The sequence below is a fragment of the Gadus macrocephalus genome, chromosome 4, assembly GCF_031168955.1.
Source record: "Gadus macrocephalus chromosome 4, ASM3116895v1".
Taxonomy (NCBI): Eukaryota; Metazoa; Chordata; class Actinopteri; order Gadiformes; family Gadidae; genus Gadus; species Gadus macrocephalus.
Window position 1 is genome coordinate 14,160,256 of NC_082385.1, and position 144,179 is coordinate 14,304,434.

A 144,179-nucleotide genomic window follows, 5' to 3' on the forward strand; every position below is an offset into this window, starting at 1 on the left:
CACACACACACACACACACACACACACACACACACACACACTTTCCTCACACTGTTGGGACGCGTCTTGGCGTGAAGGTCTGACTTACTGGTGCATGTAACAGCACACGACATGTCTGCACCGCAGTCTGTCCGGCTGCACTGATACACAGGGGATGGCCCTGTGGTATTGAATCATGACCTGCAGCGGGCGGTCTCATCTTATCGACACGGCAAAAGCCCCATCAGGAGGGGATATCATGGTTAGCATTATTGAAACCATTATTCATTCAGCATTGTTCTGGTCATTTTAAGCTATGAGCTACTTGATGTTGATTAATTAATTATTAACTGTAATTTTCATTGAAACAATTTTTTTTTTGTATTCACAGTGTGTCTGTGGATACCTATTGTAAAGTAATTCCATCTTTTAAACAAATAAATGCTCCTTTTATGAAAAGTGGGCAAGTGGTGCAGTTTTGCTTGGCATTGCTATCTAATTATCTGTTGAAATAGCAACAAAGGAATGGAATAGGAAAGGCTTGATTTCCATTCAGAAATAATGGAATACCAATGTGCTTCCGGTGGGTTAGCCTGCCAGATGTTGGGGCGGAGGGGAGAGAGGTGGTTAGAAAGGGAAAGCATTTCGACAGACTTGACTACACACCTCCACTGAGTGTTGCACCAGGTGCGGTGGAGAAATCAAAAGTTAACCCTGAGCATAATCCTATGTTTTTTTTATTGTTATTACCGATATCCCCTATATGGAATGACCTAAAGAGATAGTTTTTGTTTTTCTGCTAATTTATTTATTGGACTGTCTGGTGAACAGGATATATATGTTTGCCAAACAGCGCCAGAGATCTCTGTTATTGTTGTTGGGAAGTGCATTAAAACGAAGTCAAAGAGCTTTCTAGTCACCAAGTGATCCTGTTGCTTTGGTCTGCAGAACATAGAGAATATGAGAATAGGACTTGATATTTCCTTATTCAGTAGTATATATTTCTTCATACCTTAATACTATAAACAACAGTGGGCAGATACAATGTTTTGTAAATAGCGAAAGAGACCTAATGGTGCTGTAGTTTAGCTTTTTTTTGTTTAATTTGTTAGAAATGTCGTTGCCCTCCTTTAGCTGTTTGTGAAACGTGTTGTGCTAATATCTGTTTTGACAGGGTGCGCCTCTTTATGAAACAATTAAAAATTGGTGAGGGATATATAAGAGAAGCGGAGACGTGGTCTAGGGGGAAGGGTATGGGACCCATGCAGGAGCTGGGAGCGCCCCGCCGGTGTAGCCGGGGGGGTGGGCTGTGAGGAGGCAGGGCGGCAGCGAGGAGTCGCTGGACCCCCCCGGGCCAGTGGGGCGGCACCCCCTCGGTACGGAGCCAGTCTGTCTCTGTGCAGTGCCACCCTTCTTCCTTTAGGTGGTAAGTGTAACCGGTACACCACCTCACCCAGCCTCCCCAGAACTCGACAGGGACCCACCCAAGGACTGTCCAGTTGAGGGCATCTCCCCTTCTTCCTTTGGGGATTGAACACCCAAACTAGCTCTCCCGCCTGGAAATGCCGGCCTTTGCTGTTTACAGTTTCTTTTCTGACTCACCCCTGCCTTCTGCTGCTGCTCTTGGGCAAATATGTGGGCCGACTCCAGGCGACCCTGGAGTCTCCTGGCATACTCACTGTCCTTTCGCAGCAGCCCATAAAGAGGAGCAGCCAAGCATGAAAAACCCTGTACAAACTTCCTGTAATAGGAAACCAGGCCCAGGAAGCTCTTTAGCTGCTTCTGATTAGCCGGGGTGGGCCAGTGTGCCACCGCCTGCACTTTCGCCTCCATTGTGCTGATGCCCTCCCCCCCATCGTGTGTCCCAAGAACTGTACCTCTCTGCGCATAAAGTGACACTTCTCTGGGTGCAACTTCAGGCCCGCTGCACGGATCTGTTCCAGCACCTGGCGCAGGGACTAGAGGGCGGAGTCAAAGGAGCTGCCATGCGCCAGGATATCGTCCAGGTATACAAGGCACTGTTGGCAGGGGATGCCTGACAAAACCCGGTCCATCAGGCGGGCGAAGGTGGCCGGAGCGTTACACAGTCCAAAACTAAGGACTTTGAACTGCCACAAACCCCGTGCAGAAAGCGATCTTGGGTCTTGCTTCTGGGGAGAGGGGCACCTGGTAGGACCCACTGCAGAGGTCCAAGCCAGAGAACCAGAACGACCCTGAGACCAAGTCCAGGTACTCGTCACCCTGTTCACCGGCCTGTGGTCTGGGCAGAGCCGCCAGGTGCTGTTCTTTTTGGGGACCATGACGACAGCGGACGCCCAAGGACTGTCACAAGGCTCAATTACGCCTGCCTGCAGCATGTCCTCCACCGCTTGGTCACACGCCTCCTGACATGCCAAAGGGAGATGCCGGGGCCGACACTTGATAGGCCTGGCATCCCCAGTGTCGATCTCGTGCAGCACTAAGGGAGTCTGGCCCACATCTTCCTCTCTCATAGCAAAACTGTCCTGGAACTCGAGCAGCAACTGCCACAACCGCTCCTGCTGCTGGTCGTCCAGCCCCTCCTGGTTCTTTATCCATATCTCCCTCACGGTCGGCGGCGACACCCCCCCCTCCAGCCGTCGTGACTTGGCCGGGGCTGCTTGGGGCACATATGTCATGGGACTGGCCCTATGGCGTTTCCCGGACCCGCACGTGGAGTGGGGCAATCTCTGACCAAATGTCCAGGTTGGCCACAACCCCAACAGACTCTTTGGTCGGGGCGCTGTCGTATGCGTGACGGCTGCAGGCTGCAGGCCCTTATCAGTTCCGTCATTTCTGTCACCCACGCCGGCTTTTCCTCCTCCGCTGGGTCCCGGGCTGCGACGGCTGCTCTCCCTGCTGGATAACTCCCTCTTGGGCCCCCCTCAGCGACCGCGCCCCACACGATTTCCCTCTCCACGGCCATCTCCAAAGCCGTCTGTAGAGTACTTAGATGCTGTAATTGCACCTGGACACGCAGCTCCGAAGGAAGGAGGGCTCTGATGAACTGGTCCCGTGCCAACTCACTCGGCACGCTGGGGGGCATGTGTGCATATGCCCTACGTGTCAGGCTCTCAATGTCGTTAGCCAACACCCTCAGCAGCTCCCCCGGCTTCCTGCCACGGTTACCAAGTTCATTACGCTGGAGCTCCGGCTTCCCACATTGTCCAAACTGCCTAAATCATAAAACAAAACCTCTTTCATTTTAAAATAATAGTATGTAAATATGTTAAATAGGCCTCAATCTTTGTTTTACTTTTACAATGTTCCTATATAGGCTATTTTATAGCTTACATACTGATATTTTAAAACAGAAATGCACAATACATCCTGGGATATTTAACGGTCCCAAGTCCACACAAGTCACCATCGATGCATCCTCGCTGAAACGGCCAATTCAAGAATGCATCAAGAACACTTCCGGGTTTTACGACAGTACTTCCATTGATGCGTACTTTGAATTGCAACAGTACTTGGGCTACGACAGATGACGTTTCACAAGAACGCAAGTACATAAGTACAGAAAAGAACGCAAATTGAGAAACGGCCCCTGCTCCCTGGCTTCTGTCTAAACGCCCTGACTTCCTCATTTGCTCACAATCGTCTCCTTTGGCCAATAGAAGCGCATCAACAGATGCAATTAAGGAGCAGATAAGCCTCTGTGTCGCTCTCACCGCCTGTGAGAAGGTGAAATCCTCCCCCTTCTCACTGTCTCGCATTGGAGCTATTGTTATTATTATATTGTGTGTTTGTGTATATATATATTAGATTGGGCTGGTGGAAGTTAGTCTTCCGTCCCGGTAGGGGGCAGTATAGTAATGTAGCTTTAGGTGAAGAATGTTCCCCCCCCCCCCTACTAATGGTCTGGCCCATACGGCCTTGATTGGGCCAAGTGGCATTTCCCTATTTAAGGGCTGCTCATTTGGTGTTTGGGGGCTGAAGGTGGTGCTGGCTTGACGTGAGGCCAGTACGAGAGACGTATGGTTAGGTTAGGCTATGCTATGTTATGTTATGTTACCTGAGTTTATGTTTGCTGACGGATGGAGTCATTTCCTTTTCATTTGAAACGTTTCATTTGAAACGTAGCCCTCATTTTTGCCCACACTCGAAATTCCCAGTTGGCCGTATCCCAGATATGTGGGGCGACCACGCCGGTCCCTCACATTTGGTGGCAGTGGTGGGATCTTTTTTTCGACGCTTCTGAGAAACTGGAGAGACGAGGGGGAAGACGAGGACTCGGTGGACAACGAGGACGAGGCCGAATCTGGCGACGAATGGAGCAGAGGCTGTCCAGAGGGGTTCTACTGGAGATGGAGGAGGAAGACGGCCATGGTGAGGACCAGGCATCCGGCGGAGACCCGCCTGAGGAGTTGGACCTTACCGCAGTGCGTAGGCTCTTGGAGCGGGAGGCGTCCAAGCAGGAGCAGCGCTGGAGGAGTGTCCAGATGCAGCTGAACCAGCTCAGGGAGGACGTCGAGGCTGACCGGAGGCCTTCATCTGCACCAGCACCTGCACCAGCACCTGCACCAGCAGCGCCCGTGACCTGGCCCAGGGCGGCCATTCCCAGGCTGGAAGAGGATAAGGACATTTGAGCAGTACCTCATGACATTTGTGAGGTTAGCAATGGCTTTGGCTGGCCAAGAGAGGATTGGGCCGTCTTTATAGTACCCTACCTCGCCGGCAAAGCACGCAGCGCCTATGTGGCGATGAACATGGGTTAGGCCACTGATCCCCTTGGTAAAGCGGCCTTTTCTGTGATTGTGTAACAGAGGCTGCTAAGGGGGAGACAGGGGTCGTGACCCCTTCGTTGTGGATCACTGCGCCTCACAGTGGCTGGATAGCATGAAGGACTCGAATGCTCGCATCACCCGCTGGTTCTTGGCACTGCAGCCATTTCATTTCACGGTGCAGTACCGGGCGGGAAGGCAGAATACTGTGGCAGACTTTTTGTCTCGCCATCCTGTTGGCGAAACTCCAGAGGTGGTGGGAAATGTGAGAAGGTGAAATCCTCCCCCTTCTCACTGTCTCGCATTGGAGCTATTGTTGTTATTATATTGTGTGTTTGTGTATATATATATATTAGATTGGGCTGGTGGAAGTTAGTCTTCCGTCCCGGTAGGGGGCAGTATAGTAATGTAGCTTTAGGTGAAGAATGTTCCCCCCCCCCTACTAATGGTCTGGCCCATACGGCCTTGATTGGGCCAAGTGGCATTTCCCTATTTAAGGGCTGCTCATTTGGTGTTTGGGGGCTGAAGGTGGTGCTGGCTTGACGTGAGGCCAGTACGAGAGACGTATGGTTAGGTTAGGCTATGCTATGTTATGTTACCTGAGTTTATGTTTGCTGACGGATGGAGTCATTTCCTTTTCATTTGAAACGTTGCTCTATTTTTTTGTGAATGTTTTGGAGACATTAAAACTTCACCTTTTCTTAGTCCTCAGTCCATTGCCCTCATTTTTGCCCACACTCGAAATTCCCAGTTGGCCGTATCCCAGATACGTGGGGCGACCACGCCGGTCCCTCACACCACCCTTCCCCTTTTCCCACCCCTCTATTTAAGCTTTAATTACAACACGGCCGGGGTAACCATGCAGACAGGCCCGGGCCCCGATCCCCCTCCCCCAGGATTAATACGTGGACGGGCTCCAACACGCCCATCTCTGAGGTGTGATAATGGCCAGGGGAAGGTACCCGAGAGACGGAGATGGCAAGAACGCCAAAATGGGGTCCAATGATTTTCAGCATGTATTATGAGTTTTTTTGTCCTGGAAGTAATCTCTGATCCGTTCAGACTCTCGAGAAGCAATCACTTTAATCTGGATCGGTGTAACATACCGATGGACAACTTGCCATTGCATCGTTTCCTCGTAGAGACATAAAAACAACGACAAAGGAGTACGGGTGAACTCATCTAAGGAGAGAGAAAAAGGAACACCACGTTCACACGGGTTTCTGGTCCGATGTTTGCCCAGAGAACTTGCTTTCATTGATACCCGGGACCACTGTTCCTCCAGCGGAACACAGCAGACCGACGTGATGAACCAAACTACATTTCCCAGAGAGAATTGCGCCATCTGCAGAATTTGTATTCCATTTCAAACAAAGAGACTCTGGGGAGGGCACTTAGAGGAGCATGAGGGCCACAAAGCACCATTAGTTTGTGCTCAATTGGATCGAGAGTGAGCGTGCCCAGATGGAAAGGGTGAAAAAAAGAGAGAGGGTGGTAAGAATTGAAAAAGACGAGGGGGGAGATTGAAAGATAAAGTGGCAGAAGAAAAAATAAAAGATGGAAGAGGGTTTCAGGAGACGGTACAGACTAGTCATTATTTGGTTGAAGAGGAGAGTAAAGAAGAATAAAAAAAGGATTGGTAAGGAACGCGGACAAACCTGGGAGTCGGCTGAGTAAGATGGATGAGAGGAGGGAGGTGAGAGAGAGAGGGCGAGAGAATTGACACAAAGAGAGAGGGAGAGAGCGGTTTGATTTAGAGACCACAGAGAGGGAAATAGAGTTGGGGAAGCCTTAACGGGAGCAGGCTAAACAGCCGCGGACAGGTATAGCAGTGAAGAGTTGTCACCTTCAAGGCCCTGATACCGTAAAACACTCTGCTCACGCTCGCTACTGTCACCGTCGTCACAACGCCTCTCCTGCCCCAAACACACGCTAGTGGGGCACGGACATGCCCTGCTGCTGCTGCTAGAGGCCCACCTCCTCTCTGCAATATTTGACCCGCAGGCTCGCAGGGGTTTGGGTTATTTTAGTATGGGGCATTGTTTGAGGGAACGAGGATGAGGAGCGCGGATGTGGGTGTGATGGATGGGAGGAGGGAGGGAGGGATGGAGGGAGTGAGGGAGGGAAGGAGGGAAGGAAGGGGTCGAGCTGAGCTATAGTTAATTGGTTGGATAGATGGATGGATGAATGAATTGATGGATGGATAGTGATCATTTATTCCAACACGTAAACACACACACAGTTCACCAGACGACACAGGATCTTAGCATTTATAGATGCCTGAATCTCATATGCATTATATTACAGTATTTATAAGCATATTCTGAGCTTCTCAGTTTTATTGGAACCAGATACAGTCCACTTCCTGTGTTGTGACCAGGATAGGCATTGACGGGATTTGACAGCCTTTTCCGTTGTTCATTCGCACTTTTTAACTTTAAGAATTTCTGAAAACATAATGGCTCTGCGACACTTATCGAGATTTCAAAAATACATTTCTACTCTGTCATTTACGGATTTTGGTTTGGGTCGGCGATTTTCCCCACTCAGGCTTCTGCGTCGCTATAGCAACAAGTCAGCTTCCAGCCACATGGAATGCTGTTGTCAGTGGTTCGAGAAGGTTGATCATTGAATCCCTTTAATAAGTTAAATGGTAATCCAGATCTCAACAGTATTCTATATTGACTCGGTTGTGGTAATATATACATTTGGAGACCATAAAATCAATCCTTTGAGGAAACTGCGTGTTCATTTCGAAGCATTTTAAACCATGAAATCTGCGATGTGCCACAATAGGTACCGGTATTATATGTCAATGTTGAAAATGAATACCTCAACTGCAGCTCGCAGGACAGGACAGCTTCTAATCATTTGTGGGACGGTTCTATAGATTGTCCTTGAGGGAAACATGAGAAAAGGGGTGACTAAGGACGCCTTCCATGCAGCAGAATGGATGTAACACACCACATACATGCACGCACACACATGTACACACACACGCGTGTTCACACCAAACGGGCACGCACACGCATGTATGCCAAGTATCCCAGGTCTAAATAACAGGCAACACATTTATTTTCGAAAGACTTGAATAAAACAGACCACTTACAGTCTTTTAGATATTTTCAAATCAAAACCTTTCTCAGAATTCACAAGCACAAATGAACGAAGCCCACTTAAATCAAAGCCCTTCCTAGTCACGATCGAGTATCGGACTGCTCAGATCTGTCTGTGTGTGTGCACGTGCCTGTGTGAGTGTGACGTGTCCCTAGCAGTAGTTCTGAAGCTGAATTAGCCGTGTTTCATGTCTGCGGGCGAACAAGCCTTCTGTGAACAAACAGCTCACTTCAGGGGCCCGTGTCGACATGAGGGTCCAACATGGCCGCGTGTCGGTGGGGGACGGAGCCCGGCACTGTACACTGAAGCAGAAGCCGCCGTCTTCTGAGACAACGCGCTCACGGCCGCTGTCGGCTCTAATTAAGTTATGAGAGAGAGAGAGAGAGAGAGAGAGAGAGAGAGAGAGAGAGAGAGAGAGAGAGAGAGAGAGAGAGAGAGAGAGAGAGAGAGAGAGAGAGAGAGAGAGAGAGAGAGAGAGAGAGAGAGAGAGAGAGAGAGAGAGAGAGAGAGAGAGAACTTTCTGAACAGGATCTTTCACAGAGGCGGTCACTTCCACATGCTCCGGTTTCGTCAGCTTTGTTTGGCGTTAAGATATATATACTATTTCACCGGAGGCGACAGTATGAACGTAGAGGAATTCATTCCTCCATCTCCGCGAAGAGGGTCTATTATGTAACTCACTGTCAGCCTCTCTTAAGACCATTGAGATGTCAGAAAGGCTGGACAGCGAGCACATGCTGAAATGTGAGAGTGGATTGCAGCCGACCCCTAATGTCCATTAGGTCTGATTGATTTCTGGACTCCAAGCCGGCTGGGTCTCGGTTGGCCACTGGCACAACACTGTTAATTAGCTCTCTCTCTCGCCCTTGCTTGCTCTCTCTATCTCTTGCTTGCTCTGTATCTCTCTCTCTCTCTCTCTCGCCCTCTATCCATCTCGCCCGCTCTCTCTCTCGCCCGCTCTCTCGCCCGCTCTCTCTCCTTTTCTCTCCCTTGCTCTCACTCTAGCAAATAATTTAGGCCACCCCATAGCCCCTATCGTTCTCTTTCTACAATCACTTCCACAACCAAAAGCATTTAGTATGCAAATCATCCGGAGATGCGTGCGTGTGTGTGTTTGTGCGTGCGTGTGTGTAAGTGTGTGTGGAGAACAATAAGTGATTGAGTCAATCTCATGTGCATTCTGTGGCGGCTGTCTCTCGGTTGAGACGGGAGCGTCTGAGGGGGCAGATGAGTTGACACATAGTGTCATACGTCCTCAGTAAGCTTAAGATGAAGCAGAGATTGAGTCTGAAGGACTCAGCGTGAGCGACGCTATTGTGGGGAACATTGCAGGGACATAAGGTATTACAGCTGCTTCAAGGCGGCTAACAAGTAGCTAAATCCCCCAGAATAAGGGGGTCGACGAATCGATTTATAATGGGCTGCAATCCCAGCATGCCTTGCTGTGTCAATGCAGGAGGATATAAATCTGATATCCATGCAGAGATCCTTTGATCACCAAGGCCATTGATTGCATTGGGTGAGATTGCATAAGGTGTCAAATGAAACAGGAATGGTTAACTAGCCTAGGAGTGGCGGTATTTGATTAGGGCTTGATAGATTGCATTAAAGCCTGAGGGTTAAGCCGCTGTCCGCAGGTCGTGTAGAGATGTAGGGGATGCTATTGATCCCGTCGTTATCTGGTTTAATGTCAATCTGTGTTTCCTATTTTTTTTTATTATTGACTACCACACAAATAACAAATAACACAATGTTAGTGAATTAGCGATAAACACTGGTACTTGGTGAGTGTATTAATTTATGGAGAGCAATGAAAACTACACCATTGCTGACAAACCTGTTTTAATACATGCAGACCCACACACTCACACGCACGCACACGGAGACACATTCACACATGCATAAACAGAGGCACACGCACACACCAACACACTATTCAGAGTTCAGCGCGGACCTCTCCTGCTCTCATGTTTTTAAAATGAGGTGATGACCTCACCTTGACCTCCCTAACTTTGTCTTCTATTTCCTGCGCCGCTGCGACTCTCTGGAGTTTCATTAGAGTGATTGTGGTTGATAATGGAAACTATATTCATTTACAGACTCTTGTGAATATAACACACTTAGCATTTCTCATAAAAAAACAGAGCCGCCGCCGTCACATTTAATCAGTCATTTACAGCCCCGGCCTGAGACTTTTGCAGACCGTTTCTCATCCGCAAGCTAACGGCAAAAGGGAGGTTGTGATCGGGGAATTCTCGCTGCAGTCAATCAAGAATAGTAATTTAAGCTTTTATTGAACTTATGTTCGAATCTAGAGGCGGGTGCTAGAGTGTTCCTGACACCTTGATTAACCTTCGATTGGTTCTCTAACGAGGTGGTCGGGGGTTTGGAGAACGGGAGTCTTCTGCCGGAACTCCGGTGAGACACATCGGTTAGTCTGATAAAGGGTTATGACGCAACCCCAGTGTAAGTCTCCCGTCTGCCGCTCACTAAACCGACCGTTTCCTCCGTTCCACCAGACCCAAGAGCACCGCCCCGTCTGAACGACAAGTGCTTCTATTGTGATCCACACACACACACCCAAATCCACACACACAGCCGTTGGAGCGATGACGCCGTGTCCTTCTGTACTCTGGGTGTTTGTCATCGTTGTGAATATTCCACCGTAGCGACCTCCAATAAATTAGTCCCCAAAACAACAACAGCAACGTGTGTGTACCACAAAGGCACCACGTCGTGCCGCACACTCGGCCATGCGCTTGCTCGCTCACGGCCGCTGATGGGCACAGACCACAATGTGTGCGACCAGGGGAAAAGAGAATTTTCTGGCACTTGTGTTTGTGCTGCGTGCTGTGTGTGTGTTGGCAAATGCGCTACGCTTGACAAATGCGCGCATCCATTGTGGAAAGATCACAATGTCTTTTTGTTATGTTGTGTTTTTCTAATTTCAAACATTAGGTTGGATGGGGAAGTAGTGGTGTGGAGGTTCCATTGGGATGATAAAGAACTCTGTTGCATTTTTTCATAAAGCCATTAGGGGCCCCTTTCTTCTTAGTGTGCTGGAAGACATAGAACCGCGCAGTGGATGGGGGATTGAGGACATACAGGTCATGTGACTCATAGGCCAAGCACTGTTTGTTGCCACCAATGGTTATGAAATGTAGCACAGCATTGATGATCAAGTTGTATCTCGGCTGTAGGTATGATTCAAGAGTTTTTATTTGGGTGTAAGTTGTTAGAAAAGGCAAAGCCATCCGTCAGCTGTTAGTGAGTGAAATGTGCTGTGGGAATATCTGGTTTGAGTTGGCTGTTTGAGACCATTTAGATTCAAGAACGCTTCCGGTGGAGTTCTGACCAATCAGGGTGTCTCTTCCTTGATTGGCTCGGGCAATCAATTTGCCTGTCAATCACAGATGCGTGAAATGCCAACCCTTGAGAAAGAAGGGGAAGGAGAAGACGTTTTTGGGAATTCTCCTGCTCTTTTTTACCACTCTCGAGCCTTACCTACAGCAGCATTAATGGTTGAATCAAATTGATCTGTTAAAGAATTTAACGGAAAGCTGAACTCGAAACCTCACATCCTTTTATTCTCTAGTGGAGTTCCTTTATGAATAAATATGCTTTCAAAAAAACATTGGCGGATAATGACACAAGATATAGCGATGATATCAGCCCCATTATACGCCATTTGCCTAATAAGACTAAAATGCATACATTACGGTAATATAGAAAATGCTAAAATGCATGCTATTAAGAAAGAGCCAAAATGGATTAACCTGAATGGATTGTAAACCTTCTAAAGAGCCAGGATTGTCACAATTTATTCATAAATGTGTTTAATAATGGAGTTCCATTACATGTGTTCTGTGTTAATCATAACACATGTGTTCACAACGTTATCCCAGGGAACGTCATACTGAATGGAATACGAACGGCAGTAGTATGTTGATGGTGTGTTAGCACCGTGTGCGCTGTGTCAGGTTGTGGGCCTCTGGTTGTACTCACAGAATGTGTAGCATAGACAATTGTTTTAATCAGGCTGTCGTTGTTTTGAGCCTGTCTTTGTGTTTTGCCCTCAGAATGGATCAAAAGGCTGGATAATTGAACAAAGCCAGAGACACCCACACACTGACACACTTCACAGACACACACTCACAAAAAAACACTGACATGTCTGTCCGTGATGGCCATGCTCTCAGCTCTTCTATCAGCTTTGTGTGTTCTTTGACAAGAGACGGCCGTGTGGGCGGGCGGCCTGGATGAGCTCTCGTGTTTTGAGGGAGAATGAACTAAGAAGTATGTTCTGCCATTTCTACAGTTCCTTTGATGTCCCTCTCAGATGCGCCCCGGGGGGGGGGGGGGAACTGGAAAATGGCGGGAGATGGGCTGGGGGGTGTTTGTAAGCAATTGGTATTTTAGAACTGGAGTAGTAAGCAACTGGTATTTCATAACGCACACTGCTATGGAGCTGGAAGAACTCGCTGAACATAACGCCTTGGCGAGCGGATAGCATTCGATATGCTGTTGTATCCTGTTTTCATTTATTGAGTCCAGTGTTAAATCGCAGCACAGTAGTATTGGGCCAAAGTGCCGTGTAAGTGTGTATAAGTGTGTGCGTATGTTAATCAAGATGGTCTTTAGATAGGGGAGCATTCCTTCTCAAACTGGTAATAAGCCGGTCGTCTCATGCTTGGTGGAATATAAATAAATACCTCTCCTCTCCTCGAGGTGTAAGATATTTTAAGTATTTTCTTGAAATCGCTCTGGGATAAGTCTTCATGGGTCACATTTGGTTGATCTAAACCATTGGTTCTCAAAGTGCGGCCCGCGGGCCAATGGCGGCCCGCGGAATCATTCCTGGCGGCCCGCAATGACATACATAATTATGTAAGTTATCAATATTAATTTAAACAAATATAAATAAATATAAAGAGAAAATTCGACTCTCTCTAGCTTTCAATTAAATCCTTTTAAATTTTTTAGTTTTAATCCGGCTGTACATTACTTTGAAAGGGTGAACCTCAGTTTCATGATTTAGACCTCACTTGACCTCACTCCCAGAGGTCCACGGTGCGGGTGCAATGTTTTTTTTCACCACTGGGATGCTGACGGCGTTTCCCGCCAACATTTTCTTTCCTTTGGCGGCCCTCAGTCAAATTTTGGGTTCCTAAATTGGCCCTCAGTTGTCAAAACTTTGAGAACCCCTGATCTAAACAGATGCTCCCTCGGTGCCTTCCTCTCTATCACCCACCCTTCATCTGCTCTCCCTCCACCCCCGGATCCTCTGCTCTGCTCACCTCTGCACCGGAAGGCAGACCACTCCATCTGCTGCCGCGTGCGCCGCACGCCTCCACCCATACCTACAGACACTAAACCATACCATGACATCAGCCGCTTTAATTAATGGACTGTTGACTATTGCCAGACTCTATTTATGTTGTGTATTCATACAAATAGTCTGTTGCCTGCATACTGATAAACTTGGGTCTTCAATGCACACACACATGCATGCCATCACATGCGTCGTCACACACGCACACACGCGCGATCACACACAGACACACACACACACACACACACACACACACACACATACACACACACACACACACACACACACACACACACACACACACACACACACACACACACACACACACAGAATCACACTCCTCCTTCACAAGCAGAGGGGAGGGTTGTAGTGTTTTTTTCCCCTGTTTACGAAATGAAAACCTTGACAAAAATGATAAATGCGATTATCTTCCATTATATTATGATTTTGTTTAATCATACCGATTAACAGATTATCGATACAGTTTGCCAACCTGGCAACCATGTTGCGTTGCCTGGTGTCATGTAAGGAAACTATTGGCAACGTCTGTGATTGGTAATGGTGCTTATGCTGAGTTGTGACCGTTGATGATTAGATTTGAATGAAATGGCCGTGCAATATAATTTATTTAGTTATTTATACAATTATGTCATAAAAGGAAATCGGAATGCATTGATTGTAACTTTACTGATTAGCTAATTGCCGAAGGGATTAAAAAAATAAAATTAAATGTGTAATGCCATGCCACTGCTACAACTGGAGGGGGTAGTGGGGTTGGAGGTGGTGGAGGGGGTGGTGGTGTTGTTCAGTAGTGGTATTAGTGGCTCTTAATGCGATCGGGAATGGGATATGTCGGCCGAGCAAAAGTAGATGCGATTAGAGGTTCTGAATGTCATGGGAGATTCCGGCCCTTCTGATGATTATAAGATAATAGATCAGTCCCTCGAAATGAAGCAATGATCTTGGAAATGAGTCGTATTCTCAAAATGCTGTTGTGATTATGCTTCTCATCGCTGCTTGTTGAAGGATTTAATAGTGCAAGAGCCCGTTTTAGGATTGGCCGGTCTCTTATGTTGAACCTCTCTCTCGCTCTCTCTCACACCCCCCCCTGTCTTTGTACTAGTATTCATGCATGCTTGGTACTGACTTTTTCTATGAGATGCATAGAAGCTGACTGAACAATCTTCCAGTGTGTGGTGCGTCAGACATCAGTGATCTGCTAGATTGCTGTTACGTATCTATGCTGAATTATTGAAATCGCAGTCGCTGCTTTCTCGGCGTTGTCAAGTTAAACTACTACTTGCTGTGAAATTAATTTTGAAAGGATTTTATTATTATTATATTTTTATTATTTTATTGTTTTTATTTATTAAGAACCTGCGGATATTTTTCACATGTAAATAATATTTACTGCACCTGCTTCCCAAGCTATAACACCATTGTTTGTACCAACACACTTCTCTACTGTGCACTTGTTACACTAAATGCGTGCGATAGGATCTATGTTTGTGTCTGGGTGTCTGGGTGTGTGTGTGTTTCTGATAGTGTCTGTGTGTGTGTTTGTGTGTGTGCGTGTGTGTGTGTGTGTGTGTGTGTGTGTGTGTGTGTGTGTGTGTGTGTGTGTGTGTGTGTGTCTGATAGAGAGTGTGTGTGTGTTTGTGTCTGGGTGTGTCTGTATGTGCGTGTGTTTCTGATACTATGTGTGTGTTTGTGTGTGTCTGGGTGTGTGTGTGTTTCTGATAGTGTCTGTGTGTGTGTGTGTGTGTTTGTGTGTGTGTGTCTCGGTGTGTGTTTGTTTCTGATAGAGCTATCACTCAGCCCTATGGCAGTGACATCTTGTTGTTCCACCAGACCGGCAGGACGTATCTGGGGCTCCCTTGTGTTATTGCTAGGCTGACCCAGTGTTCATAGATCACCGTGGGAACTGCAGAGTGAACGGAACACTCCTGGTCGCGGAGACGACCGGGAAAGAACCAGAGGGTGTGGGAGGGGGGGGGCGGGGTCAGGTGTATTGATGTTAAAATATGTAAATGAGCTTGATCACTCAGAGTTTAATTTTACAATTAAATAGAATGGCCCATCTAATGATTAGAAATGGGTCAGCAATAATATGACATCATCAATCATAAAACATGATGTACCAGAGAAGCCAGAGATGTCTCTGTGTTAATAGAGCTCAGTGAGGAAATACAATACCATTGAACAATCGGCCCTATCCCCCCCCCATCGCCCCGCTCACTCTGTCTCACCACAAGTAAGACACCACAAACTGTACACAAATGAACAATTCCTCTGGTTGTAGGTCCTGTGCTGGTGTGGGGCCCGGGTTCAGCGGTGTCTTCCTCTGATGATTAGGGCCCTCGCATGGGGGCCCACGTCTGTGCTTTGTGTTTAACCAAACATAAACATGCCATCTCACTGCACCCGGCGCTGAACAAATGGAGGCACTCTGTAGCAGGCCAAGGCTTCGCCTGCAGCTAGGCGCTTTCAAATTAAAAGCGTGTCTCGTTATTCGGGCTCCGGAGCAAAAAGGGAGGGAATGGGAGTGTGCCGCAGTGTGGGACGAGGCAAGACAGGGTGCCAAACTGTGTGATTTACAGCAGAAGCACACACGTATGCACACAGACACACATCAATGCAGACCCAGCATGCACAACCACAGACACATACACACCCATACATGCACACACCCACACATGCAGACACACACACACACATAAGTAAGCAATCCCCAGGGATAGACACTGACAGAAACACATGCATATGAATGCATGCACATACACAAATCTCCTCCCCTCAATCTAGAATATCCTTCAGGAGCGGGAGAAGGATTAGATCGATCCAGAGACAGAGAGAGAGGGAAGGACAGGGTAGGAAGCTGAGGAGATGGGTTAAGAGGGGGGGGGGGGGGGAAGAGATGGAGAGAGAGAGAAAGGGGGGGTGGGGGGTGGAAGGGAGTGAGCTCTGTAATCCTGGTGGGGTTGGATAGAGATACAGCTACCTGGCCTTCTGAAGGCTTCACACTAACCGTGGACAGGTTTCCCCTGTTATCCTGAGGGATTTAAATACAGTGTAATCACCTCCCCACCTCCACGGGATCCAATCACGCGTCAGGAATACCAATCAGAAGACACAAGCACACGCTGGGAGACGGCAAAGTGGCTCTTTGGTTGGGTTTACATTACAATATGAGAATGTTGACCTCTTTCACTGAGAAATTATCATTAACTTACCTCCTCTGAGTGGGAAAATACTGCTGCTTATGTTCTGTGCCACGCATGCAGTTTTTGATGATGGTTCAATACAACACAGTAAGTAAATACTAAATCTTTGAAAATGAAATGCCCCAAACCATCTATTATTAGTATTAATTAATTAATTAATTAATTAATTAATTAATTAATTAATTAATTAATTAATGTATCTATTTATTCAATATATTATTTATAAAAAAATTATTTGAAGGTGAATAATGAGCCGGGGAAATCAAACAAACCCAAAATCACACAATCCGGAATACCACAACTGTAATGTTCAGATAAAGGCACTGTGACCTTGAGTATAGATAGTGACCGTGTGCCTTTGTGTGTGTCCCAGGGTCCAGGGGTGAGGCCCTCCAGTCCGGGACCCTCCCCCGCTTCCTGCAGGAGCCCGCGGACGCCTACATCATCAAGAGCAACCCCATCCAGCTGCGCTGCCGGGCCCAGCCCGCGCTGCAGATCTTCTTCAAGTGCAACGGGGAATGGGTCCATCAGAGCCAGCACCTGGCCCAGGAGCACACCGACCTGGGCACCGGTATGAGCACAACGCACACATGCACGCACACACACACGCACCGAGCACGCACGCATGCACGCACACACGCACTACTCACACACACACTCATTCACTCGCTACCTCGCTCACTCACTTACTCGCTCGCTCATAAACTGACTTACTCACCCACTCAGATAGACACACACACATGCAAACTCACACAAGACTGGATACTTACACACACACACTTGATTCAGTGTACCGCAGGGTTGGAAAAAAAACACTACAGCTATATATACAGTTTACACACAGGATCAGATCCCAGTGCACTACACTGTGCAGTGAGGCATGTACAGACACACACACACACACACACACACACACACACACACACACACACACACACACACACACACACACACACACACACACACACATACACCTATGCAGTCATGCACGCTCATGCGCGCACACACTCGTCATAGACACAACCTCCAACTTCAACTCAACCCTACGCATATAAAGTACACAATTCTTGTACGTGCATACACACACCTACACACATTACACACACCCACACACGCACACACACACACACGCACACACACACGCACATATATAACCTCTAGCTCCAACTCAATCTCGCTTGTCTAAATTGCTCAGTTTCACATGAGGGTGAGAAGGTCTGAAGATGGAGCTCAGATCCTCGGTGGGCAGGAATCACAGCTTACAGGATGGATCCTGCATAAGGAGCCTATTGACTACGCCTCAGGCTACACCCAACTGCCGGCCCCCTCCACCCTTAAAGTATATATCTGCCTGGCTACATTAGCTCATGTGTCACGTTCAATATGACGGTAATAGGAGCACAGTAGCCCCCCAGCCATAAAAGGCTTTTATTGTTAGATTGTTCGATACCCCATCGTCTTTGAGTGCCTGAGAGATGATGAAGATTGGTTGGCTGGTGTGTGATGCAACCCGTTGAAATGCGGGCCGCGGGTTTGAACCCAACTTCATGTGGCACCATGTTCGCGCTGAAAGAATTGAACAGGATCGACCCGATCTTGATCAAGATTGGATTGCAAGCGAGAAGAGTGATCATGATGACAACCGTGGAATTAAACACGTCGACTTGACGACCAGGAGAACAATGGGCAAAATCACACATTCACAGTTAAATTGGTGGAATCAAAACTTTCACTCCAATTTGTGATAAATGCAGCAATCCTGAATTGGATAGAATCACGAAATACGTGAAGGGTTACGACACAAAAAAGTGTGGCCTCAAAATACCGTTCCTAATTGTGAATGTGAAGGCCGTGACCAACGAGCCCGATGGCTATCTGCTGTTTGCAGCCGAGACCCGGTCGCTACGTCTTCACTTGCCCGTTCGTTTATAGACCCGCTTCCATATATCTCCTTATCACCAGTCACCATCCTTGCGCTCTCTACTTCTGTCTCTCTCTTTCTCTCTCTCGCCATCTCTCGCCCTCTTTATCGCTCTCTCTCACCCTCTATCGCCCTCTCTCTCTATCTCACCGTCCTCTGGGACAGATGGGGCAGATAGGGGATGAAATGAGAGAAAGACGGGGGAAAGAACGGGAGAGGAATGGGTAGGGGATGGAGGGAGCGAGGGAGAAATTGTGAGAGAGATAAAGAGAGATGGAGAAAGAGAGACAGAGTGGCTGTGAAAGTGCGGGGAGGGCAGCAGAGAGAGAGTAAATAGCAGGCAATGCTGCTTCCCCCCCTACACACACACACACACACACACACACACACACACACACACACACACACACACACACACACACACACACACACACACACACACACACACACACACACACACACACACACATTCACACTGCTGCCAGACATTGAGAGATGGATCTTTATTCTTGACTAGCATGCCAGGGGACTGAAAATAAGAAACAAGTTGAAGTGCCCAAATATATATATATATATTTTTTTTTATTCAGCACTTTCTGATCTCATCTGCAGCTGATATAAGATATATTTGCATAGAGTGCGCCAAGTAATGGGCTGGTCATGCTGTGATGTCAAATAGAGTGTGTGTATATATAGTCACATATAGCCTCATATTTGTTATATTTAATTTACGACTCTTTAATGGTATTTGTAGGACCACTTGCAGCAAAATAATGTACCTGTTTCCGTAAATGTTAACAATTGACAAGTACTGTAATACAAACTAACTAAAATTACATATTTTATCATGTTATTCCAACTTCTAATGCAAAATAAATAAAATAGCTATCATGAATAAATGAAAGATTAATCATGGACCAAATAGAATACTACAAAAGGCATAATTTATGTCCTGACATGTTATTAAATAAACATGATAGTCCATGAATCCGGCAGTCATTGCCAATTCCATATGCATTGCTTGAATACAAACATATGCAAAATAAATGTCTACCTTAGTCAATCATAATGTAATGAACATACATTATTCAAAAGTCTGGATTCTTGGTTAATAACCTCTGCACTGCTACCGTCGTCCCCACATATTCTCGTTAACCTTCAACGTGGAAGTATTACAATGTTCACAGAGTAATAGGGAAACAGGCCAAATAACTGTATTAATCATGAAGGTAGCATTACACAAACTGTTGGGATCCGTTTTATATTGAAACTTGCTATGTGTGTACGTATACAGAATTTGTTTCTATATATTCAAACAAAAAAAGTGGCTCAACTTAATGACTAAGGACAAAAGAAGTACATGTCAATAAATCAATCATTTATGATACAAAGTTCAGGAAATAGTTCCTAATCATAAGGATGTGTAGGGTGAAATGACTGGGAGGGTGTGAATACTTCAAAAATAATAATATACTAGAATATATTCAATTTCCTCTAGGTAAAACCATGTCTGGCATTAGACCCTGTTATTATTGGTTTTACCTGAACACAAATCTAGCTATACAGTTATTTATAGTTCTAATACTGATGGTCGAACACACACGGAATACAGAGAGTGCTTTCAAAGCCCAACTTTATCATGTATTTGTTCATTCATTCATTCATCATTCATATCCTCTGTATTATTATGGACAAGTAAAACGTTCATACACAAGTCACCACACTTCTTTTAATGAGCTTGTGTGGTGTGGTTAGGATGAGTAGTGGCCATCCTCTCATTCATGCTATTGATTCATTCACCACCAACATGTTTCTCCCAAGACTTTGGATTAGGAGGAGATGGGAGCGTCAAAGCTGTAGCGGCTTGATATTCCTCCATTACCCAGAAAGGGTTACTTTACCCATTACTCACAACGGGTGGCCGACACCCCATCAAACAGCTAATCTGTAAAACAGCTAAAATGACTGTGTAGTGTTCACGTTATAGTTGACATTCACACATTCTCACACAGTCACAAACACACCTAAATTAATAAAATTATTTCCTCACTGGTTTAGTCAATCATTTCATTTTTAGATTTCAGATTTGAATCCTACGGTTGTGATGCAACAGTACGGTCGTTTCACGGTAGATAAGAGAACAAATGGAACATATAAAAGCACTGATTGATGGCCAGAATTTGTGTCATAAACCAGAGCTATGTTGCTTTCAACATAATTGGCAATCACTCAGCCTAGTTAGAAAAGCATTTGTTCAGATATAGCTCCCTGTTGTCATTTCCTTCCCCCTCTAACCTTGCTAAGCTCTGTTTGGCTCTATTTGTTTTCCACCAGAGCAAGCTGACCAAATCCTGTTGAGCAAGCGTTCTGTTTTCTCTTCTGCTTAATGTACTGGTTGCATGTGTTGTGATACAACCCCCCCTATGGGGCTGCATTGCATCATGTCTGCCAGGCTTTACAACATGATGTTGCCTGTCACAAAACTTGCATTTGCTCCTACTTTGGCTCATGTTGCTACCCAGGAGCAGAACAGAACATATTGTTTGTGCACGGTTCCTGCTGTGTCATGGCTCTATATCGTATGCTATAGTTGGTGTTTGTGTGGTAACGGTGAGTCAAGGCCAGCACATGTCGTTAGAATCATTCTATGAATTACCACCAGGGTATTCCCTGCTCACGCTCAACACACACAAAACATGGTTTGTATTGGTGAATCATTCATCATTATTCGCGTATATAATGAGTTTTTGCTGGAAAATGCAGCAGCAATTATTGTCCGTGGTCGTCCGAACAATGTATTGACAGTTGTTGCCGCGGTTACGCCTGTGTCGTTGATCTTGCTGTCGTTTCTCAGCCCAGGGGGCACTGAGGATGGATTCTAGGATCAACATTGTTAGCCATGAAAAATTATCCAATGAATGAATGGCTCAAACGTCTCCCGGTTATATGTATGCATAAATAATGCCCTATATAGTGTACTGTCCCCACAGATATATAAATATAACTCGATTTTAATCGTGCTGTTGTTATTCCACAACCAGCCTTCTCAACTTGGGTCATGCTGTTGATATACAAGTCAAACCGCTCCTATAGTTGAGTCATATTGTGAATAAAGTTATGTTGTGACCTTACGAATCATTTTGTTTTGTCATATTGTGAATTCAGTTATGACGTTAACAAGTAATTTAGTTGAGTCATATTGTGAATAAAGTTATAAGTTATGACATTATGAAGTAATATAGTTGAGTCGTATGTTAAGTTATGAAATCATTGAGGTAGACTGTTGAGTCATATTGTGAGCGTATTGCATTAGGAGGAGAGGGAATTACAGATTATAGTAATATTCTTCCTAGTCAATATTGTGACTTAGATAGTTGAGTCAAGTTGTGTTTAGTCTAGTGCTGTCAAGCGATTCAAATATTTAATCGCGATTAATCACATTAATGTCATAGTTAAGTCAGGATTAAATCGCTTTTTTTTTTATATGCTAGATATCCCTTGATTTCTTTGTCCCATTAATTTTTCTCATTTTATTGCTCTTATTAACATGGAGAAGTGCATCGGCTTGCCTTGTGCAAATGTTTTTTTATTGATAACAATATTGGCATATACTGATCAAAACAGGACGATACAAAAAAAAAGCCTATGGTGCAATTAAACGATGAATATACAAACATACTGCCTTGAACATAGCAGTCAGGCTACTGCTTCTTTGTTTTGAGCCAAAGAAAAAAATAAGAAAAAAATTAACGCCGTTAAAATTGGTTTGCGTTAACGCCGTTAATAACGTCTTTAACTGACAGCACTAGTTTAGTCAAATGATTGAGCCATGTCTGTCAGTCAGCCGTCACTCTTGGGACAAATGTATTTATAGGATTGAGTGAACATGATGTTTATCCTGTGTGTGTGTGTGTGTGTGTGTGTGTGTGTGTGTGTGTGTGTGTGTGTGTGTGTGTGTGTGTGTGTGTGTGTGTGTGTGTGTGTGTGTGTGTGTGTGTGTGTGTGTGTGTGTGTGTGTGTGTGTGTGTGCATCTGTAAATATATACATCAATATCTCTCCACACATGCATATCATCAAGGGTGTTTTATTAGATGCTGCAGATATACTTCAGGGAATCCGAACATATGTGACACATATTTCAATCAACATGAATGTGCTCTTCATCTTTACCCAAATGGGAGAGATATTTCAGATATTTCTGCATTTGAATGACCTATGCTGCCCGGCAACGTTTCAATACTCCAGTTTTTTATAACAGAAATAACATGATTTATAAGATAGATATACATCCATCCATCCATTGTTCATTCAAGTTTGTTTGCAAATGATATGTCAATCGTCGTCAAGCATAACAACTTTTTATAAAGAAGACTGTCTACTCATATCATCATCAAACATTGAGTGTATTTGAGTCATGGTCCTTTTTTTTAGTTTAGACAAAAATAAGTGCATAATAGAGTGGATGAGGATGAAGTGGCACTGGCAGGCTATGTTGTGTGACGACGTGAACCTTCGATGCTGGATCATGGTTGAAGAAGCGAGGATGATTCGTACTCACGGCGTGTGTATATTGCAAGGCAGTTTTCACTGTCCTTAGCCCACTACCCCCTCATAAAAGAAAGCCCATTGAAAACCGTGCTGTGATACCAGGCGCTTTCATGATTCCCATATTTGGGACTGTTTATAAAGGATTATAATATCAGAACCAATTCTCCAAATGCAGTGCGAGTTCGGAACTATATGATCCAATATGGATGTGTTTTTCAAATACAATACTGTAGTTTATATTTTCTCATCCTTGTCCAATTGGTAAGCCCTTTGATGCCAGCAGTCTGGCTCGACACACACACACGCACACGAACACGCACACGCACACACACACACATACAGACACACAGGAAAACGACTGCTACTAATACATTTTTATGGATGATTTTAGGAAGAACTGTAAAGTCATAGAGGGACTTTGGACTAAAGCCTATACCGTCCGAGGGGACTCAAGTTTGAAGGAAAAAAGTTAACAAGCGGTACAAAAATAGCCCGTCTAAGCCATGAAGTGCAGTATATCAAAGCACTTATTCCAAATGTACAAAGTAAACGACTAAGACAACAAACAACATTAGAGTCACGAGGTTAGAAGTGAGATCTCACGAGCCAACGGGAGGATATTCTGGGTGGAAGACCTTGTTTCAGGGCGCCGCGATGAGAGGGAGTGTTCGGATGGTGAGACTCAACAACACCGCTGCGTGGGCGAGATAAGGGAGAAGAGGGGGGGGGCGGGGGTTCAGGCATCCACCCAGAACTGAAAAGTTGATACTCGGATGGAGAGATAGGAGGAGGAGGAGGAGGAGGAGGAGGAGGAGGAGGAGAGAGGCAGGGGGGGCTGGGGGGTAGTGACTGATCTAATGGGGGTTGGGGGGGGGGGAGGGGTTCTGGACTTGTAGTGGCGGCTCCTGCAGAGTCTTTTGATGGAGAGATAGAATGGGAAGGAGGGCTGAACGGGGGGTAGAGGAGAGATAAGGCAACAGAGGAGAAGGAGTGGGGGAGAGAGGAGTCGTGGCTCGTGGGAGTCCACCGCTGGGCGCTTCGATTACATCCAACGCTCCCAGAGTAATCCCCCGCCCCCAGCCCAGAGTGGACCGGAGGAGACGGGGAGCCTGTGTGTGTGTGTGTGTGTGTGTGTGTGTGTGTGTGAAATGAACTTTTCTTAACAATGGATTTTCTGTGCGCAGCATAAAGTTGCCTACTGAATATTATTAGTGACAGTGTATCAGATTGCGCCCCTCCCAGTGAGAGGGACGGAAACGTCCGGAACGTCTACCTGTCACTGTCACTGGCTGGGCGACTGCCTGACGCTACCTAGCCTAGCTCGGCCGGCTGGGTGGCGTGAGTGGGAGGGGCTCCGGGAGTGTCGATAGTACGATTCATGTAGAGAAAGAGAGATACGAGGGCTCAAGGTGTTTCTGGGGCGCCCCCCCCATGGTGTACCGGGGCGGCTGCTGGGCGGAGGATGGAGCACAGGCAGCTGTACTCAGAGTGGATTTAGTGGAAGAATCAGCACGAGACATTGGGAGTGGAGTGAATGGGAGAGGGGGGGGGGGGGGGGGGGGGGGGGGGCTGGGGGAGGGAGGGAGAGAGAGAGGGGAGGTGGGGAGAGGGGTGAAAGAAAAATAATCGAGGAAAAGAGAGAGGTGGAGAATAAATAAATCGAGTGGGAGACAGTTTCAAGAAAGGTTGAGCAATAAATAGAGAGAGTGAAAGAAAGAAAGAAAGAAAGAAAGAAAGAAAGAAAGAAAGAAAGAAAGAAAGAAAGAAAGAAGAGGTGAAAATAAAGGTGAGAGGGAGCGAAAGGGCCTAGGCAAGGTAGTACGCAGGCGATCAAGGAGAACCGGGGCATTAGTGTATCTCTTTGCACAAATAAAAAGCTCCCCTTTCCTCCTGGAGTGGGAGTGCTGGAGATGGAGTGAAGTGCAGAGGCGAGGGAGCCAGGTGGAGAGTTAAGGGTGGAGGATGCCTCTTCCAAGCCAGCGATCAGGTTTTCCTGGCGCTGTTTCCTGAGCCATGGGCCTTGGGGTTAGGGGGGGGGGGGGGGGGGGGGGGAGTGGGCAGAGTCAGAACCCAAAAAAGCCGGGGAGAAGAACTGGAGAAAGAAATCTGTATTTTCTTTGAATCAACTAGGGATATAACTGTTAATGGTGTGACGGTAAACCCCGATATAAATGTTGTCAATAACAATTACCGTTTTCACTTCAAATACAATTATTATCAGAACATGCAAGAACATATAAGAAAAAAGTTCCTCCGAAAGGCAGCAATACGTCGAATCTCATGACCATCACCCACAACTGTATGGCCAATGCAAGGTAAGTTAACGCCAACGTTTTAGCTGAAATGCGTGGTGCGGTGGGACTTCGGGTTGAGGGAGAATGCAATGATCCGTTTGTCTAACTTGCTAACTTGTCAATAATGTTAACAGAAGCCTAAGTGCAGCGCCCACCGCCAGCGTGGGCTATGTATTAAGAAGGCATCTAGCTGCTTGCCAACAGCTAATATTCTAAGTTAAACAGCTAAACTTTCATTCACGATGAGACAGTGAAACGGTGAAAGCAAGGCATTATTGATGTCTTAACATTTGGATTTGATTACATATGATTGTAGTAGTTATTTTTGTAATTTATTTATAGTGGCTATTTATTTTTAATGCACAATGCACTAATTATTTTAAAGTTCACTTGTACAGTGTTCATGTGTACATTTTTACTTTTTAATAAAAGAACAGAAGTATATAATAAGACAAGTGGTGTTTCTTTCATTTGTTTACACATTGTTCTTTATGTCTTGAATGTTTGGATTAAACCTGCACTACTGTAAGTGTTTCTGACAAATAAGCTGTTTACACGCCTAACCCTTGTTCCTTTGATGTTAAAAGTGGCACTTTTGATAATATAATATGTGAATAAATATAATAAAGACTGTTACACTTTTTTAAACTATTTCAGTTTGCGTAGGCCTATCACTGCTTTCTGAACATATTGAACACACTTTTAAAAATGCCGCGATAATAGAAAACCGGGATCATTTTGGTCACAATAACCGTAAGCTTAAATTTTCATACTCTTACATCCCAAGAATCAACCAAAGATAATAAGAGATGGTTGAAATTCCTCCTATTTTTTTTTTTATTTTTTTTTTTCAGTTGAATTGAATTCTCATGGGGAAATAATTCTCTTTTTTTGTGTTGAACAACTGGATTTTTGAAGGTCGCACAGCTTGTTTTTGTTCTCCTCTTTGATCAGCCTGCCCTTCAGTCAGGAAAACGTTTGTCAGAGGACGACCTTCAGCCTGTCTTTGTGTAGTCTACACCTTGGTTGTTTCTCACACACACACACACACACACACACACACACACACACACACACACACACACACACACACACACACACACACACACACAAATGACTAACAGATGGCATTTCCTGTGACCTCTACATTCATATTCATGTAGAACGTAAAGCTATTGGTACATTCATAACTCAGTGTTTGTAATCCCAGAGCGAGGGACAGGGCCCGCTCCCCCTAAAAGGAGTCCCAACACACTTCTAGGTCAGCCATATGTTAAAAGGCTCATTCTGTTCTGACCTCACAACCAGCCGTTCATCACTGGCTCGCTGTACCACTTAAGAGGGGGGGGGGGGGGGGTGAGAATATACAGAATAATCTCAAAACCCGATTTAATGAGTCGGGTCTCTTCATATGAAACTCGTCGAGTCAATTGTATCGCGTGTTTCTGGAGAGAAAAACAATTAGCTTAATGGCTTCGCCGTGCGATTAGCATTCTCCTTGTTTTCCAGTTTTTTTTATGCTAATGAGTCGGCGGCGCATTAAGAGATGAAATTATATTTAGAGCGTATCTTGTTTCTGTAATTTGACACGTTTCAGAGTTCAACAGTATTAAGTGGACAAACTGTAGGAGGGATGTGTTCTGATTGGTATGGAAATTTAATGGCTAGAGTGCTGCCGTCCATTGGTTACTCCGAAAAAAAGATACAACCTCATGAGGTCATGTGATTGGTTGAGGAAATATGGCCCTCTGCTCAGACTGCTTTGGCCGTGACAAAAATTTGATTTGGTTTCAGTTTATGTAAAAGAAACATAACATGGGCGCAGGATGGGTGATTGACTCCCAGTGTAAGGGTTTGGGGTTCAAACCAGTGGTGTAGTGGGGATTTTTTTGGTGGGGGGACTATGTATGATATTCAAAAGAATACCGTGTTTACGCTCGCTCGCAACCATTCAGAAGAAGTTTTAGGTTTGTTACTACTAGAAACTGCATGAACATGTTTAATAATAATGCTTCTTTCTCACTACCCCACATATTACAACAATAGGCCTACCTACAGGTCTAGTAGGACTCAATTAATGGACTGCATCAAATGGGTCAGAAACGTACAGAAACATACGTAAGAGATAACGAGTGACAGAAACCGCGGGGCTCGAACACCAAGAACACAGCTGGACATAATGAGTCGTTAACAAAGGTGACAGCCGTTTCATTAACGAGGACACACGGGGGGAGATAGAGGGCAGGGAGTCCCTGGAAATGACACGCAGAAGTACCATATGATGTGGTAAAACATGTAGTAACTTGGATTTTGTGTTGAACAAACTGCTTGGTTGAAAAAGAACAAAAATAACATACTTATCAGGAATATGCTGGGAGTCTATTCAAAAGTCAGACTTCAGATGAATCTTTCTGATAGCAGGCCCGCTGAAATCTGGCTGAACGGGCATTTCGATTTATTTTTTCTGTATTTGTTTCGACCATTGGCTTCCGGCCCGGCTCTGTCCCGCCTCCCACCCGTCAGTCACCACAGTCTCCTTCCTTCTCCATCCAGGGGTGAAGTTCCGCGAGGTCCTGATTAACGTGTCGCGGCAGCAGGTGGAGGACTTCCACGGGCCCGAGGACTACTGGTGTCTGTGTGTCGCCTGGAGCCACCTGGGGACGTCCAAGAGCCACAAGGCCAGCGTCCGCATCGCATGTGAGTGGGGGAGGGGGGAGGGGGGGTGGTGGTGTGTGTGTGTGTGTGTGTGTGTGTGTGTGTGTGTGTGTGTGTGTGTGTGTGTGTGTGTGTGTGTGTGTGTGTCCTTGTAAGTGGTGTCCCCTGACCCGGTCTGCTCTGCTGTTTCCTTCCAGACCTGAGGAAGAACTTTGAGCAGGACCCCCAGGGCACCGAGGTGCCTCTTAAGGGCATGATCGTGCTGCACTGCCGGCCCCCAGAGGGCGTGCCATTGGCCGAGGTACGGCCCCTCCCCTTTGTCCCCTACCTCCCCTCCCTCCCCCAACCTCCCCCCCCCCCCCCCCCCCCTCCACACCCTACACCCTGAACTTCAACCTCATGTCTTCGCACATGATGTGTACATAAAATCAAGAGCAGTTGTGGGGCTGGGTTTAGCTATTTTTTGATGTACTGGTTTAAGCACCTTGTTATTTCTAATGTTACACAAACACAAACACACACACACACACACACACACACACACACACACACACACACACACACCAATCAGCTTCAAAAGCACAGTTCGACCTTTCCACCCGCCCCAGGACACAGAAGAATACATCAGTGATGTGTCAGTAATACATCAGTAATGAAGTAATGCATCAGTAATGAAGTAATGCATCAGTAATGAAGTAATGCATCAGTAATGAAGTAATGCATCAGTAATATAGTAATATATCAGTTTATATAGTAATAAATCAGTAATAGATCTTTGATATCTTAACACATAAGTAATATTTCAGTATTAAAGTAAAGTACCAGTAACATAGTTGTATATCAATTATAAAGTAATGCATCCGTAATATAGTGATATATCATAAATATAGCGTCAGTGATATCTCAACCCCAAGCATTGTTTATAGTTTATGTTATGCAGCAGAAGGAATTTCTCGCAAAAACGTATTGAGATGGATCTCTCTCTCTCTTCATCCCCCACTTCCTTCATACTACCTTCCTGTTTTCCTCATTCTGTCCTCTCTCCCTCTCTCCCTCTCTCTCGTTTTCTCCACCTCACTCTAAACCTTTCGCCCCTTTAATCTCTCTAATTATTTCTCCTCCTCTCTTAGACCCCGTCTCGCTCTGTGTCTCTCTTGCTCTGTTTGTCTCTCTCCATCTCTCTTCTCTCTGTTTCTATCTCTCTCATGCGCTCTCTCACTCGATTAAAACTATAATGTCATTGATATCTGTGAGGATTATGAAACAAAAAGCGACAATATTAAATTGCTCCACGCTGAGCTCCGCCATACAGCCGGCTCTCCATCTATCACTGGACGCGTGCTGAAAGATGTATCAGACTGCTACCTTTTTGTTTGTGTTCGTGTCTGTGTGCAATGAAAGATTCACAACACACAAATGGAGTATTGGTGTACACACCCCCCCCCCTCCTGACAACCCAATAGTACAACACCTCATGCATCATTCATAGAAACTCAGGCAAAAAAAGACAATGTTTTCAGTAAATAATTCAACAACAAATATGTCCCTTCTCTGGGTATTGCCATAACGATACCCTTTACAACCAGGAAGGCTTTGTGCTTGTACCTTCCCTAACCCGCCTCCCACACTGGTTTGAGGGTGTCTGAGACGTGGATACTGTGGGAGTGTATCAGGCAGCTCTGGGACAGTGGGGAGAGGGGGAACAGGAATCTTAACAAACAGTCGGAGAACAAGGACGAAGATGCAATGTTTTGTGGCGGGATAGTGCAGGGCAGTGGTTCCCAACCTTGGGGTCGGGACCCTACTCGGGGTCCCCTGAGAGGCACATTGGGTCGCGGGGGATTGCAGAAGTAAGCTTTAGATGTTTGATGATCCATTTTAGCAAACCTTTTTAATCTCATAGAAGTCCTAATTATAGGAAATAACTGCCTCTGGACTCATAGCCAGGAGCAAACTGCCTCTAATCACTTAGTGTGTGGTAGAGCGATGCGATGAACTTCTCCAGGACATAGATATTATAATAGTCTTTTGGAGGTAAAAACAATCTGTGTTCACAAAAGTTGAAGTTGGGGGATGCCAACATTGGGGCCAAAAACAGTTGGTTCTGGCTTTGATGTCGGCAGCCTCCCCTAATTGCCCTTGTGCGAGAGGCCAATCCCTGACCTACTGTTGACATATATTCTCAACTGTGTTCAGTCTGTAGAGTGCTTCGGATACAAGTGTCCCTTACTGACTGAGTCATTCAGAGTCCTAAATATTCAGAGACAGGTTTAGTGTCTTTGCTCCAGGTTCTGGCATCTGCTGCAGCTGTGGGCGATTTGTTTAATTGCTCAACTTTATTTAAGCCCAAGACTTATTTTGTTCCAGGGTCTTGCATCTCTTGTAGCATTGTGATCATTCGTTTAAATGCTCATCACAATGTCACAATGGTCAATGTTTGCTTTTTTCCACAAATGTTCTCTCTCTCTCTCTCTCTCTCTCTCTCTCTCTCTCTCTCTCTCTCTCTCTCTCTCTCTCTCTCTTGCCCTCTGCATTCTCCCCTTAACAGATATGATGTGAGCGAAATCCAATATTACTGGAGGAAAACAGAGTGTACATCGATAATTTCACAGGGCCTTCCCTTTAGGAAAGAGAGAATGATTTCAATGCAGTGTAGGTTTGTATATGTCTTTATATATGGATAATTTGAGGGTAATCATCATGCTCCGTACTCTCATACTCAAAACAAGCCTTCTCTATGACCACCCACCAAAAGACAAACAAATTAACAAACATCAATTTCCATCCATTAAACCCTAATTACCAGCCGTGGGGTTTTGCACCCAAAAGGGATTCATCATTAATAAATTCTTCCCAAAGTTCACCCAAAGCACTTCAAATGTAATTATTATGTGATGAACACAAACATTTCAGACGGGTGGGGGGGATGGGATTTCACCCCAAGGACACAGAGAAGATTGTGACCCATCCTGATGTGGTTCAGAGTGCCCTCCTGGTGTCATTCAGATTGGCTGGATTTGTTGATCTGATTCCTGAAACTCATCGCAACATGGGGGTGGGTGGTGTGTGTGTGTGTGTGTGTGTGTGTGTGTGTGTGTGTGTGTGTGTGTGTGTGTGTGTGTGTGTGTGTGTGTGTGTGTGTGTGTGTGTGTGTGTGTGTGTGTGTGTGTGTGTGTGTGTGTGTGTGTGTGCGTTTGTGTGTGTGTGTCTGTGTGTATGTGCGTTTGTGTGTATGTGTGAGGTTTGGAGAAGGCAGAGCAAAACATAATTTCAATCAATGTTTTGAGTAACGGGAAAATGCAATCTTACCATACCTATGTAATTACCTTCCTGTCACTTCCACTTCCCACAGAACAGAGGCAGAGACTTTGGGCCCACAGTCATGGAGTTATTAGTTATTATCCTCCCACCGGGAAAAAGGTCATTATTCAGATGTTTTTTGGGAGCCTCGCCTTGTCGGTCAAGGTGAAGCTACAACGCAGGCTGGTAAAAAAAAAACAGCATATATTAGCAATAGTTCACACCGCTTTGTACCAGATTTAAATAATAACACTACTAGTATTAAACGTTGCATTTTCGGCTATTCACAGACGGTCTAGAGCGATTCTGGAGTTCAGAAACCATTATTTTGTAGATGAATTCTGTATTGTTGTGTGTTAGCTACCACCTGTAGCAGCGCAGCTGGACTGGGATGGAGGTCAACGGGTCAAGCTGTCCATCGTTTGAACCCATCCAAAACCAGAACCCCTGTAGGCTTCTGTTCCCCAGCAAAGCCAGCTATCATGGCAACTATCATGGGCAGTGATCCATACACGCCAGCTTTCTGACACAGACGTTTGATTACAGAAAGTATTTGTTTATTACATAGGGTCATCATTTCCCTGACTCTCCATAGACTGCAATATTTTTTTCTTTATTTAGTCAAACAAAACGTACAAAATCACTGGTTTCAGTGATCCTTTGCAGATCCCTTTGGAAGATGTATGTATGGAACAAGAATAAGTGTATCGAATCGCATCAAATCTCATCGATTATTCTGCTCATCAAACCCAGTCGCACTGATCCTTTCAACTAAAGCACCGCTTCTCGTGTGTCGTATCGGCGACGCTGTAATCGAGGCTGTGCATCAAATCGCTTAGAAGAGGAAGGCACATCCCCACTAACAAGTAAAACTTACTAGAATGACTCTCAAGGAAGACTGCGTCCTCATCACGCTACAAACGAAACAGTCATGAGAGCGGCCTGTTTGTGTTGTGCGTGTGCCCGGCTTATTAACCCACACTGCTATCTTAATTGGAAGAAATTCTCCAATTAAGCTGATCAATCTTCATCCTTTGGCTTATCAGGCTTCTTTGAGGCTTCTTTGAGGCCCCTTATCAGACGGCTTTGAGGCCCCCTATCAGGCTGTTCTGAGGCCCTTTTTTCTGCTTTGAGGGGGGGGGGTCTCACCTTCTGCAGGGACTACACCCCTAATGGGCTTACCACAACTGTGGAAACTACAGTTTCCACTGTAGTGCAACAGATTGTTCAAGGGTCACGATAGTTCGGGATTTATCTGAGCATTTTGTTATATATTTGATTTGTTATGTGTGTCATTATATGGAAAGAGATTTAAGTCAATGTTAAATAAATAAATACATCGATAAATAAATATGGTTACAAAATTAATAATATGGCTATTGAATAAATGAGGCAATGAATATATACATACATATAAATATATAAATGATTCAATATAGTTAAAAAAATATATCTATATTTGAAAGGGTCCCACAGGCAGGGCCGCCGCTCGCCATACACAGAGTATGCAGAGCGTGTAGGGAAATTATGCGAATTAATAAATTATTACATTACAAAATATATTAATTAGTTATGAACAGGCCAACCGTTTTTCTTTCTAAATCACTCAATTCGGGCAAATTACATGTTTTTCCTAATATCTAAAAAGAGTCGCCCCCCGCTTCCCTGAAATGGTACAGCCTTCAAAGCTATCGTCTTTTTGCATTGGAGGCTGAGCATCCTTTCTCAGGGCAGGTTTTCTAAACTGAAACTCATTAAAACATGTCTGCGGTCAAAAATGGGACAAGAACACTTAAGTGGCACATAGGGTTTATTATGATGACTTGATTAGTGATTTTGCTCCCAGGAAAAGTCGTTGTGCACCTTTGTAAAAGCCTCCTGCAATTGCTGAGGATGCACACGCAATTGAGTATTGCACACTATCCAACAGTTACAGTTCTGCATCGTGCATGGAAAATATTTTGATGAGGACAATACTTCACTTTGAGTAGTAGTTTTTGGGTGTGTGAAAAAAAGCTGTGTGTGTGTCTGTTTTGATGACTTCCTTTTATACCTTATTCATGTGCATAATTATTTTAGTTCATCATACGAGCCTGCAGTTGTTATTATATTGTAATGCTGCTGTTAATGTGAGTGTGGGGGGGGGGCTCCACACTCACACTATGCTTAGGGCCTCCAAAAGCTTAGCAGCGGGCCTGCCACCATGTGTGAGTGTGATTAGCCATTACAAGCTACAACATTAGAAAATATGAAAAATCTGCCTTTTCCTGTGGTTTTTGTGAGTGAGTAATGGCTTGTAATGGCCAATCACACTCACACCTGGTTGTCAAATAAGGGCCCTTTAAAAAGGAGGTTTTAAAGAACAATGAATAGTAATGGGGGGCCGGAAAGGCCCTGGGTTCGACATTAAAGTCTGCATTGGCCTTGACCAGCAGGCTTCACTTAGCAAGATGCTGAACTCCCTTACTTTATAAGTGAGATCCAAAAAATCACAAAATACATAGTGTATGAAAACATGGATGCAATCCACGAGAGAGAGACTTGTGACAGCGCAGCAGAGATCAGCCGGAGGGTCGTTGAACGAGAAGGGGGAGATGGGGGAAAGCTGGGCGACGCCTCTCTGGCGCGTTGGACTCCGTTAACCGGCTGGACCTCAGTGGAAGTGACTCTCGGTGTCTCCGCAGCTCCTCAGAATGTCACTGCGGCCGAACTAGAACGCAAAGAACAACTTAAACCTGAACCCAGCAACCCTTGACACCAGGACATGTCAAACCCCTTGTTCATATCGGCCCAAAGATGAGCATCAAAAGCACGCAGGAACAGTTGATTCTGGATGGATTCGTAGAGAGACTAAAATACTGTGCTAAAAGGCACTCCCCACGCCCCCACAAAGAGTAAACACTGCATCACAGGAAATAGTGTGTGTTTTGGATGGAGCCGGGGTGTCTTTTGAAGTGTCAAACTGACGTGATGAGTTGGTGAGTGTGCAAACGAGTCCTCTGGGGAGCTCCGGGATATCTTTAATCATAGTTGGTGCATGGATATGAAAGACTCCCCCCCCCCTTAATATTATGAAAGAGGACACCTGCTCTTAGATTAATCAAATGATCAATCGCCTAAGTGTCAGCAGGAGGCCTCATTAGTTTAAACTTGATGGATCCGTGGACTGATGTGGTTTTATTTTTTGTGCTTCCAAAATATCGTACAGTAGGGTTGTAACGGTACACAAAAGTCACGGTTTGGTACGTACCTCGGTTTTGAAGTCACGGTACGGTAAAATTGGTACCGTGGGAAAATTAAAAAAAACTGCTTGTTTGTCAACAACAGAGAATGGCCGTAGATCAGCAGCAATGAAAACACCAATAGACTTGGTTATGGCATTTGCCCGTTCTGAATTCCCAGACAGGGGTTGTTGAAATAGTGTCTTCAGCAGTGTTAGCACAGCTCGTTTCTTTTTCACAGCAACAGTAACACCTGGATGGTGCCGTTTCAAATGCATGTGCATGTGCGTGCAGCAGATATATTGCTTTCAATACTATTTGGTTAGAATGATTTAGTTTTGTTAGTAACCATTCATGGGGTATGGGCTCTTCAGTGAGAAATAATCATGTTTCATACTCGATGACTATAACCTAACTATAACCGTCGATCATTAATCAAAACGTTAATCTTGTAAATCCAATCCTGATCTAGCAGGTAGGAAGAATGTTTGAGGGCCTGTTTCATCTTGTGATTGTAGGGGGACTCAATCTTTGCTTTTCTACAAGGTGGATTATATTTTAAACCTCCATCCTAATACCCATAAAACAATGATTCTTTTTTTTTACGGAAGGATTGAATGGCTTTGAAACGATTTCTCGCTTCTTAAACAATGCGGCGTTCTGTCTGGTGCCACACAGCAGGCCTCATCTTAGTGTCTGTTCAATATTGAATATAGGTCAGTGCCTCTGTGTACAGGCCATATTAACCTCAGATAAAAAAAGGCTTGGAAGTAGAATGACTTTTTCGCACAGGCTCGTGGTTCATAAAGTAATGAGATCTCGTCTCCTTACTGGATTCTAACGACTGGCGAAAGTACTGAGCTTCCCGTTATTATATACAAACGAATTATCGTAACACAAGGTTTGTTTGTGGAATGTCCAAACACAGGTAGTTCCTCCACTGATGTCAGATGTTTAATATTCTTCAATATTAAATATGCATCAGGAGGATGTTAATCCGAGTGATTATTTTGAAATGGAGCTGGTTACTAATTACAATGATTGCTTCATCTAATTATTTCAATCATGTATCTTCCCACCAACAATATAATTTCTTAATGTATTCACCATCTCCAAGGCAACACGTTCAACTGTTTACCGCAAAGTTAACCATTAGCTCGCACAAGTAGGTTGTCACAAGAAACAATGATTAGTAGTACACATCTTAGCCTCGCCAGATTAGATAGCATTTGGGTGGCGATGGTGACTTCGATAAACAAATCACTGGGACTGAAATGAATAATCACAAATAACAATAAAACTTTAGAATTAGATCAGTGGAGCTGTATGAACGAGTGGTGGGTAGCTTAGTGAGGGTTGTCAGTGGAAAGATTATGTTGTTTTAATATATTCCCCACAACTGTTTCCATATGAGAAAAATACAGCTTATCAAAGTAAAAAATTTGGCGCAAAACAGTGCAAACGAGATTTGTACTTTCTTACCTTGTGTTGTTTAGCCTCTCTGAATACGTATGTGATGTCAGAGAACAGGGGGACTCATTCCAGTTCAGATGTCTTATTGAAATACATCAGCTCCGTAGTGTTTGACGTTGTAATCGTTGCTCTTCCATACAAACTTAATTTCTCTGAGTACAGTGAGGAGGGGGGGGGGGGGGGGGGGGGGGTGAACAAAGTAGTGAGAAACGATCAGAGGAGTCAATATGGAGCTTTTCTTTATGTTCCGTGATGACAGTTAGATATAGGACAGCTCCCACAGCATCTGTCAGAGAGGAGTGGAGAAGGGCGGGGGGGGTGGAGTTTGAATGTGCAAACGGAGGTTAAAAATAGACGGGGGCTGGGGAGGGAGAGAGGGAACTGCACGGAGCTCGCCCGCCCGCACGACTATCAATGACTGAGAAGAAGAAGGAAATTAAAGGCCTGATGAAAGACTTGTTGGCCCATCAGAAGAAGAAAACAGAAGCCGGACACTTGTGACAACGCGCCCCCTGATTTATTGATTGCACAGCTCAACTTTTCTTTCGGGGTGCTGAGTAAGAGCAAGGCAATCTCAGAGTGTGTTGGCTGCTGTTATATTCCCTCGGCAAATACACACTCCCCAGCACACACACGTAGACACACACACACACACACACACACACACACACACACACACACACAAACGGACCACACACACAAGCACACGACACAGACCACGAAGCATACACACACAAACACAAGGAACACACAGAATACACACGCAGACACACACATGTAAACAAATGCAAACAAACACACACACAGACACACAAACACACATACACAGGGATCACAAACACACAAAGAAAACACAGAAGATCACGAAACAAACACACACAGAAGAAAAACAGAGCCCACATGCACAGCAACACGTAAACACAGTGACATCCACATACAAACACACACATTCTCTCCCTCTCACACACACAATCTGTCACACAGACATTTGTACAATACACACGTGTGTGGACACACACACATACACACAGCAGAACAACAAAGACACAAACACCTCGAGAATAATGTTGACTTTTTAATCCTCAAACACACAGCCATAAATCAACAGGCCCCTCCCTCTGGAGCCCAAAGTCAGTCTCCTCAATGAAAGGCTCAGGCCAACGACGCACTAATAGAAATATACAGAGCCAGTCAGGCAAGCGGAGCAGCCAGGTGATCTCTGCATGCTCACGCCGCATTGTGTATGAGGGGGATATGGACGTTTTTCTTTCAAATTTGAATCTCAAGGTGTAATCTTTCAGTAAGGTTATAATTATATCATTGCAATTAGAATAAATGTTAGTTGTGTGAAATCCCTGGTTTGTTGAGCTCCTGTGTGAGTATTCAGGATGTGTTTGGGAAAAGTGATGATGGTGCTTTTTTTAGAGGAGCAGGAGAGCGACTGAAGGACCCGGGCCGTCGGGTCACACAAGTTCCAAGAACAAAGCCTGGGTTAACCTGTTCTTCCTATCGCCGACAACGCCTGTCAACTGATCAAACAGCCTCAAATCCTTACTTCCTTCTTAGGCATTGTCTAATTTGTGTTGTTGGAAGTCGACATTGATCCTGGCAGATGTAGACTTCAAAGAGCCACAGGCCCGTTATTGGTTCGGACTGCAGAATCAATCTTTATGACTAATTCAGGGCGATCTTGTTCTTTTTCACAAAAACAACTCAGTTGAGTCCGCCAATAAAAGTCAGCAATCCCATGCATATGTGCGGGTTCTCGTGCAAAGTATGCAGTAAACTTCAAATTGAATAAAACACTGGTTTATTGTTGCTATGCAGCAGGGCTGATCTTTGACACGTGGTGCTTTTTGGACAACAATATAAATCTACCCATGAGCGTTTACATTAGCCGCTCACAAACGTGCCCGTGGCTGGAGAAGAGCACCAACTCCCTCAGTTTCATGAGGAAGGTCTAAAAACAAAACAAATTTCTGACTGGCTTTCATCATTTTAAATGTGCTGCAGGGACGAATTTAAAGCAATCATTCGAGGGTAATTTGTTAGAAATGCCATCGCTATCCGTCAGCTATTAAAAAGAGAAACTCCTGCCTCTGTATGTGACTAAAGTCCACGCCCGGTTAATACGTATCTGGAAATCTCTTCCCTTATTGGTTGAGGGAATCCATCTGACCTGTCAATCCAATGGGCACACACGGCGTATCAAGCTCCACCACAGGTGATCGAACGCAAGACTTCTCAATGGCGGAGAGGGATGGGGCAAATCTTGCTCTGTTCTGCTCGCTGTCGCTTTCTCACACCTCAAATCTCACAGCAGCTTTAACAGCGTTCTCCCTCCACCCCCGTCTCCGCTGTCTGCAGGTATCCTGGCTGAAGAACGACGAACCACTGAACAGGGACGCTAGGGTCAACGCGAGAGCCGAACACAAACTCATGGTCTCCGAGGCACCGCTCTCCGACTCGGGCAACTACACCTGCCTGGCGAGCAACATCGTTGCCAAGCAACGCAGCGGCAACGCAGCGGCAACGCCGCCATGGTCGTTTATGGTGAGCTAGGTTCATGTTGCCGTATCAACTGCACGTCCAAAACGCTTAAACACAAGTGAAAGGCCACAACACAAATGCAATAGGCAGTAAATACAGCTCTATTAATTGTGTAACATGCGCTGTGGGCGGGGCTTGCAGAAGCGCTCGCGCACCTGCACCAACCCAGCACCACTCAACGGGGGGGCCTTCTGCGAGGGCATGTCGGTGCAGAAGAGCAACTGCAACACACTCTGTCCAGGTGAGCCCCACCACACACACTCTGTCCAGGTGAGCTCCACCACACACACTCTGTCCAGGTGAGCGCCACCACACACACTCTGTCCAGGTGAGCTCCACCATACACCCTGTCGAATGAAGCATGTTAAAGATCCCATGGCATGAAAATGTCACTTTCTGAGGTTTTCTAACATTAATATGAGTTCCTCTGGACTACCTATGCTCCCCCAGTAGCTAGAAATTTTGTTGGGTGTATAACGAGCACTAGGCATAAGGGGAGATGCCACCTCCCCTTTCTATGCCTTGCCAGCCCAGAGAATTTGGCCCGCCAATAAGCTATGACCGTGCGAGCGCCATGTGTGTGTGTGTGTGTGTGTGTGTGTGTGTGTGTGTGTGTGTGTGTGTGTGTGTGTGTGTGTGTGTGTGTGTGTGTGTGTGCTCATAACACGTCGGATCTTTGACGTCTCTGATATTTCCACAACAAGGCTGTAGTTGGGGTTATCTTAGCCATCATTGAGCCCCGCTGCCCGCAAGGCACCAGCGCCGTGACACCACTGCGGCAGCGGGCAGCGGGCAGCCGGCAGCGGGCAGCGGGCAGCCGGCAGCGGGCAGCGGGCAGCCGGCAGCCGGCAGCCGGCAGCGGGCAGCCGGCAGCGGGCAGCGGGCAGCCGGCAGCGGGCAGCCGGCAGCAACGGTTCAGTCTACTTCAGACTGATGTGGAAGTGGAAGAACCAGAGACTTCGGAGAACCCGACGCAGTCGTTTGTGGTAATATCGTCTGGAGGAGCAAACAGTTTTTGGCCGTGATAATATGTATAATCTGATGTGTATTATATGATTGTATTTGGATGTACACTTCTTTGTTATTTGGATAACCGTTCTGTTGGTGTTATGACGCATAACACGTTGGTTCTTTGACGTCTCTGGTATTTCCACAACGAGACTGTAGTTGGGCTTATCTCAGCCATCGTTGAGAAGGAATTGGGGAAAAGGAACTTTGGCTTTGACTCCCTGAAGTACATGAACCAAGACATGGAGGAGAAAGGGATTGTTGCCCACGATTGTCTCCAACTTGAGCCCCGCTTCCCGCTGCCCGCTATCGAGGGACCACAGCCTCGGCGCTGCCCGCTGCAAGAGGCGGTGGTGCCTAACCAAACGCCAAAACACCAAACACGATAACCACCATTGCATGTCTTTACCTATTGTGGAAGAGGGAGAGACGTCGGAGGACCCGACACAATGTATTCATAATATTTAATGACCACGGAAGAGGCAGTGAATGAAGTATTGAATAGACGGAGATTTATTAGATAGACCTACCTAATAAACCGTTGGAACACACAAGACCGGAAACATAGCAACGCCGGTAAACAAACCCCGAGAACCCCAATCCCTATGAGAGACCCCCGCGCTACGGCATATCCGGAGGCGCACAGAGCTGTTGGCCGTGATATTATATACACATATTATATTATATACTATTATATTATATATAGAGCTCCTGGAGTCGCAAACGGCAACATTCACTTTCTCCTCCATGCTGCAGTTCACCCCGGACTGCACTGCACTGAGTTTGACGGTTGAACGCTGGTTGGCTGTTACGTTACACATGTCACTCAGTGGCCACGCTGTTGAACGCTGATTGGCTGTCATCACGCGAAATTCGCGTCAAAGTTCAAATATTTCAACTCGAGCGAATTTGTCGCGCCGCAAATCCTTGTGAACGCGCTCGCCTGTGCGCGGCGAAAGTGGGGGGCGACAAATCAAAACCGCCCGCTGTAGGAGGCGGTGGTCCCTCGGCAGCGTGGCTCCGGCGGGAGACAATCGCGGGCAACAATCCCTTTATCCTCCATGTCGTGGTTCAGTCTACTTCCGATTGATGTGTACTAGGAAGAACCGGAGACGTCGGAGAACCCGACGCAGTCGTTTGAGATTCATAATATCGTCTGGATACAGCTTTTGGCCGTAATAATATAGATTATATGATAAAGATATCTACGTATAATATGATATTATTTAGATTTAGAGCTCCAGGACTCCCACCGGAGCACCTGGAGTGTTCTAGAATATTGACAAAACAGGGCCAAAAGCTGTGTGCCCCTCGCCATTGCGATACATCCACTGTAAACAGAGTGCATGGCACCGGGGCCACGGCTGCTCAGGGCCACACCCCCACCCTCCTCCTTGACCCACCACTCTCCTCCTCATTTAAATTAAAGTTACAGACACCGAAACGGCGCGTATGGGGAAAGCTCAATGTGTGACTGCCTCGTACTGCCTGTAATTCTGCACCACGGCTGAATTTCGGGAACGTCTTCAAATACTGTGTTAGGGACCCACTAATATCTATATTAAAGCATCCATAAAGTAGCATGCCATGGGACCCTTAAAAAAGTGTCGTAAAATGAGCGGGACGCTACAAGTTGCTGTAGGACAAATTTACAAGCTAACGTCTGAGTGTGACGTTTTAGAAATGGCATCGCCATCCGTCAGCTATTAGTGAGTTAAATGCGCTGCGAGAAGATCCGTTACGTGCTGACTGCGCCTGACTCCCGGCTAATTTCTGGCCTATCAGTGCATATCTTCCCTGATTGATTTGGGGGAGCAATCTTGTCAATCACAGATTCATGCACTGCTTAAGTTCCCTATGGTGGAGAAATGAAGGGATGTTGGTTGTTTAGTACAAAAATGTGTTTTCTTTAAATCTCTGAATTTTTACCAAAAGCAGCTTCAAGAAGACAAATTATACTCATATTCATCATTATTAGACGGCAAAACACTATAAACTACACACATGTCAACATCGGCCCCACCTTAGGGGCAGCTTCTTTTTTGCTTGGGGGGTTGAAGGAAAGCTGGCCGGGCACACCACAGGAAGCTGCACAAAGAGAGGTTGCTTCAAATTTAGGCTTGGTCCAGCTGCTTTTGTAAGCAAGCTGTGCAAGTTTCTGCTCTGTCAGAGGTTTGGAAAGGATCTATTCACTCTTATTTCCAACCCCTCTCTCTCTCTCTCTCTCTCCGTCTCTCATGTTGGCTCGTTCGCTCACTCTCTCTCACGTTGGCCCTTCGTTGTTCGCGCTTTCCGTCTCGTCCCTTTCTCTTCCCTTTTCATCACTTTCTCTGGACTCTCCAATATCTCCCTCTCCCTCCTTCTCTCCCAAACTTTCTCTTGCTTTCTCTACAAATGCTCTCTCTCTCTCTCTCTCTCTCTCTCTCTCTCTCTCTCTCTCTATATATATATATATATATATATATATATATATATATAGATATATATAGATATATATATAGATATAGATATATATAGATAGTATATGTGTATATATATATATATATATGTGTATATATATATATATATATATATGTATTCTAATCAATGAATGTGAATGGATCAGACCCAGAATCCACCACCCAGGAGATTGGCACCCATCTCATATCACTACCAGATGTGGAGCCGTTCCAAGCTTTGGGTTTCGGTCTTCTTGTGTGAAACGTTCCACGTCCAACAAATTAGTCTTTCACAAAGGTTAGTCATGCAACACGTTATATTCAGTCATATTACGTCATATTCTCACTTTAATATATTTTTAAGGGGAGCATACATTCCATAATTATTAAATACAGTTTAAGTAATCTAGACAGCAATGAATAAGAACGTATTAATATATACTTAATAGTTGTGGTTATGTTGGCTTATATTCCGTGACTCAAAATTCTTCGAGCTCTTGTTTTGGCTCCAAATAGCAATATCCTCAGCCCATCAGATCAGAGCAATTGGCAAAAACAAAAAGATTCCTCTCCACAAATGGATTTCAACCAAACAAAATACTCTTCCATCATATCCCTTCATTTCCTTCTTCATCTTCTTCTCCCTAATCTTCTTCTTCTTCTTCTGATTATTCTTGTTCTTGTTCTTGTTCTTGTTCTTGTTGTTGTTGTTGTTGTTGTTCTTCTTCTTCTTCTTCTTCTTCTTCTTCTTCTTCTTCTTCTTCTTCTTCTTCTTCTTCTTCTTCTTCTTCTTCTTCTTCTTCTTCTACGCTGGTACCTCACTACAGATCTTCAGATACCATGTTTCCCTCCCGATACCGATTCCGATACCTAAACTATGAGTGTGTTTTTTTTGGGGGGGGATATATATCAGCTGTATACTACTAACCCAGTATGGATATGATATTATTGCTATCATTGTTGAATGGCCTGGCTCAGGTTAAACCATTTGTAAAAACACAAATAAATACGTACAGAATCTAGAATTGAAACTAAATGACTAAGCTAAATGTCAAAAATAGAATGTAAATATATGTACAGAGAATTAATTCTACATATTTCATTCTTTAATTATCTAGTGTAACTGATAATTAGGTAATTTTTCAGTCAAACTAGATAATTTACATTTCTAAATTCATATTATAATCATGTATTTGTACTTTAGCGAGAGCTTCTATGTTTTTCGACTTAGTAGCTCGAAGGCAAGTAGGTTGGGTATCACGCGTTTGCAACTTCCGACTTCCCAGCTCCAACCGATTAACGAACGCAGCATAACATCACGCGTGTTCGTGATGTTCTTTGCCTGTGTAGTAAATTAGCTAGTCACGTGATGGTGTCAGATCGGCACATAGACCAGCTTAATACCGATATCCAATGCATGTCAATATCAGAGGGGTTTTTCCTGGATCAACTTTAAACCTCACCACACACACAGGACAAATTGCTCGCAGTTTGCCACCACTGGTCAGACGTAAGGGTTCGCTGTTGCCTGACCCTTATTTCTGCTACAGACAGAACACAGACTGGCCTAACCACTAAAGCCTCGCTCCCCCACGACTCCTCTCACTAGTAATCATCTCCAACTAGTTCCCTCTCATCATTCCCAAAACGACATAAAGAAGAACCTTCCTCTAGTCACTCTATGAAAATTCCTTTTATTCTCTCTGTCTCTGTCTCTCTATCTCTGTCTCTGTCTCTGTCTCTGTCTCTGTCTCTGTCTCTGTCTCTGTCTCTGTCTCTCTCACTTGCTCTACATCAATTTCATGATCAGTTATCTGCCTGGAGAATTTTGGAGTTGCGGTTGTCAAGATTCTAATGAGCTGCTGTCACATGACCAAATGGTCAGTAATTGCCAGTAAAAAAATGTCACAGAGAAGGTTGATTGACTGCAGGCATGTATAATCCGTTCGTTAGTTTGTAAATAATGTAGTTTGTTGAATAACTCCTGCAAAGTAAGATTACATAAACCAGCCATTACACTGCCAGAAAATTATAAAAATTTGAACTTTATATGTGCAATAGATAAACAGCAAGTACTCCTTGAAGTCTCAACTAACCCAAACACACACTAGGGTCTCAATGCGTCCTGAATGTATGTACATATATGTATGAATGTTTGCATGTGTGTGTGTGTGTGTGTGTGTGTGTGTTTAAACGTACATATGTGTATCTATGTATGTACGTACATGTATCTATCTATGTATGTATGTATGTATGTATGTACATACGTGTATGTATGTACATACGTGTATGTATGTATGTATGTAGGTGTATTTATCTAAGTAGGTATGTAGTGTATCTATGTTTGTATGTACCTCCTTAGTGTGTGTATGGACGTCTCCCCTCTCATGTCTCCCTGTGTGTTGCAGTGGACGGCGGCTGGGGCCCGTGGAGCCTGTGGACGGCGTGCGGCGTGGACTGCGGGCGCCAGCGGAGCCGGGACTGCGCCGAGACCGAGCCGCGGCACGGGGGCCGCCCCTGTGACGGCCCCGGGCTGGGGGGCGACAACTGCACCGGGGGCCTCTGCATACAGAGTGAGTGGGGCCGGACGTCTCTGAGGCCCTGGGGCCAGAGCGCTGGTAGTCTGGCTGAACGGAAGTGGACAGCGTCTATTGCCTAGCGTCGGATTTCACTGCTACTCCTCCCCTTCCGGATGCTGGCGTTCCCGTATTGTGCTCCCCCTCAAACTCGGAAAATAGGCAGTATGGCGAGTTTTGAAGAGGACTTTGACGGCACTGTAAAGTTGGCATGTTTGGCTCTCGGTTGGGGTCGAGCCATTTCTGACAGCCTCTGAACGTCAAGAAGTTCCATCAAAATAATTTCCCGCCGGCACTATTTCGCATGGACACCGCTGCTACTTCCCGGGCTTAGCCCCGCCCTAGACGATTGTGATTGGTTTAAAGAAATAAAAACAGGCCAGCCCAGTTTCCCCACGGATAGACGGCTCGAGGTACCGTGGTTCCAGACCATTCTACTTGCTGTAGTTTGGTCTGGCTTTGCGAGACTAGAGCGCTGGGCCTCTAGGGGCCGTTGGGGCTAAACGTCTTCAGGACGCAGACGCTATCTTACCCTCCTTTATGGACTCAGTGGTCCTCCAGGAGGGAGCAGGGGGAGCCTCTGGCTTTGTGGCCGTAGATTACACTTTGTAGGCAATCAGAGCTATGCTGTGCTTTATAGACACACATGCGCACAGGGACGAGTGTACAATAGTATGTTCATATAAACACACAGAGACACTCATGTACGCACACGCACTCGCATACACTCGTTTAAAAACGCACACAGACACTCGTATAAACACACACACGCAAACGCTCTTATAAATCCACACACGCACACACCCAACACTCATATACATACCCAAATGCACAGACACATAAATACTCCAACCCGGTATCACGCGATTGCGTGCTCCTGCGCACGAACGTTAATCTATTGAAGCGTGTTCCAGAGCACGATAGTCCGACTTTTTGCGTGCTACACAGAACGAAATGTAAACCAATGCATTCTGAATGGGAGTGTTCCAAGACAATTAACTAAACGGTACGAGAGAGAGAAAGAGAGAGGGAGGGACAGAGAGCGAGAGAGAGGCTTCAGAAAGGGTGTGCGCAGATAGTACAGTGCACCCTAGTTATGTTTATGCCAAAACCACAAATGCTATATGTATATATATATATATATATATATATATATATATAATTGCCTAATTATATATATTGCCTATATATATGTATAGGCTATATATGTAATTAGGCTATAATTATATTATTTAGCGTGTAATGAGACAATCTATAGCCAAATTGTCGAAGATGCCCGAGAATCTTCGGGGATATCAGCATGGGAAATCGGCGAATCAGACCCATGAACCTATAAAGAAACACGTCATCTCAAGCGGGAGAGAACGTTTGCGGTGCTGGTTTGTGTCACGTAAGTACAGGGCTCTCATGTCTCATGCATTCGGCGTGAGACACACGCAATTCAACCCATGCACACGCTCGAACCTGTGCCGTGTTCCAATACCCGTACTGTCTGTACTTACTAGCCAAAATTTGAGTACGCAGTACGTTCCAATTCAGATCCGGCGAAAAGAAGTATACTTCAAGGACCCTGTTACGACCCAGGGTCGTATGTGTATTTTGCAGTGTTATTATGGATTTCGTCTGTGCTGTGGTTCCTCCCGGCCTGAGGGTGGTGTTACCACCCTTAGGCTCTCTCACTCTCCAGGTGCTGCTCCTCCCAGCCTGAGGGTGGTGCTACCACCATTGGTGTCTCTCCAGGTGCTGACTGTCGATTGGTGCAGGGGCTGGAGGAGCTACTATAAATGGCCGCCGCTGGAGACAGTCACTCTCCTTCTCTTGGCCCTGCTCCCAACTGCACCAGGCTTTACCATGTGGCATTATATTGTATTGTGTAGTGTTATGTTAAAACTTTAGCAGTCCAGGTAATCGTAGGGGTGAGTAGCTTGTTTGGTTTATCTTTGTTTTCTCCTGTTTATTAAGTAGGGAGTCAGTGAGAATCCTGTGACACTTCGAAACAGACCACCGCAGTGAGTAAAAGTTATTTTCCTTTATTAAATGCTGACGTTTTTGGGCCGTCTCCTCAGACACAAGCCATTAGTATCCCTGCGCTTTGCACCTTGACATGCATGTCGCCGCTGTTTGTTAACCTAGCTTTGCTGATTTGTATCTTGTGATGTGTATGTGTGTGTTTTTCTTAACAGGTGTTAGATGACTGACAAGATCTATGGGGGGGCCCCCTTTGGGCCCCCCCATACCAACTTAGTCTTCAAATCTAGTGCCATGGGACTCCAGTGTCTTCAAAACATCCTTGGAATACATGTGTATGAATGGTCCACCGATGGGTTGATCTGGAAGCCACCACGGTCCACGCAGTAATCTGCTGCGTGGGCCGTAGTGGCTTCCAGAGCCATCTTTCGGTCTTGGTCAGGATTTGTTACAGTTGCCCTTCAATGTAGCAGGCTACGGGTTTCTGAAGTAGCCTGCTTTACGTAGCATTGGAGTACAAATATTGTGCAAAATGCTCATGTAATTGCACTAGCACTAGTAACCTGTAGATTAGCTTAGTTTAACGTCATTCCGTGCTGTCTCTGTCCAATGTGTGGCTTACTTTAAGTCCACAAGGCCCTCTGGTAAACCACGTTGGAACACCCCTGGATAAGGTGATTAGTCACTGGGTGTGTGCTAAAGTATTGTTCCATTTTTCACTAGTTGGTTAAGGTTTGGTAGAATTGTTTGGATGCTAGCGACGTGATGGCGTATGTACAAGAGCCTACCGTGGCCAAGCCACAGTTGCGACGGCCACGGCCAGATGGCCTAGTGTGAGTGCAACCTTGATTTCATTTGTATACTGTTTACCATTGGATGTTTATGCAATTTGGCTTAATTCATCCGCAGTAAAGCTGCATTTGACTATTCCAGGGTCGTTTTGTACAGGCTTTCAATTGACCATGTTGACTAGTTTGTGGGAAGTTTTTTTTTTTTTACCCTTGCCTACAATCCAACGGTTGTGACCACTTATGCAACTGGGCTGTGAACCTTGCAATTCTAGTTGCATATTTGTACACGCAAGCTTGTCTATTTCTATCGCCATCACTAACACTAGCTTCAGCATTTCCTTGTAGGCCATTAGCTGACTTGTGTATTGGAGCGATGATTTGGGTATTTTAAGATGCTTGAAAACCTAAAATAAAGCAAAATGCGTGTCTGGTGTGCAAGAGCCAATTTGTTGGCTTGCAGTAGTCGAGGAGTTGCCGTAGGTCGTAAGCCATCTGGAGGTTGTGGCAATGGAGGCTTGTGGTAGATCTGCCATCCAAGAAAGGTTAATTCTTCTGAAGCATGATTAATAGTTTGGTAAATTGAATCTATTCATATAGAACTATAAAATCCAAGACTGCAGCCAGTAACTTGGATCGCAATATGTGGAAAGTATTAGTCTTCATTTGTAACAACAGAATAATTAACATGACTAACTGGGTTTCTTCCATTTTCTAACTAGGGGGACTTGACTGGTGAGTCTACTGGATTAATCAGTAGCGGTACTTTGCCCAACAGATTTGATGGCATGACTACAGGGTGACAAAGACAATTATTCCCTGCCTATCAAAAGAGACTTCTAAAACATATCTGCTATAACAGTTTCTATACTTTTTGTATAATTTGGTCATGCTGCAAATTTACTTTTTGTAGTTGCTCCATATTTAGTTCTTTGACAGCCTCACCTGCTAGAAAAGTCTATTCAAATCGGCTAAATATAATGAACTAAATTAATAGCCATGAAATGTTGTCACTCATTCTAATGGCAAATACCCTCTTTCAGTTGGTGGTTCAACACTGAGGTCTCTCTCGGCTTGAGGGAGAGCTCACAAGTAAATTACACGAATGTCCTGGAGCAATTGGAATACACTTTTATTTAGTCTACCTGACCAGGGACATCTTTGAACTATAGGTCACCTAACCCAAACTTTTCACTCTTGTTAGGTTGTCCTTTTCTCTTGTTTTAACCCGAAAGGGCTGAAATATCAACATTTTAGGTATTCTGTTTGGATAATGTGCAAAACTTGTGGCTTCACTAATAAAAAAAATTAACAAATGTATTTTTCTTAATGTGGTTAAACTATTTAAAGATTTGTATGCAAAATATTTCTGCTCAATTTGTGGTCAATGAAACTCTGAATTTTTTTTAATTTGATAAAACAAAACTATGGGTTAAAGGTATTTGCTTTGGGCATCTTTAGATATTTTTAGAATCTAGCTCCATTGCTGTTAGAAATTGTGTCTCCCAGTACTGCAAAGTGCTTCCACAAGTTTAAAAAAGAATGGGCAGAAAAGGAACTGCTGACTAAATCTATTTAGCATGGGTAGAAAGTTTACATGGAAGCTCTTGGCTGCTGGTTCCAACACAGCTCCACTGTTAGCCTGTGACCTTGCGTTTAATTTTTTTTGACTTTTGGTTAATTTCACAAAAGAAATGAACTGGTTAATACAATAAACAAGACATTTCATGGTGATATTTTGAACTGTTTGTGGATATTGCATTAAATCCATATGCTTGAAACTTTTCAATAATGCATGTCAACGAAACAATGGAATGAAATAAATAGTTCAAGCAATTTGTGGGACTTGGCTGCTTTTACATTATTACTCATTTTGGGGGTTATTTCAGTCTCTCCAACCTGCAAGTCATGCGAAGAATCATGGGAATATTCTATAAATGTCATCTTTCGTCTCAACACTTCTGCTGCAGCCGCTGTTGTAGCGTATGAGTCCTTTGAGACCCCCTTTGATAAAAGGGGTTCTCAAATGTTGACCCTCAGTCACCTATTGCATCACTTCCTTTAGGGCTTCGGCCTCCTAATTGATCATTATAGTATAATTGAATGCCCTCTTTCATATATATGATACCTCCATCACTGGGACGTGGCAACAATTCTCCAAATCCATATGGGGGGGATGCTTGTGGACAGTAGCGGTGTATACTCGAAATAAATAGGAAGCAAACTCATCTCACAAATGAGTAATGACATCTCAAATATTTATTTAATAAATTGTTTCAATTTATAATAATCCAAAATCCAATGGCAAAACCCGTTGGCTTTTTGTCGAGGGAATCCAGGGCAACGCTCACTTCCGGGTTGGCCAACATACGTCATCCCTCCACCACTCTACTGTAAAAACACATGTTCAAGTTGAATGAGAATAATAATAATTCTGCCATAGTATTTATTTAAGGAGGGGGGGGGGATACAAGTCTTTTGGCCATTTGTTGTGTTGATCAGCAGAGAAATAATTTGTCCGCAAAGACGGTGACTTCGCTTAGCAACGGTAAACGCTGGGGTAGACAAGTCACCGGACTACTACCCATGCAAGTGAACGGAGCGTTCCACGGCATTGAGAAGACCCGTGCAATAAAGGCCTATAATATTTCTGTTTATGGCATAGATTTCTCCTCAGATTAGGCCAATAAACCAATGGTAAAATAAAAATAAAAACGCTTGATCAAAGGCCCGGCCCGAGTATAGTGGTGGGAAATATCGGCCCGACCCGGCCGGCGTCGGGCTCGGGCTCGGGCAGAGAATCTAAACACCGACTGGAACTACTTAGCAGGTGTCTATAGGGCTATATCAGGAGTTAATGCACGCACTGCAGCCAATCAGAATCAGAGTATTCCCCCAGACCAGGGGTCGGCAACCTTTTGTATCAAAAGAGCCATTTTGGCCCATCTCCCGCAAAAAATTTTTTTTTGGAGCCGCAAACTTTTTAATTCACCCCCTCCCCCTCCGAAGGCTCTAACACTGCGCACCGCACAGACATTTTTTGTGACACTCTGTAAAAAAAAACGAACTTTAATGCTGTAAACCCTTCTCGCTCAGTATTCGTTCGTGCAATTGTCTGTCAACGGTGGATGCTGCTGATTGGCGGCTCACTGGCATGTCCCGCCTCCTGCCAATGGCAGCATCTAGGCTACTTCCTGATGCCAGATGCCAGTTAAAGATTTAACTCCTACTGGGATTAGCCACCTGCAAATCAACGAAGCTTTGTCATTCACTCCCCCCCTCACGGTAGCGCAATTGCGCATTCATTGCGACCTCTCGTTTAGTTGACGATATATATATAAAAAAAAAAAATAATAATATATATATATATATATATATATATATAATTTTTTTAAGAAAACTGCAGGGAGCCACGGGTGAGGGGCTAAAGAGCCGCATGCGGCTCCGGAGCCGCAGGTTGCCGACCCCTGCCCCAGACCGTGGTCTAAACAATATTATTCACGAGTTATAAACAACCCCTACACATCAATATTAATGATAACCCTGTGGAAATTGCCATAAGTGAGAGACACAATTTTGCACGTTGAGCACACAGTTGTGTGACTCGTTTATTTAGTAAGAGAGAAACAGGAAATCAAACCGTGCTGAAGGTAAACAAATCCCGCATGGGCTCTGACGTCATGAGACGCTCGTAATCCTTAAAAGAGACATCGATCCCTGAACCACCAAGACAGTAAACGACATGCCTAACACAATTGAAAGAACAACACATAACAAAATACTGTAGGTGAATTATGTTACACTCACTACAACCCATTAAATACGGTATGATTTCTAGATGTCATGGCAACGTCCGCTCGCGACACTGGACTTGCGATCGAGGCATCGACGCGGACGTTCATTCACATAGCCAAAAACAAGAGAATAGATGGCTAGATAAAATAAACATCAAGACATACAATTCTAAAAAGAACAGATGAAGCAGCTACCCTTTTTTCCTTCGCGGTTTGCCTACAGCTGCGCACCTGCATTAAATATAGGCCTATCCGTGTATTGTCACAATTTCTCAGTATCGAAGGTGAAAGTAGAAACGGGTGGCCAAAAGCTGTCATATTGTTAGTTATCACAGACAATTTTAAGTAGAAACGGGTGGCCAAAAGCAGTCATTTGTTAGTTATCACAGACAATTTTCAACAATGAATGATCTGTACGGAGCTCCATAAGGGACATTAGGGAGAACGCTCCCGGACAGAACCTTAGTTTGGAAGTCATGCTTAGTGACACGACAAATAGCCTACTTCCAATTGAAATACAACATTTAGAAAATAGGCCTACGTGTCCCTGATCACGTTTCAATAGATTAAATAACGTGACAGTGTCACGTATTTTCGTGAGACCATACCCGTACTTCCATGAGTATACTTAAAGGAAGTATACTATCCGCACTATCTCCTACGTTATTTTTTCAGATGTGAGTGCTGTTCCAAATCGAGTACTCCGTGGTGCACTAACCGGAAATTACGATCACGACTGCCGCCGTGGCTACTCCCCCGCAATAAACATCCCGCTTTGAACGGTGAACTCTTTACGCCTAGCAGCTATAAAAACTATAAAAACTACAAAATGACTCTATTAATGCAGGCTATGTGGAAAATGCGCCGACTTTGGCTCAGCCTGGCTCCGCCTCTTCCGCTACGTAGCTAAGATGGCTGCCGTTGAGTACGGGGAGTGTCCTTCGATCCACACTTAAGGATTAGCCCGTTTTGAATACGGCATCCGGGTCCTTGAAGTATACTTCTTTTCGCCGGATCTTACTCAAATTTTGGCTAGTAAGTAAGTACGGACAGTACGGGTATTGGAACACGGCACAGGTTCGAGCGTGTGCATGGGTTGAATTGCGTGTGTCTCACGCCGAATGCATGAGACATGAGAGCCCTGTAGGCTACTTACGTGACACAAACCAGCACCGCAAACGTTCTCTCCCGCTTGAGATGACGTGTTTCTTTATAGATTCATGGGTCTGATTCGCCGATTTCCCATGCTGATATCCCCGAAGATTCTCGGGCATCTTCGACAATTTGGCTATAGATTGTCTCATTACACGCTAAATAATATAATTATAGCCTAATTATATATATAGCCTATACATATATATAGGCTATATATATAATTAGGCAATATATATATATACATATAGCATTTGTGGTTTTGGCATAAACATAACTAGGGTGCACTGTACTATCTGCGCACACCCTTTCTGAAGCCTCTCTCTCGCTCTCTCTCTCTCTCTCTCTCTGTCCCTCTCTGTCCCTCCCGCTCTGTCTTTCTATCTCTCTCGTACCGTTTTGTGGAGCACGTTAATTGTCTTAGAACACTCCCATTCAGAATGCATTGGTTTACATTTCGTTTGGTGTAACACGCAAAAAGTCGGACTATCGTGCTCTGGAACACGCTTCAATAGATTAACGTTCGTGCGCAGGAGCACGCAATCGCGTGATACCGGGTTGAATACTCACACACATCTGCTTCATGACATCAAGCCACAAGGTAGGTTCTCCCGGGAGATTGTTCTCCAGGGGGAGGGTTCTCCAGGGATAAGGTTCTCCTGGGTTAGATTAGGGTTCTCCAGGGTTAGGGTTCCACATGGCAGGATCAGGATACCTACTGAGAGTTTAAAGCTGTACAGCAACATAATAATAATAATAATAATAAATTAAATGTATATAGCGCTTAATATGGTACTCTAAGACGCTTTACATATTGCCCTAACAAAACTATGTAAAACAGACTAGGAATAAAAGAAAAACAGGTTAAACATGAAGAATAAGGTGGGAGTTAGGTGGGGAAGGCTAGTGTGTAAAGGTATGTTTTGAGGGCAGATTTGAAAGAAGAGAGGGTTGGAGAGACTTTGATGTGGGAAGGGAGTGAATTCCAAAGGGTGGGGGCAGCAACTGAGAAGGCCCGATCACCCCAAGTCCATCGCTCAGTCCGTGGAACTTGTAGCAGGTTGGCAGAGATGGACCTGAGGAATCGGGAGGGGGCGTGGTGATGGAGGAGGTCGGCAAAGTAGGGGGGGGCTAGGCTATTGAGGGCCTTGTAGGTGATGAGTACGATTTTGTAGTTGATTCTGTGTTTAATTGGAAGCCAATGGAGTTCACGGAGGACAGGTGTGATGTGTTCTCTGGAGCATACACAATTCGATATGGAAACATACACAATTCAGCCCAACATGACCAAATGGGTAAACATGATCACTCATATATATAAAGCTATATAAAATACCCTGTGTTCATATGTTCCTAGCATTGGTCAGCCCCTGGCAGTGTTGATGTTATTGAGCCACTCACGACCGTAATACAGTCATACAGAAGTGAGCGAACAGAAGTGACGGCTGAGAACCCAGCCGGCCTCTGCTGCCGGTGGGCGTATGTATGTACGGTACATGGAAACCTTCCCCTGACGGCGTATCAAATGGAGCGCTGACAGAGACACGACTGTCAGTAACACTGATATGCAGCCGGTACACGGACCACTTCAATCCCGTTCTGACATCCGCCGGTGGAGCGAGGCCCTCTGCTTGTCTTTACGTGGAGCTGCCCTCTTCACATTGTTTCAGCGCTTTCCATAAAGCACGCAGTGATTATTCATATCGGTTTCACATTGCCTCCGTTTGAACCAATCGTAATCCCATTATGAGTTTTATCAAGCTACAATATTTAATTTGAATGCTGTATAAAAGCTATGTTTCTCATTATCCAGCAGTTCATCCTCGCCCATTTCTGGCCCTTAAAATGGTTTGCTTGGTTTCATGAAGTTGGGTAAAGTCAAAGTATATTCATCTTTTATGCGTGATTGCAATTCCTACTTCTGATGCAGTATGATCATCATTATGCATCATGGTGCATAATGATATCCATGTGAAAATGCTAAACTATGAATAAAAACATAAATTGAATGCATTGTGATCTAATATATTATCACATGCATAATTGTGACGCATAATTGAAACAGGAAAGTATATGATGATCCATTATTTTAAGGGTTGTAATTTAGAAAAGAAAGTAGTTTTATGTAATTAGTATACACGACCCACAGGTCATCGCGATGGTGACCACGGCCAAGTTCCAAGTTCACAGGGCTCCTGCTTCTAAACTCGGCTGTCCAATAGTCACAAGATCTTTCAAAGTCAGGTCAGGTTCTTTTTCATATTCACAATTAATGTCACAAAGGGCTCCGCACACGCCCGTATCCAAACAAGATGAGACGTCTCTCTCCTCTGACACCCTACCCCCTGACCTGCCTGATAGCTTTGGGCATCCAACAATCTTCTAGTCGGCTAGAGAGGAATAGGTGACATTGTACCGATCAAAAAAGGCCAAGAGAGCATAAGGAATCGCAGGTCATCAAGTATGTTGTATTTAGTTTCAGTCTGAACCCACAGTCTGTAGTTTCAGACTACAGTCTGTGGTTTCAGATTGTATCAACACTATATATATTGTAGGCCTGTAGGATGGTCTTGGTTTGGGTTTGAACCAGAAACTTTGGGCTCTGATGTAACACCCCCGCCACTCGACCAGGGGTTCCCAACCTTGGGGTCGGGGCACCACTTTGGGTCCCCTGATTTGCAGATAGGGCCGCAGGAGATCACAGACATAAGTTATAGATATCTTAGGATCCATTTCAGCAAATTTAGCGTCCGGCATACAGAAACTCAGTGCCTAATGATTCATAGCCACCAGCTCATGACTACTAATCGTTGACTGTGTGGTAGAGTGGTGTGATTACGTACACTTGGATGTTGATATCCCCGGCAGATGTTGATTGGGTGAAAACTATTCGTAGATTCACAAATGTTAATGTTGGGGTCGCAAACATATTTAGAGCAAGAAATTAGGTCACCGCCCATAAAACGGTTGGGAACACCTGCTGTTGACAATACGTCCTCTCCTTTATTTTGAGAAACTGCATGACGGGAACATTCTGGAATAAAGGATCACTGATAGCAGGGAGGTACCTTATTCTGAAATGACATCAATCATTTGTCAGCGCTGTTTAATTCTGCATCCCTGATTCAGTACATTATTAAGATCACAAAACTGAACTTTATCGCTACCCCTTCAACGACATCCATCACACATAAATCTCTCTGATGAATGGCGTCGATCAAACTATCCTATTTCCGCTAAATATTAGCCATTTCTGCGATCAGCTCTTCTCATCCATCCCGTGCATTATGAACTACATGTCAATCATGTCTGCCAAATCTGTGTGTGTTAACGTCAATCACGGCTCATGCATGATGGCCTAAACAAATTGTGTGTTTGCCTATCTTTTCATCAAGTGTCTGTGTTTGTTTATCGGCGTCGGGCAACAGTTTAGACCGCTTCAACAGATGCATCTGTGGAAACTTCCCCAGCCCTCAATTAACCTGTTACTGTAACACCAACACTGCACACTTGGTCTGAATTCTCTTCCCATAATGCCTCTGGCTACTTATCAGGCTTCCCCAGAAAAGTACACCTTTTCCTTTTTTCATTTCTACAACGGAGCTCATTATTTTCTTGAAGAACTGAAGCTGGAATTCATTTCTCAGCTCTTTTTCTTGGTGGGGGGACGTGTCTTATGCTGCCACGTGCCGTTTGGATCAGCTCGACAGGGTAATCGCCGGAGATGAGCTAATTTAATGAATTGCTTCTGTCAGATGGTCCTTGTGGATGGCTCCGTGGCACCACACATCAGACCCAAACGCCGTTTGTGAAATGACATTCAGGTGTTGGGTTGATTAGAAGTGCTTTCTCTGTGTGGCTCCTCATTAGCACTAGCTTCTCACACTCCTCTCTCTCGCTCTTGCTCTTTCTCCAGCATACTACCACACACACACACACACACACACACACACACACACACACACACACACATACACATACACATACACACACACATTCCTTAACGATACAATTTCAAACCAGCAGGAATAAAACCTAAAATAAAGTTGTAGGAAACCCACTGAAGCTTACACACAGTTCAGTCTTCTAGCAGACAAAACCTTTTTTGGAGACAACAGGAATCAGTTTCAGTTGGTTGTTGGTTTACATTAAAACAGAATAACAGTTCTTTGTAGCATGATTAAATGAAAGGGTGGTTTAGCAATCAGAAGCGTTCATATCTATAAAATCCCCCAAATGTCTCAGCTTTTAACGCCTGTTCTTTTTATCTTTAATTCTTAGTATCCTTTTTCCAACCACTCTTCTCTCTCTCCCTTGTCTCTCTCCCCCCCCCCCCCGTAGAGGTGGAGAGCAGCAGTGACGTGGTGCTGTACTCTGGGCTGAGTGCGGGGGTCCTGACGGTGGTGGTCCTGATCGTGGTGGTCACTCTGTACCGGAGGAGCCACAGCGAGTACGGCGTGGACGTCATCGACTCCTCCGCCCTCACCGGCGGCTTCCAGTCCTTCACCTACAAGACGTCCTGCCAAGGTCAGCTCACACAGACACACACACACACATGCACACAAACACACACACATACGCACACACACACACGCACGCGCACACAAACACGCACAAATGCCCGTGTCACATTTTTCAAATAAGGGTACATTAATGAACCCTTAAGTAACATTAGTAAAGTAATATGCACTGTTATAAAGCATCAGCATGGGTTAACCCTAACCAACCATCAAATAATGCATAAATGAGTACCTTAGTTAACATATACACCATTATTAAGTTATTAACCAGACCATTAGTTCGTTAATACGTTTGTTTGTTAATACGTATTACTGCAATAACAAATTGTATTAGTAATTTGTTTATTAGTAATTTAACACGTGTCTTATGAACAAGACAAGTATGCACAAAGTTGAATGGACATTTGTTATAGCAACCCTGACCTCGTTATATCGTCAAATCAGGAAGTCCCAGGGTAACGACCAACGGTCTGCCTCCAGCCGGCCTCTCCACCTTATACAAGTATAAAAAAAAAAAAAAAAAAATCTTTTTTTTTTTCTTTTTTTTTTATCCCACCACCACCCCCCCCCCTCTTCGGAGGACAACTTTATTTTTATTCAACAAAATTTGATTTACAAAAGTAAGAAATAGGAGAGAATAATAATAATGATAATGATGATAATAATGAAAAATAAAATAAAAAGGAGACTGAAGTGGCTCCGAACCCATATACCCAAGTGCGCAAGACACACACACACAAAAAAAGTAAAATAACAGACACAAAGAAAGAAAAACACAGAAACAAGCTTTAACATACATACTGACAGACAGACACAGGGACGCACAGTCAGACAGGCAGACAGAGACAAATGGTGGAGAAATGTGGAGTGGTAGATGTGGTCTGAAAGGAGGAGTATGGTGCTATGTGTGTAGGGTAGGTATATGCAAGTGTGTAGCTATAAGGTGTTGTTTGGGGAAAGGGAACATGTGTGTGTGGGGGGGGAACTAGAGAGAGTTAGGAGGGGAAGAGGGGGGGGGGGCTTCGAATGTACATGGCTTACCTTAACTGTTGAATTTGTAGAAATGTGATGAGGGGATTCCAGATTTCTTTAAAGGCGGAGATATTGTTCTTTTTATATGCAGCAGTTTCTTCTGTCAGGATGAATTCTGTGATTAAGTTGGTCCAATGGTTGAAGTGGCAAGATGATTTAGATTTCCAGTTTTGAAAGACTATTTTCTTGGTGATAGCTAGAGAGACAAGGACTGGGGTTTTGTATTTTGAGGGGAAGGGGGAATCTGAGGTGTCTCCTAGAAGACAGAGTGCTGGAGACAGTGGGACTCTGCAGTCCAGGACCGAAGATAGTGTGTTAGTTACTGTGGTCCAGAGAGAGTGAACAGGTTGACAGAGCCAAGTTGCATGGAAATAGGTGTCAATGCTCCCCGAAGTGCACTGTGAGCAAGTGTCTGTGTCAGATAATCCCATTTTAAACATTTTACTCTGAGTGATGTGTGTTCTGTAGATAGTTTTATATTGTATGAGTTGTAAGTTAGTGTTGGTGGTCATAGTGAAGACGTTTCTGCAGATTTGGGTCCAGAAATCGGGGTCGGGAGACAGAGTTAAGTCGCCCTCCCATTTGTTTTTCGAAAGCGTTATTGTGGGGTTAGATGAGGCGATGATTCTGTAGAGTTTTGATATACGTTTTTTGGGGTTGTTGGGTATGTCCAGTAACTGTTCGCTGGTTTTGGAAGGTTGTAGGGTGTTGGTTAATTTTAATTTGCATTTGACATTTGATTAGGGCTTTAAGCTGTTGGTAGTGGAGAAATTGGTCTGTCCCAATCCCACATTTTTGGATTATTGCTTTGAATGACGTGAAAAAAACGTGATGGAGGTGGGTAAACAAGTATAAAATTCTGCCCCCCACCTGCTTCCTCAGTCCTCGTAAGGAGACGAAGAAGGACACGTTAAAGGGCGCCGCTGATGATCTGGTGTCTCATTATAATGACAGACCTGGCGCTCCTACTCCCCATAAACCCCTGATGAATCAACAGCCCTGTTCACCAGAACCGCCGAAGTCCACTAAGCACTGAATGAATTCATCAAAACCTCGATTGGATGTAAAGAGAGAAAAGTCCTCCCAGGTCCACGACGCTCCATAAACGTAGAACTGTAGTGTTAAAATCCGCTCGATAAAACCCTGTGGGAAGCGGCAACTACGGAGAAGCAAATCTAGCGACAGGCGCTTGGGTCGAACCTCGAGCCAAATAATGATTGAGGCAAAACGAATGTGTCTCAGCCTGGGCTGTCTCAGGGCTTTAAAGCTGCATATCTAACACGACACTTCATTTGACCAAAGTCTGCTCAGACTGCTCCGTCTCAGCACAACTCTTCTCTACTAACAGCTAGCATTTTTGCCTCTGACTGGGATACGAACACGACGGCACTTAGGTTTTGACGGACAAGACAGGTCGCTCTCTCTCCTGTTATTTGATCACACGGTCGCTGGGTCGCTCTCCGTCTCGATGAGGGCTCTCCCTTTGCAAATAGATGGAAGAATAACAGCTGACTTTGGTAAAAGAAAAAAAGGGAGACATCCAGGGATTTCAAAAAAACAACTCTTTCTTTAATATCCTCCTCGGAGAATCGAGCTGTCAGAAAACTAATAGTCATCCACTGTCAGCATGAATCCCAACCTTCAGGTCGGGTGAGGGGCGTAGGTTGGTCCTTAGCAGCTTCTCCTTGTGATGGAACAAGTTAGCGATGGACAATCTAAAGCTACAGGAAGCTCGATACGTCGGCGAGGTCAAATCCCTGGCCTTCGCTGTGGCACTGCTGCTAGTACAACTGTAGCTTTGCCTGTCTGACAGGGTCGGGCCAGGGCGTCTAACACAGGCCTTGTTCTAGGACTAATCCACCACCATAGGCACTGCTGTCTGTCTGTCTGTCTGTCTGTCTGTCTGTCTGTCTGTCTGTCTGTCTGTCTGTCTGTCTGTCTGTCTGTCTGTCTGTCTGTCTGTCTCACTCTCTCACTCTCTCACTCTCTCACTCTCTCACTCTCTTTTCTCTTTTTTTTTAGTAAATTCAATTATAACCGGAAAGCCATGATACCATTTAACACAAGATTGTCACATTTTATTCATTCCAATAAACTAAAGGGGTTTAAGAGCTTGAACATAATTCGATTTTTCTTATTGCCAAAACCAAAACAACAAGGTTTCCTTTGTATCCTGCTCACAAGATTGTGGTCCACTGAGGAATAAAGCTGAAAAGATCGCTTTGGTCCATCTATGATGAGCTAGGCCCTCGTCAAAATGTTAAACTAAACAGATATCTGTACCCAATTCTAGATTAAGACAGTTAATTCTGTTTACATATTTCCTATCTTTGTGCTCCAGTTATATACTTTCGTCCTATATGCTCCTACCAATATACAATAAAGGGTCTTCTGGTATTTCTTTGTTTGATCTTATGGCACTAATACAAATACTCTGTAAGGTAATACTACTATATTGATCCCTAAAGAGAACAATTAGGCATCGCAGAAAAATATGAAGAGAAATTGAAGATAAGAAACACAACTTTTTGTGTTTTTTATTTCCGTAGCGACATTGATTGGCTCAGGAGGTAGAGCACGTTGACTTAGAGGCTGCCCAGCCAATGGGTGGAGCTGATGGGTGGAGCTTGACCAGCTCCACCTTTAGGTTCAGCCTCATCCCCGGCTCAGGTCCAGCCAGTCCCCACCTCACTCATACCACTTGGTAACCCACCGTTCTATTAGCATCTAGCTATTGCCCCGGAGGGAGAGCTCTGTCTGGGCAGAAGATGACTGCGGCATCAGAGAGGGGGTTAAGCTTCTCGGACACTTATAGTATTACACAACGGTGTGTGTGGAGGTGTGGAGCTCGTTCTTGACAGCTGTTTATTTTGATGATCGCTACAGAGAAAGGATTATGCTTCCTGGACCCCTATAGTTTAACACTACGGTGTGTGTGGATGTGTGGAGTTCTGTATGAGCAGCGGCTTATTTTTGGATTATCTCCGCCTCCGAGTGAGGGGTACATTTTGTCAGTATAACGCCACAGTGTGTGGCGCAGTTCATATACAACATTGTTCATTATAACGCTGATACACAACACGACTACTAAAAAAGTATCACAAAGTTGTCATTGGTCGTAACACGTCCCCTTCCTTCCTTACATGCCCAAAACACATTATTAATACACTGAAACTAACCTAACTCCTAAACCTATCCAAACCATAACCCGTAAACATCACCATAACCCTAACCATGACTGGGTTGATGGGCTAGCCTAATCCCAATCAGATGGACTAGCTCAAGAGAAGTGGAGCTGGACTAGGACAAGGCAAGCCCCGCCCATTTCGCTCTGCAGTGAGCACCATTTGGTTTGTCTGGCTACGAGAAGGCTGCTAGTTCGATCCCCGGCTCCTCCTAGCTGAGTGTCGTGTGTCTCCGAGCAATACACCCATACATAAAATGAGCTGGCTGTTCCCTTGCATGGTTGACACTGCCGTCGGTGTGTAAGTGTGTGTGTGAATGTGTGTATAAATGGGTGCATGAATCAGGTAGATAAATGGCTGAATGTTGGACAATAATTGTAAAGCACTTTGCGTGGCCACTGGTTAAAAGCACTGTATGAATGCAATCCATTTACCACTCATCATGACACAACAGCAGCGCTGCCTGGTCACGGTGCCTGGTCCCGGACCTGTTTCTGTATGTCCAGTGTGTTCAGGAAACCCCCTGCTGATCAACTCGTCCATGCAGCCTGACCTGAGCGTGTCGCGGACCTACACCAGCCCCATGTGCTTTCAGGACTCCATGGACAAGGAGCTGATGGCCGACCACTCCCTGCTGGACCCGCTGCCCGACATCATGGTCAAAGGTACGGCACACAACGCCTTTAAAGACGGTAGCAGGGCTGAATGCAGCTCGCTGGGTTGGTGGCGCGAGCCGCTAGTGCGCTCACCACGTAGACGACGTGGCTCGCTGAGGCTCCGGTTTGATTCTGACTAAAGTTGTTCACTTTCTCTTTCAACCTGAAATGTTTGGCTGTATTTCCAGTCCTGTACATAAAGGTGCACAAAGCCTGTTAAAAAAATAATAATGGAGAAGGCCACAAAGAAACTAACATTCATAAAGAAGGCCGAACAAAAAAAAGCAATGAATTCCTGTCAGTTTTCTTTTCATCGCTCAGTGTCGGATAGTGTGAATATTCGCTCTGGCGCCGACCCTTTCTGTGCGCCGTTCCCAAAGCATTCTTTGATCAGAGCTGATTTCAGCTTTATTTTATAAAGATATCTTTCATTCTTTTCTTTGTGCCTTTATGTGCAGTACATTGAAGAGAGACAGAAGACAGCTAAGAAATGACGTGTAGCATATGAGCAAAGGAGGGAATCGAACCTGTGTCTCTCACGATGCGTACCGCCTACATGGTCAGCGCACTATGCTTAGCGGACCCCTGTTCCAGCTTTATTTGACGTCAGTACCTCATGACCCGGGGGGTGAGGTGATGGTGACAGATAAGACCAGGGTGTGTTTCCCGTCCGTCCGTCCGTCTCTCCAGAGAGAGGGGAGAGAGCAGAGTACCACGTGATGTCCCATCCAAGGACCTTCCCGCGGGGCGTGGCACCAGACTACCAGGGCGTGGGCGTAGACGCCACGCTGGGCCGCAGGGGGAAGACCCTCTTCATCCCGCACGGCCTGCCCAGGCCTCTTCCCCCTCCTCTGCTGAAGACCACCAGGGTGCTGGGCCACGCCGGAGGAAGGCTGGTCGTACCCAACACTGGAGAGAGAGAGAGAGAGAGAGAGAGAGAGAGAGAGAGAGAGAGAGAGAGAGAGCAGCTATAAACGAAATGAAAGACCAAAAGTTAAGTTAGTGTCAATCACAATCATGTAATTCTGTGGAAAGAGAAAAGTCGGGGATAAGGGGTGAGTTGATGATGGCAGAAAGAATAAAACAACGGCTTCTGACCAGGCGGTTCTCCTCCTGACACACCTTCCTCCTGTCCTCTGATCGTGATTTCATGAGACCGTGTTAAATGTTTTATTTTATGTTCCCGTACAAGTGCTCTGTTCAACGTTATATGTGCGGCAAAGTGTAATTCAGCGTTATTATTCTGAACTGTGATATCTGAAATGTCCCCTAGTGAGGACATTTTTGTGTCTGCTGAAGCCAAGATTGACAAGCAGACACTTATTGTTGGTGACAGGTAGTGGCTATGTGTATGCGTGAGTTTGTGTGTGTGTTTGTTTGTCTATGTGTGTCCGTGTTTGTGTGTGTGTGTGTGTGTGCATTGATGAATGCGTGTGTGTCTGTGTGTGTGTGTTTTTGTGTGTGTGTGTGTGTGTGTTTGTGTGTGCGTATGTACGTACGTATGTGTGTGCATGTGTGTGTGTGTGGGGTTGTGTGTGTGCGTACGTGTTTGTGTGTGTGTGTGTGTGTGTGCGTTGACCTCCTGTGTCTGGACCATCAGCCATGCTTGTGTCTCTCTGTAGGCATTAGCCTGCTGGTGCCCCGCGGAGGGATAGCTGAAGACACGAGCTGGGAGATGTACACGATCATCAACCAGGAGGACAGCAGGTGAGGCCCACACTGAGGCTCTGAGGCCGCCTGCCGCCAGCCCCCCCCCATATACAAACACACACACACACACACACACATATACACACAGATACATACACACACACACACACACATATACACACACACACACACACACACACACGCACACGCACACACATACACACAAATACAGAAACACACGGCCAAATTCACATACACACACGCACGCACGCGCACGCACGCACACGCACGCACGCACGCACGCACGCATACACGCACACACGCATACAACCATAAACACACACATAAACGCACGCACGCACGCACACACGCACACACTCATGCAACCATAAACACACACATAAACGCACACACACACACACACACACACACACACACACCTGCTCCTTGGTCGGAGTGGAGCTGTTGACTTTACGTTATTTTTTTGCTCTTTTCTCAAGTCTTTATTTTCTCCCTCATTGTTGAAACATAATTTAGCTTTGGTCTTTCTACTGTCCTTTTACTTTTGTTCTTTTCATTTATTTCTCTGTTTTCTTTATTTAACATATTTTCTCAATTGTTTAAAGACGTTTTCTGAAAGTATAGCTCAATTTCTCAAAACTCTAAACAAAAACCTGAGAAGAGTTTCTAATTTTCTCAAAACGACACAAATTCTTCTCAAACAGTAAACACAGCTATCCAATGAATATCTCTTAGAGAGCATCAATTAAACACTGTTCAATTCAAAACACTTCCATCAAAATACTTTTAACATATGTTTTGGCTTTATGAGGCCATGTTACATTTTCCAATATATACAATTGTTTAGAAATAGCTTTCTTTTTAAAGTTGCAATTAGGTGGTACAGATAGTATAAAGACTGTTGCCATATTGTAATACAATACTGTGAATATATCATATATTTATTGCATTGACACAATCGTATCAGAATAGGATACAATGCCTATTTGTCTATCCAATGAGCTCCAATGGGCTAAACTCATAATCCCAGCTTCCCAGAGTCATACTGTACACCCATAGTTCATGCTGTAACGTTGTTCTGACAATACACCAATGTTACCAATTTTGGTAAATTACAGTACAGTAATTGCACTTAAGTAAAATGAAAAACACTATAGTAAGAAAATGTTTAGACTGTCTTTCGGGGGATTTAATGATGAAATCAGTATAAAAAGGTAACAAAGCAAATATATATTTTTTACTGTAATACAGTAAAATGTTCAACTGAACTGATTGCATAAAAAGCTTTTCGTAGGCCAACAAAAATATAAATAAGAATATAAATGAGTTGAAACAGATCTACATTTAAATCAGTATGTATCCCACCTCCAATCCTGATCAGGTCAAAGGACCATATCTACAACACAGTAGAGCTCACCGAGTCCTCTTTTATGCTCTGACACACGATTGAAGTGTTTTGCCAGTTGAGTTTGATCAGGTGAGAAGTGAGCTAGACTTATTGGTAATTAGTTGTTGAATGCGTTTTGAATTCCAGTGTGATCCAGGTGAACCAAGTGTGCTAAATTATGTGATTTGGGCTTAAGGTACGGCCACACTGAACGCGTTACGCGCGTAATCCTACGCGCGTAACGCGCCTAACCTGTCGCTTGATCATTGTGTGTCACAAAAATGGTTTAACGCGCCTTACGAGCCTACGCAGCTAGATGAGCCCGCCCAAAACTTATTTTCCCCCGCTACTTTTCTTTCGCTCCACAAACATGGCTGAGATCACCACCATCGCTGCGGTGTATTTGCTGTGGGAGTTCGAGGAGAGTAGGAAACCCAAACGCTGTCGTGTTTGGGTTCATGACATCCTCCGTAGGCGCTCACAGCTGGGTGAGTTTCACCACCTCCTCGTCAGGACACCAACTACAGGCGCTCCATATCAGCTGCGGAGCGCCTGTCCTCCGTCTCTCTGCCAGTGACGTCGAGTCAAGCTCAACGCTAATTGGCTATCGCGGCTCAGCGTAACGCGTAGGAGTGGAAAAAGGTCCATTTTTTGAACTCCGCGCGTAGGTGCGTTGGGCGCGTTATTTAGGTGCGTAAAACGCATCTAACGCGCTGCTTTAGCACGTGTAACGCATCTAGGCGCCTAAACCAATGGTTCCCTATGCAAAAATTTCGATTTTCTACACATCCTACGCGCGTAACGCGTTCAGTGTGGCCGTACCTTTAGAGTCCAGCAAAAATGTGAAAACAGTTGAATTGTGCTTAGAGTTTAGCAGTCTGGAGTCTTGTAGTTGATAAACAAACGCACACACTCGCACAAACACACACACACACACACACACACGCACACACAGACATGCACTCAAACACACATGACTGAGTGCCAGACACAAACACTAACTTGACACAGTGTGTGGTCTTTGCTCATCTTGCACACACTACAGGGAAGACATGATGGGTCACCAATAGAAGTGTGTGTGTGCGGGTATGTCCAGGTGTGGTTGTGTGTGTGTGTGTGTGTGTGTGTGTGTGTGTGTGTGTGTGTGTGTGTGTGTGTGTGTGTGTGTGTGTGTGTGTGTGTGTGTGTGTGTGTGTGTTAGTGTGTGTGTGTGTGTGAGTGTGAAGGTGTGTGTGAAGGTGTGTGTGTGTGTGGGGGGGGGTGCGGATGTGGCTGCGTGCGTGTGTGTGTGTGTGTGTGTGTGTGTGTGACACTGCAGAATGGAGGGCTATACTTAGTCTGCTTTGCGCCCTGAGACAGCGCAGTGATGACACCCTCTCCTTTTGTCATGACTGCTTAAAGTGGCAAATGTTGCAAACACGCTGTCGTTTCCTCTCCTCCGCTCTCGAGCACCAAATAAACATTCATAACACTTTTAGCGGGGGCGCCCTGTCTGCTGTGTTAGAGACATGCGCATCGCAAAAAGAAATGTGTTCCTGCGCTGCTGGAACGCAGCGTTGATGCCTCAGAGCGGAAGACGTTAAGTCGGGTTAGTTATTAAACTGTCTCCGTCGACGTCCTTACCCATAGCTCGCACTGGAGATGTTAGAGTCGGCATCGCCTGAGTCTTTGGGAATCAAACTTTTGAACCCCTCTCATTTTTCCCCCTGCTGCACTCGAAGATTAGTTGAATAGGTTTTATAATTACGCTAGGAACTCATGGTGGTGTAGAGGAGGAGGAGTAGTGTAAGAGGAGGAAGAGAAGGAGTGGGTAGTGCTGGAGGAGCAGAGGGGCCTGCGCTCCATCGGGCTCCGACCAGAAGCTGTCAGTCAATCTCCTCCCAATCTCCAGAAAGCCGAGGAGAAACCAGAAGCTTCCTCCCCCTGTTGTGTGGCCATCTGCGTGAGATATGTTTCCTCTCTATCTCTCTCTCTCTAACTCTCTAACTCTCTCTCTCTCTCTCTCTCTCTCTCTCTCTCTCTTCTCCCCGGCTCCCCGCCGGTCTCAGATGTCCTCCGAACTGCTCCTCTGACCTTCCCTGCCGAGTCGGGGTCGTCTGACGGCCTTCTCAGAGGACCCCCGTAGAATAATAAGACCACGCTGTCAAACTCCTACCCAGCAGATCTAATGTCATTCGACAGGCAGGACATTCATTACAATCTGAGCGCTTCACAACACATGCCGCTTCTTCTGGGAGTAGGTGAATGTGTGTGTTATTTTATAGTCTCTCAGGGTAACAGCGAGGATGTAAGCATCATCCGTACCGGTCACAGCCGTTAGAGAGTAGCTTCATCAAAGGAGTCGTACCGCGACAGAGGCTGGCGTTGTTGTGGACCTTGTGAGGCTTTTTACCACATCACTGACCTGTTGGAGCACCTGTTTTTCTGTTTGTAATTGTGTTGCTTAAGGTCCTCATCACTTTTTCTTCTTCATCAAAGGAACAGCTATCTTGTTGAGGTAGGTGAGGTTCACCTTGCCATTATTCGTGTAGAATCGCTCGCTTTTAAATATGTTATGTTTTTTAAGAATTATCATAATAACACAAGACATAGTCAATCAAGGACACAAAGCGCCACAAAGGACAGGGGATGAAAGAGGAGCCGAGTGGAGTCCAAGGCAGAACCACATTTAACATTTATGCTGCAGTAAACCAACCACGACTCTCCATCTTGTATTGACATTTTTCCCCGAGACGTCTCTCTTTCTCCCTCTAACGATTTTAAATAATAACCAGCGTCTTTAATCACTGCTCAGCGCAGCAGGCTGGCGGATCAACAACGGCCAAACAGCGGCAGGTAACCTCGGCGACTAGATAAGCATGGGGGCGGACCGAGGCAGCTGAAGGTACCTCCTGTCCCCGGTGTGTGTGTTAGATACACACACACACACTCAGGGCCCCATTGGCTTGATTGGCTCCCATGTCAGAAAGGGCCCGTTTCTGACACGACCCAAGGAGAAGGAAAAGGCTGCTCTCTTCTGAATGTGTAAAGATGGGGGCTTCCACCGGCGAGCCGGCCGAGGAACGACTGATCCGCTCACCTCTGGAGGAACGACTGATCCGCTCACCTCTGGAGGAACGACTGATCCGCTCACCTCTGGAGGAACGACTGATCCGCTCACCTCTGGAGGAACGACTGATCCGCTCACCTCTGGAGGAACGACTGATCCGCTCACCTCTGGAGGAACGACTGATCCGCTCACCTCTGGAGGAACGACTGATCCGCTCACCTCTGGAGGAACGACTGATCCGCGAGAGATTTCAAAACGCAAAAAGCACACAATAAGCATCACAACATGCATCAACAAACAATAGAATAGGCATACAATACAATAATCCGAGGCCTCAGACGGAAGTTCGCCCTGCGTCTCTCTAAAGCTTGCAATAAACCAAAAGCCTTTGTTAACCAGATGGTAATCTGTTGATTGAAGCTCCCCAGGAGGTCATAAAGGGGTATGCGGCCGTGCCTTATGGAACCCTTTGCTTTTCGATGCTCTCCAGGGGTCAAGAAAACAGGCCCAAACCAACAAAAGGCAGTACCGGAACAGAATGATTTACATTTTATACGACCCTGAGGAAGGGCAGGGTGGCATAGTGACCATACACGGAATAGTAAAACAAACCTAAGTTCATAAAGAAAACGAACAACATGTGGATTTTCCATCACACCGGCAAGGGCCTGGCGACAGCAGGGTATACACAAGAGTTAGTGTGTGTGTGTGTGTCTGTGCGTGTGTGCGTGTGTGCGTGTGTGTGTGTGTGTGTGTGTGTGTGTGTGTGCGTGTGTGTGTGTGTGTCATGTTTGTTTCCTCTATCTCGGCCCTCTACGTGTGTGGTTGTGTGTGTGTGTGTGTGTGTGTCCAGCCCAGCTGTATGACTGATGGTGGTCCCATCAATTGCTGCCCGGGCTTTAGGGCTCCCAGCCACGACCGGGCCCCAGCTAATCTGTCGACAGAACCGGACCGCCCACCGACCCAGCAGGCCTGCTTGGCACGCTGTGCTGTGAACGCCTTTCCTCCGTGGCCACGCTGTCCATTAGTCTGAGGGCTTTAATATTCCTTTATCTGCGTGACAGCCGGACTCGGACGAGGCGTCTATAGGTCGGAGTGGGTTGATGGCCTATTTATTTTATGCTCGCCCCTCACCTCTCTCACGCTGTTGATTCTGTGTGTGTGTGTGTGTGTGTGTGTGTGTGTGTGTGTGTGTGTGTGTGTGTGTGTGTGTGTGTGTGTGTGTGTGTGTGTGTGTGTGTGTGTGTGTGTGTGTTTTAAATATACCTCAGAGCGTTTAAGCTTAGCTTTGTGCTTGGTGCAGATATTGCTGGCTTTGTTTGTGCGCTTGTGTTGTGTTTGTGTCCACACTGTGAAGCAGGGAGGTCCGTGACTCCATCTCACCGTCTCACCAGCAGCTGTTTGCTTTATAATTTATTAAGAATGACGCTACCGCCCAATCAGAGACCCCTACTCCTCTAGCACCACCAATAGGGGGTTTTAGATACTTCATGGGGTGTGTGTGTATGAACCAATTACCTGTACTCTATGTAATATAATGTTTGGCTGAGATTTATAGATATATGTACACAAGCATGATCCCAAGACGGTTCTGACCTTGGACGTTCTGTGTGTTCTGGCTGAAGAACAAGTCCTAATCAACCATGTCACACAAATGTATATGCTGGGGTTGTTTCTGAGGCATGCTGAAATATTGACCTGCCAGGGCTCTTAACGTCTTAAGAGCTTAAGAACAGCCCCCAGAAGTGCCAATAGCCCATTGTTTATAATTTTTTTTCCAAGGGAGCAGAATCATTCCATGTCCTTCATGCTTCCCGATGCGTCAACAGGAAATGCCAGACGAAAGTGGTGTGTGTGTGTTTGTGTGTGTGTGTGTCGTTCCTACCTATTTCCATGTGTCCCATCTGTATTCCTTGTCTATGTCCGTGTGTAGCGCTCTTCTAGCATTGTGCTTGTATATCTCCATCTCTTCTGTGTCGTATCGAATCTAATCTGTTTCTGCTCCAGGGATCAGACCCGGCGTCTCACACCTGTCTCCTTGTCTTTGTTGTCTCTCCCCTCCCCCCCCCCCCCCCCCATAGCACGGCGCCAGAGGACGAGGTCCTGCTGAGCCCGGAGGTGACCTACGGCCCCCCGGGGCTGGACCTGTCCTGCCCCCCGGGGCTGGACCTGTCCTGCCCCCCGGGGCTGGACCTGTCCTGCCCCCCGGGGCTGGACCTGTCCTGCCCCCCGGGGCTGGACCTGTCCTGCCCCCCGGGGCTGGACCTGTCCTGCCCCGTTGCTCTGTCGGTGGCGCACTGCGCCGACCTCAGCGGCCCCGCCGACGCCACCTGGGCCGTCCGTCTGAAGAGGCGGACCCCGGAGAACAAGTGGGAGGTAACCTTACCCTCACCGCTAACCGACACTAGGAGTTAAGGAGGAGAGAGACGACCGGAGCGCTTCTTCTTCGAACCCCTCCCGAAGTTTTGGGAGGAACGCCAAAATAGTGCTCTGGACGTCTCTCTCCTCCTTTTGCACTCAAAGTCAACTTTATTGTCAATTCCTGAATATGTGCCAGGCATACAGAGGAATCTAAATTGCGTTTTCTCCGACCCACGGTGCAATAAGAACAACAGGATCAAATTGGGTAAAATAAGACATATTTGCAAAAAGCTAAGTCATATTTACAATAAGTGAGGTGATTCGCTTTGGTGTTTATGAATCGTCGTCTTCTTTTTGTCAAACCGTGTCTTTTTATTGGCGTTGGGGTGGGGTGGGAGGGGGGAGGGGGAGGGTATTGACTGCAGAGCCGTGGTTTCGGCCCCAAAAATAGCCGTAGCGTTATGTAATTCGGTTGACTTGCCAACACTGTTGACATCAATCCCGCAGAATGCGATGCGGTAGCGATGGGGCAGTGGATCCTCTGAAGTAAGTCCTCAAAGCAGTTAGTTTCAGAACAAGCTTATTATTTTGCATCTATCATGGAAATGGTGTTCCAGCCTTTGAGCTGTCAAGGACATGGAGCCGGCTGCTGTTTAATATTTCAACGGGTAAACCCATAAAGTGACATGGCCGCAATTCTGACTCCCTCTTCTCTGGGCTAATAACTTCGATTGAAAGATGCACTGAAATCTGCAGTCTACGTGATGAAGTGAAGAATTAGTATCCCTGTAAGTTTGGAGATCGTACTATAATCTAACCAGATATATACATGGCGTACACATGTTTGTTTTAATATAGAATCATGTTCCCTCTTCCATAGTTTTGTATTGCTAACATTGCATGTGCATCTGAGTTTTTTTTTTCCAACGGAAATATTAGTTGCAATTGTTTTGGAGGTAGGGTGATAAAGCAATGTGTGAGCTTGCGGCTCCTCACATGTAGCTCCTTCAAACACCTCGTCTCATCACACCCATATTTATACAGAGCTGTGTTAGCATCACCTCAAACAACTCCGAAACACATAGAGGAACAGAGTGCGAGACGATTTTGAGATCAATCTATCTAAACCCCTGTTCATCCATTCATCTCCCATTCATCCATCCATCCATCCATATCACATTCATCCATCCATCCATCTAAACCTCCCACCACCCATCTATTGACATCCATCCATCCATCCAACTGCCATTCTTTCATCCATCCATCTTAACACACATTTATCCATCCATCCCTCCAGCCAGCCATCTTCAATTCCTCCATCCATCCATCTCATATCCATCCATCCATCTCCTACTCATCCATCCATCCATCATTCATCAATCTCGTATTTATTCTTCCATCCATCCATCCAAACTTCCATCCATCCTTCCATCTCCTATTCATTCCCCCCCCCCCCCCAGAGTCACACACTCTTCTGTGTTTTCTGTGGAGTAAGCCTGTGTGACCCCCCCCCGTCCCCCCGTCCCTTGTCAATGTGTGTGTGTGTGTGTGTGTGTGTGTGTGTGTGTGTGTGTGTGTGTGTGTGTGTGTGTGTGTGTGTGTGTGTGTGTGTGTGTGTGTGTGTGTGTGTGTGTGTGTGTGTGCGTTTGTGTGTGTGTGTGTGTGTGTCTGTGTCTGTGTGTGGGTGACATTTACACAGGATGTAATTTGCCAGCAGAGACGTGTCGCACAAAAGGGAGCCATGAAAAAAGCTGTAATTTATGTGTGTTATACGCCATCGGGATAAAATTTAGATGAGAGGAGAAGAAGAGAAAAGAGTCCGGTAGGGGAAGTCAGTGAGGAAGAACAGAAAAAAAGAGGGATGGATAGGGGAGCGAGGGGGAGAGGGAGAGGGAGGATGAAGGTAAGAGACTGAAGGAGGAAGATATGAGAGAGGGAGGGAGGGAGGGGTAGAGGGAGGGAGAGATAGGGCATCTGTTGTCCCTCAAGAAGAAGCAACAGCTCTCTGTCCCTCTCTGTGTGAAATAATGAGCACTTTATCGCATGCAAAATGCATCCAGGATCCCTGCCCCCGGGCTTTACTAACATTACAGCGCTCTCACCTGCTCTCTCTCTCCCTCCCTCTATGTCTCTCTCTCTTTCTCTCTCCCTCCCGTCTCTCTCACTCCCTCTCTATCTCTCTGTCTCTCTCTCTATCTCTCTCGAACCCCTCTCTCTCTCTGTCTCTATCTCTCTATCACTCTCAACCCCCCCCCCCTCTCTCCCTCTGTCTCTCTTTCAAACCCTCTCTCTCTCTCTCTCTCTCTCTCTCTCTCTCTCTCTCTCTCTCTCTCTCTCTCTCTCTCTCTCTCTCTCTCTCTCTCTCTCTCTCTCTCTCTCTCTCACACCCCCTCTCACCTGGCTGCTCTGTGGGGCGGGAATGTCACAGAGAGCCTCCATGCCGCAGGATCGCTTGGAGGACGAGGGGGGGGCGAAGTTTGTCATTATTTTCACTTTATTTCCCCCGATGAAAATGTATTTCGAGTGAGCTGTACACATTTTATGTTGACCAATCAGAATGCAGAACACAACCCTAAAAGCTAGTGCAGCACACCGCAGGCCAGTGCAGACACCACAGGCTAGCCCAGCTCAGTTACGCCTCGCGGTACCACTGCCGAAAGTACCCTTATGGTAGGGCGGGGTTTAAGCCATAAGGCGATAGCCGCGGCAGCTACGTAAACATCGTGATCTCATAACAGCCCGACATAGTGTAGCCTGCTAATAAATCCAAGGAAAAAGTATCACACACACAATGAACAAATAGCAACAATGTAGGACGTCCAAGAAGGACGGTAAACTTTTGCGCGACATTTTCTTCAATAAACCAAGCTTTCGCCGTTGCCCAGAAATAATGGGATTGTTTGCTATTATCCCCCTGTCGCACGGAAGTGTGATTCTATCAACGGACGGCGTGTGTAGCTCGAACTTGCCGGCACCCTTTCAGGCATCTCAGTATCCCAACGGAGGAGTACTGCAAGACGAGTATGACTCAATAAGGCTCAGTCCGGATCACAACCACTTTTGGAGGTCGAAACGCAAACCGCGCCGCACCTTTGCAGACTGAACAGACCTGCACCCTCCGGTGGAAATGCGCCATATGCCTTTTTCTGTCAGCCTTCGCTCCCTTCATCTACGTCCTAAAACGTAAATCTTGACCATACTTTACCTTCCTAAACCTGACTTAACCTTCATTTCTGCTTGTTTTATGCCGCCATTAAATGTCTGGCTGCTCGTTTGGCACCTCTTGCACTCCCTATATCCCTGGAATGAGGGATGCCTCTTGTGTGCTCCTTCTCAAGGCTCCCTCCCTTTAGGATTTGGGAGGTTTTCCTTGGCCCTACAGAGCGGTGGTTCTCAAACTACGGGTTGGCAACCACAAAGCCTACTTTAAAGTCACCGCACGTCGACCCAAAACGACATACTCAGGGCCCTAGCGCACGGTGCGTACAGCTATCCGTCACACACCCCTGAAACTGGGAGGTCTGCGGTGCAGAGTTCACGGACGTGAGGCCACGATTCAGAGATCCAACGACGTGACGCATGTCACGAGACAGGAAACACTCTCCTACTGCTCTGTAGTGAATGTGCAGGCAAACATGTCTGGGCTGTTCCGTTGGGTCATTAGCATGTTGTTTCGTCTGAGGAAAAGTACTTAATTCCAGAACTGTAAATCAAAAAGAATAACTCAACGGGGAGGGGTTTACAAAAACATGAGTTATCTCAGCGAGTAATCATGAGTGTGCTCGAAGACAGAGGATAAATGTTCCCTGTCTCATTATTATTGACATGGGCATGAGAATGCCAACATCTTTGGGTGGGGTCTGGTACCCCGAGGTACCTTCAGAGGGGGGGTCACGGCAGGAACAGGCGAGGTCTTAAAGCCGGTTCAGCACTGGGCCTGGGATTGAGGTTCTGCTTGTTCCAACCCTGCTGACCAGTATCTTGCCTCAACAGGAAGTGATGTCCATGGACGAGGAGAGCACCTCCTGCTACGGCCTCCTGGAGGCGGAGCGGTGCCACCTGCTGGTGGGCCGCCTGGGCCGCTACGCCCTGGTGGGCCGGCCCCTGAGCCAGGCAGCCGCCAAGAGGCTGAGGCTGGCCGTGTTCGGGGGCCCCAACCTCAGCAACCCGCTGGGCTACAACCTGAGGGTGTACTGCGTGGACGACACCCCCCACGCCCTGCAGGTGAGGGGGGGGGGGAGGAGGAGGATTAGAATGATGATGAGGAGGATCATGATGATGAAGAGGAGGAGGAGGGAGGGTGACGAAGAGAAGGAAAGGATGATGGGGAGGAGGAGAAGGACCCCCCACGCCCTGCAAGGGTGAGGGGGAAGGGGAGGAGGAGGAGGAGGAGGATGAAGAGAAGGAAATTATGATGATGAGGATTATAGTGATGCAGAGAAGGAAATGATGATGATGAGGATTATAATGACGAGGAGGGTGATGATGAGGATGAATAGAAAAAGGTGGGGGCGCAGAAGATGATCATGATCAATTCAACAGTTTTAGGTTTGAATGGTAGTCTGAATATTTGGTTGGGGTTCGGAAACGCAAGGTTGATGTTTTACGCACAGTGTGTTTTAGGATTATTTTGAGGCTCATTGTTTGGTATATTTACATTAACATGAGAAGTTGCTTTTATCCAAGGTAGGTCGGTACTCAGACCACAATGCTCACCACAACACATTACAAAAGGGAGGAAGGACAAGAAAAGTCCAACTGCTGTTCTAAGTTCTAAAGTTTCTAAAAAAGTGTATGTTTCAAAAATCCCACAGACACGGCAACACTGTGCAGATCCCTCATAACAGCTCAAACATCACAGTGCACAACTCAGCCAAGCAGAAGTCTCCGGTCTCCTCCAGTGTTCAGACGGGGGATAGAGGGGGATTCTGCAGAATCATCTTCAGTGTATTGTGCATACACACAAAATACTCAATGTATTGTGCTTACATACTGAATACACATGAACATGCATATTTATACAAATATCTTTCAAATTTTTTTTTTTATTATTATTAATATTATTATTATTATCATTTTATAATTATTTATAATTCAAAGTGCATACTGAGTGTGCACTCAGTATGCACTCTGAACTGTAAATATTTTAAGCAACATATGACATTGTATGTTGTTTTCACGTAATGGAATAGCCTACATGAACCGCTGGTTGAAAGCCTAATCAAAGCCCTTGAAAAGAATAAAATGGAAAATGAACAACTATGGTTGGTTGATTAGTCCGTAGTTCTCATTGACTTTCCTGCTAGTGGTAAAGCATGCATCAAGTCCATACATTAAATATGAAGGGAATCGTCGGTGGGACAGCAGGTGAGGAGTCGGCGACGGGAGGGCAGAAGAGCAAATCGGGAGTCGGGAACTGACAGACCGACAGGAACTCGACGTTGGGCGGGAGGTCGTGCAGGCGAAGGGTCGACAACAGGAAGTCAGGCAGGTGGATCAGGAGACGAGGACAGAGGAGCAGACTGACCGACAGGGACTGGACGGCAGGCAGGAGGTCAGACAGGCGAGGGTTCGTTAACAGGCAGAGTGGAGTAGACGAAGTCAATCGGGAGTTGTGGTAAAGCTCTGAATGAAACAAGAGACAATCTGGCAAGGACTGAGTGAAAGGAGAGGATTGTTATAGGGGGAGCACAGGTGAAGGTGGTTGGGTTAGTTCGGGGAGATCAGGGTGGCAGGCAGGTGAATGAGAAAACCAGGGGCGGACCATGACACATATCTGCTATGCATTTACAGAAGAGCAGGATTTAAATACACTGTGATATAGATATAGTCACGTACCTGAGTTCACCGTAGCATACGATCCTCGTGGCTTGCATTTCATCACAAGTGGTAGATAATTAAAGGCATTCAATTCAATGCAGACAGGAGACTCAGGAGAGACTGAAGCTAGTGTGTTTGTGTGTGTGGGGGGCATTGCTAGCGGAGGGGGGAAGGGGGGGGAGATACTTATGTAATTGAATTGCCTTTGTTCTGCTCAGTGATTAGATATGAGTTGCGCGTTGGGTCACCCAACCAAACGCTTCAATCTTGGAAGTTTACAACACATGAACTTTATCTGGTTGTTTCTCCCCCTCCTCTGTTTAAAATGCGCCTGTCTAGTCCGGTGAATTATTTTGGAAAGTTGCACAAAATATGTTAAACACTTTCCCTCACATTTGCCTCAATGTGTTAAATCTGTGTTTTAAATCACCCTTTAATGTATCAAAAAAATAAAAAAAATAAACAGTTATAGTCTTCTGCTTATAATGATGAAAGACAGATGCATTTAAAATCCCTAAAACAAAAAATAAAACGCGTTTTAAATAAAAAAATTCTGTGCCAATCTGTCCCTCTTTCTGGATGAAACGATCAACGCACTCGCATCCTCCCCTCTTCAGCGCACAGACGCGCGCTCATGTTTCATTGTGCAGGCCTGTAAACGAGATGATGTCTCCTGTTGTTGAAACCCGAACCTCCGTATTGACGAAAGGAGATTGTCTTAAACGACATTACCATATGGATATCGCAATGAAGTGCATTCAGACAGCGGGTAATTATATCTTTGCAGCGAGCGATGGTATTATGATATTGATGCGTTCCAATTTGATTCAATGGCTTTTTTTTTGTTGATATATACATTATATTGTCAGTCGGAAAAAGTAGTGTTGTCATTTTTGGGAAAAGTTGTATATTATAGGTTGTTTAGTCAAGGTTTCAGGGGATTAGTGGTTAAGTTTAGGTATGAGGTGTGCTTGTACGTTTATAAGGTCGAAGGAAAGAAAAAGCCAGTGATGATCTACAAGAAGCATTCTTCTTGGGGAGGTCAAGAGGTCAAGTGTAAGACCTGAGATCATTTGTCAGGTCTTACATGCTAAGAACAACTGAATATTTCAAAAGAGAATCAGAGGAACAAAGGATTTCCTCCATGGTCTGAATCACACGAATAAAGGTCATGATCGCTTTAGTATTCACTCAAAACGACCTGTGAAAGGATGTCTAGATTAGTAGCCTACTACTAAAACTGAAATGTGCTTCTGTAATAGTCCTCAGGAAGGCCTTTGTTAGAGTCTGACCATAGCCGTAGGAAATAGGTTAGAAAAATCTACACCTGCATTGGGCAGCTGAAGCCAGCATACTGCAGTCATTCACACCGGCCATTATCAGACTGTTAAACAAAAGAAGATTTAGGCCTAGTAGCAGTAGTTTGAGTAGTAGTAATAGTGGTAGTAGTAGTAGTAATAGCAAAAATAATAGTAGTAGTAGTAGTAAAAGCACTAGTAGTAGTAGTGGTAGTAGTAGTAGCACTAATAATAGTAGGAGTAGTATTTCTGGCAGTAGGTAAAAGTAGTGGTAATAGTATTATTTATTGTAATTATAGCATGTCATCTTCTCTTCTTTACCATCGTGAACAAACATTATGTATTCAAAAAATGTGAATTCAATGTCCACATGTTTCAAACTGTGTTTATCTGTTCATCCGTCTAACGGCGGAATAAAAGGTTATTAAAACATGGACATACAGTCACAGACATACAAACTTACTCATCCATGGGCTGATAAACATAAAAAAACACAACCACTCCTCCCATCAGTTGGTGTGAATGCTGAATATGGCGCAGCCCTAAAGCTCCTCACAAACGGCAGGTTTCACTTAGAAGATAAGATTGAACGTGAATCGAGCAACAACTTGTATTTGTATTTCTTCCACTGAGTTATTCCGTCTCTCAGTGAAGAACGGTTAGTTGTACCTTTCTGTTGCTTTTAAGTCGGGTTAGGCTCAGCTAGCGTTTCGTTTGTCCCCGTTCTGCGATAATTGATTTCCCTTGTGAGACCCTGGCCCACGAATCAACCCCTAATGTACCTGCTCGTACACTTTGCATTTCATCCCTGCTATTCTGAGAGAGAGAGAGAGAGAGAGAGAGAGAGAGAGAGAGAGAGAGAGAGGGAGAGAGAGGTAGAGGGAGAGGGAGAGAGAGAGAGAGAGAGAGAGAGAGAGAGGGAGAGAGAGAGACTTTGATAGTCGTGAGCACTTTCCAGTCTGAGCTCGCCCCTGTCGCCACAATGTAGAATCACGCCTGTGGTTGGTGGAGTTTATTACACACATGCATTATTGATATTAATCAGTGTTGAGCAGATGGACTATTTCCCCCCTTCCGATTTATCTTGCTGGTTTAGGTCGGTTTTGTCTCTCTCTCTCTCTCTCTCTCTCTCTCTCTCTCTCTCTCTCTCTCTCTCTCTCTCTCTCTGAACAGTTGTGACTCGTTATTTTCAATCTGCTGTGCAATTATTTTTTTTTGGTGCTTTTTTAATTATTTGTTATCACTCTTATGGTAACGGCACAGCATGATATGTTGATAGATGATAATTATATTCAGACTTATGTTTCGCCCATACTTTTTTTTTTTTGGTGCTTTTTTAATTATTTGTTATCACTCTTATGGTACCGGCACAGCATGATATGTTGATAGATGATAATTATATTCAGACTTATGTTTCGCCCATACATTCCCATTCTCACACATTGACCGAGACACGAACACCCCCCACTCATCCTAGTGATTTTTCGAGGAGTGTGTGTGTGTGTGTGTGTGTGTGTGTGTGTGTGTGTGTGTGTGTGTGTGTGTGTGTGTGTGTGTGTGTGTGTGTGTGTGTGTGTGTGTGTGTGTGTGTGTGTGTGTGTGTTCCTCCCCCTGATCTGTGATGTTGATCCCGCCAGTGACATCTTATTTGTGGATTAATCCTCTTCCAACGCTCCCCAACCCCCCGGACGGGGCTCCCTTCCTGGGGAGCGCTGGCTCCTCATGGGCCGTACGGCAGCCATGACTGGAGGCAGCGGTTCAAAGGCGCTCTGCTTCTGAGGCTCCAGCAGCGCTAACGATGCTGTCAGCCCGTCTCTGGTGACACCCTCGTCTCGGCCGAGGGCCAGAGATCACCATCGTTTTAAAAACAAGAGCTAGAACTCGTCCCCCTTTGAAACAGATTGGACCGCTCCGAATTGGTCCGGCCTGACCTTGTGTTGCCGCGTTCTCCGTGAGCACTAAACCTTTGATCCCAAACGTCCAATGAAAACCTGTTTAATCGTGGAAATGACTGAAACGGGCGTTAATGAATGAAGGGATAATAAAAAATAAAGTTTTTTTTTTTTTTCAACGTTTGATTTAAACAAACACAAAGAAACAATCAGCCGCTCTGTTCTTATTAAGTCTGACCCTGTCTCTCTCTGTCTCTCTCTCTCTCTCTCTCTCTCTCTCTCTCTCTCTCTCTCTCTCTCTCTCTCTCTGTCCCTCTCTCTGTCCCTCTCTCTGTCCCTCTCTCTCTCTCTCTCTCTCTCTCTCTCTCTCTCTCTATCTCTATCTCTATCTCTATCTCTCTCTCTCTCTTTATCTCTCTCTCTCTCTCTCTCTTTCCTCTAGCAGGAGTTCTCGTTCGCCCAGGTGTGGGGCCGGGACCACCACCCGCTGCAGTGGGCCTTCTCCTTGGAGCGCCTCGGCCCCCCGCCCACGCCCCCGCAGCTCTCCTGCAAGATCAGCGTACTGCAGGTCAAAGGTCGCGAGCAGATCCTCTAGGTGTACACGCCGGCGGCGGAGGTGAGCCCAGAAAGTGGATTATGAGAAGGGGGGGAGAAGGGGGGCATGAGACGGAGAAAGAGGGAGAGGGTGGGAGAAGGAGGGAGAAGGGGGGAGAAAGCAGCAGCATGTGTTTCTCTTTGAAAAGCCATGGAGCAAGAAAGACAAGACCTCGTTGTTAAAGACACAGTTTTCAAACTAGATGTGGTTTGGTCTGATTGTTGTTCCATTACTCTGAAAATCTTTCTCCTTCATCTTCCTCCTACTTTTTCTTTCTCCTCTTCTTTGACTAGCAGAGTGAAAAGGGGCTGATTCCTCTCTTCTCCCCGTCCCACTGTCCCCTCACCTCCGAGTCGGGGTCCATCGCCTTCAAGATCCCCCCGTCCATCCATCAGCGCATCTGTGCCACCTTCGACTCGGCCAACTCCAAGGGCAAGGACTGGAAACTGCTGGCCCAGAAGCTCCACGTATACAGGTAAACACCACATAGACAGGTAAACACCATGAAGACAGGTAAACACCACGTAGACAGGTAAACATCGCATAGACAGGTAAACACCACTTAGACAGGTAAGCATCACGTAGACATACACCTCATAGACAGGTAGATACCACGTAGAAAGGTTAACACCACGTACGCAACGCAGGGTTGATGCTTACTTCAAGGCAACAGCTGTATCTTATTTACCATTCCTGCTGATTACTGCACAGGATGGAGCAGAAGTCATGTTCAACAGCCACGTTCGATGCTAATCTGTTTACTCAATGCTTGGGCGATATAAGGACCGTTGTCATGCCAACAAAGCAAATTCTTTTCTTCGGACCAGAATTAGATTGAGAACTTTTGTTGCGTGTAAGTATATTTGTTTATGTGAGAAAGACTCATAATCCCAAATCCTAAATCCCTATACCACTGTATCACTATCGCAAAAAGTCCCTATTTTGCAAATGGTCCCCCAATTGAAATACAGACTTACATACTGGCTTAGGTACATGGCTTACTCCATGTACCTAAGTGTAAGGTGTTGTTGTCGGACAGACATGTGAACCATGTGACCCGGAGGTCTGCATCGCATCCAGCTCTTCAAGTTTATTTTTCGTCCGTTCTCATTAAATCAGCAAAACACTAGCACACCGTCGCGCTGGGGCTAGCTAACAATGCTGCTCATGACTCGCTCGCAATGTCTCCTCCACCTGGTTACAACTCGAACAATGTGGTTGTGACGGGGTGTTATCGTTTGAGAAACATGATGTTAACGATTCCGAACGGAACAGCGGCCTCGTTAGCAAGTCACGCTGCCCCCGGAATCACGAGCGCCGTTTGCCCTTAATCACATTTTTTATTATTTTTCCTATTCTATTTTATTGCTCATCACTTAATTGGAAGGCTCTGGGAAATGTGAGCATCGAAAGTGTTGCCCTGTACTGACGCTGTATTTACGAAAGAGATGTAATTCGGATTCTTACATGGCAACACCTAGCGTGGCAAGAGTAGCAAGAGTTTAACTGCATGTGGAACCCAGTAAAAGCCCACCAGCAGGGGTAATAAAGTAGTATGTACCTTGTTAAGCAGATTTTCTTTGCAATTATTTCTTCAAGGGTGCTCTAGCTTCATTAAAGCGTCCTCACTTTAATGTTCAGAGGGTGGGGCGTCGGCAGTCAGACATTGGGCTAAAAGTGCCCTCTGCTGGAAGCAGGTGATAATTCGATCTGAAATAAAGGGGATTTGATTCGATAATGCATTTTTCCCTGTAGGAAATTCAAGTGTTTATGCGGATCCTTGCAAAGGACTCATATAGTAATTTCAACGTAAAATTTTATTTGATAATAAACGCAATCTCAGCCACTTTCAATTATGGAATAAAATACATAAAATCCTGGAAAGGAAACAAACCTCTTATCTAGCTAAAGTACGTCAGCCACCTTGATGTTACTTTCATTTGGAATACTGTTGGAAAAGTTTCAACATACAATATAAAGCAGTATAATGTGACGTTGTTTATTTTTGCTCTGACAGCAAAAAAGTGGATTTGAACGGCAGTTATCTCTCTCTCTCTCTCTCTCTCTCTCTCACTCACTCACTCACTCACTCACTCACTCACTCACTCACTCACTCACTCACTCACTCACTCACTCACTCACTCACTCACTCACTCACTCACTCACTCACTCACTCACTCACTCTCCTCCACCCACCCACCCTCTCGTCTCTCCCCCTCCCTCTCTCCCTCACTCACTCGGTCACTCACTCACTCACTCACTCACTCTCCTCCACCCACCCACCCACCCACCCTCTCGTCTCTCCCCCTCCCTCTCTCCCTCCTCCCCCCTCCACCTCCCCAGGAACCTGAGCTACTTTGCCTGCCAGAGGAGCCCGTCAGCGGTCATCCTCTTTGTATGGTTCACGTCGGGAGGACCCAGACCTCGGTGGGGGACGTTTAAGGTTCATTATCTCTGGTGAGGATCCCGTGGCGGCGCTACAGGAGGAGGAAGAGGAGGCGCAGGAGCACAAGGATGTTGGAGAAGGGATGCCGCCGTGAGGAAGACGAGGGACGGACAGAGAGGGAGATACTAGAGGCTTTGTTCCGCCTGCGGTGTCGGTCACTCTGAGCCGCGTGGCGCAGCCACACGGAACAGCTCGGAGGAAGAAAAGGAACGCTGAGGTTCTGCACTTTGTTTTGATGTCGAAACAAAAAGATAATAACCTCTGCTTTTGTCCCAGCGGAACGCTACGCTCCGACACGGTGTACGCTGGGGCAGGGATGAGAGGGAAGAGAGGACTTCTCTCGGGGGGGCTGGGAATACGGTTCAAGAATACTAAGAAACATGTGCAGCTCGGACCGCCTCTCTCTGAGCCCCTGAGCCCCGGACCGACCACACTATTTATTTCTTGGTGGGGGGGGGGCTGCCAAAATTGTAGTGTTTTATGCCTATGGTCGCATTGTTTTCATTCATTTTTTATTGTGTTATTCCGTGTTTCTAATGTTACAAAGACAGAGTGAAACTCGGCAAGACTCACTAATCGACTCCGCTCTGATAGTGAGTTAATCGAACCGTTCATCCGACCGTCAAACACTAAATGGATCACTCAGTGAAACGGAAGAGGGATTTGTGTGAGCAGGGATTTTGGGAAGCATTATAATATCATCTTGCGTTAAAAATAAACACAGTGTCTCTCACACACAGGAACACATGCGTACACAACTCTCAAACAGAAAGCAACACACACACAGGAACAAAACAACAGTTTATCTCTCTCCCAGGAACAAAAACACACACACACACACACACAACGACAACTCTCACATACACGGAAACACACAAACACACACACACACACACACACACACACAAACACACCCATCCCATCAACTAACTAACTCTCAGAATACTAGTCTTACATAGATATCATGTTGTTGCGTAAAGTTCTATACTACTGCAGATTATACCGTTAGCCGTCGCTTTGCTTTGAGATCTTTTTGGTCAGTGCTTTTCCATTAGTGGTACCGTGCCTTTACTTCGCAGAGGAACACCTTGTGTATGCCCTCATCGGGATTCTACTTTAGAGGAGCCTCGCTCAGATCCACTTCCAAGATGTGGTTTCTCCTTGGAGATATATCTCCTCCGATTACCTCCCCCCCCCCCCCCCCCCCCCCGCTCCACCCACACACGTTCTCCCACCCCGGGGCAGGGCCCAGTACCCCTGCAGAACCCTCCAGAATGTATTAAGACCAATCCCCAGATTTTAATCCTAAATAACTATGATGAACATGTATTTTAGGATTAAAATCTGGGGATTGGATTTTGAAGGGGATCTGAAGAGGGGCCGATTCCTCTCTTCCAGCCTTCAGCCTTCAAGATCCCCCCGTCCATCCAACAGCGCATCTGTGCCACCTTTGACTCGGCCAACTCCAAGAGCAAGGACTGACAACTGCTGGCCCAGAAGATGTGTATTGCCTCCTATGTTGTCTCTGGGTCCACTTTAGAAAATTAAGATACTTTTTCACCATCGATTAATGGATGATAGATGGCAATCCTCATTTATTTATATTTTTTTGATATGTATTTTTATAAAAAATTAAATAAAATTTGATAACAGAATAATTGCACCCAATCTGAATCAGAAAATGTTCAACCAATTCATTCATATTAGCCTTGATAAACCATTCATATACAACTTAATTAATGACAAAAAGTTGCATATTAAGTGTTCAATCCATTAACTTACAATTGATGACGATCTATAGAGGAAAATTATTGCAACGGTATATCTAATGCTCCCCTGTCTGGAAAAAATGTCATGCCCTTTTGATTTCTTAAGGTCAAAAATGTGTGTGTGTGTGTGTGTGTGTGTGTGTGTGTGTGTGTGTGTGTGTGTGTGTGTGTGTGTGTGTGTGTGTGTGTGTGTGTGTGTGTGTGTGTGTGTGTGTGTGTGTGTGTGTGTGTGTGTTTGGTCTTACTTTGTGTCCTTGTAAATTGCCAGGTTTTTGGGTAACACACGGTTTCCATGAGTAACACACTGAATTAAGTTACTAGCCCGTAGCTCCACTCATAGGTAACAGATGTGGGCTTCTGATGGTGGCATTTGGTACGGTCCCAGCCCATTTTTAAATCAGAGGACGGGATGTCCCGAAGGATGAAGAATGATTGGCGTATCTGAGTAAATAAAATCCAAACTATTCACAAACATAAATGATTCACTTTGTGCCCATCATGGAAGCTATTTGATAGGTAAATAGCGGCATTTTACGAGAAATATTTGTGAGTGACTCTTGGCCTGTTTGGTTATACTATTTAGCAAAGGTCACGCCAACAACGACATCCAAATGTCAAAATGACTATTCGATTGATGGACCTGCCTGATATTTATAATTGTTCAGTTCCCATCTCTAATGGCATTGATTTCATCTATGCATAGATTAGAATTACAATTAATTGATTTAATACACACAGACACACCGACAGCAGAGTCAACCTCCTTGCTGAGTGCAAGGAGCTATGGATCGAACTAGCAACCTTGCGGTTACAAGACAACTGCTCTACCTCCTGAACTAAGCCGACCCATGAATGGAGTTGTCTGTGTTTTGACCACTGCTAATAGTGCATTTGTGATTTCTTGAGCGAACCAATTCAAAATTCTGAAGAACCATCTCATACTATTACGAAAAGGTATCCTTTCCATTTATTCCACAATGTTGGCGTGGCCAGCTGCTGGAATGAGTTGATTGGTCGACTGCATCCACTGGTCGGCTGGGAATATTTTGAACTAGGTGCCCTTCAATTTTAAACAATTTAGAATTTGAGAGCCAAACACTTTCGTCAACAAAGACGGCTTTGAATTCCATACACCGTCTCTTGACAAATTCCTCCAATATCAATAAATCCAGGTGTATAAAACCCATCCGTCAACACCAAGTAATGAGCACATATTTAAACAAAGCCCCTTCCTACACCGTGAACCATAATGGACTGCAGCGACCCCTGGTCGCAGGACCCTCGTCATGCATTACGTATTTCCCCTGCTTGCCAGGTATTCTTCAGTTTCACTTCTCCTGACCTCCTTGCACCATTTGAAATCACAGGAGTACTATTAAATCAATTTACATTATGTTCACAGCTGAAATGTTTCAGCTGTGACCCTCCCTAGAGACACATACTGCCAACTTGAACTTTCCCTGTGACTTCCCTGTACTCAAGGTGAGTGCACTGCTTGTCTTTGCTATATCGAAATCATACTTTTTACTGGATGAATGCAAATTAAAGTGTGCATAGGTGGCTTTTGACAAATCCATGTCAGACATGATTCTTTTGCGAACATGTAAGTGTAGCTAGCTTTTGAATGACCCTATTATTGATAGATTAAAATTGCCATTAGCATAGGTTACTGTATATCTAATGTGATTTAGGATTTGCAGTACTACAACTCTCAAATCCTCTAAATATGGTGCAGCATTGCCAACAAAAGATTATTATGATTTATAAGTGCCTTAGGATAGCCATTGCGTTTGGGTTCCTCACAGGTGGTTTTACTTACATGTTGTTAGTGGATGTCCATTTCATCCTAATGTGTGCATAAAACCTTCAGCCTGCACTGAGTCAGTTTTATAGCGTTCAGACAGAGTTGCCAACCGCACAGACTACACAAAACTGTTGAGTTATTTCTCCAGTGAAGTAAGGATATTGATTTTGTTTTCAAGTTGCCGACTGTCAGGGCCTTCAGGTTATTCAGAAATGTCTGGCATATCCAAATGAAAAATGTAATATATGATTAAGAAAAATGCATCAGAGTTGTAAAAAGGGGATCGGTTTGGGGAAATGTACAGGGAAAAGCTTGCATGTGTTTTTCTTCATCTATAATGTTTTGTGTAGTTGTACCTTCTGTATGTCACTTGAATCTGCAGTTAATAGGCAGAGTTAGGACTTGGCAATCATTTAGATGAAGAACGTCAATACATTCTAACAGATGGAAATATTGGAATAATCAACATTCAATACCATATAAATATTTCAGCATTTTTCTGGGGTTTTCTAGCCGACAATGTGATGTGCAAATGCAGTCAATCGTTGAAGGAAGATGATGATTGGAGGGAGACGAGTTTGACATCTGATCTGGGACCACATGACATCTTGACATGAGCGACAGCCCAGGGGTATTCAACCCCGCGGTGGGCTTCTGACCGGCTTACTTAGGCTCTCGTCGGCACTCTGCTCGCATTCTCAAAGTACAATCAATTATTTATCTGTCTGTCCATCGATTAGATATGTGAACTAAAAGAAGGGGCCTTCCCTGAATGTGGAGCCACAGTGTCTGAATATGGATTGACCTCAGGACGGACTGAACTCAGCACGGACTGACCTCAGCACGGAATAACCTAGACACGGACTGAACTCAGCACGGACTGACCTCAGCACAGACTGACCTCAGCACAGACTGACCTCAGCACGGACTGACCTCACCGCCCGCCAGCCAGCTAGCCCCCCTGGGTAAAGCCAATGCTGGTTGGTATGGAGCAGTGTCACAGTACGACCCCCCCCCCCCCACCCCAGGCTTTTAGCAAATTCGATATGTATGCAGAAACCTAAATTAAGTACCTCACTTGGGTACGTTTCAGTAGCGCTTTTCAAGAGGTAGTTTTATGGTGCTTTTCCACCGGCGGGTACGCTTCGGACCCAGCACGCCTCAGCCCAATATTGAGGGTGTGGTATAGCCCAGCTCAGTTACAGCTCATGTTTCCAACGCCGACAGCACCCTTATGGTAGGGCGGGGTTTAAGCCGGACGGCGTTAGCCGTGGCAGCAACGTAAACATTGTGACTTCATAGCAGTCCCACACAGTGTAGCCTGCTAATAAATCCAAGGAAAAGAAGAATGCAACACAATGAAAAAGAGCACCAATGTAGGACGTCCAAATAGGATGTCCAACTATTGCGCAACATTTTCTTCAATAAACTTTCACCTTTGTCCAGAAATACCTTGAGGGTACTGTGTTTGATTGTTAATATCCCCCAGTCGCACGGAAGTGACTTTTTTGTCGACCAATCAACGGCGCGTGTAGCTTGAACTTGCCGGTACCCTTTCAGGCGTCTTAGTACCAGATCGGAGGAGTACTGCGAGACGAGTCCGACTCAATATGGCTCAATCTGGATCACGCTCGCTTTTGGCGGTCGAAACGCCACCCGTGCCACATTTGCAGACTGAACCGGCCCGCACCCTCCGGTGGAAATGCGTCATTTTATCTTTTTCTCTTAAGAGGTCAAATTAGAAGGGAAATGTGGACATAAAGGAAACCACAAGCAAATTACAATTGGAAGTTTTGTGCAAAGGTCATCTGGAGTGGAGCCCCCCAAAAAGCCAAACAAATGAGGTTGAAAAATGTTAAAGGCACCCAGTGCAACTTTCGAGGCTTAAAAATAAACATTCAATTTCTAGTCTTTTTTACACGTAGTAAGTTTCAATAACTCCATACCATTACATACCGACATTCAAGCAGCAAAGATGAGACGTCGTTGTGTGGTGAGAACTGATAGAAAATCGATAACAACAACAATGCCGCCATTTTCTTTATTTTTTGTAACCTACAATAAATAAAGCAGGCTTCCAGTCAATGGAAAAATGGCTTCTCCCCACCGGCGATTGTTGTTGTTTACGATTTTCTATCAGTTCTCACCACACAACGACGTCTCATCTTTGCTCCTTGAATGTCGATATGTAATGGTATGGAGTTATTGAAACTTACTACGTGTAAAAAAGACTAGAAATTGAATGTTTATTTTTCATTGAATGTTTACATAAAGTTGCACTGGGTGCCTTTAAGGTTGGGTTCACCGGTCTGGGTAATGTTTGGCCGCGGGTGCAGGATAATATGGTGGTGGGTTCTGTGGTTGAGTAGAACAGGAAGTAAAGTAAAGTATTGTAATGACGGCTTATTGAAATATGCTGCGTTCATACGCATCACACAGAGGGGGCGGTGTTAACTCGAAGGACACACGTTACTGGCAAGATTTACATTAGAGAACTTTGTTCCTGTTGTAAATACACCGAAGAATTGAAAGACAGAATACAAAGCGCAGGCTGGTCACTTTGGGACGAGGGGCTGGTACGGCGTGACACGGAGCTGTTTGTCTACGGTGGCTGTGGACCTATGGTGAGTACCTCGCACCTAAACCCTAGATTGGTAAGATTGCACGCACCCAGGGAAAGATTAGTTAGGCCTACATGCCTCAAGTTCAGCAAACCACATCGGGACAGACATAGGTTACGGGCTGCCTACTCAGGTAATGACGAGTACGGTAGGACAGCATCGTAACACTATTAGCGGTTGATTATTTATTGGAATATGTTAATGTAGAAATTTGTATGGAAAAGACCAAGAATGTTATTGTCAGATGTATATACAGAGCTCCCGGATCGAACATTGAAATATTTAAAGATTGGATGGAAAACATGTTTATAATATCATTGAAAATGAATATGTTCATGTGTGGGGAACATAATATTGACCTTTTGAATCCAAAAGAAACATAAAATGACGGAATAATTCATCAATACTATGTACAGTATGGGTTTATATCCTATAATAACAAGACCTAGTAGAATTACTTCTCATTTGGCAACATTAATAGACAATAAATTCAGAAATATTATGGAAAACAATAGTGAGCAGACCGCTATACAGTGACATCAGTGACCATTTGCATGTTTTTGTTGTGTTGTTGTGTTGTGTTTGTCACTGTAATGATAGGAAACCTAAGAACACCAGTCATTTTAAATACAAAAGACTGAGAACCGAAGAAAATATAAATGTAGGCCTATTAAAGAATGACTTACTGAAACAGAATTGGAGGATAGTATATGAGGTAGACGATATACTATACTGACAAAGCATACAATGGATTTCTTAACGTTTTTAAATCATTTTATGACAAACACTGTCCTGTGAAACAATACAGTGATGGACAAAAACAGACAACCTGAGCCCTGTTTCAGGGAGCTGGTTTTGAGGCAACCCCGAGTTTGTTCGCTCTGAGTTAATGGAAACTCTGGGTTTTCCGTTTCAGGTAGCAGGTTCAGCGCAACCGAGAGTTAAGGTACGGCCACACCAAACGCGTTACCCGCGTACCACGCGTATAAAATCGGCAATTTTTCCATAGGGAAGCATTGGTTTACGCGCGTATGAGGTGCGTACACGCGTATCATGCGTACCAAGCAACATTTTACTCGCGTTAGGGGCGTATGAGGCGCGTATATATACGCGCGTACGGGAGGAGTTCAAAAAATTGAACTTTTTACGCTCATACGCGTGATACTTAGCCGCAATAGCCAATCAGCGTGGAGCTTGACCCGACGTCACTGGCAGAGAGTAGTGACCCTTGCACAGAAGCATACGGCCGACATCTTTCTTTATTCTGGGTGGAAATAGTAACATAGTTACGCCATTAAATGCGTTTATGGAAACATTTTTAGCGAGAAATGTGCATTTTACTTTCATAATGTTCACTCTGTGAATGTGAAGGATGTTTGGTTTGATAGTTATGACGAAGAGTGAACGCTCCGTTCACTTGCATGGACAGAGTCTTTGGTTGCTAAGCAACCTCAACGTCTTGGCGGACTATTTCTCTGCCGATCAACACTACGAATGCTGGAAACAAACCAGACACACCATGTGAAGTTATTTAACCCGATTATTGTTATTTATATCCGAGATTATTTAATCTAACCCGATTCAAGCTCTATCATGCACCCAGACACGCCGGCGTTTGGGTTTCCTTCCTCGGACTCCTAAATCCAGCGCAACCACAGGCGCGTAGCTGCGTATGTAGGACCATTTTTGACACAAAATGGTCAAGCAACATTTTAGCTGCGTTACGCGCGTATATGGTACGCGGGATACGCTTTTGGTGTGTCCGCACCTTTAGTAGCTGCGGCAACATACGCCGTGGGTCTAACCTGCTCGGGAGGTGGTTAGACCTACTCTGAGTTTGTTGTCTATAAGGCTGAGGGCAGCTCTCCGACAGAAGGAAGTGTTGGAAATGGCATACTTTTCTACGAGAGCCTGTGGACGTAGAGGCTGCGATCCTCAGAGGGAATCTCCGTGAGGAACGATTATTAAGACGCCGGCTGGATATACTTTATTTTCCTGATAATATTCTTCACGAACGATATCGTTTTTCAGCGCAATCTATAATTTATTTAGACCACCTTCTCAGCCTCCATGTTAACTCTCAAACGCAGCGGGGGCATGCTTTAAGTTTAAGTTTTTTTTTTAACGCAATTAACGCATCAGGAGAATGATCCGCCCCGTGCATCCCACCCGCTCTGTACTACAGTCACTTTAACGTTGTGGCTTTCCAATGATCAGAGTAGCTGACTAACCACGGACCTATAACTGCTGCAAGTCAAGAAACGCATATTAAGAATGCAGGGCAGAAAATACCCTGGTACTGCTTTTAACCAGATGCTTCTTCTCTACATGCACATGCTCAGCATAATCGTCTGCATTGTTCACTGGAGTAAAACCCTTTGAGTAAACTGTTCAACAAAATAACTTGTCCCACCACAGCCCGTGTTCTAATAAAGACAATCTACTTTTTATGAGGATTTCTTTATTTCCTGAAAGCACAAAAAAAGTCATTCATATTGGGTATGTTTTTAGAGCAGAGAACAGTATCCCAGTTTGCACCTCACCCACCTTTAACTTATGTTCCAAAATTTGGATCTCCAAAGCATCCTGCATCTTTTGTCTGCTTTGTGTATTTGCTTTTCTAGATAGATTTTATATAAGTCTTTGACTGGAAGCTATAGGAATGCAAAAGATGAGATTGGATTTCACAGTGCCAAGTTGAGCGTTTCATTATAATTCCAGGGAGAATCTTACAGAGGTAAGCTGTGATTTAGAAGTGGATGGCCTCTCATTGGATTCGATTTCATCCTGTTTGAGAGAAAGAAGATGTCAGTTTTAAATTGTACAACGCTATCATCAACTTTTAGAGGTTATTTTTAAAAGGTGTTAACCTCAATAGGCCTTTCCTCTTCCCTTTCGAATGCCGCAGACAATGTTTCTCCATCATCTTCCTGTAATGACATTAACGGTTGTGTTCAGAAATTACCAAGACATTATTAATAATCTGTGGAAGGTGAAGAATTGTTACAATTGCATGGAGGTTGGTGAGGGCATCTGGTTCAAGTGGGGCGATGACGCCATCAGTAACTGGAAGAAGATGATTAGACAGCTCGGGTTGTTCCTGCGTAAATTGACACACACACACACACACACACACACACACACACACACACACACACACACACACACACACACACACACACACACACACACACACCACCACACACAAATTACATATTGAACAAGTGGAAGATATTAAACTTTCCTCTTATTTTTATTTTATTTTACTAATTTATTTTACTCACGCATTGACTTGTTCAGCTATTTCCTGCCGAGCTCTCTCTCACGCTCTCGCTGCCGCGGGAGCAGTTACCCATTTGTTAAAATGGGTAACTGCTCGGCATACGCGTTCATTAGAATGTCCAATACCGTGGGGGAAAAGTAAGTGGATCTACGCTTTTGGTCCATGTTTGATCATGTTATCAGAGATCCATTGATGATGGCTCTTCATAGTCAACAGGCACGCCCTCAACCCAGAGTGAACTTACTCAGAGTTGATAAACCCAACGCTGATCACCTGTTCTGAAACCGAAAACCCAGAGTTGCTTTTCAACCCTGAACTCTGAGTCAACCAACTCAGAGCGCAGGATTAAACTCAGTGAATGTTAAACCAGCTACCTGAAACAGGCCTCTGTCCGTGGATCACTAAGGGTTTAAAAAATGCCTGCAAAAAGAAAAATACAATTTATGGAAAATGTATGAAAAATCCAAATGCAGAAGCAGAAAATAAACATAAAAAATTTAAAAATAAATTAACCAATATAATTAGGATACGTAAGCAAGAATACTATAACAAAATACTAGAGAATAACAAAAACAACATGAAAGGTTTATGAAATATGCTAAATAGTATTATTAGAAATGGATAAAAAAATACAGGATTTTATTTTATGGAGAAAGAAAAGACAACAGATAATATGGATGATGTGGTTGATGGTTTTAACAAATTCTTCGTAAATGTGGGACCAAAAAAAAAAGTGGGGTGAATTTGTGGAATCGTTTAGAACAGGTCGTAAAGCTTAGCACAAGCATAATTCAGTATAAAAAGAGGTACAAAAACACTTTTTTGAACGTTATTGTGATGAATGTGGGTGATTTTGAGTGTGATATTAGCTACACAGGTTGTATTGGGATAAGTGATTTGGAGGTTTTGTTTTCTTCTTTGTTTTCGTTTGTTTGTTTATTTTTGTAAATTTGTAATTGTTTTGTAAGGCTTTGTAAATGTTGTAAATAAGGGTATTGTATGAATATGAATAATTTGAATGTGCATTATGTAAATAGTTGTTTAAACTGGTAAATGCATAGCAGATAATTATGAGCAGTTGAATAAGGGGTGGGAATATATAAGCTTTGGCTTCCTCTCACTGCTTTTCATACACAGACACTACATTTATTGTATCAATATATTTAATGACAATTTATAATTATTGTTTTTTTGTGCATTTGTATGATGTGTCATGCTTGCTTTTCTTATTTATTTATTTTTTTGTTTGAAATAAAGACGAAAATGAAATAATGGTTTGCGTCTACACGTTGTGTAGGATTAAGGCCCCTGGTCACTGAGGATCACACTAAAGCGCAGAGATGTAAAATACGGGGACTACGGCCACGGCCCCACAAATCACCGCTGTCCGAGATATGGTAAGTGATTAGGAGTAAAACATCCCACAGCCCCAACAGAGTTTATATGCACATTTTAAGAAGGCTGAATCCTTCAGTCTACTTGTTCTTCAAAACCTCTCTGAAATGGAAGGTTCCAGAAGCCGCTAATAAGGAATCCCATGGAATTCAAGGAGTTTTTCAAGAATTTAGGACTTTATATTTTTCATAGGGCTGGGCAACGATTAAGAGTTTTAATCGCGATTAATAGATTTAATAGTATTGGTGAGTTAACTCGAGATTAATCACACTTTTAAAATTATATTTTAAATCCACTCCAATTTAATTTAAATGAGATTAACAAATGGAATGACACATTATCAATCATACCAAACGTACTTAATCAGCAAAAACCCGACCAAGTGATCTTGAGGGAGTTTTATTGACTCACTCTCTGTGGGTTGAATATGATACTTACGGAACACCACAGATTTGGGAATTGTAAACATGTAGTCAATTAATACAATAAACTACAAGTGTAGTTAAATTCAAATAAGTAGCGCCACAGATTTCGGAATTGTAAACAGGCTGTCACTTACTTCAAGTGTAATTGAATGTAAAGTAAGTGGAACTAACAACAAAAAATGATTTCTGATATGAATGTTGACATTCTGTTGGCAAAACATTTCAAAATCAAAGTAAAACTAAATAACCGCCCCAAGGAACGGGGCGAACAAGGACACCAAGAACCAGTAGCCTTTCGCGCTGTGGAGGCAAATGGCCACAGTGTTTAGATCAGAAGAACTATTTGAGACCACAGTTTCTTTAGGATTCATTTCACAATAATAATTTATTTGGATGACCCGCAATATGTACTTTTTCTAGTAGCACCCTCTAGTGGCTTGGTTTGTAGCTGAAATTATAGATACATATTTTCATGTGACGTCTTCTGAGATCTTCTCTGTCTTGAGTAGTAGCAGTAGTAGTTTCTCGAGAAATTTTAAAAGATGCAGTACAAAAGTGACATAGGGCAGGTTGCGCTACGTTTGAGTGATACTGAGCTGCAAAGAAATTGTAAAAAGGAAGCCACTCGGTAAGGTGTCCAGATATACAATCTTTCATTAGGGATGGTATATAGTCCCTACCAAGGGTTAATTGAATTGTTCCATGACCTTTTGACTGGCAATACAAAGGTTGTGCATAAGAGTTTCATGTTTTTATATTTGGAGAAAGTATATCAACTGATGGCAATAATGCCACACAAAACAGAAGACAAAATATTAAAAAAATACATTCATTGATTTTTTGGAAGTTGTGAATCGTTTCAGAATCATAGAGAATAATAAACTTTGTTGCAGTGCAGCCCTTACATTTTTTCATCATGTGCTCTACTCAGTAACAACCCAAAAGCATTCCCAGCCAAACTCCTCCATTTAAGATACAGGTGATACAATCTCCCTCCTTTATCTAAAATGTTCCAGCTACTCACTACCCCCGCCTCCCCAGCCCGCCAGCGTGGTGAAGAGGCGCGGCCCCAGGTCCCGGGCAGGGTTCATGGAGAGGTCGATCACCAGGCCCACCGTGAACCGGGGTTAACCGGGGTGTTTTGGGGTTCAACGATGGCCAGGATACACACGATTAGTGTGGCCATTCCGATCTCCTGACACACCGCGGACACAGAGTGCATTGTGGGGTTTTGATGTCAGTTGATGATGATTTATTTTTATTTAAAAGCGCTTTTCATTTAAGAAATTTCCAACAGAGGCCAACTGTGCTTAAGTCTTGACACAGTGTGAAGTGAGCTTTTGTTTTGTCACAGATATTTCTTGCAACCCCAACATTTCTGCTCGGCATTAAGGCATTCAATATGTCAGGTTTAATTTCCTTCCTTTTTTTCCACATCTTGGGCCCTATCTTGCATCCAGCGCAATTTACTTTCTACACTGATGCATGTGTTGTTGCTAGTTTGCAACTGGCGCAGAGCATTCTTTTCTCTCCCCAGGCACGCATCGCTAAATTAGGGAATGATCTTGCGCCCCAAGGGGCGGTTCAGCGAAAGTAGGAGGCGTATTCTGACGGAAACCATCCCTGGTGCTATTTTGCAGTTTCAGAAAACAATTCCGCCACAAACCAGGAAATTCCTGGTTCAAAGTCAGTGGTGTGTTGTTCAGATGCTAATTTAACGGCGCATGCATAATATTGCTTGTGCACCTCGCGCATACACTTTGCTTCTCTCATCTACTGTAGCCACACATTCTTGGTAAATTATTTGGGAAAGAACAGCTGATACAGCGGTAATAAGTTCACTTTTAAATCAATCCAGCTGCAAACACCGTACAGGAAACACATATTTTCTTAACACAGACATCGTGTACAAGCCCATAACTTTTAGGATTGATGAGTATTTGATTGTGAGAAAACATTGGTTTACTGCAAGTGAGTGTTAAAAGAATGAATGAATGTGGTCTCATTGGTTTATTGCCCGTTACGCCCAAACCACACCTACGGATAATTAGGCTACTTCAGGGCACCCCTTTTTAGATTTTCGGCCGACGCAAGTGTCATTTATCCGCCGGAATAATAGCAACATCGCCATTTAACCGCCCACAAAGCTACTTGTGTTTGGCGCTTCTCACTTGCATTTCAGACAGTTAAAATAGGGCCCCAAAAGTTAAAGCTGCATTAATCCATTTCCAAGCGCCAAAGGGCAAAGAGAGTAGGCCTACATTATAAAAACAATCTTGTGAAACAACTTGACAGCTAAACCACCCCTCAGTGCCGCCCCGGCGCCCCCTATCTATATTTCCCAAAACAAAAATCGCATTCAGCGCACTTCAGAGGACTAACTCAATAAAAAACAGATTAGATGAAGGCGGTGCTCATTGCCTGTCCATCAGCGTACGTGAGTACAACTGTTGTTCCGTATTTCACCCAAAGTGTTGACTTTAATAGCCGGATAGCGATCCACTGGGAGGATTCACAAAACACTGAGCATTTAATAGGGGCTGGAGTGGGGGAGAGGGCCTGGGGACTGATGGAGTGGTTTAGAGATCCATCTGGGCCCTGTAGCTATCGAGCAGCGGGGTCACATTGTGCTATTCTTAAATGTGTATGTTGTCTGAGATGCGATCGGGAGCAATCGGTGTGCCAAAGATTTAATTGTACCCTAGTTGTGGAGTAAGGGATGTGACGAAACGATTTCTGACACTTTGTTACCTGGTCGAAGAATCCGTTGAGCAGACTGAGATGTGGGGAGGGATGCATAGCGAAGATCGTTGCATTTGTCCCATCCACAGACAGCGTCTCCTGTTCATAGTCCCACAGCGCATCTGGTGGGGCACGCACATTACTGCGTTCAGTGTTGATGAGACCTGCTGCTTCATTAAATGTAAGCACCTGCCTCCAAGACTCTCGTCTCTGCCTGACAGCAGGCCCTGTGTGTAAATATTGAATAAGTATTGATCTTGTGTGTTTGTTGGTGCCACGCTGGTGCCGGTATTATCAGATTACATTAAGAGGAATAAATGGGTTTGATATCGGGGCGATAACACAGAGCAGCGCTAGGCACCGGCCTCTGCTGAGCTCTCCTTCTTGTGATGATCCTCAAAGTTCAGAAGTTTTTTAACAACGCTTAACAGTGGAAATATGTTCAACCTTGAGTGCCAGGCGAAGAACAGCACCGCTTCACAACGAAAGGTAGGAAAGAGCTTGATCACATTTCAAACGATGTTGAGAAGCTGATTCGGGTGGTGTAGGGATAATCAAAAGCAAATAAAACATAATGGCACGGTGTATTGTCAAATCTGTTTTCGCTGTTGAATAGTTTATACGGCAGAATTGTTTGAAGAAATCCCTCTGTCAAGGCTTTTTTGAATTTGCCCCTCAGTGAAATAGTCTAGGGGTGGGGCCTCTGGCTGTAGACCGGGAACTTCCTCCATGGCTCCCTCCCAAGGATGCAGAGGGCAAAGGTCACGGCTGGGTTCAGGTGACCACCTACGGACGGCGAGAAGGACAGAAACATGAGACTTTCTAAACAGGACTCCTAAAGGAGATGTTTTCTTAGCTATGATCAGTGATTCAAAGTGAAACTAGGGAGATGGAGGCCTTCTTATCTTCTTAGAGAATACTCTCGCCCTTGATTCTCAAAGATCGAATGCAGCGCCGAGCCCGTTTCCATATAATTATGGGCTGCGTGTGAGACCCCGTAGAAACGGGGGGGAGGTCTCTGTGACACACACTAAATTGGAGGGATGAAAAGGCGAAGAGAAAAAAATAAAAAGTAACTTACAATAGTCAATGTTTTTCTGTGTGTGTGTGTGTGTGTGTGTGTGTGTGTGTGTGTGTGTGTGTGTGTGTGTGTGTGTGTGTGTGTGTGTGTGTGTGTGTGTGTGTGTGTGTGTGTACTGAAGAAATGAGGTGGATCTGTTTCGACGGGGAGCGCTCGTACTTAATGAAATTACTTGAGTGTTTGTTTTTTATGTCTTCACTTCCGACGCCGTCATGCGCCCCGTTGTTTTATGATCGAGGATCTTCTTTGTATTCTTCTGACTTCATGCAGAGTGTTTGTAGTGCTGATGATGGGCAGCTGTCGTTCTGACTGGTAAACAGCGTGGTGATCTACTCCTGCAGGGTAAACTAAATACTGCACTCACCAACGCCATAATAATGTGGAGCTGATATATGAATCCTACAAAATCGTACAGACACAAGCAACCAAACAATTGAATTCATCGGAATTACGGGCAGGCCCCACCCAAAGGCCAGGTAGACGTGAGGAAGGCGCCGTGGGAACCTCCGCTGCGAAGCATCTGGCCCACAAAGCCGAAGCCAAACGTCTGCAGGAGGAGGGAGGGTTGCTGAAACCATTCTAACCTGGACCACCACCCTGGTGGGGAGTCCCACTGCACCCGGTCTCCTTCTCAGCCAGGGCGTGTCTCTTTTGTTTTGACCTCGAGGGTCAGATATTTTTGTGGGTGTTTTGGGTGTGATTGTTATTTCATTTTTTTGGAGAACGGGGGACTTTTAGCCTTAGAAACATGACTTTAAACATGGAAAGATGAACTTGGGTCTTCCTGATGTCAAGGAGGAGTTTCCCTCTCGGTTTTTCTGTGTTTTGCACAGCAGCCGCCTGCTGCTGAAATCACAGAGACCCACCCAGTTGGAGTCCTCTTTGGATTTGTTGTCTGGTGGAACTCAGAATGCCTGCTTACAGACTATTACCTCTTCCCTTGGTTTGGATTCTGGTGTTAATAATGTTGAGTAATTGAACTATGTATCATTGCCCAATTTAGAAATCACTGGTTCGTAAGGTACCGTCAAGCAACGCGTTATGGTGCCTTGTCAATGTCTGTATTCATTAATCAGTAACCGTTCATATTTTAATTTATTAAGTACAAAGCCGATACCACCTATTTGATTGTACTCTTTATTTCCCGCCAGCCTCATTTGTAAGTTGCTTTGGATAAGTGTCTGCTCGATCTATATTGATCTATTCTGAAAACCACACAGCCCCGCCCGGCCCCGTATACTCACCACCAGAACCAGGGTCCCCAGGCACTCTGCCAGGCCCTGCTGGAGAAGCAGGTGCCTGATGTGGAAGATCTGTGCCAGCATCTCAAGGACTGCCTTCTGTTTTTCCATCATGAAGAAATGGTGAGTATTAATTGTGGCTAGCAGCTGTGATCGACTCAAAGGGTAAGATTCTGTGTCTTTCTTGCTCAAGAAATGTCGGATCTAAGTTTGACTCTGTCTCCACCCATTCATACCCTCTCTACAGGACCTCGGATCATAAGGTCTGCACCCCATTATTTTTCAACGTAATCTCTTCCTCGTTTCTATGCTATTACTGGCAAATCGGCCAGAAAAAAATCTATTATTTACATACTCATTGGCTTATGAGCAGTTATTAGCCAATGTATTGTTTTCAAAGAGCCCCACTTTACGTAAAACCATAGGCCATATATACGCCACATGCCTGGAATTGATTAGCATAATACCAAAATAATAATACCAGGAGGATGTGAAATATTTAGATTTGGGAAGTGTTTATGTAGCGGTTATGAAAGTCCAATATTAAACCAAAATTACACCAGCACTCGATTTGGATGCAACACTGGTCAACACTTTGTTTGGTAGCAAAACATGATTTAAAGTGCCTGGAACGGAACACTTTTGGAAATATATTGGCCAATTTTTATGTCTAACCATCACCATCAGCACCGAGTGTGAGATTCTGTGAACTGCGACTATGAACTATTGCCTGCTGTCAGAACGCAGAAACAATCTGTTTCCTCACTCCTTCATTTCCGTGCCAGATATGATCGTGACAATAATTGCTTTCTTCAACTTTTCCCAGCCATCAGAACCATTCCCTTCCATTACGGGTACCAGTTGTTTTTTCCCTTGCCGTGCGTTCTTCTAAAGGTTTTTACTCTTTATATTCCACTGAAGGATTGGCCCATGAATCCCCACCGCCGGAGCACCATGTGTCCGATGAGTGCAGAGCTAAATAAAAGACGTCTTGTGAAAGATAGGCGAGAGGAGCCATCTATTTAAACCCACTGTTTTTTTCTTTTGTTTTTATGACGAAAAATCAACCACAATGTTTTCTTGTGCACTTCAAAAAGGCATAAAAACAAAGGCTGAGCTGAGATCAACAGCCTCAGCCCACACAGCCGCCACCGCCATGCGAAGCACCATTGATTACCGCGGCGGCAGCATGTAAATGAGCATCGACTTCCATGTTTTCATCCAATCATCTCTCCTCCTCCTCACAGGCCGTCGGTGGGGAGTGATTCAGATGCAAAATGCATGTTTGTTTAGCATCCAACGTATAGTCTATATACATGGTCATGTATGTCAGACTATAATCATATACAGGGAGAGGGTGGGGAACTACTTCTGCTTGGCTGACCCGCTTTTGAATGTTGTAGTTTATGAGGGAGAAGAGGTCATGCCCTTCACCAGCTGCAGTGTTTGACCTCGAGAATTAATGATTATTCCCATCCCTTGGATAGCAGAACTGTTCTAGTTGAATAGTATTCTGGAAACCAGTATAATCTTGGAGCTCATGTTTTGCTTGCTCTGGCAAATAGAGAGGTTAAAAAAATTATTTGTGAATTGGTCTGGCGATATCGGGCGAGTTGTATAGCACGTATCCATGGATACGTTTGTTGACATAGAGGGGTGGGTGTCACATCTTTCCCGGGATGGTTTTTAGTGCGATGTTAAAGGAGCCTTCTTCTACCACCAGGTGCCCTTTGGACGAGCCATCACAAGCCCTTTCACAATCGATCCCTTTGTGCCCTCACTTTATAGAAAACATCTTGCGATGCAGCTGGACACATCTTCAGTGTTGTATCCTGGGTTCATCAGGTGTTTCGGGTCTTGCAACATACACCCTTGCCCATGCGACCCAGCCGGAATTGATCAAGTACCGGCTTGTTTCCAGGTAGCACTACCTCACCCACGACTCTCCTCTCCTGATCCACAGCCACCTTGAGGCAACTTCAGCTGCCTCTGTGGCCATTGTTGTGGCCCTTCGGTTGCTTGCTCATGTGATGCCCAGCATGTAGTAGACCCTACAGAGGGACTTGCCAGCGAACCCTCTATTCCCTACTTCAATGGGCTCACACCTCGCTCACCACCCATTGGAGCAGCACTGCTCCACAAGCTTGGCGTATGTCGCTCTCTTCCTCTCGTTGGCTTCCCCGATGCCCCCTTCCAGAGGGTAGGTGAATTCCAAGAGGATGACCTGCTTTGAGGCTTCGGAGAGCAGCACCATGTCCGGCCTCAGTGTCGTGACAGCAACTTTTCCTGGGAACTGGAGTTACTTCCCCAGGTCAACCTTCAGCTCCAGGTCTTGTGCTGTTGAGAGCAGGCCGGAGGAGGAGGTCCTGGAAGTTGCTGTTGGCTTCTGACCAGCTCTGATGAAAGCGATGGTTTTCTTTGCTGGGCGGATACTCTTGCAGTGGTCGAATCCGCTGCAGATGGTGTCGGCAATGACCTTGAGGACTTGGTCTTGATGACAACGGTAGCGTCCCTCCCCAGGGCTTTCGAGCAGGAGCTGAGAATATGCTCCAGGGTCCCTCTCCTCTGGCACAGAGGGCATGCTGGTGACTCGACCATCCGCCAGATGTGCAAGTTGGACGGGCTCGGTAGAACGTCATACACAGCCTGGATCAAGAACTTGATGCGATTTATTCATATGTCTATATCTGTTCTCTGTTCCTTTTCAAGGAAATGCTCTGTGACCCTGTCATACCAGCTGTCTTTTCCAGTGACTTTACCATCGTCCTCTCAATGGCCAGCAGTGCTAGGCTGCTTAAACGGCCTTGGCCCAATGTGTTAGGGGTGAAGGACTTGAGACACTTTAAACAGGAGAAGATCCTTTATACACCTGCAGATGTAGATCCAATTGTTGCCACTAATGAGAACAGTTTGTAAAGAGGCATTGCACTGTCCAACTCCATGTCTTTAAGGACCCCCAAGAAATCACACAGCTTTCCCCTGATACCCTGCAAGTCCTGATCTTAATACAGGACTTGAAGTTCAGACCTCAGGCTCCCTGAAACAAAGTGATTAGCACTACCTCACCCACGACCAAAAAAATATTAAACTCGAACAAGGAAATGTCGGAATTCTGTTAAACTGAAACAAGGAATTGTGTGTTTAAGGGTATGAAATGTGCAATTAAAATTGTCGAGCAATCTCGCCACGCAAATATCAAGAAATAGGTTGCAGTTTGTCTTTCAACTCGCTTGCAAATATCCACGATGTAACTGAGGACTAGTGATGGGTCTCTAGCGACCGAATCAGTTGGAATGAAGGACTCTTTAACAAGAACGAACCTATTCCACGTTTCAGTTCTCCCTTGTTCGTCTCTATCGTTCGTTTCCGCAGACTCGAATTCCACTCGCTGACTCCCTGTTCACTGGGTTAAGTTAGCAGAGTGGTGAAGTGGGACTGGCCTGGGCAAGAACATCCCGATTCTGTACGTGAAGCGCTTCTTAGCTGAACGGAACTTAGTTGTAATGTTGTGTGTTAATTGATGAGCCGTCCACTTTCGATGTACTAAAAAAAGCTGTTCTATACAGCCCCGTTGAATTCGATGGACGCTGAGCTTCAACAGGCAAATGCAGTATGACGCTACAGGAATGTATGAGAAGGAAATCGAGTCAGTCGACCTGGGACAAGCAGCTGATTCTGAAGGAACTCGTCTTCGAGATGGACGTGTTCTAACGCATTTTGTCAACAACAAGTGCGTTCATTCGAAGCGGATGGGTGGATTGTCTTTTCAAGCAATCAGCCCAACTGTGTGTGTGTGTGTGTGTGGGTGTGTGTGTGTGTTGGTGTTGTCCACCTGATAAAAGTCTGCTCCAGAACAAAGTGAAGCGTAAACATTGAACCCCACATCCCCTTCCAGTCGCAGACACAAACTCCTCATCCTATAGTCGGTTAAAACGGATCCACAACATGTCTGTCGACCTTTCCGCATTCTGTAGTGCTGCGGCGAAGTTCAAACCGATAATGTATCTTGTTACACGGCTCAAATGTTACAAAGAAACGGGCAGGAGACAGCGCGACAATCAACGTTTCTTAGTTGAATTATGTGAAAGCATGATTCAAAATGTTTTTGACAGTCATGGAGCAAAACTCAAAGCAAATCTCCCGCCACGTCTCTGTAAGGCCAGGCCCACTTTAATCCGGTTAGCGGGGACAAGCCCTGTACATGGGCACATCCCCATCCCGAAACACGCGGGACCAGGCCTACGGGAGCAAAGGCAGACAAAGTGAGTAGCACACACAAAAACATCTGAAAGACCAAATTGGCCGTAAAAATCTAGCTACTATTTTCCCCAATATTCCAAGAAGAGGGTTTGGAAAACACTGCCGTGGTGATAGCTAGGAGGTCAATCAGGGACATTTCCATTGCTTCCTATGGGTGTCAGGGTGCGTAGTTACATATCACAATGCTTTTGACATTTCCTGTAGGGCAGTGCAACAGAAAGATAGGGTCTGACCTTTTGCATACTGTCTCACTGCTACCTCCTCTTCTACTTTCTCTCTATCGGAGACGAAGACTCACCTACTCGCATCACGGTAGTATAGCAGCAAGTGCTACCCAATACACATGCACACATACGGCCACACACACATGCATGCAGACACGCTAGAACCAAAATTATTATCACGATTATTTTGATCAATATTGATATGATTATTTACCGCCATTATTAATTTGACAAATATATTTATTGAATGGTCAGGTAAACATGACACTGCTTTAACATCTGTGATCCATTCTACTTCATTCCTTGTAATGTACAAATTTGTGCATGCATAACACCAGCTTAAATCAACAGGGCACAGAATTTACAATCTTTAAATTGTAAAAGATTTGTTAAACTTTTAAATAAGGTGCTTATTTATGTGACCTCCTAGAATCAAAATAAAAATGATTTCACTTTATTCATTGTATCCATATGATGAGATGAGTTTGAATAAATCTGCTGATTTTGACCCAAATAAAATAGTGCCCAAAATAAAGGTTTACTAAAATAAATATGCCATCACTGAATGCAACAGAATCAGAACAATTAAATGCAGGACAATGCTTCACAATATTGACGGTGTTTATTGGAAACATATCTTTGGCCAAATGGAATGTGATTGCATTGGTGATTTTGGCGTGTCTTTGTGACCTGGATGGATATGGTGTCACACTGTACAGGTTCGCTTTTATGGACGTCTGAGTTGAAGTGGGACTTCTAACTCGTGATAAAAGCCGATGCAACTCTTTTACCCTCCATGCTTTCATCAGACCCTGTTTTGTGGTGTGTTTTCAGGTGGCTGAATAAATTAGTTGTGTTGCCTTGTGTCGCTGACACAACTCTACGGCACTATTTGCAATTGTTTGTTGCTGGTCAATATCGCTTGCACTAAATCCGAAATATTTCCAGATAACGTTGATGATTCGCGACGAGGGACGAGCTCTTCGACTTCTACTGTGTCAGACATTTTATGCTGTTTCTTTTATTTCTAAGTAATGGCTGAGCCTTGTCCAGACTGCCTCCAGTAGACTCAATGTCAGGCTTCGCGCCGCAGTGCAGTTTGTGCTGGACTCTTTGCAGCAAAGCCAGAGCGTATACCGCATGGGCGGGGCACGCTTATTATTATTATTATTATTTATTTTTTTTATTGTGCAGCCCTAACGCTCCCACGCACCCACGCAGGATTCTTGGTCTGCCCTCAACACAAACACACACACGTCCTTGTGACATGTTTATCTCGCTTTGCCAGTGAATGTAACGAACAGGGGTGTCTTCGACCAGCCCAGTGTGTTCACAGGCTTTACACATGTCTCAGTGTGCGTGGTAGCCCATGGATGACAGTCGCGGTGGATGTGGTTGGGAAGCTGACGGCGAGACGTTTTGACAGCTGCTGAGAGACGGGGGAGAGGGCTTTATCTGTAGCTTATTACATAAAGAGGAAGTGGAGGAGCTCCTGCTGCGTTCCTCCTTCTCCTTCTGCAGCCCCACCTGTGGTGCAGCTGGAGTCCCCGTCAAGTACCCCCCTAAAATGAAACTCAGGATCCACTTCGGACGTCTTGGAATGATAGATGTCCCAACGAAACGCATTTATTTATAAAGCATATTCAAAAACAACTTAAAAATGGGCTTTACAGTAAGGAGACATACAATAAACACCATCTATCTGTAAAAGTTTTAAATAACATCACAATACTTGAAATTAGGCGCAGGATTTTGAAATGCATGAATCGCTTTAAATTACCTATATATGATCAGGTTGTAAATCTATCGTAAGAATGAGCCCTACCCCGACTCCCTCTGTTGTGTATGAAGGCCTCCAGCAGGCTGCAGTTCACTTCCTGGCCACAGGGGCTAGTGGAGAGATTCTTACATAGGCCTACATAGTTCGGAGCTAGAGCCAGTGTTTTGGTTTCAGAACGCCAGAGAACCGGCTCCTGCCTGTAAAAAACGGTTCAACTCCAACCCCAGGATTGAGCTGGGCTAGAACGAGAACTGCCTTTACGCCAAGGGCAGGGGGCGGGGTTATCTTTACCTTCATAAACAGGAAGACCAATGAAGACCGGCATTTTTAAAAACACAGAAGTAAACAATGGACGAGAAGACGAAAACGCAGTGGTCCGTGGAGGAGACAACCTGTCTCCTTGGATTCTGGTCTTCTTCCGAGGTCCAGAACAAGTTAGAGGGAGCAACCCGGACAAAGGCTATCTTTGAAAGCGGAGACGTATGCAGACGTTTGCAGTGACGTCATGACGTTGCTCTCGCCGGCTCCATGGCTGGCTCTGGCTGGTGTGAAACCAACTGGTTCATAACTGGGATAAGGCTGGAACCAGTTTTGAACTGGCCCTAGCACCAGCCCAGAACTGGCTCTTGGTTATTTTTGGTGTGAAAGGCCTAACAGAATACCTTAAAAAAAGATTCAATTCAAACGGCTGACCTTTTATTTAGTTTTACCATTGGCTGGCCAACTATTCAGCAGTTGAATGAAATATAACCCCGGCCTTTTTCCGTGGGCGTATTAGTGGCGTGATGAAAGGGGTTTTGGGGACAGGGAGAGTGCTCTGTCAGAGAAGTGGATGTATTGAAGGGAACATGTGAAATTACCGGTGGTTAATGTTTGAATATGGGGAAATTGTGGGAGGACAAAAGGCCACCGCTAATGGGAATGTGATTGTGTTCACTCTTTGAGCCTTGCAAAAGCTCTTTGTCTAATTCAATCAATACTTCATGGCCACACAATGCGCTGTGAATAGGCACTCTGACTGAGGAAAATCTAAGTATGCTGATTTAGACCGCAAATGCAGCCAGTGTGGCCCGCTCTCTCTTCAAGCTGGGGCGCCAGGGATATAAATACGTTTTTTTCAATTTCAACAACGTTCTAGGGCCAATGTCCATTTTCGTTATTTGTTATGTCCCGGATGGTTGCTCAGAAGCATCCATCCTTTATATGCATTCCGGCATCCCTATATATTTTCTGATATCTTCCATGTTAAATCAGCACGATACACGTTTGATATTAGCAGGTTCTAGTGGCTTGAGTTTTAGCTACAGTGAACAGTTAAAGCTTTATAATTTTAGACTGTCAAAATGTTTTCCTCTTCTGAATGAATGAAGGAGAATCAAGATATTTACTACAGGACCATGGCAACGGAATTCTGCGAGGATGTTTTCATAACAGGTAACACCGGAATACTTTTTACGTGACCTTATTAAACCCCGAAATGCTGTTTCTCGTTTTATGTTGTTACGGAATTCTGGGAAACCTGCGTCGGAGGTGGCATAACTTCCCATGCAACAAGGCTTCGTCAAGAGCTTCCCACATGGTTCAGATTGCTACGATTTGAATAGGGTAAAGAGCTACAGTAGAAAACTCAGATAGTGCAGGTTTAAGGAACAATGAGAAAAAAAATGAAAACCTTTGCATAGCCTTTAAGACAAATACTCACACGCATTCATTACTGAATCCCTGTTAGATTCATCAATATGCAACACCATCACTTTTACACTTTTTTCACAGCTCAACCCCTATGAATCATACGATTTATCAATGACTGGATTCACAGTAGAGGATTGCCTTGTTCTGATCCTCATATTTCTTCTCAAAGTAGTTTGTTCTATATGGATTTGTCTGTCCCTCGAGAAGAATAAACAAGGAAACGAAAAACTTTCGATCTCAATGGTCTGCCATCTTACCACCTCAAGCTACTTTGACTACTGTGAGACCTGGAGGAGAAGAAAGGGCATTGACACACACGCATGCACGCACGCACGCACGCACGCACGCACACATACACACACACACACACACACACACTCGCATTAAATAAATGCAAATATTTAAACAATAATAAACTATTATTATTACTTAGGATAGAAGTTTGTTCCAATTGAAAAGTGTAATTCCTATTCCTCATATTATTCACACACAAACACACATAGATGCACTCACGCACACGCACTGACACGTGCGCAGGTACATAGATACACAGACGAACGCATGAGAGCAGACAAACACCTTTTCTGTGTGAATGATTTTGTCATTTATTTCGGCTGTCAAACTCTAACCAGGTAACTGTTGAAAGGAGGCCGAATCTCCTCCGTGCTCAGTCCCCGCTCCGCCCGGCCAGCCCCCTTATCAGCGGCCCCCAATGTCACAGCCAGTCTGCAGTCACTTTCCTCCCCAAAATATAATCCTTCTCCCCATGATATAACTAAGGAAAACTGACATAAGACAGCCGGTGGTGGCGGCGTGCTATCAGGCCAGACGCTGATAGCACGCTGTGACCCCCGGATGGACGGATGGTTCCGGGGCCCTAAGAGCCCCGTGCCAAGACATATCTAGGGCCCATATCTGTTTTTTTGTTTCAGTATTAGAATATTCTGCCCACACACACACACACACACACACACACACACACACACACACACACACACACACACACACACACACACACACACACACACACACACACACACAAACACAGCTTTCTCAGGCGAAATATATATTAGCAATACTTAGTGGTGTTCAGTCACCGGTCTCCACTACTGGAGGCATATTTCTTCCGTGGCCAATCGTTAATCAAATGGTCTCTATTTGTCATGTAACCATGACAGCTGGCAGGTAGCCTGCATGAAGCCTACGATGGATGGATGGATGGATGGACAGGCAGACAAACAGGGAGGCAGGGTTGTCTGAATACCTGAAAACCATCTGAAAGATGTGTCTCTCAGAGCCGGCCCAGAGGACGGAGGCGATGGCAAAGGTCCTCCGCTCTCCTGGGGCCCGACCCATCGCGCGGAGAGAGCAGAGAGACAGGGAAGAGAGAGAGTGAGAGCAGAGGGATGAGGAAGATAGAGAGCAGAGAGACGGGGAAGAGAGAGACTGAGAGCAGAGAGACGAGGAAGATAGAGGGCAGAGAGACAGGGAAGAGAGAGACTGAGAGCAGAGAGACGAGGAAGATAGAGTGCAGAGAGACAGGGAAGAGAGAAAGTGAGAGCAGAGAGATGAGGAAGATAGAGAGCAGAGAGACAGGGAAGAGAGAGCAGAGGTACAAGGAAGAAAGCGCCCGATTTGTCTGAAATGAGCTTGGAGCGATGTAAAATCGAATTGGCTCACACGGAGGAAGTGCAGTCAAAGCAGAATTCTTACAGCGCATTTCACTCACTATGGGCTGACGGGTTGTTGGGCATTTCTAACAAATGACACTCAAATGATAGCTCTTGAATCTGACCCACAGCACATTTATATACTACGAATACTAATACTAATGATATTAACATTACTGATACTGATGATAATAGTAAAATTTATCCGAATCTTAATACTTCTAATATAAAATTAGTAATGTCTGTATCATTCTTAGTAATATTGATATCCTGATACTAATACTGACACCACCAATGCTAACATTAAATGCTAACACTAATCCTGTTACTGAAACAATGGTACTTCTACTATTTCAACCCAGTCGCCAAGAAAAAACGTTGACGGTGTACGTTTCCATGAACACTGGAGACGTACTATTACAACGTAAAAACAGCGTGTTATACCTACAGTATCCACGCGTGCCGCTGTGGAGGCGGGTTTCGGGGTTTGGGTTTCACGGCTTTCGCGGCAAATTGTGGACACGATTGTTTAGGGGGGGGGGGGGGGAGGTAGACTGTTGTTGACCGGGGAGGGGGGGGGGAGACACGTTTGTTGAGGGGGGGGGGGACGACACGATTGTAGGGGGGGGGGGAACACGTTAGTTGAAGGGGGACGACGACGACGACACGTTTGTTGAGGGGGGGGGGAGACACGTTTGTAGGGGGGGGGGGGCACGCTCGACAACGAGAGTTGGTTTTTATTGAACGCTCGACAACGAGAGTTGGTTTTTATTGAACGAGACTTCAACACGGAACAGCTGCACGAAACGATGGTCACGTCACTCTCGGTGACGGTGTCTCGGTGACACAATCACTGACTGAAGATTATGCAAGTAAAAAGTATATTTCTCGCTAGAAATGTTATTAGAAACACGTTTAACGGTGAATCGGTCCTAAAATATTGCATTTCCCATTCAGATAATAAAGATTAATAAAGATCATACACATTCACTGACTGAAGATTATGTAAGGAAAATGTACATTTCTCGCTAGAAATGTCATTAGAAACGCGTTTAATGGTGTATCTGTCCTAAAATATTGCATTTCCCATTCGGATAATAAAGATTAATATAAGCTACGCCGTGTTCCGGAGCCGCGGGGGATTCTGGGAATTGGGGTTGTCAGTTGACAAATGGGGCTTTTGTTAACTTGTTTTGTTGTTAGGATTAAGTGGGGTTGATGGGTTCGGGATGTTATGTGGTTGTGTGTTGTTCTATTAACATTGTTCGTGTGTTCATTGTTGTCGACACCGTCACCGAGAGTGACGTGACCATCGTTTCGTGCAGCTGTTCCTTGTTGAAGTCTCGTTCAATAAAAACCAACTCTCGTTGTCGAGCGTTCAATAAAAACCAACTCTCGTTGTCGAGCGTTCAATAAAAACCAACTCTCGTTGTCGAGCGTGCCCCCCCCCCCCTACAAACGTGTCTCCCCCCCCCCTCAACAAACGTGTCGTCGTCGTCGTCCCCCTTCAACTAACGTGTTCCCCCCCCCCCCCCCCCCTACAATCGTGTCGTCCCCCCCCCCCCTCAACAAACGTGTCTCCCCCCCCCCCTCCCCGGTCAACAACAGTCTACCTCCCCCCCCCCCCTAAACAATCGTGTCCACAATTTGCCGCGAAAGCCGTGAAACCCAAACCCCGAAACCCGCCTCCACAGCGGCACGCGTGGATACTGTAGGTATAACACGCTGTTTTTACGTTCCCACTGCACCGTCAGTCAACGGACGTGGGAAGGCGTGGCTGACAGATGGGGGAGTAGTCTTTGCAGAGGCATACGTCAGCCAAGCCCAAGCATACGCGATCTGATTGGATGACGGAACCGTCGCTGCCGAAAAAGTTGAACATTTTTCAACTTTCTGACGGTGGCGAACGCTCCAACTGAACGGACGGATCCACAATGCATTGCGCGTCCGTCCCCATTCAAAGTCAATGGGCAACGGTCAACTGACGGAGGTAGTGGGCACGGGGCGTTATATACGTCTCCAGTGTTCATGGAAACGTACACCGTCGACGTTTTTTCTTGGCGACTGGGTTGACTATTTATAGTCACACCACCTAAACCTGGCCTCATTATATGTGGTATCAAACCAAAACAATGAAGTGGTTGAAAGAGTCCCACCCTTGTGTACCGCCGTAGTGCTTAGTCCAAAGTGTTCTTTGGAACCTGAAACCTATTTTCTCCTGCAGAGAACATATCCCTTGGCTTGAAGAGTGACCAGTCCTATTTGTTAGGTAGTGCAGATATAGTAAATGTATTTTTATAATAATCGGCAAGGCAGCATTTCTTCTAAAGCACATTTAATACAAAGGCAATTCAAATAGCTATACAAAGTTATAATATAAAGTAAAGCAAGTTAGGATAAAAAGGTGATTGATTACCATTTAAAAGATAAAGGACTTAAAAGTGAAACAGAAAAAACGCTTTTCCATTGCAGGGCAGAGTAGGCAGTGAGACACAGAAACGTTTGTAAGCTTTGCTCTAAAAGCGTTGGAGTCGGGGCCTGACAGACATCTTCTGAGAGGTTAAACCTGGACTGCTGCCTGATAACCAAACCCTGCATACCAATGTTGTGTAGCTCTCTCCTCTTAGAGATTATACCTGTGGGGTATACTACGAACCTCGCTGAACATACCTAGGCTTTCTTGGGAAAACCTGACTCGCAGAGACGCAACTCGCGATCACAGTTAAATGGTACTACGAAGCCCACTTACGATTAGATTAGTCGAGCCAGGTTTTCCACTTTAGGTTCAATGCGCGTTCACGTGAAAGGGGCGTTTATCGCGTCATTTTACTCACCTTAAAAAACTGGATAGATCAAGCAGTCTATACAAATGCGTATAAGTGAAAAGATGCTGCATATTGTCTATAAAATAACTATGCCAAATGCAGACTTGTTCGCCATTATCCCCAATACAGTGATGAGGTTTTCAAAATGAATAAGCAACATCCAACCTGCCTTATTCTATAATTCAAAAATTATTATATTATTATAAAGAGATCGACTTTCGTGTCCCAGCTAACCCAGGCTTTGAGCGCAACATACCTCGCTGACCCAGTAATCGAGGTTCGTAGTACCGGCCACTGGACTGCTGGATGTTTACCAACCCCTGTTCTCACTCTCTGAGGTTAAACCAGGACTGCAGTTCTGCTCTAACTCCTCTAAGAGGTTGTACCAGGACTGCTGGGTGTTTACCAGCCCCTGCTCCACCGTGTTCTTCTCTCCCTCGTGGGACAGCGAGCAGGCCATGCCCGGAGGCCTGAGGGCCTTGGAGGTTTAGATGGAGGAGCATGTTGGAGATGTACCAGGGCAAGAACCACAGAGTGGTTTGTAAACAGTTCTTGAGCCACTGTCAGCATGGGATTTAGAGCCTGTGTTATGAAGTTGTTTTTCAGAGTTTGTGGAAAGAGTCTGGTGGCAGCCTTCTGAAAATATTGGAGTGGCCGAGCAGCTTCTTTTGGAGAGGTTTGTGAACAAACCATTAGAGTATCTAGGCATGTGGAAATTCAAGATCAAGGGTGATGGAGATTGTTCCGGCTCAGTAAGAACAGACATTACCTCTTCCTTTGTTCAGCTGGAGAAAAGGTTGTTGTTGTTGTTTTTTATGATTTATTTTTGAAGGTTTTATCCATTTTTATTGTAGAGTGAGTAAGACAGGTGTGGGAGAGGGAGGGTAAGACATGCAGCCAAGGACACAGGCAGGAATCAAACCCTGGTCGCTGCCGAAGGGATTGGGCCTTATGGTATGCGCTCTACCCAGTGAACCAGAGTTTCAACAGGTCCATAGTCACCTGGGGTAAACATTTGTGTGTTCTGTATAATTATGGTAGGCTACTTTAATATCTTGGAGAGAGAGAGAGAGAGAGAGAGAGAGAGAGAGAGAGAGAGAGAGAGAGAGAGAGAGAGAGAGAGAGAGAGAGAGAGAGAACTATGTTGGTAGGCCTAGTGAGTGGTACTTAACAGCAGTGCGTGCCAAGAGTTTATCTTCATGTCAGGTTTTGGTCGACGACTTGCAAGGGGAAGTGACTACATACATCTCACCCGCAGCTGGTCACCACCATGTCAAGGGATGATGTTTAAGTACGTTTTGAGTGCTTTTACCTGCTGCGTGGCCATTTAAAATACCGGTCTGATGATTCAGAGGCATCCCCAAGTGTCCTCGAGATGAAACTGTAACCTCTAAATGACCTTCGAAACCCACTATCCCCCCTTCTACGCTTTGGCCACATAACGTCTCTACGGGCAGCGCCTGCTCCTACATGGGCACCCTTCACTCGGTCACTTCATTTGAACCTCTCATTTTCTAGTAGGTTCTGTCATTCTCCTTCCTCCTCATCTTCTTTTTCTGCTTTTTTCTCTAATACACTTCATCTCCTTCTTCTTTTTCTTCTTCTTCTTCTTCTTCTTCTTCTTCTTCTTCTTCTTCTTCTGCTCCTCCTCCATCTCTTTCCCCCTTGAGGCTATTGGGATCACCCACTTGTCCTTCTCTGGTCCTTCTCTGCTGATCACTGGACGTCACGAGCCATCGGAGAAGGCTGACCTTCCGCAGAGGTCCCAGGCTAGGCGGTGACAGTGTGTGGTGGAGGGCCTGAGGCAGAGAGAGGCAGAGGCCACGGTGATAGGTAATAGGTGTTGCCATAGTCCACAAGGCAGCCTAATGGTGCCTTCACTCCTTCTTCCATTAGCCTAAAATAAAGACTGTGGGAGAGGAAGGAAGGAAGGAAGAAATAATACACAATTCTTTCCCAATTAATTTGTCTCCACGGACATGGATGACGTTTGCATGTATGCCCACAGTGCATGTACGGCTTTGGAGGGATATGCTTTTGTCTGTTTGTGTTTGTTTTTTAACAGTTTTTCTCGATCATTGAATCACGTTTCTGAAACTATTGCTCAATTTCTCAAAACTATAAACACAAACCTGAGAAGAGTTAATCATTTTGTCAAAACTACACAAATTCTTCTCAAAACGGATTTTTTCCCCACCAAACAGTAAACACAGCTATCAAATGAATATCTCTTAAAGAGCATAAATTAAACACTGATGTGATCAATTCAAAACACTTCCATCAAAATGCTATTTACATATGTTTTGGCTTTACGGGGCCATTATACATATTCCAATGTATAGAATTTTTTAGAAATAGCTTTCTTTTTTACGTAAAGTTGCAATTAGGTGGTACATATAGTATAAAGACTGTTGCCATATTGTAATACAATACTGTGAATGTATCATATAAATATTGCAGTGACACAATCGTATCAGAATAGGATACAATGCATATTTGTCTATCCAATGAGCTCCGATGGGCTAAACTCACAATCCCAGCTTCCCAGAGTCGTACTGTACACCTATAGTTGTTGCTGCAACATTGTTCTGACAATACACAAATGTTTCCTATTTTGGTAGATTACGGTACAGTAATTGCACGATAAGTAAAAAAGTACAAAAAGGTAAGAAAGCAATTCATTTTTTATACAATACAGTAATACAGTAAAATGTTCAGCTGAACTGACTGCATAAAAAGCTTTTCAAAGGCCAACAAAAAATAAAATTGAAGAATATAAATGAGGTGAAACAGATCTACATGTAAATCAGTATGCATTCCACCTCCAATCCTGATCAGGCCAAAGGACCATATCTACAACACAGTAGAGCTCACCCGAGTCCTCTTTTATTTTCTGGCACACGATAAAGTGTTTTGCCAGTTGAGTTTGAACAGTTGGGAAGTGAGTTAGACTTATTGGTAATTAGTTGTTGCGTTTTGAAGGCCAGTGCGATCCAGGTGAACAAAGTGTGCTAAATGATGAGATTTGTGCTTAGAGTTGAGCAAAAATGTGATTTAGAATTTCTATTTGTGAAAACAGTGGAATTGTGCTTAGAGTTTAGCAGTCTGGAGTCTTGTAGTTGATACATGAGCTTCAAGTTTTCAGAATTGTGTACATAGTTTCATTTTCTGTGTGTATACAATCGAGAAAAACGGTATCTCTTTTAAATGGCTGGACATGCTGTCTGTGCTTCGTGCCGTGAAGGCACAGGGGTTGTGTGAATCTAAAAGAGGACAGTCTCCCACTTGCAGAGTCAATATTTGGACGTAACACGACGACGCCTAACACCTGTGTTATGTGTGCTGCTGTATTACTAGCTAACCACTTGTGTGTCTTGGTAGGTTATTTCCTTGTTTTCCCCATTCACATTAGAAAGCTTCCGGAAATATTCGGAAACGTATCGGAAAGCGGGTTTGATATCCAAGTCAAATGAGATTACAATTTCCCGTGTCAAGCCTTAATACGACTCCCTTTTTAAATGTACGTTTTCATAATGTGCCCTGTTGAGTCAATGTCGGTTTCAATCCATAAATCTCACATCCAATATAGGCCTGCCGGAGTATATGGATGTTAAATCTGGCCTAACATGCATTGGTGCACTCTGCTTCGACCACCTCCTTAGTATAGAAATTACCAATACCATTGTACACGCAGCGCCCCTAATTGAAACCTTACACACAAGTAATCATTTATACATCACCTGCAGATATTTTATTAAAACATCTTGTCTCAATATAATCGGATTGGGTGTTGGGGGTTGCTGGACTCCTATTCCATCTCCGTGCCCTGGCTCGAATCCTGGACACGGTATGACTTTTGCATGGCCGACGCGGCCAGGCCACCGCCTTGTGTTTGTGGTCGGCCATTTTTAAAAAAAGGGATGGACTCCGATCTCTCTCCGGTCCACGTCGTTAGGGCAGCTGCTCCACCGGCCATCAGGGTAATGAGGAGCAGCTTGTGAGACTGTAGGGAAGGGGTTAGGTCACATGTCCAATGTATTGCATGTATTGCGATTAACCAAAACCCTGCTCCAAACCTCACCTTCATTCTCAACCCAACCTCTACCTTAACCTCCACCTTACCCTCCACCTTAGATTGGCCAGAAACATGAGGGAGGGAGGGGGTTGATGTGAGTCTAACCATGTCCTCCAGATATTCCATGTCCCCTCCCCATAAAGAATCCCTATCTCATATACTGGTGGTATCGCCGCCAAACACACTCTCTTTTGGCTGGACTCTCCCACTTGTGAGATTTTGGCTCAATTCGTCGTTGCTGGTAAAACCGAGTTTAGCTTTCAACCTACGGATGTTGATGGAACAAAGTCATCACCTCAAGGACGGATGATTCATTGGAATTGGCATTTGGAGTGGAAACGTTAATTAACAGGTTGTGTGATCACCCAGCACACCGCAGGGACTCACTTAGAATTTACCAAATAGCAGAGAACAAAGGGGAAACTAGGTAATATCATCCCAGAAACTTTTAGTTTTCTTGTCCATATATATCGGAGACTGCTTTGTTTTCCAAAAATTGAACACAGAGTAACTTCTACCAATAACTCTGCAATGCCAAACTTGCTGTATTAATAATGAATCATGGGATGGAGACAAGCAAGGCAATAGCCTATAGTTTGAGACATCTGTATAAAAACATGGAACCAGGAAAAAACAAAGTCATTATCAGAAAACAATGCCACCAACAATGTAACATTGGCCTCTGTCTAGCCGTAATTAGGGGCGATAATTTAACTCAGGAGTGACTGTGGATGAGAAGGGTTATTCGACGGTCATTCCCTGTATATTCTGTTTTGTATTGCTCTCTCGCGCACTGAAATCAATACAGTTCGACCATTATGGCTGACCACAGTCATGTCTGGTTTACCAAAGAATACAAGGATGAGTGATCACCTTTCATATCTGCCCATTGTGTTTTGAGGAATAGTTTACTGTTTTAAGGACCATATGCCCACTACAATCTGTGCCTTGTGCCATGGGTTATTCCAACATTCACAGCAAAAAATAGAAGGTTAAAAACAGATGGACATAGTTTTGAGTTAAATCTGAATGTAGTTTTTGGTTAATATATGTATTTTTATATTTCTCCCTATTCATTGATAATTATATTCCAAGAGTCCCACTCTTAAGAAATTATGATACACTATATTCATTATTGAGACCATAACCATGTTAACATTTTAACAAATCAATATTCCTTAGCTCCCTTCTTCATGTTTCAGACAAGAAATCACTCACACATCTGTTATGTACCATTCATCGAAAGTCTAAATAGACCGCCCCACACAAAAATAAATTGGTCAACCTATCTGCCACGGCCCTCTTCAGAGCCAGCCTCAGTCTTCATGCCAAGGAGCAGAAAATGTTAGAATCTATTGAATCTTGAGATCCTCATGAATTCTGGTCGTGGTACAAACAAGATCAAACTTTGAGTCTGGTTCTGAGAAAAGCAGGCTATTGACTGTGTCAATAGCTGTTGACTCACAACGACATTAACGAAACACCACATCATCATCATCCTCCTAATCCTTAAATTAGAATTTATTGTAGCTAACCAATATCCTGGTTTTACCATTTCATCACCATCTATGTGCCTGACCACGAACTCCGCATGGTGTGTATATGCGTGTCTCATGGCATGGGAGGTTCACCGCTTGGCCTTCACCCTGATGGCCCTTTGTCAGGGTTCCTACTGCTAATAAGACCCCAGGGACCAGCTCTCTCTCTCTCTCTCTCTCTCTCTCTCTCTCTCTCTCTCTCTCTCTCTCTCTCTCTCTCTCTCTCTCTCTCACCCTGGGGGGGGGGGGGGGGGGGGGGGGCACAGCGGGAGCAGATGGGGTCATGCCTTATGGATGACAAACAGAGACAACATCATCATTATACTTAGGATGAGCTATATGTAGGGATCTCTGACAAAACAACACACAAACACGACGACATCAAGTCCCTTTGGCTCACGGGCGCCAGGTATATACCGAGTTCCATCCGTCCACACTGAAGAGAGGAGGCTGGTCATTGGACAGACCAGCATCTGTCAGGTCTGGCCACCAGTCTGCTCCACCAGTCTTCTCCACCACCAGGATAATCCATCAGTCTGCTCCACCAGTCTCATCCACCACCAGTCTGCTCCACCAGTCTTTTCCACCAGTCTGCTCCACCAGTCTCATCCACCACCAGTCTGCTCCACCACCAGTTTGCTCCACCAGTCTGCTCCCCCCTCATGTTTCACCAGTCAATATGTGTCGTCCAGGCTGAATCTAGATCTCATGGGACGTGGAAAAGGGCTGTGGTTTTAATAGAGCACATGCTGTGTCTGCATCACCCAGCGGGGGAGCGAACACACACATGGTGATAATATACTACCCACAGTATATACTACACAATATACCACGGTGATAATATACTACAATCATGGAATCATACTGACACATGTTAGCTCTCCATGCTAAACATGTCCGCTATAGCTATTTTTAAGTTATTTACAGCTTGATATACACGTCTTTAATCGTATTCATAAAGTATACGTGTTCCTCCCTCCATTAAACCCCATCCATCACATTCTCAATTATTTTCATCCCTATCCCAATTTCACTATTTATATTTATTATTTTTTAAACTTCAAAATAAATTCATATCAGGGAACAAACAAACGCATTGGCGTTGTGTTTCATAACCAGCACAGTGCTCCCTAAACACACAGAGGCTGGTTTGATCAGATACCTTCATCTAGATCTAATGGAAAGATCTCTTTGCACTCTGTAGCTACGCCTTGTGTAAACTCCATTAAAACAGCAGCACAAACGTAATAAGTGTTGGGCCTCACTAAGCATAAGCTGAACGGTTCCCCAATCCCTTCCGTATTTTCAACAAAACAAAACCGGCGAGAGGAGACTGAAAGGGAGAGCCATGAAAGAAAAGCGGGCATTGTGGGATCCATCAAAGAAACAATGGGGTCCAGCGGTTTGAATGTGGCTGCCAGTGAACGCAGCAGAATTAGAGAGTGAGGAATCCCCTTTTAGGCAGCGGCCTGTTGAATACCTGCTGCATGAATACCAACTAATGGAGATCAAACTCACGGCGAGTTGGCAGGAAGGGTGGCCGTCTCCAGACCGAGCTGGTGCAGGTAGAAGCCCCCCAACCCCAACCCACCTCACCCGCACCATACTCTTTGAATTCATGATAGGTTTAGAGCGAGCCGGATTGGCTAATGCCGTGCCAGGGCTGAAAGAGCCAAAATGGAGTTGGTTCTGAGTTGCGTGGCAACCTGTGCTTCTGCAGAACCACTGATAAAAACCCATTTGGCTGGGCTGAACGAGCGTGCGCACGCGCGTGTGTGTGTGTGTGTATGTGTGTGTGTGTGTGTGTGTGTGTCTGTCGGGGGGATATGCATTTGGGCAGTTTGGGACTGTTTTATCCCTGTGTGTGTGTGTGTGTGTAGGGGGGGGGGGTATAAGTGTGTGCAGTTGGGGCGTTTGTTGTGTGTGGGGGTTTATGGGTTTATGTGTGTGCATGGATGCGTGTCTGGTATTCCCCGACTGTATCTTAGATATTTCTGGAGAGTTTCACATTGCCCTTGCTGAGCCATCATGGGTACACATACGTGTCCCTGAAAAGTCATTTTTAAACAATGCATTCCCCCTCAGTACCAGAACCAGGAGTCGCACTGTACTGATATTTTTCTGCGAAAGGACAGGGTAGAAAATATGATATTTTAGTATAGTTACGCCATTAAAAAAACGAGAAATGTGCATTTTACTTTCATAATCTTCACTCAGTGAATGTGAAGGATGTTTGGTTAGAAAGTTATGACGTAGAATAAAATATAATAACATGGTTGCTATGGACGCTGAAACCAGCCACTTGCATGCCGTTTAAATCATGGCTATAAAACTAACCGCTGATTATGTTATTTTATGTAACCTTGTTATGATGTTATTTTATTTAACCACTTTAAAAAAAAAAATTGCATGTCATTAGCCCAGACAGAGCAAACAGGACACCGACGCAAAGCTTCGCCCTGAAGGAAAAAATAATTCACCTCATCTCATGTTCTCACGTCTCATTTCTAAAGCCGTTATTGTATTTAATTAATTAAATATTAAAATATATATTATATTTATAAATATAAATATATAATTATTTAGTTATAATATTATTGGTAGACCATCGCTTTTATTCAATTATCGTTATAACAAGATCTGCATCTGACCATTACCCATCCTCTCAATTTTATGAATGAAATTCATATTGACGGTATGGCCCTATATCCCTATTCTCGCAGACCCATCTTGAATTGAATAGACTCGTTGCTTCGAGGAAGTCTGGTGGTCTCTGTATATAATAAATAAATAAATATATATTTATTACACGGATCTTCTCAATGCTGTGGAACGCTCCGTATTGGCCTTCCTGACTTCCGGCGGTGAATTACTTTTTCCTTCAGGGCGAAGATTCGTGTCGGTGTCCTGTTCGCCTTGTTGAGGCGACCTGCTTAAAGTTTATTTTGAAGTTGATAAATAAAATAACATCATTACACGGTTACATAAAATAATATTATCATCAAAGACAATGGTTTTATAGCCATGATTCAAACGGCATGCAAGCTGCTGTTTTTAGCGTCCATAGCAACCATCATAGCAACCATGTAATTATATTTCTGTCGAGACCAGAAATATTCTTCGTCGTAACTATCAAACCAAAGATCCTTCACAATAGAGTACTAAAGTGAAAACGTCACGTTGTCCTGGCAACCGGATTTTCAGGCCTATACAACCGAACGAGAGATGGTTTTTTCCATTGCATCCATGTGTTGTTTCTTTCAAAATGAAAATAAATAAATTTCAAGAGGTGAAAATCACTACCAATGGAAACATGTCGAGGCGTTTGTCAAAAATACTAGTCAAAGCAAATTGTATTTATTTTTATTTTAAAATAGTTATTTCTAAGGCTATATAAAGGGTCATTTTAGTGCTTTGTTGCAGACTTACGATAGTTGTTAAGTTACGTTAGATGCAGTTTATATTATCTTTAAAGAGCACCTATTATGCTTTTTCGACTTTTATGACCTATAAACGCTGATTTATAGTCATGTTTAACTATAGGCACCGCCCACCTACTTACCTGCTCAATTTTCATTTCACTTCAAATGAAGAACGATGGTTTGGTAGGACCTGGCTAATGTTTAACCATACTAAAGTGTCAAATAATGCACTAGGGACCATGGACATATTATAGAAAGGACAGCGGACTACAAAATGGCGCCCCATTCATTCCTATTGAAAGTGCTCAATGGCGCAGGGGAACATCAAGGAGCGATTTGCTTCCGCATCATGGGAGCCTAGCCACGCCCTAGTTCATGACGTACCGGATGCAGAAATATAGAACGCATGTGTGCCCATCCCCCCACTCCGGTTCAACAACAATATAAAATGATACCGTAATGCACCTTTTCTTTGTCTTTGGATCTTTTGAATAAATGGAATAATACATGATGAATCGCAAGCAGAGGACCATGAGAGTTATTGAGCAGCAGATGAACCAGTCCAAAAATCGGACACGTTAACGGAGCACTGAACTAGGCCCTCACGGATGCCATTTGTTTCACTACGACTCCTTTCAGCTGCACACCCCTCTTCCCCAGCGAGATACATTTTTTTAGTACACAGTATAAAGATAATTATGAACCTTTGGTTGATATCCACACATTTTTTGCGGAGACACATTCCTGCTCCCCACTTGTATTGGAGTGAACGAGGATATCTACTTCCGGGCCCCGTGATTTGAGGGACCCGTCCACAGCCCACTAAACCGACTGCAATACCAGGCTTGGCCTCTGAGCACTGGTGGATTCCGGAAATATGCACCAGTCCTGGGGGCCTGCCATGGACATAATAAAGGATGGACCACAGACTGGAAAATGGCCGCCCATTCATTCCTATACAAACTGCTCCGTGGCGCAGGGTAACATACAGGAGCGATTTGCTTCCGCGTTATGGGGCCAAGACACGTGGCCTAGTCCGTGACGTACCGGATGCAGAAATATAGAACGCATGCGTGCCCATCCTCCCACTCCGGTCCAACAACAATATAAAATGATACCGTAATGCACCTGTTCTTTGTCTTTGGATCTTTTGAATAAATGGATTAATACATGATGAATCAGAATGATCGTAAGCAGAGGACCGTGAGAGTTATTGAGCAGCAGATGAACCAGTCCAAAAATCGGACACGTTAACGGAGCACTGAACTAGGCCCTCTCGGATGCCATTTGTTTCACTACGACTCCTTTCAGCTGCACACCCCTCTTCCCCAGCGAGATAACGGCTAATAAAACGCTTGAGGTGGCGTTTTGAAAAGAAAAAACTTACATTTTTTAGGACATGGCATGAAGGTAATTATGAGCCTTTGATTGATATCCAGACATTTTTTGCGGAGACACATTCCTGTTCCCCACTTGTATTGGAGTGAACGGAGATATCTACTTCTGGGTCCCATGATTTGAGGGACCCGTCCACAGCCCGCTTAAACAGCTGCAATACCAGGCTTGGCCGCTGAGCACTGGTGGATTGCGGAAGTATGCAGTGTTCCTGGGGGCTTGGGGGCCTGCTAGGGACGCGGGTGCAATTCACTTTTTAGATCACACGTAGATTTATCTATGTAGAACAATCCGGATTTTCAATGTATGGTAATGCTGCAACATGCTTTTCCGGAAGGTAACCAATCACAACGGAGTCGGGTTGGCAGGAGGGGGGCAAGGGGGCGGAGAAGGACTAAGCTGGGTGTTGACAGAGAATGCTGAAAGCGCCCAGATGAGAGGAAGAGTATCCCGAAAATCTACATCGTTTTTTGTGCTGTGATTCGTGTCAGGTTGCTCTATAGGAGTCATTAATAAGAAATTAAGACCAGAAAAGTAGTATAACAGGAGATCTTTAATCTTTCCTTCATTTTGCTACGGTAGAGCAATGTTCAACATTCATAAGACGTTCAACTGTCACTGGAAAATGGAAGCTTGTGACTCTCCCTTCTTAGCTTCCATTTTTCAAACAGAAGTGAAGCAACATAATGAAAGACTGAAAGAATACAGAGGAAGAGAGAAATCAGTTATATAACAGATGATACATTATATGACAAAATAAGACGGTAGATGGTAGAATGCTTTTTAATAAGGGCCACAAAGTTTAAATCTGCGTCTGGGATGACACCTCGTGTGTTTGCCTGGGGGGTTATGTTGTGTGATAGTACTAGCAGGGGGTTCCTAAATGTCTTCTGTTCTTCGTGCACAAAGACTGCTGCTTGTTTCTTTTCTCCTGCGAGGGATTCTCTATTCTGCCAACGCTCAAAACGTCAACATGAGAACTCCAATTACTGTTCCTCAACTTGTAATATGTGTATAATGTTTCAATAATTCCAGTATGATTGGCAATTTGATGGACATTTCCATAAACATTCTGATGACCTCATCATGATGATCTTTTACGATTCTCAAACACATTAAACACGGACGTGTCCTGGAGGTTTTTGTAACTTTTGTCTTTTGTGCTTCTCAAAGCTCAGTTGAAGGGCGCTGTTTTGGTAGCTCAGGCGTACCATCTCTGTGATCACAATAGTGCAAGTGCAAGGGCTTTCCACTCTGTCATTGGGCCATCGGCTCAATCAGCATTGGGTTACCTGATTCGGTGATGGTGACTCGACTGATTTTAAATGACAATCTTTGGAGATCTCTCCCACTTTCAAAGGCCCTTGTCCGGCAGCTATCCATAGCTATCCAAAACTAGATCTACTAAAAGTTGAATAGAAGTTTTTGGATTGCTTGGGTACTGCTGCAATGACGTGTGGGCATGAGGGGTAAAAAGGGGCCAAATATATTTGATTCCAAGGCACTCTAAAGCTTCAATCTCAGTCAGTTGAATGAGAAAAAAACACCTGCTCTGCTATGAATAGTGGGCTTGGGTTTCCTCCGCATCGAAACGTTACTAAATCACAAACTGATTGCTTTTCACCTGTCTGATTGCTACCTGGACGCAGAGAAGATAAAAGCCAAGCTGTGGGTGCGGGTGTGGGTGTGTGTGCCTGGGTTGGCGTGGTTGTGGTGCGTTGTGGGTGTGTGTATGGGGAAGAAAAGTCCTCCTTTAGTTAAAGGCTGTCATGGGGTGGGTGCGTGGCGGGGCTGGTAGTGGTACATGTACTTATTCCTTCTATTTAGGAAGAGCGGCCTCACACACGCACACACCTCAAATGCCCTTGATCATCATGTCAGTGTTTTTAGAACTGTCAGAATAAAAACATTTTCTTTTTTGGGGGATTCGAGGAGCTCTAAATGCATGAACTCCCTCCAGCATCGCGTTAAAGCGTGCAGTAGACTCCTCTACTTTCTACACTGTGGCCCACTGAATCATTTCACTGAATGTAGTGGAATGGTTCAAATATATACTGTTTTTATAACTCATACATTTATTGTTTCACTTGTTAAACACACAAATATCAATAGAAAGCAAATGGCTCTCAATGAAAACATCTATACATTTATATTGTTTACAAACTGGTAGGAAACAGCAGCGGCCCCCGGCTATTGGAATGTGGTTGATCTGCTGATCAGTTACATGTGTTGAGCGTTGTGCCTCCATAAGCACCACTCATTAACGGGGGATATGAGATGTGTTCCTGTTCCAATTAACCGCCCCTGTTTTCAAATATGCCTTCCAAAAACATGGAATTCTATGGGAAATGCCTAAATCAGAAATTGACATGCACTCACACACACACACACAGACACACACAAACACACATAAATACACACAAACACATAAATGCACACACATGAATTAACCCATCCACATAGATTGTGGCAACCCGGCCTGGGCCAATTAAGGATATTCAGAGCACCTGAGGAACAAGTGGAGAAGCAGGGCTTAAATAGCCCGCTTCTCCACTCATTCGGGGCTCACCCAGCCCGGGAGCTCCTGCAAGGGGAGACCGGTCCTCGTGGGTGACGGGTTTCCACCCACGAAGAAGGGGACCGTTGATTCCTCCCGAGGTTTAAGTTTTTTGTGTTTGGAGAGACTTTTATGTTCGGAAATAAACTAACTAACTAATAAATAAACTTTTTTTGGCTTTTGCGCAACGCAATTGTGTCCTGTTTGGGAGGAGTTGGTGGACTCAACGTGGCGGGTTGCCACATATGGTGGAGCATGCGGGCAACTCGACCGAGCTACGGGCCATTTTGGGTGGGAACGCCCACCTCAAGCCACCCCCAAACCAGACCATCACGCAGCCGGAGCCGACGCAGCAGAGACGATGCCGCCAGAGACGATGCCGCCAGAGACGACGCCGCCAGAGACGACGCCGCCCGAGACGATGCGGCCCGAGACGAGGCCGCGGGAGACGAGGCCGCGGGAGACGAGGCCGCGGGAGACGAGGTCGCGGGAGACGAGGCCGCAAAACGAGCCACGCCGGCAGCAGAAGCAGCCATGCTGCGCACCGGGCCGCCGCCCCTCCGAAAGGCCACCCGAGGCTTCAGCAAAGGGTGGAGGAGTGTGGCAACCTGGCCCAGGCCAATTAAGGATATTGAGAGCACCTGAAGAACAAGTGGAGAAGCAGGGCTTAAATAGCCCGCTTCTCCACTCATTCAGGGCTCTCCCAGCCCTGGAGCTCCTGCAAGGAGAGACCGGTCCTCGTGGGTGACGGGTTTCCACCCACGAAGAAGGGGACCGTTGATTCCTCCCGAGGTTTAAGTTATTTGTGTTTTGAGAGACTTTTATGTTCTGTAAATTAAACATGCCTTTTTGTGGCTTTATCGAACGAAATGGTGTCCTGTTTGGGAGGAGTTGGTGCGCTCAACGTGGCGGGTTGCCACAAGATACAGACACATCCACACACATAAATACACACATCCAAATAGATACACACAAACACGCCTAAATACACACAGATCCACACACATGAATACACACACACACACACATACACAAACATAAATACAACCACACACACACACACACACACACACACACACACACACACACACTCAATCAGAACTCGACCCTGGGGGTGCCCTGATAGTGGACCTTTGTCCCGACGCTCCGATGGGTTTCCTGTTGATTTCTTAGTGTTTGAACTTTCCCAGAGCACCGTGGGTAAACAAAGCCCTTGCATGTGCACACAATAGGCCTGCTTTTTTGTGGGGCCCGCCACACACCAGCAGATGAATCACTTTATATGGCTTCTGGTGCGTCTGAGTGTCAACTCTGCGTTATATTACTCTAATGCAGCACATGATGAAAATCTTCCTTCAATTGAGTATCACTCTTTGCAGTGATTGCAGTGGTGTGGAATTACCATCCCGCCAATAACTCAAAAGATAAAGGGGGCATTAGTATGCTGAGTGTAAGTCGATAGGATAAGGTGCGGGCGATCAATAAGGAGTTAAACAGGGCTAAGCACGGTGTAAATGCAGGAAAGATGTATATGTATCAGGTGATAATGTAAAATAAATTAAAACACGCACAGATTGTATGAATGTTTTACGTTGCTTTCCTCTCAAGTATTTTAACGGGGTGGAATGGGCTAAATAAAATATGTGTCGGCCCTCTCTGAGAGTTGAGGGCGGTGGCCTTGCAGCAGGCGAAGGAGAGCCAGAGACTGGGAGGTTGGAGTGAGAGGCTTTTACCATCCGTCTCCCCGATCCACACACACATCATCATTCCACCGGCGTGACCCACCTGCTAGTTGGTGCCAATAAAACGTGGTTTGAAGCCTACATGCACAGTGCACACATGCACGCACACGCACACTCTAAAACCCCCCAACAATAATATCTTATTCAGGCAATATTATAAACAATTGATTGTTTTTCACAGCTGATTATGTGAATTCCTTGATTTTATTTAGCAGCCTATTATATTTAATATGTATTATTTAATGTTTTATTTTTCTTGGTGGCCCTGTCCATGACCAAGCGTTGTGACGGGTCCCCCGTTGATCTGGTGGGGGTAATGCTCCCTGCTTCCTGCAGGGGGGCTGCAGGTCCCCGCGGTTAACCCCCCTCAGCCCTCAACAAGATGGGCCCCGCGTTGGTTTAAGCTGATGCCAGCGCTGTGGGGGTGGCTGGTGGTCGGTTGCTCCCCTCTGTTTTACTGGCTGTATCCTCTGCTGCCCTAGCAAGGGGGGGGGGAAATGAGAGAGAGAGAGAGAGAGAGAGAGAGAGAGAGAGAGAGAGAGAGAGAGAGAGAGAGAGAGAGAGAGAGAGAGAGAGAGAGGGGGAGGGGGAGAGAGAACTATAATAACTATAAATAAAAGAATGATAACATCTATATTCATATGCACCACAGCATTCTCAAATACTTGATCCTGATTGGCCAACAACATTCCAGCGGTGTGCATTTGAATGACATTTTTCAGTAACGGGAAAAACTCTGCCTTTAAGCAGTCAATGCACTACAAATACAATATTAAACATAACGGTCCAATACAAAAATTAGCCTCATGTTTCCTTGACATATGCTCAAAGTGCCGCAGAATACTATTTCCTCTGATTAAGTCGTAACCCAATAACGCTATAGAGGAAAGTAGCTAATATGGTGGGCTGTAGCTGGGATAGTGTAAAGCTCTCCACGGGATCCCGTTATCAGTAAGTAACGTACTTTGGTGGTGATAAGCCACCTCAGCTTGGTCTCAGCCTCATCACCCCACCCAGCGTGTTAGGTTCCAATAACAGTGTTTTAGTCCCTACAAAATTCATAAGTCAGGAGAACGAAATGCCCAGGCACAGCTCTCTCAAGTCCTGTCCTATACATCCTTTATGCTCTAATCAAAGCTCAGGTCTGTGCAGAGATTAAAGTTTACATGTTGTTCACATCAGTCCTTGTTTCTAGCTGTTCATCTCAATATTGTAGGTGTAATTAATTGTTTTAACTCTCAATTCATAACCTCGAAAATGATGACTAAATATACCTAACGTTAAATTGGGCTCATTCCCTCGCATCAAATATATAAATGATTAAAAACCTAAAAATCCTTAACGTGTTCCAGTTTTGAGTCCCACCGAATAAAACCTTTCCTAGACCAAAGCATGGACAGAGCAGGTCCCAATGAGAGCTGCACTGCAACGATCTGCACCTGTCTGTGTAATTGGGACAGGTCAGAAGCAGATGACTACATTCCCCACGGGTCAACAGAATGCGTTCTTACTTAGAAATATCAAAAACAAAGGCATAACAAGCTGTCCTTTTATGTGGGCAAATTGATGGAGTCGAAAGAATGCTCATTCAGTTTTCGGTGTTGCGTGTTTATAGGTTATCTTCTTCAGAGCAACAAAGACAACACTTAAAAAGCAATTTCAGTTATGTTTATTTTTAATTCATCTGGTTTGTGCATTCTTTGATTTGGCAAAGTGTAAGCAGTGAACTTCCTTTTACGTTAATGAAAGATCTGTAGCTCTCAAGGTTAGAAACGAATGGAGTTCACAGACTCTGTTTGTTAATACAGACATACAATCATAATGCATCCAATTCTTGGTTTGCAACCGCGTGATCAAAATGACGTAAAAAGTGCTTACGTCACGACGGCGGCCATCTTGGTAGGAAAACAAAAGCGAAAACACAGGCGTCTTCTAGCAGTGAACACAATAGTGCGATACAAATGTCTGAATATTTCTCAAATTTAAGCGGTCCCGCCAGGGGAAGATACCAGCAGAAAGTTAACCTGTTAGGTTTCGATCCCTACAAGCTGAAAAAGTCAAATTTTAGCGAGGATCAGGCCCTTTTAACGAGCATAGATTACGGGTTAAGGGTTTCCTTGTAAAAACAAACTTAGAACTACAGGCGCAAAAACTCTTGCAAAGAACCTCTCACAAATTGATTGAGCCCCAAAACTTACCAGTTATGAAGTGATTGCCACAAATACGAGTGTTGGCGAGATTTATTTGTGCCATGTCGCCCCGGTAGATGTTCGAAATCCAAGTCGCTCCTCGGTCAACTCACACGTCCGCTCACCTTGAGTTGTGATCACTTTTGGAATCCTAAAAAAATGCAATTCCCATTCTCCCGTATGAAATTATTCGCACAACCGTGCACCGCACAACTGGTAGGCATTATCAGCCAAACAAAAGAATATAATAGCGAAACAATTGAGGTTAGATATGCGCTTTGCGATTGAATGACCTCCACTCTAATGTGACTGAAACAAGTGTAGCGGGGCGCAATGTTGTGATTGCTTTCCTACCAAGATGGCCGACTTCCGGTTTGGTTACGAATTTTAATTAGCTGTTAATTAATAGGAAATCAACAGCTGCATAAAAACAACCCCTCTTATAGTCATGATCCTGGCCACAGTTTAACATACTATAATGACTCATATGGATACAATTATCTTTTTAAATATGAATTATGATACATTTTAAAAGTGAACGTAATAATGTGTTTCTTAATCCTTGATGATGTGAATGATGCTGTGGCTTCATAAGGTACACTTCTTCATTTTGGTTGTTATGTCAGCAAAATTCAGACTTCTAAAATATGTTTGGCCTCAGTAGATCACTCCTGTCATTCTTTGCTTCGTTCTATGACGACTTATGAAGACCTTTAACTCGCAGACTTCAATAGCTAAAGTTTAGTTCGCAGACAACACAAGCCAACCGCCTTCAAAGAAGCGCCACTACGTCTGATGAAACACACAGCATGTTCAACGGCAGAGTGCCACACAAACCTCCTTTTTGTTCGCCCTTTTAAAGCAGCGAACTAAAGGGAGACATTTGAAAGGCGACTTGTGTTTTGACTACACTCGTTAAACACAGGAGACCTCTTTGGTTCCCATGCAAAGCGTGTTGTTTTCTGCTCGAGATGAGGAGGGATTCAGAGTTGCCGGGTTAAGACAGAAACAGATAATTGGTCTCGGTGGAGGTGAAGTGTCATCTGAACTTGGTTCAGGAGCCTTTCTGCTTGTTGTCTTCGCCACACTTGCCTCTGGCTGGGTTGCAGCTCGCCCGGCTTCAAATTCCCAGGGGGCGGAACTCCATTCGTTTCTAACCATCGCTCTGGCGCAAGACCACCAAACCCACCCAGACTCCCTGGCCCCACCTGACACCACCAGCTCTGTGCCCCCCTGCCAAGCCAGCGGTGCCACAACATTTGCCACACTACATTCTCTGCCCCGGGCCATGGTTCTTCCTCCTCCTCCCCTTTCTCCTCTCTCACCCCATCTCCTCCCCTTCACCCCTACATCGCACCCAACCCCCTCCTACACTTCACCTCACCCCAACCCCCCCCCCCCCCCCCCCCCCCCAACCATCTCTCACCCCCTCCTCCCCTTCAACACTCCCCCCTGCTCCCCTTCACAACCCACCTCCCCCCGCATCCTCAATGAGTCATCATCATCATCACCAGGCTGTCTGATGCCAGGGTGCTAGAATGTAAAGAAAAGCGTTTTCAGGCCCTGTTCTTTGGGGCTGTTCCAGAGCCCAGGGCGATGCAGACAGACGTCTGGATCTGGGTGGTTTCCTCCCATCCGTCGTACTTCGGTCATGGTCCGGTCCTGACAATCTTGCTCCCAGTTGGTAGTGGATTTTTATAATATAAGAGTTCAAGGCATGTGAATCTGAATCAACAATAATAATTGAACAAATACCCTAATTATTGCCATAGTTCTGTTTTGTCCTCTTTTGCTTTCTTTATAGCACACATCATTTACTTCAAACCTCATAGAATTGGCACAGCTCTACTATTCGGTTCTTTGGAAAAAAGGAATGTTTATCACTTGAAATCTTTCCACTTTTTCAATTGAAATCTTGTGATGACAAACAGAATTTAACGTTGCCAAATTTCATTACTTCCTACATTGCTGTAATTCGTATTGTACACTGTGGAAGTCGTGCTTCTGAGAGATATAATTGTCCAAGGGTTGGGTGTGTAATGAGTGTCATCCATCTGCCCCATTGGTCCTGTTTACACCAGCGTTCTGAATCTCTGGTCTGCAGTCCACAGAGCAGAATATTGCCGTCCAAAGCAATTGTCTGAAGAACTCATTCTGAATATCCGTACAGCATATAGCGACGCATCTATGTAGCATATTTCCAACAAACGGTATATGATCTCTAGAAAGACGGCGGTGTATGTGTGTGTTGATCTGTCTGTTTATCTTTAGAATTATGTTTCACTACCGTATAGTTTGAAAGAATGTCTCTGCCATGGATATAGCGCACCCGGAGAAATCCACAGTACATTTTACTGAGCTCGCCATACACTGTTACAGATTATCATGCTTTTTGCTTGGTATTCTTTATTCTTATCATTACATTATTTCCATTTAGTATGAGGACATAATACAATATTCTAAAGCCGTAAAAATATAAAATATAATGCAAGAATCCAAACCTATGACAGTCATCGCTTTTTGGGGTTTTAAACCGTCTAAAATGGGTTTAAAACCCTTTAAGAGAAGCGTGATGAGTTTCTTAAATACAAAATACAACTATACTTTGCAGTGTAGCCACAAAAGGGTTCGACAAAGTAAGTCCTTCAGACCTGACGAGAGAGACAGAAAATCGGCAGGTAGTCAATTAAACGGGGAGAGAGAGAGAGAGAGAGAGAGAGAGAGAGAGAGAGAGAGAGAGAGAGAGAGAGAGAGAGAGAGAGAGAGAGAGAGAGAGAGAGAGAGAGAGAGAGAGAGAGAGAGAGAGAGAGCACCCCCCTGGGGTCTTATAGCAGTATGAACACTGACATAGGGCAATCAGGCTGTTGGTCGAGTGTTGAACCCTCAATTCAACGCTAATTTACACTTTCTGTTAAGCATTACCATTAGAGGTAATGCTAATTTAATTATAAATAAAATGCACCAAGAAGCCGCACATATGCCGCTTTTCCACTGCATGGTACCAGCTCGACACGACTCGACTCGACTCGACTCAGCTCGCATTTTTTGCGTTTCCACCGCGAAAACATGGTATCTGGTACCTGAAGTGGCTGCTTTTTCTAGTACCCGCCTCGCTCTAGGTTCCAAGCGAGCTGAGCCGATGCTAAAAGGTGACGTCGGCAGACGGCCGGCCACTGATTGGCCAGAGAGTGTGACGAAGTCACGAGAGCGACATGGCAACCATGCTGGTAACAGCCATAGCAGCGCCGCAGCCAACATATTCCACTTCTTCAACTTCTTCAACATGCCAGCTAATAATACGAACACGAATACCATCGCATCGATGTCCTCCATTGTTGTTATGTGGGTTCTGTCCATGTGTGGGTTGCGTAGGTGTTGTTTGCGTCGCGTACAAAAATACGTCACGGCCCTTTCGCGCAGCCGACCCCGCCCACGTCCAGGAGGTACTATTGGCGGTGGAAAAGGACCCGTGCTGCTACCGTGTCGTGTCGTGTCGCGTCGAGTCGTGTCGAGTCGAGCTACATGTGCGGTGGAAAAGCGGCAATAGTCTCAGAGACAAGGGCTGTAGGCCTCTCTAGATGACATCATGACAGAGTGTAAAAAACAGTTAATTGGAAGGAAATGGCAGTCAGTCGCGTAGGTGGTAACGTGTGCGCAAAAGGCTAAGGATCAGCGTGTGCCAAAATAAAATGTGCTGATTCTTCCCAAGCACCGTCAAAATGATTGACGCTGCTTTTTATACATTTCTAAAATATGCATACAATTCTTTCTTTCAAATAAAGGAATGTGAATATGTAATAATGGCCAATGTTTGAGAGTCAGCAGGAAATCAGTATTTGTGATGGACGTTCACTCTCAATATGTGTTTCTTTAGATTATTAGCTGATTGGATGCAGCAGTGCGTCAGTTCCATTTGAAATCAGAGAACAACAATGGCATCCTTCAGAACCCATTCTCTTACACTGCTTGGTCTACTTCTACTGAAAAAAAACGTTGTTATAGCAGAGCAATTATCGTGCAATTTCTCCATCTCATTGGTCCTTCTACAGGCAAGTCATGTCCATTCAGTTTAAAGTTTAGACCACTTACCCACTCTGAAGAAAGAAAACAGCAATGGTCTCAACATTTACTTTGAGATCTAATGTGTGCACACTTTAAGATGCCGTTTAGGAGTAGGTTAGCCCCATTGTGTTGCAAACAGTGAGTCAAACAGTCGAGCCAATGCAAACCTTTCTGTCGAAGGTAAGCATCTTTTTTAATACCAACTTCTTTCTAGCGTCACAACAGGCTTCTGAAGATACGTTACAAATCCAAATTGTTGTCCTTATGCCGCCCGGGCAGGGTAGTCCTTTTATCTGGGGAGAAACAAACATTTAAATCCATAAAATGTCCATGTCTTTCATTGTTTTGGTCAAAGTCTGACTTCAAACATGGTTGGCTTGTCCCTTGAATTCAATCGCTGCACTGTGATTGGTTGGTGGCATCCATCTTACCTGCCAATCAAAGGTGCATGACATGCGACCCTTCTCAATGGTGGAGAAACATCGGGAGAGAGCATCTGCCCTGCCCTCTGTCACACCCACTTGTTTTGTCATTAAGTCACAGGGCAGGGCAGCTTTTGAAAGGGCTTGTAATGGCTAATCACTCTCCCACTTGGAGGTAAAGGGCTCTCAAAAAGATCATTTGGTTTTCAACCTTTGGGGTAGTTACTATTGTAATCGCTTTTTTTGCTTTAATAAAATCAAGCTAGGTCAGCCCCCAGTTGTTCTCTCCCCCGCCTGTGGGCTCAAGCAGCATTATCATGCCACCGCTAGAAACATAAGTGTGTGTGTGTGTGTGTGTGTGTGTGTGTGTGTGTGTGTGTGTGTATGTGTGTGACACACGTTTTTAAGGGTTCTGTGTTTACTGAATGAAGTGGTTATTGTACTTCAATTCCCCGTGGGACTTGTCAATTTACAAAGTAATGTGGCTTTAACTTCACACTCCTGTACGACCCTTCTTACTTAGGCCTGATCCCTACGTGTGTTTACGTGTTTGAGTGTGTTTGTGTGTGTGTGTGTGTGTGTGTGTGTGTGTGTGTGTGTGCGTTGGTGTGGTGATTCATATCCCTACAAGGCCATAGTGGTCCGTGGTTACACCCATGTTCACAGAGTGATGAAGGATGCAGATTGGTGCTCTTGAATTAGAGATAGCAAGTGAATAGGATTCCAAACATGCAAAACACAGAAACAAAAACAGATCCCAAATGTTGTGTAAGAATTGTACTTGGAAACCATGAGTCAGCTTGTGGGCCTCAACTTCTCTTTTTTTTATGCTGTAAATCCAAAAATAGTTTGAGACTCAGGCAGACTTGAATGGTTGCCCAAAGTTTTACTCATTGTTTGATTATTTTATCAGTTTTAAAATCAGCATCTTCACACCAGAATGAAACATGGCTAAAACCTGAACCCTCTATTGTTGACCGTATATTCCTAATGCTCCACCTGTGTTCCCCTTAGGAACGACACACACTGTAGCCCAAGACGTATGAGTACACCTTACTGGAAATTACTCCTCTAGTGCCACACACACACACACACACACCCACACACACACACACACACACACACACACACACACACACACACACACACACACACACACACACACACACACACACACACACACACACACACACACACACACACACACACACAAATAAACGAGTATGACTTCAGAGGTGTGTGATTGTGTGGGACCAGACATACTAAGGATGGCTCCAAGGTGCCATAAGATGGGCCTCAGATTTGAAGTGGCTCCTACTCCCTGTCGGACACCCAGCTAAAGGGCCCGCTCCCTGCGTGAAGGGCCCACTTTAGCACGCACGGCTCGGCTAATGCAGGCCCGGTTCACAATGGGGACTTATTCAAGAATCACACTGGATCCAAATGAAATCATCTCATCCGAAAAGACTTGTGTTCTTTGTGGTGCTGATTAACATTTACTAATCCATCCACCTCACGCATCCAACCCTTTGTTGTTTGGGAGTTATCTTGCTAAAAGATGCCAACAGGTAGGTTAAATGCTGAATGGACTGCATTTTATAGCACTTTTCTAACAAGTTGCCACACAAAGCGCTATACAATATAACGTAACGTTCACCCGTTCATGCACACATTCACAAACCGACAGTGAAGTCAACCATGCAAGGCGACAGGCAGCTCGTCGGGAGCAGTTAGGGACACCTTGACCCCTTCCGGTAACCAGCAAACCCCCTCCACCTCCTGAGCCAGATGCTGGTTGTGTGGACACTGGGGGATCGAACCGTGATCCCTTTGCCTGGGAGTTGAACACCCTTAACTGCGGGTCAGACCACCCTCTGCGGCGCTACGTTTGTTTCACCACACACACGCGGTAGACAAGTGGCAACCGCTTTATTTACCCGGGCCCTGCACCGGATGGAACGCGCAGCCGTTAACGATTTGCAATACACCTCAATTATGGTATGGCAAATATAAAACAGCATAGGCCTATCCCCTAACGAAACCATCCCCAACAGCTTGTTAAAAGTAAGCCACCATAATGGGCTCCCTGCGACACACTTGCAGTTTTCTCGATTGTGTACACACAAAAAATGTACACACTGTTTTCACATTTTTGCTTAACTCTAAGCACAAATCTCATAATTTACCACTCTTGGTTCACCTGGATGACACTGGCCTTCAAAACGCAACAACTAATTACCAATAAGTCTAACACACTTCAATCGTGTGTCAGAGCACAAAAGAGGACTCTGTGAGCTCTACTTTGTTGTAGATATGGTCCTTTGACCTGATCACGATTGGAGGTGGGATACATACTGATTTACTTGTTGATCTGTTTCACCTCATTTATATTCTCATTTTTTGTTGGCCTACGAAAAGCTTTTTATGCAGTCAGTTCAGCTGAACATTTTACTGCATTACAGTAAAAAATAATAATTGCTTCGTCACCTTTTTGTACTTGTACTTGCACTGATTTCATCATTACATCCCCCAAAAGACACTCTAAACATTTTCTTACTGTAGTGTTTTTGATTTTACTTATCGGTGCAATTATTGTACTGTGATTTACCAAAATAGGTTGCATTGGTGTATTGTCAGAACAATGTTGCAGCATCCACTATAGGTGTACAGTATGACTCTGGGAAGCTGGGATTGTGAGTTTAGCCTATTGGAGCTCATTGGATAGACAAATATGCATTGTATCCTATTCTGACATGATTGTGTCAATGCAATATTTATATGATATATTCACAGTATTGTATATCAATATGGTAACAGTCTTTATACTATATGTACCACCTAATTGCAACTTTACGTAAAAAAGAAAGCTATTTCTAAACAATTCTATACATTGGAATATGTATCATGGCCCCATAAAGCCAAAACATGTGTAAATAGTATTTTGATGGAAGTGTTTTGAATTTATGCTCTCTAAGAGATATTCATTTGATAGCTGTGTTTACTGTTTGGTGGGAAAAATCTTTTTTGAGAAGAATTTGTATAGTTTTGACAAAATGATTAACTCTACTCTGGTTTATGTTTAGAGTTTTGAGAAATTGAGCTATAGTTTCAGAAAACGTGTTTAAACGATTGACAAAAACTTTAACTGGTGGTCGCGGCAGCCTGATGTCATCACTGTTCTCCCTGTAATTGGTCTAAGGAAATAGCCGTGATAACGAGTGTTGTCCCAGCACTGTCTGTGGCGCTCAGGCGAGGTGGGAGGAGGTGAATGCGTGTTTTACTTATATTCTCATCTCTACTTTCAATATTATTATTAAGAGTGTTGTGTTTCTGCAAGCTACTGGAAATTCAACTTCCTTGAGGGAGTCATCCCAAAAGGATCAATAAAGCCAAGTCTAAGTCTAAGTCTATAAGAAACTGTTATTTGTAATTCCCTGCAGGGAATTACAAATAACTCTTTCAAGTCCCACTCCTATTAATTGCAAATTGCCCTTGCTCAATGTGTTTGCTAAGTGGTTGAGGGTTTGAGAGCTTGAACTAAGCAAAGCTCTCTGAGTGTATACGGCGTGGATCCGGCCTTGGCGAGCCGTCGGTGAGGAGAATGTCGTGATCCACACACACGGTGAACATGCCATGCTCAACCCTGCCCCGAAACAGTGTGCGGACACACGTGAAAGACGGGCGCCTCTCACTGCCGTCCCCCGGTGCCACAAAAGGTGCTGGTTTGGCACATGATCCCTGTGCCGCCGTGTGCCGGATCCACATCTCCTCCCTAACACGTGTCTGCATCCAGGGATCGCCATCCGTCAGGATGGCGATCCCTGGAACACCGGTAATTGAGCTCAGCCGTGTGTCCTCCGCTCGCATGGCAGAGAGTCACGGGAATGCCCCGGCCTGACAGCAATCACTTGCAGACACTGTTGTCATGGCGATGAAATTGGATGTACGGGGGCGTGGGGGGTAGAGGATAACATTGAGAGCAAGTAATGATCTGCTCTCAATGTTAGCATGTGGAAGAAGGCTGTGAACGGATGACAGCGGGGTATTCAATTCTTACCCGGGTTGGTGAAGTGCAATCAGGGCGCTGATGTTGATTGGTTTACACGTGTGTTGACATGCTTTAAGTGGCGCCGCCGCGACAGCAGAAGCCATTAGAGTTTTCTTGTGTAATATGCACCGCTCGCTAATGATTTAATACGTGTAAAGTTAACACAAGGTTGTTTTAATTCGACGGTGTGTGTCATGGCTGTGACATGTATATATGCTTTTACCACACGCTGGGTTTGATGTCCAGCCTGACCCTGACCGAACAGCAGGGGGTCGCTGAGGCCGGTGCAACATTTATGACAAGTGCTGATACAGCTACAACAAGAAGATTGTTGCAAAAAATAATGCAGAAGACGCATCACGGATATATATATATTGTGAAGGACGCATGGATTATCAGAACAGGATGGAAGCCATAAATAAAATATGTATGTAAAATATAAGCATATGTAATACGTTAACGATTATATAATGCATTAAAGCCATGACTATAATGCCTTATATTAATGCCTTATATAAGATATTAAAGCCATGGCTTTAATGCCTTACATAAGCATTAACGTTTTGCATACTTTGTAACGTGTTAAAGAGGATCTCTTTCAGGGCAGATTTTGTATTTGTTGCTTACTATAGGCACCTTCTTTTTGTAAAAATCATCGTAAACATGTTATTGGTCACAATGGATATTATGAGGAAAACTTCAACAATCATATCAAACTGACGTAAAGCTAAATTACCCGTAGGGGGCTGAATTTGACCTGAAAAGGATATATCTAAAAATGCAGTGATACAACTTCACGTTAACAACACACAGTAAATGGAAAACCCTCTGTAGGTCCATACTTAACATGTCTTATCATGTGTATCCCCATACTGTCGACATTTTAGGGCTGCTGCATTTATGTTGTCCATTATGTCATTTCAAAGCACAAAAGAGCAAAGGAAAATCACAGGCATGTTGTTAAAATCTCCTATTGCTCTGGGTTTACAAGCAGAAGAGATTCATGAATAAATGGTACTGCTGCCTCCTTTTAAATGGGCTCGGTCTCAGCCAGCCAGCGGTTCTCTCTAACAGCTCTTCATTTCGAGCTCCTTTGTGTGTCCTCCATACCTGGAGCACATTGTAAACCCTAAACGGCCTCGCAACATGTAGGCGCACAGTATATCAACATCGCCATGTTGTGTGTGTGCATCGAACCTAACAGATCTACAGTCAGAACAGCTATGCTAAACCGTGGCTTTACATCACTTAAAAAATATGATATATATTATATCATATAAAATTCATAGTTAGTTTCACAACCAACTTCAACCAAGACGATAAGTTGACTTTTGATGAGCTTTAGAATGTATACTGGACTGGAGCGTTTAATTCAGCTGGCTGTTTAATACCTCACACAAATAATAAATTATAAAAACATAATAAAAAATAAAGAAATGTTGCAAGATCTAAAGCTGGGACGGCTTTAGGGAATCTAAGAAAAGGCGTCTCATTACGAGAGGTAGAGAGTTCAGGCCTAGATTTGCCACTATAGAGAGAGAGACGCACACGCACGCCCACAGACACACACACGCACACCCACGCACCCACCCAACCACCCACCCACCCACACACACACACCCATACACACACGGCCCCCTGTAATAATCTCCACTTTTGGGAACTGTGAGGGAGATGTTGAAGGTGATCACAATGGAAGCGACTAGAGACGCGTGGACTCTGTGGCGAGCAGGGAGATCACAAGGGATGTGTTGCTGGTGGAGGTGTTAAAGCGTGATTTGGTATGATTTTAGCTGTATTTAACTGACCTTTGAACTTTTTAGTCTTTGTTTGCACATGCACTGTTCAACTGTTAGGAATCAGAAGATGCTTTTGACCTATAAATGCTTTTGACCTATAGTGAAATGTCTTTCTCTAAAGTTCAACTTTGTGGGTTCAGCTCGGAAATGTCTCTCTGAGGTAAATATGAGCTTCCAATGCAGTCAATGAGGTTATCTGTTTTATTCTCTCCCTTTATTTTTTCCTTGTTGCAGTTCTGCCATCCGAAAGAGTCTGACATAGCATCTGGCAACTGGTAACGCTGCCAGCAATAAACATTACAGCTTCTGTGGTTCTGAGTAAACAATTTCTAATGAATATCATTTCCATTATTTATTGCCTGTATGACCTGGAATTTTTTTTTTTTATTGCAGAATAAAAAAAAATATATATAATGATTTAATACTCTTCACAACAACAAAGGTTAAGTTTTCTGTGCTGCCGTCAAATTATTGTTTAAACGTTATGTAACACATTACCTGCCAATCTGTTAATGAAACCCATCGTGTCCTCGTCAATGCTTAGAATAATGGTGTTAAGTTTCTGTTGAATCTTATTTGTTCACAATTAGTGGTTTGTTTTAATACTTGACAAGTGGTCAGTACATATTGAATACTTCAGTTTTTAATCGAAAGTGAATGTGACACACATCATTAAGTAGCAGGTAGGGGGCATCAGGCCTTCAGGTACAGGCTGTGGACATTGGGGATTGGACCCAGTGCCTTTCTGATGGCAGTTTAGGTTTTATTTTTATCTATTTGGAGTACTTTCATCTAAATCTCTAGCGATAATGAAATGCAATAATTCATTAACATCGATTTGATGGATGTTTTTGGGAGGCTACATTCATCTGAAGAATCACACCAGCAGATGGGCACATTGGCACACAGCACTGGTCGCAAAGTTTATATTTGTTTTCTCATTTGACAGGTTTTGAAAACTCACAATAATTCACATTGTTTTGATTTGATTTGTTTTTCTCTTTGGAGTGGTTCAGGGTGAGATGATGGACCACTCAACCCATCCCTTAAAAGGTTGCTGCATCAACCTGCCAATGGTTTCATTCCGTAGCCCCGCTGTAGTCTTCTCCTTACCGAAGCTCATAGGACTTCACACAAAGTAGTTCAATTCACTTATGGTGGGGCAAGAGGGGAGCAACCAGTTAGAGAGAGGCTGGGATCGGGTTTCAGGAATATTGCTTTCACAGGGTTAAATCTGCTGGATGGAGTTACATGTTTGTAACATTCCTCATCTTGGCCAGTTTTGCAATAAATAATTTCATCCAGAGGCAAACTGTAAAATGTCGCGCCAACAGTGGAGAATTAAAATAATATACAAACAGAAAAGGATTGCCCGAGAGATATTTGATAATCTTCCTGATTGTAATTAGTCACATTACTTATTTTTTCATAGATTCCGAAAGTCTTTTCAGTTTACAGTTATGCCAACTCAGGAATTTAAAATGAAGGTTGCTGCAGGGAGGATTATTATTAATGTTATTTTTTTTATTATACACAGTATATGTCTTGTGCATTATGTCTGCTTCCCCTTTGAAAAAAATTGACACAGCAGTTGACAATACGCCCTTGCCATTCCTATCCATATTTATGCAATATTAAAACCATTTTCGTCCCCCCTTGTCTAGGCATGGATAGCAAACCCAGGCCACACTCTGCTTCTAGATGGGTCTCTGTATTGTCAACCAGTTAACACGTTGGATCAGCGTGCTAATGGTGGCCAAAGGAAGGTCTCTGCCAGCACGGCTCCCACACCTTCCCTGATGTGGGATTCTCCCCTCAATGCAAGAATTACGACAATCGCTTAATTCCCCTTAGCCTTTTGGAGCAGGACCCGAAGATTCAAACAAACTAGCGGGTGTGGGCCCCCAGGGGCCTTGCCTAGAGGGGCCTCCAAGGGGAAACTGGAGGAGAAGGATGCAGAGTTAAACCCAGAGCATTCACCGTTTAGCGACATTCTGAGCCCTGACGGGTGCCTGGGCTAAAAGGGAGGCTTGTCTTTGTGTGTGTGTCTGTGTGTGCATGTGGTGTGTGTGTGTGTGTGTGTGTGTGTGTGTGTGTGTGTGTGTGTGTGTGTGTGTGTGTGTGTGTGTGTGTGTGTGTGTGTGTGTGTGTGTGTGTGTGTGTGTGTGTGTGTGTGTGTACTTGCATTGCATTACACACAGGGACAAATTGAATTAGAGAGTCATTTAATTAGAGAGTCGTTTACTGAGAGAATGAATACCTTGTCTTTTTCGTGAACCAATTACACGCTTTGTCTTCTTCTAACAGACAATTCTGCAACGACACCATTTGCATTCTCCCCCCTAACGGAAATTGGAGGATCCATAGTCTGTCATAAACATTGACCACCTCTCCAATGTTTGAGCTCATTTGACATGTCAATGCCATATCTTGACCATGAACTTTGAAAAACCATGATGTATGTCATCGGTTTTCATCGGAACATAACGTCTCAAACAGGCGGTCATGGCTGTCACTTGAGTTATCATCTTTATTTGATCAGGTTTTAAATGAGGTGGGTGCGGATGTGTGGGTGGGTGGGTTGGATATTGGTCAGCAGATCAACCTCTGATGATCACCTTGCTCTCTGGGATCACTGGTTCCATCTATTAGTCTTCAGTTATAATATGCCATACCTCCCCTTGTCTGCATAGACACTTTACACACTCGTATTACCTTCTAGTTTCTATATGAATATCATTCATATGTTACTAGTTTCTGTATGAATATCATTCATATGATTCAAGTTTATATATGAATATCATTCATATGGTTGTAGTCTCTATGAATATCATTCATATTATCCTAGTTTCTACATGAATATCGTTCATATGATTCTAGTTTTCTATATGAATATCATTCATATGATACTAGTTTCTTTATGAATATCCTTCATAATGGCTAACCTGTTAGTTTCCATATGAATATCATTCATATGGTACAAGTTTATATATGAATATCATTCATATGGTTCTAGTTTCTATATGAATATCATTAATATTTTTCTAATTTCTATATGTATATCATTAATATGGTACTAATTTATATATGAATATAAGTCATATGGTACTAGTCTCGACCATCAGCAAAAAAAATGTTTTCTTCTCAAGGTGAGTGTGTGCACACAAGCCCAATGGCTATGTTTTATTTTGGTTTTGCAGCCTTCAACAGCAAGCTTTACTTTAAAATGTGTTTGAAATAGCAATTTATAGTTCAATAAAGGCTGGTGTGGAAAGAACCCTGCTATAAGTCTCCTAGCGGACATGCACATCTCAGACACCTCCCACTCCAGTATTAACACACTGGCTCTATTGCTTGACAGAAAGGGGAGTTTGCTCCAGTTTGCCTTCTGTTCACGCGTTTATTATCTCATATGGAAACAAACTTGAAAAAATCAGCATGCAAGTTATCCTCAGTAGTTGCAATGAACATGTGAGCAGAATGCATCAACGTGCTCTCGCCTCGAGTCAGTGGATTAGCGTGTGTAGGGTGCAAATGAGAAGAAGGAGGTGTGAACATCACATCGGCTTCGTTAGCCCCTGAACCAGCCGAACTACATTAGTGCCGGTGCCGAATTGTCACCAGCTCCCGCAAAAGACTCAAGACTCACCTGTTCAGAGTCCACCTAGACTATAGCCTCCCCCTCCCAACCGCCCCTCCTTATTGTATGTTGTACATCCTGGCACATAATGTACGCACTTATTGTTGGTCGTTATTTGTTATAGCACTTAGTTGTGTAGCATCTTATCTTAGCTTATTATCTTTGGAATGGAATTAACCTAGCGATTTGTTAGGGCTTTGAAATTGGATCTATGAACAATCTTGCTGCACCGATAGAGATGTATTGTTTCACATTCTTCTGACAAATGGACTAATTGTAAGTCGCTTTGGATAAAAGTGTCTGCTAAATGCCCTGCAATGTAAATTTCAATGTAAATGGTGCCCTTCCGTGATCAGCCAGCATACAGGCATAGGAGGAGCGGTTTCCCAATATCATACACCAGAGGATCTGCATCACGGTTTGTCTTCTGAAACCCTACAGTGAAATTCAAGCTCTATGGGCTGGAACACAACAAATACACTGCTGCCTCGCTCCTGAGGGCCAGGGACTGCCTTTTTGACAAGTGTGGCTTGACATGCTTTTTCATGTGGCAAATGTAGTAAAGCTCCCCCGGAGGTATTTGGACGAAAAGTAACTTTAATATCGGGCCCGGAGAGGAAGCGGCTGAAGTCCTACAAAATCCCCTGTGATAGTGGCAGATGAACATTGCTGCGTCTTCGAAATCGTATTAATTGGGCCTTTTTAACATCCTAATACCTAATTAAAAGAGGCATGTTTAGGCACTGGAAACCAGCACCCGAAACATGAAATGGTGCAAACACACACCGCTTTTATATCTTCACAATTTCAATATAAATATGCTAATAATACATAGACAAGCCGTTCAAAGAACCCCTTGCAGTTGTATTCCCTTGTTCAGTATAACAGTCCTCTAACAGATCATACTATGTCCTACTAAACTCTTTCTACCCACATAGTAGTTGTCCCCCACTTGGCTGTCCTTGCCTCCGGTCTCATATATATCGGATCCTTTCGGTTTCATCAATGAGCATCAGCGTTATGAATAGTCTCCTGAGCAAGGGGAAGCTCACTCGTGCATCCCACGTTTGTCACTGCCGTGCCCTGTTATTCAGCCTGTACGCAAGCTCGTTCAACACCTGACATATCAGAGGGCTTGAAATGTTGGCCAGAGGTTCAATAGTTGGAGCCACATTCAATCTGTGTTGTGATGCAGTTCTGATGCGTGCAACAAATTATTGTTGCACGCACGCAGGCCTCTTGTTTTGAAAGAAGCAGATGCTCTACAGGGAACCAGTCTGACCAGAGCATGAAAGTCTTGTCTGTACCGGCCTCTGGTAATGTGTCCTGCATGGGCCCTCTTCTGCTTTTAAAGGCAGACTTAATCTGCAAGTCACTGATTAACAGGCTGCAGCGGCCAGCGCTGCTCCTGCCCTGGTCACTGTGCAGAGAACACATGGTGGTTCCTGTGCAGGCTTATGTTCAGTAAAGAAAGGTATACAGTAAAAAAGAAATACTTTATTGATTGCCCATGGCTGACTGTACCTTGTTAACTGTCCCTGGCCGATTGCTCCTAGCTGACTTCTCCGGAACTGACTGTCTCTGACTGTTTCTGGCAGATTTCTCCTCACCGATTGTTCCTGGCTGACTGTTCCTGACCTGATTGTCCCTGACTCACTGTTATTGGGTGACCATTCCTGACCAGATTATTCCTGACTCACTATTCCTGGCTAACTATTCCAGGGTAACTATTTCTGACGGACTGTTCCTGGCTGACTGTTTCTGACATACTGTTCCCGACCTGACCATCCTGGTTGACTATTTCTGACTGACTGTTCCTGACTGGCTGTTCTCAAGTGCCTTCTTTAAGCATCTCATTGAAACAACGGCACAAATGTTTCACTATATCTAGACATCAAATCTATTTTGTGGTTATGTAAAGTTGAGAAATGAATGTTGTTGTAATTTGCTGTGTTTGACAGAAACAAGAGCCATTTGAAAAGCTAATCGTGAACTGATTAGCTACGAGATTAAATACAGTATTTCATCGGTATGCAAGCAATTTACCACTACAGATTACCTGCCGAGGCGGGCAGTGTCGGGACAAACACTTTCGAGCAACAGCTTTGTCACCGGTTAGGGGTAAGAGGGCAATTTATGGCAAGTGGCACATGTTCACTTATGCGTTTAACAAAGGGCCATTATGCCTCTATGCCCCCTTTAGCATTATAATTGCATACTTAACCTCCGCCAACCGAACAACCCCTCACAAGATCGTAGGGAAATTAACCATTGACTTCCTGGTCAGCGGGAATGATTGTGCTCAGGGGCGTAGCACCAAATTCTGGGCCCTATATACAAGGCCCCCCATCAGGACTAGTTTTACTAGCAGGCAGCTAGGATGATATAGCCATTTTGTAATGTCATGACATCTGGGGCTAACTAGCCTATATGCCATAGGTCATTATTTATCATGTAGACTAATAACGGCTTAGTATTAATT

General features: G+C 44.7%; 1 protein-coding gene, 1 long non-coding RNA gene and 1 pseudogene across 2 annotated transcripts; 1 reads left to right on the plus strand and 2 right to left on the minus strand.

Moving 5' to 3' along the window:
- The first annotated feature begins 8,089 nt into the window (after positions 1-8,089).
- On the plus strand, positions 8,090-82,090 carry LOC132454872 (netrin receptor UNC5D-like; annotated as a pseudogene).
- Positions 82,091-90,889: 8,799 nt separating this feature from the next.
- Positions 90,890-91,258, minus strand: LOC132455515 (uncharacterized). The gene is made up of 3 exons (XR_009525255.1): positions 91,198-91,258; positions 91,061-91,120; positions 90,890-90,977 (listed from the first exon to the last, which is right to left on the minus strand). It is a non-coding gene; the product is annotated as an uncharacterized LOC132455515 (long non-coding RNA).
- A 2,274-nt stretch (positions 91,259-93,532) lies between these two features.
- LOC132454874 (aquaporin-3-like) lies at positions 93,533-98,468 on the minus strand. Its single transcript, XM_060048420.1, is given in 6 exon segments — positions 93,533-93,593; positions 94,314-94,422; positions 94,425-94,488; positions 96,045-96,157; positions 97,582-97,663; positions 98,361-98,468. Coding segments are annotated over 6 exon segments (537 nt in total).
- Positions 98,469-144,179: the final 45,711 nt, after the last annotated feature.